We start from the raw sequence: 129,884 nt of genomic DNA on the forward strand, positions 1-129,884 counted from the left end.
ATTCTGTTACTTCTAGCATCTTGAATGTTCTGGATGCCATTGCCCCTATGAAGGTTAAATTGAGAAAACATAGACAGAAAGCTCCCTGGAGGAACGATGATCTAGTCAGGGCACAGAAACAACAGTGCCGCAGAGCTGAGCGAAAGTGGCGCAAGTCAAAACTCCAGGTTCATTATGAAATGTATAAGGGGGAGTTGTACGCTTACAACCAGATCTTATGCAGAACAAGGGAAAGGTACTTCTCTGAAATCATTGGAAGTTGCAGCAACAACTCTCGTGTCCTGTTCACAACAGTAAACAGATTAACTAACCCTCCAACCCAGCTACCAATAGAACTGGTTTGCACACCTAAATGTAATGAGTTTGCTGTATTTTTTAATGACAAGGTTCAGGGCATTAAAAAAGCCATCAACTCCACAACACATATAACTATCGAACGGCCACCTACTCACTCTAAGCTGACTCACTTTGTACCTGTCACTGACCAAACTGTCCAAGAGACCATCACCCGTCTGAGCTCGTCTACATGCTGCCTTGATGTGTTACCCACTAGATTTCTAAAGTCTGTCCTGAACAGTGTGTTGCCATCAATTACTCAAATAGTTAACATGTCTCTTCAATCTGGAATATTTCCAGAGGCATTAAAAACTGCAGTCATTAAACCTCTCCTGAAGAAAAACGGTCTTGATCCCACTGTACTGAATAATTACAGACCTATCTCTAATCTGCCATTTTTAGGAAAAGTCCTTGAAAAAGTTGTCTACCAACAGCTCACTGATTTTCTCTTATTAAACAATTCATTTGATGTTTTCCAGTCAGGTTTTAGACCCCATCATAGCACAGAAACTGCTCTTATCAAGGTAACCAACGACATCCGCCTGAACACTGATGATGGCAAAGTCTCTGTCTTAATCCTGCTAGACCTGAGTGCTGCCTTTGATACTGTTGATCATGGGATCCTTTTGCACAGACTCCAAGACTGGGTTGGCATCTCTGGATCTGCCCTAAGTTGGCTCAAGTCTTATCTAGAAGACAGGAAATATTTTGTTGAAATTGGGAGTTGTGTCTCAGACTACATGGCCTTGACTTGTGGTGTGCCCCAGGAATCGATCCTGGGACACCTTCTGTTCAACCTCTACATGCTGCCACTAGGGCAGTTAATACGCAGTAATAACATATCTTATCACAACTATGCAGATGATACTCAGATCTATGTGTCACTGACAACAGGTGAATATGGGCCGGTGGATTCACTCAGCCACTGCCTCCAACAGATCAGTGCGTGGATGCAGAACAACTTTCTCCAGCTAAACTCAAACAAGACCGAAGTTATTATTTTTGGCCCACAGAAACAAAGAGAAAGTCTCAGCAGCTACCTTCATTCTCTGTCTCTTAAACCCTCAAATCAAGTCAGAAATCTAGGGGTAATCATGGACTCTGACCTGAACTTTAACAGCCATATCAAGTCAGTAACATCAGCGGCATTTTATCATCTGAAAAACATTGCCAAAATCAAAAACATAGTGTCAAAGCCAGACCTGGAGATACTTATTCATGCATTTGTCTCCACTAGGTTAGACTACTGTAACGGCCTGCTCACCGGCCTCTCCAAACGAGCTGTAAAACAGCTTCAGTACATCCAGAATGCTGCTGCTCGAGTCCTGACCAGAACCAGGAAGTATGATCACATTAGTCCTGTGCTCAGGTCTCTGCACTGGCTCCCTGTACCTGAAAGAATAGACTTCAAAGCAGCTCTGCTTGTGTACAAGTCTCTCCATGGCCGAGCACCAAAGTACATCTCTGACATGTTAGTGCCATATGAACCATCTCGTACTCTGAGGACCTCAGGGGCCGGCCTCCTGTTGATTCCCAGAGTCAGAACTAAACAAGGGGAATCAGCGTTTCAATATTCTGCAGCTAAAATCTGGAACAGCCTCCCTGAAGTCGTAAAACAGGCCTCTTCTGTGCTCATGTTCAAATCTAGACTTAAAACATTTCTGTTTAGCCGTGTATATGACTGAAAGGTCCTATCTGCACTTTTCTTTCCTTTCCTTCCTTTATTTTTAAATCAGTTTTCAAATTTTTTCTTTCTTTTCTTTTAAAGTAAATTTTATGTTGATTATTTCTATGATGTATTGTGATTTTAATGCATTTTTCTGTTTTGTGAAGCACCTTGAATTACTTTGTGTATGAATTGTGCTATACAAATAAACTTGCCTTGCCTTGCCTTGCCTAGTTCATTAGAAATATGACTCTGAAATGTGTGCTCCTGCCCCAGGTAGAGGAGTTCAAATATTTTGGGGTCTTGTTCATGAGCGAGGGAAGATTGGAGCGCGAAATGGACAGGCTGATTGCAGCGGCGTCCCTGGTTATGCAGTTGCTGTACTGGTCTGTTGTGGTGAAGAGAAAGCTGAGCCAGAAAGCAAAGCTCTGAATTTACCGGTCGATCTTCATTCCAATACTCACCTGTGGTCACGACCTCTGGGTCGTGACAGAAAGAACGAGGTCCGCTGCTGCTCCTCCACATAGAGAGGGTTGCCTTGGATGCCTCCTGGATGTCGGCATGTCCCACAGGCCCCGGGGAAGACCCAGGACACGCTGGAGAGACTCCTGGCCTGAAAACGTCTCTGGGTCTCCCCAGAGGAGTGGGAGGAAGTGGCCGGGGGGAGGGAAGTCTGGACATCTAGGCTTAAATGAGCCTTCTTCCCGGATGAGCAGAAGAAGATGGATGGATGGAGGAAATGTGGGCGGGACCAATCGCCCTCTTTAAACTCTGTATTATTCAGTTTCACAATCTTTTGTATTAAAGTCTTTCCTATCACAACAAAAGTCTGTGTTTGGAGGAACAGATCCCAATCTAGAACTAGAGTCACATTGGGTGCAGCTTTTAGGAACTGGAGGTGTAGGAGCCAAAATGCAGGAAACTGGGCTTGGTGGCAAAAGCGTAAACATTCAATAAATAAACTTAAACAGGACAAAAGCACAGGAGAAACAAAAGCAGATTAAGCAGAGGACCTGACAATGTAGAACTGAAAACCAGACACTTCTTCTACTGTCTGAGGACGATTAACAGAAATGAAGACAGCTGTGGATGATTGACATGAACCAGGAGTGACTGACAGAGGACAGAACATGACCAAAAACCTGAAGTAAACTGCAGAATCCTTACAGCAACACTATGATAACATTTAATATTATTAGCAGTCTGGGGATAAAAGTTGTAGATGTCTGTGTTTAAAATATTCTCATCTGTATAAAACTCTATTCATGTTAATTATGCCTGCAGCACATTGTGCCAACAGAAAGAACCTCCAGTGTTTTATTGCTTTGATGTCTTCCAAGTCTATGATAAAGTGAACCAATTCATGTAGACAATCATTTGTTTTTCATTAAAGATGACAATTGTATCACTTTAACATACAGTAGCTGAGTATTTAAGCGTTTAAAGGACTAAAAAAATGAATTGTTTTGCTGCCCTTTTCCTGACTCTGAGCCCCTGCTACACTAAAATCCTCTGCACGCCCCTGCAAGATATACTGAACTGGGTCAACAGCTTCATGCGGCAGGAAGTTCCTAAAGACTGCAGGACAGAGATGTGTTGATATTATACAGATGTTTTTATACAAGGAGAATGATAAATGAGTTGCATAAAAAGCAAAAAACGAAGCCAGACAGATTTTAAGTAAAGCAATGAAAGAAAAATATATCAGTGCAAAGGAAGCTGCAGAAGAGGTCAGTCTTTAGCAGCTCTTTGTGTGAAGCTGGACAACCCGTTCCATCATTTTAGATGGCAGAGCTGAAGATCTGTGTGATGCAGAAACTGCCAGTGTCCTCAGGTGGGTGGGGGTAAGCCTGCAGGTGGGCTTTGAATTTGCTGCAGCAGACCTTATCTCTGGTGATGTGTATCTTTCTTAAGCAGTAAATACCAAAGTACTTAGTTTGGTCCTCGTTTTTTTTTTTTTTTTTTTATTCTTTGGAGGTGATATTTATGTTTTTGAGGGTAAATTTAAACATTTTCCACATAGCTGGTGTAAAAGTGAGCTGTTTATTTATTGATTTTATTATTTTTCCACAGTATTTAAAAATATTTCAAGCAATGCATTGTGACTGGAGGATTTGGGCATGTTTTCTGTAATCCTAAAATAAAGTATCAGGATTTTTGTGTGTAGATTCTATAGAGTTAAAGAGCGGCAGAGTTTATTTTGCAAGTTTTAATGGAATTCCAGGCTTATTTCAGAGGATGCCACAAAGGATTAGCTTTTAGAAAAACAGCTAAATTGGATGCGTCAGGTGCTTTCATAGCACGGTGTGTTTAATGCTCCTGCAAAACAAAGCAATCCTTAAAGAAAAAAAAGTTTTTTTTGTCTGAATGTAGAACAGCAAAAAGTCATCAGAACTGCAAGAACGTCATTTCTTGTCGTCAAAGCTCTGTGAGCTGCTGACAAGCCTGAGAAGTAATTCAAACATAGTTTTGCTGGAGAGCTTTTTTAGATGTCCGCATCCTGCTTGTCTGCCTTCTTTGATATTAAACATGATTGAAGGGTTTGTTCTGTGGCAACACTTAATTTCCTGCGAGACAAAAGCTTCTAAAAGCAGAAGCTGTGAGTGAAGGCTACAAGTCAGGAATAATTATCTTTTATTTCTGTAACTTTTCAGTAAACACAGCAGTGGATTGCGCTGACTTATCAAAAGAAATCAGTATATATTTGTAAATGTAGTTTTCAACAGCAACACGATAACACTTTCTAATGTGCTATTCATGCAAGAAGAAAGGGAAATTCGGTTTTTCTAAGTATTTTTCCTCAAATGCATTAAAACAAAATTTAATACAAAAAAGGTTTTCTGCTTCTTCTTACAAATCTATTCCAAATTTTTCCCCTAAATGAATGTTTTCTTGAACATATTTTTTCCAATAACCCATTAAAATAATGATTGTTACAAATCTTTAAAAGTATAGAAAATATTTTTCATTGTTTTTCCACATATGTTTCCACATCGTGTTTGCTTTAGGACGCAGTATTTGCAAGGACCAGGCTCCCTACAGGAGGAAGATGGTCACTCTGGTGAAATGGTGTGAGGACGACAACCTCACCCTCAACACAGACAAGAACAAGGAGTTGATGGTGGACATTAGGGAGGAGAGGAGCCCTCATCAGCCGCTGCTCATCTGGCAGAAGCAGAGAGGGTGAGCAGCTCTAACAATCCAACTCAGCCAGGACCTCACCTGGACACTAAACTCCAAGCAGCTGGTGAAGAAAGCTCATCCGCGGCTGTACATCCTGAGGAGGCGGAGTTCAATATGTCACCAAAGATCCTCAGCATCTTCTAGAGCTGCGTTGTTGAGTCCATCTTAACCAGCTGTGTCACGCTGTGGTATGGCAGCTCTACCGCCATGGACCGCAAACGCCAGCAGAGAATGGTTAAGACTGAGTCCAAGATCAGGACTCCTCTGCCCTTGCAGAGTCCACAGGAGACCTGCTTCCACCGTCAAGGACCCCACCCACTCACCACAAGGTCTGTTCCCTCTCCTCCCCTTGGGCCGGTGAAGTGCAGGATTACCAGACTCAGGAGTTCTTCCCCTCTGCCATCAGACTGTGAGTTACAGCTGACAGGATTCTATAACAATAGTCTGCACCGTTGCACATATAACTAATTATTTTTGTTCTTGCACCTTAATATTGAATAACTACCCATGTACCATACTGTTTAGCTTATGGCTCGTTGCACAACAGCTGATTGGTATTTGATTTTTTTTATGTAGTTTATATTTTTGTTATAGTTTACCTACTGAGAAATCCTGTAAATATTCTTACTTTTTTTCTTTTTGACTCAATCGATTTTAGTGGCATACAGAGTGAACAGCAAAAAACATAAATGTAATTTTTATAAATAAAGCTTAGCCTCAACAGCAATAGATCCATAACCTCCTAACTGTAAAATATGTCCAACACAAGAGGCCCACAGCTCTGATCTTCAAGGACAAGTTAAAAAAGAAAACAAAAAGCTTGCCCTATTTGTCTCAGGCGGTTGTTTAGTTGATAATTGTGTTAAAGAGTTCCACAGTAATTCTGTAGTCCTTGTAAAACTTGACATTTTCCTGGAGTTTGGGGGTGACTGATTGGATTTATTGGTTTATTTTAAGCATTAATAGTGGGAAGTACAAGAACAAATCCTACAGATCTATCAAACTCATTTCAGAAAGAAACACTTCCATCCATCCATCTTCTTCCGCTCATCTGGGACCAGGTCGCGGGGGGCAGCAGTCCAAGCAAAGTCTAGACTTCCCTGTGCCCCCGGCCTGCTTATCGATCATCAGAGAGAAACACTTTCCCATCATTTCAATAAACATCATTCCATATCACCTAGATTAAGAAAAATGTAAAATTCATGCATCTTCTGAACCGTTTGTTCCCTTTTGGGGTCACGGGGGTGCCGGAGCCTATCCCAGCCTCTTGTAGCAGAACTGCAGGAGAGCAGAGAGGAGATACAGGAAGACGAAATTAATAATTCACAAAGACATTTTTAAAGAACAACTCAAAATCTACAATAACTCAGTTAAACGGGCCAGAACCTCCTATTTTTCAAAAATCATTTCAGAAAATAAAAACAACCCCAAATTTCTTTTTAAAACCATTGATATTTTAATAAACAAAGACTTCAACAAGTCCTCCATGCCATCATCTAATGCTGCATGTGAGGACTTCGCAGACCACTTCATGGGTAAAATCAATGCCATAAGATCAAACATTTCATCCATGCAGTACACTGATCTTAACAGACCTCCAGCATTGTCTTTACCAGAAGAAACACTGGGGAGTTTTGTCCTGGTTGATGCAGAGATGCTTGGTCGAGTTGTATCCCAAGTAAACACTACAACCTGCCTTTTAGATCCCATTCCCACTTCACTTTTTAAAACATTTTATGGATTCTTTGAGTCAGAGCTTTTAAATATAGTAAACTGCTCTCTTCAGACGGGGGTCTTCCCCTCTGCCTGTAAGACGGCGGTGGTGAGGCCCCTTCTGAAGAAGAGTCAATTAGATCCAAAAAATCTGGATAACTATAGACCCGTATCCAACTTACCATTTTTAAGTAAAATAATAGAAAAAAGTGTCGCTACTCAACTGCATGAGTTTTTAAATGCCCAAAAAATTTTAGAAAAATATCAGTCTGGTTTTAGGAAAAGCCACAGCACAGAGACGGCTCTTTTAAAGATCGTTAATGATCTAAGATTAAACTACGACTCACAGAAACTTTCTGTTCTGGTGCTGCTGGATCTTAGTGCCGCTTTTGATACAGTAGATCACCAGATTTTATTAGACAGACTTAGTAGTCTAGTGGGCCTTTCTGGAAATGTTCTTAAGTGGTTTTACTCTTACCTGACAGATCGACACTTTTATGTAAGTATGGATATGTGCTCTTCAGGAATCCACGAAATAAGCTGTGGGGTTCCCCAAGGGTCAATTTTAGGGCCAATACTTTTTAATTTGTATATGTTGCCTCTTGGGGAGGTCATCAGGAGACATGGCGTTGACTTTCACAGCTATGCTGATGATACACAGCTTTACATCGCCGTGTCTCCTGATGACCTGGAACCTGTCAACACTCTTTTAAACTGCATTTTAGATATAAAGTTGTGGATGGCAGAAAATTTCTTAAAGCTCAACCAGGACAAAACTGAAGTTTTAATCATCGGTTCTGAAGACAAGAGAGAGATGATTTTACCACATCTTCATAATTTTAAACCTTCTCAATGTGTGAGAAACCTGGGCGTACTTTTTGACTCTGAGCTAAATTTTATCCCACACATTAAAAATGTCGTTAAGACAGGATTTTATCATCTCAAAAACATTGCCAGAGTCCGCCCGTTCCTCTCTCTTGCCAGCACAGAAGTGCTAATGCATGCTTTTATTTTCAGTCGTTTAGATTACTGTAATGCCCTGCTCTCTGGTTTACCCAAAAAGTCTCTTTCAAACTTACAACTTCTACAGAACTCAGCGGCACGAGTTCTGACGAGAACCAGAGGGCGGGAACACATTACACCGGTTTTAAAATCGCTGCATTGGCTCCCTGTGCGTTTCAGGATTGATTTTAAAATTCTTTTAATGGTTTATAAATGTTTTTATGGTCTTGGGCCTTCTTATTTAAATGATATTCTTTTAAAATATGAGCCCTCGCGGACCTTGAGGTCCTCCGGTGCTGGCCTCTTAGTTGTTCCCAAGGTGAGGACCAAAACTTATGGTGAGGCTTCGTTCTGCCATTATGGTCCTCGCCTGTGGAACGGCCTTCCGGAGAGCCTCAGGGCCGCAGAGACAGTAGAGGTTTTTAAGAAGAGGCTCAAGACCCACCTTTTTAATTTAGCTTTTAGTTGATTTTAACTGCTAATTTATTCTATTAGTTTTAGTATAGGCTATTTTATTTATGTATTTATTTTAATTTTATGCATCTTATTTTCAATTTTATGGTTTTTTTTTTCTTTCTTTTTTATGTTTTTAATTTTAGCATCTTATGATTTTAGCCCCAGTGTTTCTTGAGGGGATCTTTTCCTCCAGGGCTTGCCGGCTTGGTCAGCGGTTGTTGCTGCAGTTGTTGCCCTTGCTGGGGCGGCTGGGGTCTAATTTTACAGCTTTTGGCTGTGAGGGGGACCCCGGTGTTGTCCCGGTCTGGGTGGGCACTGTGGCGATGTTCCGGTGGCCGGGCTGGCTCCTGGTATGAAGGGATTCCCAGATACTGTTTCCTCACAGCAGAGCTAAGCCATACTTGTTTATTTATTTATTTATTTATTTATTTATTTATTCTTTTACAGTTACATAGTCATATTTCATTGTACGTGGGAGCCATGGGTCATGTGGTTTAATGGAGGGGAGTGGGAAGGGTGAAGGGTGGGTTGGGGTTTTTATTGTAATGTTGTGTGTTTACTGTTTTTAGTGTTAAAGCGCTTCGAGCTGCACAAAGTGCATGAGAAGCGCTATTTTATAAATAAAGTTTGATTTGATTTGTGGGCGAAGGCAGGGGACATCCTGGTCTATCACAGGGCCACAAACACACACCCATACACCCCCACCTTCACAGCTTTGGAACATTTTGTTTAACCATTTAACCTATGAAGCATGTTTTTGGACGATTGGAGGAAGCCGGAGTCCCCAGAGAGAAAAGAGAAAACATGGGGAGAAAAAAAAGTAAATCGATCATTTCACAACATTTACGTTCACGGATCCACGTATTTGCTTGTCTAGGGACCTGACTGAAAGACAAACCCATAAAAACACGAGTTGAGGCGTTGCTCCAACCTTGAAAAGGGCTCTGTGACTCCAGGCCTCGAAAGAGTCATTGCTTTGAATTTCAACAACCTTCACCTGAAGGACACAAACTGTCTAAGGACAAGTATCCAGACAGGATGGAGAAAGATGTCTTTAATAATAAGATAAACCAAGTTCTGTTTTCTTTTTATGTTTAATGCATGTGCCATAAATACATGAAGTTGGTCATGAATATCCATGCTGTTATTTCACCTTTTTAAATAAATGAAAAAATGTAATCAACTACTATAGCACAACATAATACTAATCAGTGCTTGTTGGAATTCTAAGATATTTATTTTATGCATCTTATCCTAGAGTATTTATGTTATAAAAATGTGTTTATCATGTTGAGAATTTCACAAACGTAGTGTTTTTTCCATGCTTGAACTTCATTTTTCATATTTTTCTTGTTCTTTTTAAATAATCAGATTATATTTCAGCCACATCAGACCTTTTTTTCTTAGAAATTGTCAGGGGGATGTTATCATTTTAATCTACTTAACACTGACCTATGAGTCGTTTAGGCATAAAAAAACCCTGAGGGATAAAGAGCTGTTGTCTCTCAAATACCAAACAACCCTTGCTGTATTTTATCAGCAAATACAGAAAGAAAGCCAATAAAAAGCTTCAAAAGATTAATCTGAAAATGTTGCACACAAGAGTACAATTTGAAAAACAAAACAAAAAACTGTGTTGAATAACTACAAAAGACCATTTGCGGACCATAAAAGGATGAATTCACAAAAACAATTGTCTCTGAAAGCAAGAAAAAAAGCCTGGAGAAACCACACAAAATATCTGGCAGCTTGAAAACACAACATTGACAAACTTAGAGGGAGGCTTTTCGTCCTCGTTTTATCCGTGTGTGCATAAACATTATCTTTTGCAGTGAAACCCTTTTACCATTTCCCTGCCGTTTGCATGGATAAGCGATGCTTGGAGAGGAGATTTAAGGACAAAGGAAGTCTGTTTACATCTGCATGACACTGACTCATCTTTGTGGAGAGTTAAACGTCATAATTGTGTCATTCGCATGTCCAGAATGAGCACAAAAAATTAGAAGGAGAAAAGGCAGACACCCTTCAGCTGGAAAGGCTTTGGAGAGGAGAGACGATTTCAAGTCCTTTGATGTAAGCCGGAGTGGAAGGTGAAGAGTATGAGACTAAACACACAACTCACCAAAAGTGAAGGATGCCGCTCCTGCATGAAAAGGCATAACGGGGGTCGTATTCCACAGAGAGGTGGTACCTTCTCAGCATCAGCCACTCAAAAGTATCGGACAAATAAAAGGACCAGAATTAATAATAATTTGAAGTCCAGGTAAAAATAAATAAACAGTTGTTTCCAGTGGAGTTTTTGCCAGCATGCTCAACAGGACAGCTGGAGGGCATCGCCACAAAGTGCTCTTTCGACAGAACCATTGTGTTCACAGCTGTTTTTCAGACTGTCGTTTCCAAAATGCTTTCAGAGTACATCTAGGGTGTGGAATCTGCATGAGGGGAACATACAAAAGTCGGGCTACAAGTTCAACGATGACTGGAATGTTAGCATACGACGGTGAGTATATGAGCCAGAACGAGCTCACAAAAACCTACAGGAGAATGGTTTGCAATCCAGGAAAATCTGAACATCACTTACATTTCGAGTAAAAAGTTTTCTTCCAAGAAGTGGGAAATGTTCAAGACATAGGAGATGTTTAGCCAATTCCAACACTAGGATCGTGAAATTTAGCATTAATTTCGAAATTATAGTCAGGTCTGATTGTTTTTTAATCTTCTCCTGATAAATCGATTTGCAAACACCAAACTTAGCTTTTTCTAGCAAAAACCTTTGAAATCTTTCATTTTTTCTCACTGTGAGAATTATTTATCTGAGGAGTTTGTGAATCAGTAAAGTGACAAACTGAAAAACAACAAGGAAGAAAAAAAAACTTGACATCCAAGATGTGCATCCAACCATCATCCATCCATGAATTTGAATATGAAAGAGAAGATGAGGTTGAATCAGCCACTAACCTGAGGAAAACAACATCGCTCATCACCCATTAGGCCGGGGGAAGGAGAAACCCGGGAGACCAAGTAGAACGGTCACAAACAGGCTTCCTAGAAACAAGTCGAAAATTCATAAAATGTAAAAGATTTTTTTTATCAGCAATCAAATCTGCCAATTAGGTCAGAAAAATTGTATTTTCTTTTCAAAATAATCTGGTCACTAAGACACGTTTTCTTAAACTCAGATTTATTTACTAATGAAAAACTTTTACAAGATCATCTTTTTGGCATAACAGGAAAAAAGAGACAACTTTCTGTAAACAAAAGTCTTTATTTTCTTAAGATTTCAGTTTTTCTGTGTATGGATCTGGAAAGGATCAACCAGGAATAAAGACGATAGTGGGAGAACTGTTGATCAGAATTGAGTCTTCACAGGTAGCATGGCATAGGTTTTATCAAATCATATGATTCACATTTTATTAACTACCAATTACCAAGAGCGGCTGGACGGTATACTTTAGGTTGACTCTACCAAGTGTTTGCACAAAAGCTGGAAAGGCGGCATTTCCTTTCTCTGCGTACACAACCTAGAATCATCTACAAAAGGACCGGAAATTCTAAAAATCTGGTTTGAATTAGCAACATAAACTTTGGATGTCTTACAGGCAATACATGCACTTTGCATGGGGACTCTGAGAGTGGGAGTCTAAGACTATTTGTGTGTATTGGGGGTTGATATTAAACACATTCTAAAAAAACACGCACACACACACACTTAAGTCTTTCTTTGTGTGTTTTTACTGCAAAAATGCTTGACTTGCACTCTATTTTTTTCTTTTATGAAGTTATTTATAGGGTTTAAAAGTCTTACATTGAGCATCCTAACAGTTTCTATTTTAAAGCTGGTCCTGAAAGCAGAATTGTTCTGGTTCTGGTAAAAGGGCAAATACAAATAGAAACGTTTTCACCTTGTGACTGGTTGCTTTTTAATCATAGTCCAATCAAACTGTTTTCAAATAAAAAGAGCAGCTGAGAATTCTCTTGTTTCTGCAACATACAATTTTGATGTACCGATCCAATCTGCCCCTCCTCCATTGATAAAAAGCTAACTGTTAGCTGCTATTTTGCAGGCATTTTTCTCCAGGTCAGGGCTATCCACCAGAAAGCAATTTGACATCTGCATTCTTTCAGCAGTCACAACACACATTTATGAGCTTGTTGTTTAGTCACTGCACAAGACTGAATTCACTGAAGATGAAGAGAAAGCAGCTAGAGAATTTTATGCTGATAAAAACAAACAGTTTATGAAAGTTAATTCTCATTTTTTTCCTTTCATGAATAAAAATCCTGATTATATATTTGTATGAGAAGTTAAAATTCTGTTGAGCTTCCTTTTTCATCCTGCAGCCCTATCAGCACCATGGACAGCTCCCCTCTGGACTGAAAACACTGCAAAGTCAGGGGTGGAGGGGAAGGACAATGGAAACTGCAACGTGTCACAGGACATGATCACCCATGCTGTTGCAATACAGAGGTGAGTGACATACAGCCACATCTATAAAAAAAAAAAAAAAGATTCTGTCAGATTTTCAATGTTAAAATGAAAGAATATTTGTGTGGCCTAGTTGAATTTGATTCCGGACAAACCTAGAGTTCTGGGATGTTTCCAAATCCAGCAGAGGTAAAGGATGGATGAAAACATTCAAGCTTTATCAAAATAAATCCCTTTTTTTTTCTACAGCCCTTTTCATAAATGAAAAACTGAGTACTGTTGGCCTACATTAAAAGAAATATTTAAAATACATTAATGTTAAAAAATTGTATCTCTGATGGGGAGAATGGGAACCTTTCTAACTTTTTCACTGAAAGGCAGTTTCACCAGCTGCTGCTGTAAAGTTATGCATGAATGTGTGCAATTTAGGCTGCTATGTTCAAAACTCATACGTTTACTAAGCCCGTTTTAAAAGGGCCTATGTCATGCAAAATCAGCTTTTGAGCTTGTGGAAAAAGAAAAAAGAAAAAGCCCCTCCCTGCTTGTCCAGTGTGAACATTATGAGCTAAACGTGTGTTCTTGAACCAGGATCAAACCACGGATGTGTGCTTATGATAGAAAATAATGCATCTTCATTGTGTAATTCGGTTTTCTGCTTTCAAAACATTCTGTAACATTTGTGCTTTGAAATTTTCAAAATGTTATTATAATTTTACGTTTCTCTTTTGTGCCACCATCCCTTACCTCATCTCTTAAAAAGAAATCAACTGAATCCTCCTGACAAAAGCAATCCAGCAGACATGAAAGGACAGCAATTATGTCTGAGATAGATGTGTTAAGTAGAGGATAACGAAAAAAAGAAGGTAACGGCTCTCAGGGTGAATACAATCTTTTTCTCAGCAGTGACCAAATCCTTCAAGCATGTTGTAAAGAATTCTCCCTGTGTCCCTATACGCCTCATGTAAGGAGATCTTCTTGAAGATGAACCAAGCAGGTTCTTCGACCCCCAATGATGAAGCCGTGCACCCCCTCCGCTCTGAATTCCTCAGCGTCCATGGAGTTCTGGAGGACAGGACCAGTAGAGGATGGATTGCATGCTCAGATTCTGTCAGGTTGATTGGACGGAGCTTCACAGGATCACGGACCACATCCCCATGAGATTAAACAGAAGCAGCAAGAGAGCATTTACAGTGAACAAGGAAACGCTTGGAATGACCGAGCCAATGACTGAATCCAACACCAATCAAGTTGCATTTAACCAGGGACAAAACTAAAGGTAGAAGCCTCTGAAAAACAAACAAGCAACACATATTGAAGGATAAGACAAAAAAACTTGGGGTGTATTCAGACTTTACACATTTGGTCCACTTTCTTCAGGACTTTACAACCTTATTGTCTGAGATTATTTTAAAGTATGACCGGATTTTAATTGTTGGAGATTCTTTCTGGATTTTATCAGATCTTTTAACCTGCAGCCGTTAGTGAGGAGCTCCACACACGAGAAGGGACTAATAATCATTAGTCATTACTCAACATTCTCTTTTCCTGGTGTACTAGATCAGTGTTTTCCAACCTTTTTTGAACCACGGCACACTTTAACTTTGACAAATACCTGCGGCACACCACCATCCAAAAAACAAACGGTCTGATACCAGATCCCGCGGAAAGCTATACCGCTATAGACGAGCTTTAGCTGGTATTTTTGTTGGAACTAAGCGACTTGATGGACAGAATCGGAACAAGGAAGTGAAGACTTTAACCACTTCTGATTGGTCAGACTGATGACGTGTGATTAAACCTCCAGGAATGATTGGTGGAGACAGTTAAAGGGGCGGGACTTTTCCTAAAACAGCTGAAGCTACGGCTAAATCGCGGTACCGTCATTCTTATCAAAATGTCTTTAATGGAATCAAATAAACACACAGAAAAAAGTATTTTATGATATTTCATATTCCTAACTACTCTGTGTTTTATCAGGGCCTGTTTGGATGAACACAGAGCTGTTATCCTGGAGATGGTAGATGTTTTAGATCAGTCAATGAGGGCAATTTCCCACGGGCCACCTCACAATCTCCCACACTGGTTGAAAAACACTGTACTAGATGAGCGGTTGTATTACAACTGTCAGACCAACCTGCGTTTGGTCGTGTTTCAAGCACCGGTTCGTGAAACTTTAAAGCGCTGCCATGACGATCTGTGGCCTGCTGAGGAGACTAGCAGAAATTTGGATTCAACGCTTCAGTATTTGTTTTAGCGCTAATGCTTTGGTTTTTTAGTATGAAGACATGTTATTTTAATGTAATTAAATAATTTACATTTGGTTTAACAAACAGTTATGTCAGACACTATTAGTTATGAGGGAAAAGAACTTTAGGTTACCAAAGGAAACGTGAAATGAAAATGTAGAGCCCGAGCAGATGATTGTGCTACATAGTTTGTCCAAGTATTACCGTATGACGTCATCATTAGCGTCAGGCCTCCGAACATTTAGATAGAAACCATTACTTCACCAGTCAAAACATTTAGACCAATTTCTTACTTACACTGTTGACCTGAAAAAGTTTATTGTAGGCCGAACAGTTTTGGTTCCTACACTGGCCCGGAGCCTTGGATTAATAAACACACTCGCGCTCAGACACTGCTGACAATTGCGCGGAGCATAAATGGAAAAAAAAGACTGGCTTCAGGTTTCATTGGAGATTTTTTCGAAATTCTTAACCGAGTATCAGGCTGCTTTGAAAACTTCCAAGACCCAGTTCATGTCTAAGGTTGTGTCTGAGAACATTAGCAAGCCTAAGATCCTTTTTAACTCTTTGAAGTCTCTTAAATCTTTTAAGATTAAGATCTTAAGATTTATCCTGCCGGACTCCTTCCGTTTTACCCTGCGAACAGTTTTTAACATTTTTGATTGACAAAGTCAGTACAGTCTTGTTATGTGGCACGCACCCGAGAGGCACTGCTGTGATGTTATCCTAAAAGCTACTTTACAGTTTCTTGACAAAGTTCTCTTAAAAAAGGCCATGACACTGCAACAATGAGACAAAGAAACCCGTTTAATTGAGGTTGGATAAATGCAGGCTCATCAAAACTGTTTTTAACGTGACACACATTGCTTCTCATTGTTTTCCTGACAACGTCATAAACACTTATTAGCGTACTTTCTTAGACCTCTTCTTGTCAGTAATCGCCCTGCAGCTTGATGCCTCCACCGGACCAAAAGAGCGAGTAAAAAGAGTTGATACTGAAGTTCAAAATTTTTGAGCAAAATATAAAGTTTGAAGGAACATTATGCGCTGGCCTTCCATAGTTTCTTCTTCTAGTTGCTTTGCCCCGCCCTCATATTTCCTGACCAATGAGTGAAGAAATTTTTAGTCACATGGTTTTGTTTGCAAGCTTTAGTTCGGAACAGGAAAGTCCCCTTGACAGCAGTCTGAATACAAACAATCTGCAAATCAGCATTTTAACCCTTGTGCTATCTTAGATGACCCCACCCTTACATTGACGTGTTCTCCCTACCATGACAAAGGTGGATAAAGGTGGAAAGATTTCATGTAATCCATGGACACCAGTGAAGATCACAAATCATTGAAGAAAAAAGGTTCAGAGCACTGTCTAGTGGGTCTAGATGACCCAACTACCAATGATAAAGTGCCTAGGATAGCACAAGGGTTAAAGTCATGGCTAAAATAAACTCCACATGTACAGACTTTATAAGGTCAAATGATAACAAGAGGCCTAAAATATCTTTTTCCTTGTTTTCTGGAGTAACTGTAGGGTCACAATGCAACCCAGTCCCACTTAAACTGGTGGAGAGTCTTTCTTATCGGACAGTGAAGATCAAAAACCGATAAATACCACCACTGTCACATTTTATTAAAATTTAACTTTATGACATTTACATCTTAGCTTTTTTTAAAATGTAATAATGTTGAATTGAAACTTAATCTTACAGGGTCGTTTAATAGATTAGAGACCTGCAGCAGATCCAGAGCAGTCTGGAGTGGAAACTGTTTAACAAAACCTGTTTTGCTCAAACTGCACCCTCTGTGAACAACACATTCTGTGTATTCCACAACATTGCACCTTGAAATAGTGTGCATAATATAGGCCAAACACTGTTTTTGCGTGCATAATATGCATTCTGCTTCAATGGTTGCAGGAATACATACACATTTGACAGACTGAGTTGCTGTGAAACGAGTGAGACTCTAGAATTGACTTCCCACTGATTTGAAGTCTGGGACCAGTTAAAAAACAAACCAAAAACCAAATCTTGGTTGTACCAGCAGCATCAGCAAAGTTTACAGTAACAGGTTGATATGGTGTGTGGTTTTTATCATTTTGATGTATCTCTGTTTTTAATTTGTTTAATGCAAATTTTTCCCCACTCATTCTTTGTCACTCATTTTTATTAAAAAAAACAAAAAAACAAACAAAACAAAAGTCCATCCAGGGACAAATTCTGCAAATTAAATTCTGTTAAAAGCATTAAATGGGGATGGGACTGAAGTTTCATGTCGGTCCCTGTTCCATTTCAGTAATACTGAAGATCCAGCACTGGAACTGATTACGTTTTTGTAAAGCATGACAAACATTTCAGACCACCTTTGGGGCTTTGGACAGAAGACAATTAGATGTGGCAGAGGACAAAAGAAAGCCACGACTGCCGTTCAGATGCTTTCCACACCAGAGCCTCCTGCCTCCCCACTTTTCCATCAGCTGATCCTTCTTTTTTTAAATCATGAGACTCTTAATGGAAGTAACTCATCCTTTCAGCCACCTGATTTCCCACGTGGAAATCAAGACGTCCGTCGTGGTGGGTTTAATCTGGCACAGTGGTCTATTAGTGAGAGAAACAAAAGTGGAGAAAGACAAGGCAGAGAGTGGAGAAACCTGCTGTGGGGGCATCAAGGAGACTGCTGCCATCGCCTGGTGGTATGCAGGTGAAATCCTTGGAACAGCGCGCAACTGTGGACGGAAACATTTTCAAATAGTGGATAAGACCATAATAAGGGGGTCAATGTGTGCGTGAAGAGGGCATTTACGCCTCCAGTGGAGGTTGCGCACAGACTGATTGGGCTATTGAAACACAGGCATGTGATGGCACTTGAACGTCACACCTCCCTCGTCGTCTAAAGAGCGGCTCGGCAGCTGTTTGGATCCACTGCTGGTCACGGCAAAGCAGGAGCAGCTGCGGCAGCGCGACAGAGACTCATCCTCCTCCTCTTCCTCTTCTTCCTCCTCCTCCGCAGCAGCGATGGCAAGAAGAACAGAAGCGCGCGTCCACGGAGGCGTCCTAAAGTGGGGATTTGGGATTTGATGAACCGGATTTGGATCGGGGGGTGTTGGAACAAGCTGGGAAGCAAACTTTGTGACAAGTGATGCTCCGCTTTAACAGATGATCCAACTGATGGAACAAACTATCTGACATGAAAACGTGCTCAGCGGTGAGAATGAGAGAGAGCCGCGGAAGTGCGAACTTTCTGACGTGGATCTTAAACTTTTTTCTCTACTGGCAGTGGATTGACGCACAGGTGAGAGATGCTCTTGTTGTGGTGCTGACACGTTAGTGGTTTTTCCCTCCACGCTTCTCGCCTTCAGCGCTCGTTTTATGCGTAAATTACAGATGCTTGGACTGTGTTACAGGCAGACTGGCATCTTCAGAGTAATAGAAACGGTGACACACATAGAACGGATGTCCATCATGTTCCAAAAGCTTTTGCAGAGTCAGCACCCTGGGACTAAATGAGTCATTTACTCCCAATTGTCATGGCCCAGCCTGAAAGACTCCAGTCTGAGTGTATAACATCACTGTCTCCTCTGAGAAATGGATTTTCATGAACATGATGAGAGCACCTCCTTTCTCAGCTTTTTTTTTCTTCTGGATTTAGGGCATTTCCCGCCCTAAAAGCCCTCCTTCCAAGTAGATTTGTGACTTGCACGTTTTTATTATTTTCCCTAGTCAAATGATTAAAACAGTTAAGCTTAGGCTTGTTTGAGGGAGAAATGGATTAAGGAAAGGGTGGAAGCACCTGACGGGCATATTGGATTTGTTGCCTAATCGGTCATTGAGCGGTGAGGGTTCAAGTTGCTTAAAGTTGAGTGTGAGGAGCTCCATGATAAGTTTGTAAGCTAAATAATTTGCCTCCATTGAAAAAACCACAGACTTCAGCAGCATCACCAAAAACGCAGACTGCCAACCATTTTTCCTGTGATAAATTCAAATTTTACATCATTTTAAAATGCATTACCAATATTTTGAGCATATCATTTAAACCAAACAATAGAAATGACCCAAGATACGTTTTCATCGTCTTTATCAAGGTATAATAAACACACAAACTATACCTTTTCTGATTGGATCCACGTGTGGCCGTTTAGAGTGAACAACACATCTCACAACAACACTGTCACTTAAGTCACTGTTAAGGATTAATAAATGTCATCCACACATTCCGGGCATGGACGAATTACAGATTCAAGTTAGGGGTTCCTGTTTTTTTCTCTCCACTTTGCTTTGGAATGGAACCTGCAAATCTAAACTTCTTTAACACCAGAAGAAGCAGTGAAGAGTTCCTCACTCTACCTCTCCAAACCAGCTACGAAAAAGAAATGCAAAGTCGGGGGTTTTAACGTGCTCTTGTAGAATTTTTCTTATGTAGGACATATAAAAAGGAAAACTAAGCTAAAAATTACATTTCTGAGTATTTCTTTATGCAAATCATTGTGACACCAGACCAGACCAAACAATGATCTTAAAAAATGACTTTAGATGTGATGTGGATTCTATAACGGTGAGCCAGGAGCTCCCTTATACGCATCATCCTGATGCATCAAGTTGCAGACGAATAGACCCATTTTTGTTGCACCGGTGAAGTTAGGTTGGGGTTGTGAGGGGCTGTAAGCTAGTGGGGGATTGTGTAAACAAAGTTGTGATGGGAAATGGGGCAGGCTTACTCTGTGCCAACAGTCCTGCCCATAACTCAGGTGAATTTCTGATGAACAACAGCCGCTCTGCATAAACTGTCCCAGAAAACAACAGATTATTGGATTTTGGCTAAAAAAAAAGGCATAATCATTAAACCACCACAGGGAACGCTTTCAGAATTGATCAAAAGATGATCGGAGAGGGACTTTAAATCTTTTGAAACTAAAATGCTGCAGTGATCTGTCCACTTTAAATACTTATTGGTTGTTATAATTTTTTTCAAAGGGTGCCCAACATGTTTATTTTGGAAAAGAAAAATTTTGAAATTAATCTTGAAACCTTGATGCATTATTACATTTCAAGCCTCTTGGTGGTAGAGCACCTATATATTAGAAGCCAATGTGTTGCAATGGCTTGGTCCAGCTTTTTTATTCAAGTCTATACAGGAGTGCCTCAAGGCTCATTTAGGTCCCATTTTATTTTTTATTTAAAATAATAGTTTATGCACCAATTAGTCAAACGTAACGTTTCCCTTGTATGCCGATGATACAATCTTTTTTGCTGTTGCTCCTCTTCAGTCACCCATTCAATCCTTGCAGTCTACCTTCTCAGTAAATTTGATTTGCAAGATAAAGGTGAAGCTTCATTCTATTGCAAAAATAAGTAATGCTTTTCCCCCTTGGAGCTCATAAATTCCTGGTATCTGCAACTTATTTACCCATGCTGGACTGTGGGGATGTTTTACATGTGAATGCCTCTGAGACACACATCCGGCTTTAGTCGTCTCAGGGTAAACTGTACACCAGAGCAGAGAGACTTTAATTTAGCTTTGGAAGGTGTTTTTTACTGAATGAATCTTGTCTACAAAACTCTTCTTGGGGTTTTTTCAACCTAATTAAGCTCTCTTCTATAAAAAGGTCAAGAAGTTATTATGCTGTTCATTCAAGTGACTCATTTGCTTGTTCCCCATGTCAGGATCAATTTTGGAAAACAAGTCTCCTTCTGGGGCTGCTTGTTGGTGTAGTTGCTGGCTCTTTTGGCTTACAGCAAGAAGGTCCTGTTTCCAATTCCATCTGGGTCCTTTCCGTGTGGAGATAGTGTCATGTGTGAGTTTTCTACGGACTCTCCAGTTTCCTCCCAAAGTCCAAAAACATGCCTCGTAGGTTAATTGGGGATTCTAAATTGTCCTTAGTTGTGCATGTGGCCGTGCAACAGACTAGCAACCTGTTCAGGGTGTACCCCACCTTTGCCCAACTGTAGCAGGGATAGGCTCCAGCAACGCCGTGGAACCTTCGGCTGCATCTTCTTTCTGGAACTCAAACTGAGATGGAGATGTCTAATTTCTTTTAGTATTTTTTACTAACTAACAAGAATTCTACTCCTTTATGTATGTTTTATTTTTCTTCTATAATTTTACTTTTAATTGTCTTTTCGTCTATTGTTTCATTGTTTTATGACAGCTTTGTACAGTTTTGTTTTCTTCAGACAGCAAAATTCTTGTTAGCTTTTGTGGTCACAGAAGGATCTGATCTCAATTTTCTTTTGAGATTAAAATCTCTTCTCAGAAATCTTTGGTAGAAGTTGTTGTACTAGAGCCTAAACCTCACTTAGGACTGAATGCTGAGCTCTGGATAATTCTTCCTAATTATCAATGAGGGAGCCGGTACGTACACATTGAAGTTGTAAATCCTCAAGTACTGGAAATCTGTCAAGACATTAGGGCCTCATCTAAATCTAAATTTGCTTTAAAACTAAAGACATACAAATCTTTGGTTATTTAAAAAAAATCCCAAGTATGTATGAACAAAAATAAGTTTTGTTTATAAATTATTCAAGATTTGTGAAATAACTCATTTGTTTTTTTGTTGTTGTTGTTGAATCTTTTCTTGCTTCCTGTTTTCCATCTGTCCAGAGCAGATGGACGACTCCAAGTTGGCCCAAATGTGTTTTGACGTTTGAAGTGATGGGTGATTTATTTCCAAACTGTTAGCGGGGTCACAGATCTGCTTTCTGTTGTCCATCACAGATGGGGTTCGATGGTCCCCTCTCTGCGCAGGAGCAGATGCTCATCCTGTATGAAGTCAAAATCCAGTGTTACCAGAACCTTTCCAGCATGGAACCAACAACCACAGGTACATGGTTCTTCTTTTAAAGTACATTAAATAAAGACAATGACTGAAACATTTAAACACATTTTTTCCTTCTAAATTGAAGAACAAATGAAAGACTCAGATTTCAAGATTTTTTTTTGTTTGGCCAAAAGATTCTTGCTCAGTGGCTGGGATAGGCTCCAGCGTCCCCATTATCACAAGGGGGGATTAGGTGGGTTTGGAAAGTAAACTGATTGATTTAATAACCTCATTATAAAAGACTGGCTATAACAAAAATAAAGTTTGATTTAAATATTCTCTGTGTTACTTGTGGCTTTAACACTTCTCAAAAGCTCTAAATTATAACTAACTTTTATGAAATAAAAATTACAGCTGTGTCACAGAAATGACCTCTGACCACTAAACTGTTCCAGGCGCACATAATGTGGTAAAATTATGTGTGGGCACTTCTGAAAGCAACAAGTGTCTCATCTATTGGCTCCAGAAAATAAAGAAGTCACGCTCATTTTGTATGTGTTTCCAAGGTAATGAGTCCTGTCCCAGAAGCTGAGATATTACGGCTTCTGTGAAAAGGCTGGAGACCCATTTATTAAGAAAAATCAAATTCTGCTTTGATTTCCAGGTAAACAGGCTGTGCAAACCATGTCGGGGGCATCTATTCAGTGTTTTGCCAGACCACTACACCTGAAAAACAGAAAAACAGAATGATCGCTACTAAAAATACAATTTTAAAAAGAGTACATGACTGGAAAATGTAAAAAATACCTTGTGCAAATAATTAAAGCAATGTCTAATTTTTTAAATGTCCCCTTAATATTTGTCCCATAGCAGTCCTGAACTGCAAGGAGAAGATCGTTTTCACAATTCTTCTTTCTTGCTGGACCTTTGAGTGAAAATTTCACCCCTACCACTAACCTAGAAACTTAGTGAGCGAGTGAATGAGTACGCAGTCCACTCTAGCAACTTCTGTGAAGACGACACCAGTGTGGTGGGGCTGATCATTTAGTTGATCGCGATCAAAGGACATCTGGGTAGAACGCGGGTCATCAAAGAAAAAGAACCAAAAAAAAAAAAAGAAAATCCGTCAACGAATCATCTTCTTCACCAAGAAGAACATGACTTGGTGGACATGCAGAACGGTCAATCAAACATCCTCTGAGATATATGTCGCTGCACAATGCATGTTTAAATAGACTGAGCACACATTTCTGCAATCGGAAACCCGCTACTGGCCCCGCGGCGCGCCAAGTCCCCAGAGTCAGAGGAGCACTCTGAGTTGCAGGATGTGTTTGAGGCCCGAGTCGCCCCGCATGCCTCTTTGATCCCCGTCTGACCCAGCAGTCCTGCCACGGCGCCTGCTGCCGGTTCCCGCCTCGGGATCCAAACCCACTCAGGCAGAAGTGTTGTTCTGAAGCACAAGCTTCTCGAGCGTTGTCCACGGAGAAGGGGGCTCCGTTTGCTCAGTTGGGGTTTAGTCAGCTGCACTTTTAAAATTCAGCGGATCTGTCCTGACTCCCAAACATCCAGGCCATCTACAACAACACACATCAGCACTTGTAATTTTTGAGGGGACTTAAAGTAGAACTAAGTAAGTCAGGAGCTTCTGGTGACCGTCTACTGCTGCATTGAGAGGAATCTTTCGTAGTGAATCAGTGTGGTTCTCCCAGTGCACTGAGGCAGAACCGCAGAGGCTGTGTCCCCTGCCCTCCCTGAAGGACTTCTACCTGTCACGCTCCCTGAACACAGGAAAGGCATCGTAAAAGATTGCACCCATTCTGCCTTCTCACTCTTCAACATGCTGCCCTCTGGTCAGAGCTACAGGTCTATCATGACCAGGACCAACAGACTCAGGAACAGTTTCCATCTTCAGGGTGTGGCAATTTAAAAACATACACACACACTCATTCACTCCCCACTACACATTCAGCCATACTTGCCTCTATTCTGCTTTTTTTGTTGCCACTTTGTTGTTTTTGAACTTTGAGTGCCAATCCGATGCGGCTATAATTTCAATGTACTTAAGACGTGCATCTGTGATGTGTCACCCACTCGTGAAAGTCACGCTTGCGTGGTTTTACCTCAAAGTCACCAACATTTCACTCACACATTGTATGTCAAGAACCACAAATACTGAGTCACACGCATGGGAAATGTGTCCTGACTGCACACTTAGACAAAACAGATTTTGAATTTGCATTTTTTAAAAAAGGCCTTCGTTTGAGGGAATAACATCCCCAAATGCAGTGTATTTAGCAACACACACACACATACCTCTAACTAAAGATTATAGAGTTACATGTGTAGAAAAGCACTGGACTCAATATCATGCAACTCTAAAAAAGAGCAGCTGTCACCATCAAATGAAACTGCACAGGTGCCCTGTTATAATGCAGCTTTGGTAAGTCTTGTTTCTGTTGAAGAAAAAGCATCTGGAATATTCTTTTACAACTAGGGAAACACCACGATGAACAATTTTATGAAAATGAAATGAATTTTAACCATAAAATCCACCTTGAAAAAGAAACTCACATAAACCCACTCAAAGGCCACATTTACACTGCGTGGTTCAAGTGACCCAATTCCGATTTTTTTCCTCTCATGTGGCACAGATCGGATACGACCGGTGAACGTGTAAGCAGGAAAAAAGCGCATGCATTCCGATTTTCTCAGATCAGAATCAGGCCTCATTCATATGTGGAAATAAATCAGATACGTGCATTTGCGTGTGCCATGTAAGCAGAAAATCTGATATTCCGCAGTAAATGTGAGTCGTGACATCAACTCAGGACACCACCAACTGAGATCACATGACTTATTATAGGTGTTTTTGTGCGCTGATTTTGCTGTTCGAGGACAGATGGAGCCCCATCAGCGTGTTACCTTTCAGCCTCAGGCTTCAGACCCTAGTCGGAAACCGCTGTTATTTCTGGTCCGGTCCCAGGCGGGACGCAAACGGTAACTAATTAAGCGGGACACCGTTGCTCTGGAACAGGCTAGAAGCCGTTAATTTCTTTGCTTGGATCAGACTGTTAGTACAGCACAACGTCTGCAAACGCTTCCTCACTGACAACGAGAGCACATAAGCCGGCCGAGCAGCCCTCCTTTTTCCTCTCCCGCGCATCCCCTCTCGTTCGCCTGCCTCATCCAGGAGCGCCCAAGGCAACGCCTCCTTCCGTCGCAGCGTTGCCTCCATGACAACCGCAGTCACACAAAAGTCAGAAGGAGGTCCGTGGAAGGCGAAAATGCTGCTACCCAGTCCTCAGAACGTCTATGTTTGATAGTTTCAGCATTGTATAGTGTAAATGCAAAAAATCGGAAGCGGGTCACTTTTAAAAGATGATGTAAGCGGGTCGTCAAAAAAAATCGGATATAGTCAGAAAATCCGATTTGGGCATCAAGACCTGCAGTGTAAATGAAGCCAAAGTTTCCTTCCGGCTTAGCCTCAACAAGAAATGTCAAATGTGTTTTTTAATCCTGAAATGTACTTTTATGTTGTCGTGAGCATGAATAAGTTAAATTTCAGTACATTAACAATTGATAAAATGACCCACAAAAAGACACTGTTGCACTGTAACCCACATTTTAGAAAGAATTTAGTTTTTTACTGGTATTGGGATTACATTTTAAAGTCCCACTCTGATCATCTTGTGATCTATTTTAAAAGTGTTACCAGTGGTCTTTTAGTCACCCTTATGCTGTTTTTTTGGGATTGTCAGCGGTTATTTTAGACTAAACCAAGCAAGCAGTAGAAATCTTTGAGTTGTGTGGGAGGTCAACCTCGTTGCATCAAAGCAAAAAGCTAATCAGGTCTAAGACATTTACACTTAACCCTTGTTTTCTATTACTTTGCATTGGATAAACTGAAAAACCTCCAGGCATGTGGCTTCTGTTTAAATAATCAAAATAAACTAGAAGTCAAACAATTTTTAGGGTGGCACCGATGATTCTAGTTCTTGCCTTCATTTCTATACTGCCTCAGTTCCTGACCCATCCGCACTAAAAAGACCAGTGAGTTCAGACGCCTCCGTTTGTTTCATCTGTAGAGGTTTCATCAGTGAAAATGTGCAGATAGATCTAGGTCTCTATATTTATAACAGCAACTCTTTAAATAACACTGGCAGATCGGTTGGAGATTTATTGAGCTGAAGTTCCTTTATTCTCCAAGATCTAGCATCGTATAGTATCCCCTTTTCTTTGTCTAATAGAGTCACAATGTATTGCACCATGGTTTTTATAACATTGATTAGGGAAATTAGTCTAATTTCTTAAAATATAATTTAAGACTTTCCTTTGATTGGACTTCAGTGCTTTTTTTCATTCAGCTTTTAAAGATTTGAATGGATAACGTTAAATACACAATTGATAGCCATGTTTTATGTCAAGTAAATCATCTTTCAGTTGACATTTTTACTTAAAACAACAGTTGAAGGAATCTGAAAGAGCTTTTTTTAAAAAAAAAAAACTTGCAGAATATTCATTAGAAATTTAAAGAGTTTATGACAAACACAATGATGAAAGACCCAAAAATCCAGAAGAGAGGGCTTATTAATAAATTTAATAGGAACTGAACACTAAAAAATAGACATGAACAAACAATGAGGCAAAACAAGAGGATGACAAAGCAGATGAGCTGACAAAATCCAGATACTTATATCATATATATATATATACATATAACCTTATACCGTTATCGCAATATTTGGTTGAATGCTGTAAAGCATTCAACCCTTTGTTTTCCTGTTTCTCTTTATTTATTATTCTTTACGCCTATCTTCCGCCGTTTTTCGCCGCTTAACTCCTTCTACAATTTTTAACCGATTGTAACCATTCAACTTTTAAAATGTTCAGCTCTTTCTGCTTATTTCTGCTATGACTTTTGGTTTTTCAAATCCTTTTACTTTTTAAGATATTCCAGGTTTTCCGGGAATTTTTGCTCCATTGAAATACATGGAGAATTTTTCGTGCAGAAGTTCACAGTTAAACTCCTTCTACAATTTTTCACCTATTTTAACCGTTCGACTATGAAAATGTTCAGCTCTTTCATCTTATTCTAGCTATGACATTTTGGTCCTTCAAATCTTTGAACTTTTCCAGATATTCCCGGATATTCCCAGATTTTCCAATGTTTTTGCTCCATTGGCCACACCTTTGCTTCTTTAAACAATTGTAACTTTAACATTATTTTGGCTATAGACACCGTTCAAATATTGAAATGTTCACAAGGTTTTGGACTTCAACATAAGGCTCAAAATTATTATGGGATGGCAACACCACCTACAGTTTGGCGGCCATTTTGTGCCAAAATGTGAGGCAATTTTAAACTTCTTCAAACTTTCACCTATTTTTACCATTCTACTATTACAATGTTCAACCCTTTCATCTTATTCCTTTCAGCTATGACTTTTGGTCCTTGAAATCTTTGAACTTTTCCAGATATTCCCGGATATTCCCAGATTTTCCAATGTTTTTGCTCCATTGGCCACACCTTTGCTTCTTTAAACAATTGTAACTTTAACATTCTTTTGGCTAGAGACACCGTTCAAATATTGAAATGTTCACAAGGTTTTGGATTTCAACATAAGGTTCAAAATTATTATGGGATGGCAACACCACCTACAGTTTGGCGGCCATTTTGTGCCAAAATGTGAGGCAATTTTAAACTTCTTCAAACTTTCACGTATTTTAATCCTTCTACTATTACAATGTTCAACCCTTTCAGCTTATTCCTTTCAGCTACGACTTTTAGTCTTTATAATCTTTGAACTTTTCAAGATATTCCAAGATTTTCCAGGATTTTCCAAGATTTTTGCTTCATTTAAATACATGGAGAATCCTTGAAAACCTTTGTTGCTTTCAAGCATTATAACTTTAATAAGCTTTCAGCTAGAGGCACCGTTCAAACATTGAAATGCTCACAAGGCTTTGGACTTCAACATACGTTTTGAAATTATTATGGGATGGCAACACAACCTACTGTTTGGTGGGCATTTTTTGACAAAATCTGAAGCAAATGTTGCAATAAACTTCATCCATGGCTGTACCTGAACATATTGAAATTCACTGGATCTGGACATATAAGGAATGTGGGCGTGGTTAGCAAACAAAGCTCGTTGCTAAGGACGTCCAAAAGTTTACTTTTTCCGATTCATCTGAAACCGACGTTGATTTGTTCCTCATCTCCAGGCGACCCAAACATAAAATGGTTGCTATGGAGATAAAATCAATAGAAAAGCCGCCATTTTGAAAAGAGTGGATTTTCTATCAACTTAGAACATGTAGCTTTTACCAATATAATACTCTCAAACAACGTGTTTTTGGGAGTCAGTTGATGATGCTGATTACAATGCTAGTACTTTTAGCCATTTTAGCAACATCTTCAAATTTTCAACAATTCAGCCATTTTTTCAACAATTTCAGCTTTCATGCTTAAGTCCTACAAATTTTGACCTATTTCAGCCATTCTACTATTACAATGTTCAACTTTTTCAGCTTATTCCTGCTAGGACTTTTGCACATTTAACTTTTCAAGGTTTTCCCAGTACAGTTAAGCCATTTCTTCAGCTAATTCAGCTTTCATTCAGCAGTACAGCATTCAACCCTGCATTTTCTTCTGGAAATGCAGCTCCTTCTAGTAATCTTAAATATCGCATATCGCGAGTTTTCCTCATATCGTGCAGCCCTAATATATATATATATATTAGTGCTTCAAGGTATGAGGAAAACATGCGATATGCGATATTAGACATTAATATTGTGATTACGATATATGTGCGGTATATAAACAAATAGAAAAATAACAAAAAACATCATTCCCATTTCATTGCAACAGTTTAAAAAAATTATACTCCAGATGACCGTCATCAACATAGGTGACAAACATCTAACAAAATAGGCCTCCATCTGATTGGTGAACAATGGGAAGGCGTCCATCTGATTGGTCAAAGCATAAAGGGATTTATTTGCTTAGTTAAATGCTTCAAGCTGCCATAAGATTGTTTTAACACATTTTGGGTTAACAATTTATTGCGATATGCATATTGCAGAGCTGGACATTGTGATCACTATAAATTTGCGGTATGTTGTGCAGGCCTAATATATATATCTATATATATCTATACAGAAATCTATATAGATATATACACTGTATATAAAAATAAACAGTATATATATATATATATATATATATATATATATATATATATATATATATATATATATATATATATATATGACAGATAATATTTAGTTCCTCTCAATAGACCTTTTTCGCAAAAACCGGAACTACGTCATCAACGTGTAAACCTAGTTCCGGTTTATGCTTCGCTGGCGGAGGAATGGCAGAGCCTAGAGTGTTTTCGAAGAGCCTGAGTTGTGTTCCGAAGTTCACCAGCACCGATGTGATGAAGAGTGTGAAGATGCATTCGTCCACTAAAGGAAACAAATTGGATAAGCGATATAAATTCGTCCACAAAGAGTTTATCCACCATTACCAAGGTAAGCTTCAGCTAGCTTTAGCCATAGCCGCATGACCGGTAACTCTGTGTGTTTACGTCAACTGTAAATCCTGGTGTTATTAATTTGTAATATAAGGCATAACACATCGAAGTGAAGGTGTTGTTTGCATGTTTAAGTGAAAAGGCATGAGATTAACATAACACCCAAAAATTTGGTGAATCCATCCTGAACCGGTTAGTGAGCTGGTGGTGCAATGGCCCAAAACAGTTGGCAGGGACGGTCGGAGGTCCACACTGTACAAGGCATATACAGGTGATTAACTTTTTGTTGCTTTGTGAGCAAGTTACGTTTTTTTTTTTTCTAATCTTATGACTAACCTAATTATGGTTACAGCAGATATAATGAATTAAATTTAAATGTAGTTATACACTTATGTCTAACTTTTGTGTGTTGTATTTCTCTTGTGTAGGACCACAGCCAGATTCACATATGATGGCATCTGGAAGCAGATTATGCCAGGTGCAGCCCCAACCTCTCAAGGCTGTGTTAGATGGGGTTTCTGAGATGGAATGAAAGAGAACTTGGAGATATATTATGGCAAATGTATGAATGCATACCTTAAATTACACTTATCTTGTCTTTAACAATCAGTTCAGCCTTCTGTCTTACTGTTGATCTGTAATGTTATTTTTTATTGTAAATGTTTGATGTTATTTGAGTTGTGATTAATCAGTTGTTACGCATACCAAAAAATTAAATGAGGCACAATTTTGACCAAAATTGTTTTATTTGTTCATCTAATTTTTTTGTGTAGTCAAAGACACATTTCAACAGAAAAATATTACGAATATAACAATTATATTTAATTAGATTTTAAGATTATGTGGAAACACTAAATTTTTCCATACTATTTGCACATTATACATTATTTACATACCAAACATTAATTCACTCTTCAAAACAAAAAAGTCCATGACAATTTGCCAAAACACGGCAGTTAAGCCAGATCTGATTCACACCGCCCATCAGTGTGAGTGGCACGGGAGAGTCCCAGATGTGAAAGGACTTTATCCTACTGATCACTCTTTCCTCTATAATTCTGAGGCGGGTGATGGCTGCGGTTTGTTCTGTTTCCTCCTTGCTGAATTGAGCTGAAAGCTTAAAAGGTGGAATGATGATCTTCGATTCAATGTCAGTAAGGAAATCTTGAACGAGGAACTCTTTGTCCGCCATGACATTGTCTCCTGGCTGCAGCAAAGGAACTTGGCTTCTAAGTCATGGATGTAATCCAAAGCCTCATCCAGAGCACCTGTGAAGATAAAGAAATAAAAAATCAGTCTTAATATATTTATGCTACCTTTCAACACAACACAGTTATCATGTTTTGAAAAGTATGTCAAGTATTTAATTACAAATACATTTCATTTGAGAGGGTTGTGTCAGGAAGGGCATCCGGCGTAAAACATTGCCAAGTTTACCATGCGACTCGTTCGCTGTGGCGACCCCTTACGGGAAAAGCCGAAAGAGTAACAACAACATTTCATTTATTTTTGTTAAGGAAAATACAAAATGACAAAATACTCAAAAGTGATTAAATTAAATACATGTAATTAAAATAGGTGAGAGCATGAACAGCTTTTATTATAAATATTAATTTGTTCAGGTAGAAATGCATTTATCCAATAACGGTACACATAGTTGACTAACGTTAACCAAACAGATTATGAACAACCTTACCTGCAGGTGGGTGTGTCACGTAGTCGTGATCCATCTTTACTGCCTTAGCTTAGCCACCGTGTCGCTATCTTCACAGCACAGCTGCATAGCCTGACGTTTGAGGTTCTGTCATATACTGACTCCCTTCTCAAAGGATCAGTAAAGTTGTTCCAAGGGAAAATACTCGGGGCAACACCACTCTTCAGGCGATGAACGACGCAGCCGCACCACAATCCGGAGCGAAGTGCCGGCAGCAGACGGTGCTACCTGTGTTTACATTAAAACTATGCCCTTCATCTCTTCGGATCGCCTATATCCATTTGGGTTTCAGGTTTGGATCCACAGGAAAATAATGAAATGAAAGGTAGGGCTGTTTTTGGTTGGAAGACGAACAGCCTGGAACACAACAGAGACTGCAACTCTTCGACTCTGCCATTCTTCACATCTGCTGCTATGCTAACAGGAAGTTGTTTTACACGTCATTGACGTATTTCCGGTCGAAAAATGCGGAAGTGTGAAAAAGGTCTATATTCCTCTTCCTCTTAGTTAAAGGGCCAATATCATGCAAAACCAACTTTTTGTGCTTTTAACTGTACTATCTTAATTTCTTACAAAAACAATCCCAAAGCGGTATTTTGATTTATCTACTTATTTCTGAGCATTCATTTTAAAAACCTGCTCTCTGAGCACCAGCCCCTCCCAATCCATGAAAACTAGTGGGTTCTCACATTGTGATGTCACAAAGTGAGGAACAGTCTCTTCCAGTAAGAGTCTTCGCTGCCATCAATGCCCCCAGGTTTACAGGTACCCACTTTCTCCACGGAGCTAGTGGTGATCGGCAAACCTTTTGCATTTTATGTGTACACTATGTACATCCATCTTTGGAAAAGTTTGGATGTTGGCAAAAGCCGGTGCCTCACAGATCAAGTCGTCTTACTTCCAGGTAGGACAATGTTTTGCAACAATAACAAACATTTCATTTAAAAAATTGTTCTTTAGTGTACCAAAGTTATCATATATATGGATATAGCTTACTCTGAAAGGTTTAAGAAAAGCATGATAAAGCCAAGTTAGCTCATTCCTGGTCCTTGAGATCTACCACCCTGACTGTTTTTCAGATCTTCAAGCCCTGCAAGCTGCTGATAAGCTCAATCAGATAACTCCAAATTCTGATTGAATGAGCACACCTGGTCCTGGTAATCAGAAGCAAGAAGTGCAGGGAGAGCTGGAACACATGCAGTGTGGTTCATCTCAAGGACCAGGAATGAGCAGCCCCGATATAGACCCTTTAATTACTACACAATAATGTGTACTGCTTTAGTTTCACATCTTTGTAGAATTGGTTTTTATTCACAAATTGACCATGTATGAGCAGTTTTTATCTAACCCAGCAAATAAAAAATAAACATACAAACACAAATGTTTATGAAAATGACATTTAGCATGTTTTCTTATTTTAATGCCACATGAACCTGGTCACTTTTGCTAATGAAAGCATTTCATTACGTAACCTCCGTGTATACCAATATATCCGTCTTGCTTTTTAATGCTACGTACACACCGAGCATGTGATGGACATTCAAGAACGTACTATCTAGTGCACTAATCTGGTGAATCTTTCCCCAGGCTTTTCTTTCACTGCTCTATTCTGATAAATGAAAACCTTGGCTTTATCATTCTGATCAGGCACAACTGAAAACAATTTCTATTTCATGATCAACTTTCAAATGGTTGGTTCTTCCGTGTTTTGAAAAGGACGCTGCCCATACGTCCCTACCAAGTCAGAGACTTTGATTGGTCAAAGTTCAACTGGTTTAACTTTTGACACATGTTCAATAGTCAAAACTTGACTTAAAAACTGGCGTAGTGACCCGAGAATGCGAGAGTTTTGAATGTGGAAGCCCCAAAACGAGCATAAACGTTAGTTTACAAAAACTTTTCATTGGTCACTTGAACACGCATTTCCAAACTTTAAACTGAGTTTTAACTCTGCGTAAAGATCCGGTTTAGCTTTCATGTAAGTTAAAATACTCAAGATTTTAAAAAGTTGACACTGAACTGACACTTCACTTTAAATCTATGCTGTTATGTAAAGCTGAACCAGACGTCATTGGTAAGCAGTGATTGCTCTGAGTCGGTCAGTGTCTCTATGGGAAGCGCTCTCGCAAATCAGGAGTAAGCTTGTTGGAGTTCCACACCTCTTGTTGAAAGTGGGCTACAAGACATCTGTCAGCCAAACGTTTTGAACGTTGGACGTGGGGGCCAGCAGGCTCCATCTATTTTAATCGCATCTGATTGCATCTGATTGGTCAGATTATAACTTGTGTGTTTGCGACCGTAGCATATTGCATAAATGGTCAGTTATGGTAGTTCAAAGAGCTTGTGTTATGTAGGTATTGGCAATGACATATTGACATATTAAAGCGTTAAAGCAAGGTAGAAAAGAGCCACATAAGTATACAACATTTACCATTTCATAAAAATTTTTGTTTGGATAAAAAAATTAGTAAAGAACCCTTCATCTGATAGCTTTATCAGAACAGTATACATAGAGTTTCAGTGTGTGTGTGTTTGTGTGTCTGTGTGCGAATAGGATCCTGACTGGCAATGACTCAATCACACATCCGATGCTCACTGTTATCTTGGTTCAGTATATCAGAACAGAGGAAAGCCGTTGTGGTGGATGTGGCATTGCCAAGCGATGGGAACATCAGGAAGAAGGACTATAGGAACTGGAGAAATACCAGGGACTCAGAGAAGAACTGGATAAATCATGGAAAGTGAAGGTGACAGTGGTGCCTGTGGTAATTGGAGCACTCGGGGCAGTAACCCCCAAGCTGGAGGAGTGGCTACAACAGATACCCGGAAAGACCTCAGACCTCTCAGTCCAGAAAAGCGCAGTGCTAGGAACAGCTAAGATACTTCGCAGTACCCTCAAGCTCCCAGGCCTCTGGTAGAGGACCCGAGCTTGGAGGAGAAACCACCCGCGGAGGGTAAGAGGGGCGCGTTTTTTTTTAGATCTCATTTTATGCTTAGTTCTCCCTCCTGGAAGTTGCCAAACATTCAAAGTTTTTCCTTCACACCTTTTGGATCCTAGCATGATATTTTTGATCACAGTTATAGATGGTGAGCCTGTAGAGTGAAAAGGTTCATGCTCATTTTCTATGGGCATGCTGCAGGTGACAGGTCATACCAAGCACTTATACAGCATGCAATAAATAAGAATTAAATAGGTGAGATGTGAGATGCAGCCACATTGACACGTATGATTTTTTTCTTTTTTCTGCGCCCATAGCCCAGTAGTGCTGTTCATGTAGACCTTCAGTGCACCCTGATCCATTATCCAGTTATTCACGATACACTTTCCACACGCAACACAATGGTACGTTCCATTTTCATGACATCATTAAGGTGGCTGTAGGAGCCTGAAGGGAACTGGAAGACACATCTGCGCACTCCTAAAATTTGGCCACACCTCTTAATGACCCTCCACGAACCGGACCACTGCAACACCCGAACGGGTCATCCCTTCGCATGGGTTCATTTGACTAAGGATTTAGTCATTCCAGCTGTGTTATTTAACCTTGTTAAGGTTAACTTTTCAGGTTTATGTTCTTTTGACCTGCTTTTGCACAAATAGGTACATTTACACTGCCCTCAGCAACAGCCACTTCCAGTGAGAAGCCTATGTAAATGTGTGTGTATGCGTTTTTTTAGCTTTTTTGTTCAAAACTCTTGTGTTCACGGAAGGTTCTTCTACAGTTTTCGTGCTCTATGTATAAAACCTGCTGCCATTGAAAGTTAAACCAGGTTAAACTTTGACCAATGAGGTATTCACATTTGGATGACTTCTCCTTTAATTCAAGAAAAAGGTCATAAAGGAGAAATTAGTAAGTGTGGTTTATTCCTGGCCAGAATTTTATGACACAACATATTTCATATATTGGAATATAGCTGTGAAAGAAAAAGCATGCAGCAAGATTTGCACCGCTTTGACACTTCACACCAAGCCTCTTACAACTGTAGATGGTGAACTGTAGTGCCAGCAAACAGTAGAAAACGACAAAGAAGAAGCCCCTCCCTACTTGTCCAGTGTGAACACTATGGGCTAAATGTGCATTTAAGAAAGATTCTTGAATGCATGTCACATGCCCGTGTCAACTTTAAGCCTCTCCTGCGTGTTGTCTCTTTGACAACATGAATCCGACTGGTCAAGCCGCTCAAACAAACCAGCAAAAGTTAATTTGATTAGTTTCTTTTCTTTAACAGTTTTAACAGTCTTAGACCTTGTCACATCAATTACAGTGTTTATCCTCCCTTTAACAACACAATTGGAAAAAATACGTCACTGCTGTCTGTATTCTTTGAGTTTATCTTTGATTTTCTTTTACTCTTACTTTTTTTGTCTGATGCTTTTGTATGAAATCCTTTTAATATTTAATCCATAACACTGCTGCAGCTGCTATATTTTCTTTGAAAGCAGATATGTTTCACGAATCCTCCACATTTAAAAAGATAAATAACTCAAAGTGAACAAAAAAATCCCATAATCCCACTTACACATTAATACACAAACAATAAAACACAATAAAATAATTAAAAGATTAGGTTTAAGAAAAATGAACTGAATGTCAGAAGGGCTTTGTCCATCGTTAAGGTTTGTTTGCTCATGAGTCATTGCTGTCTTTAAACTCTGCATTGTGGCTTTGCTTTAGTTTTCAGCAGTTCATCCTCCTGCTTTCAAGGTAAAGTCTAAACATTATGATTGAAAGGAAAGGCTACATGATTGTCCATAATGCACCTGTAAATCCAAGGAAGCCAGTTGATGGTTTTAAATCAAAGTGTATCCGAATAAAGTATAAAGTATAAAGTCTGAATCTTTCTTATTTGTCTCGGTTCAGGTACTTAAAAACCTTTTATCAGGAAGAGAATGCGTGTCTAGAATTTTTCTGCCACTAGTTTTTAGACTACTATCAAAACTTTAATTCTTTGTTACATGATGATGGAAATACAGAATTCCACATTATTATCTTACTCTGAATATAATCATTGCAGATATTTGTTTTTTTCTTTTTATGTATCTTTCTTTTAATATATGTAATAATAATAATAATCCAGATTGTTCATCATCAAGGGTTTTTCTTCTGGATACATAAATAAGATCAATCATTTTTCATGAATGTAACTCTATGTTCCTTCTCCTGCAGATGAAGTGTGCCCTCCAGACTGGGATGGTCTTATTTGTTGGCCTCACGGCTCCCCTGGACAGGTGACAGAGGTTCCCTGTCCATCTTACATCTACGACTTCAATCACAAAGGTTAACTACTGCCTTTTTCTTCTGTCAATCCTCCAATGTTAAAATTTCAAGCAAGATTTAAGCTTGCTTGAACTTTAACATTCAAGCTAAATTGATCTGAAGAGTAGGGATAGGGAGTAGGGTTGGGCGATGTCCCCTAAATTGGCCGTTGACGATGTTTGCTGTCAACCATCGGGATGGACGATGACATTGTCGGGGGGGGGGCTATTTTTACATTTTTCGTTCTTATATAATTGCTATTCGTTCTTTTACTTTTTTTATTTTATTTCCCAACTAATGACTAATCCGCGATGATCCAGTATAAACTGAGGGAAGTGACTTTGACAAAAAAAAGTAACAAACAAAATAGAAAAGAAGTAGTCCGCTCCTGCACTTAACTAGTGAAGTGGACCGGCGGAGCGCGGACTTCCAGCTTTGTGTTTGATTGGACGGGAGGGGGGGTGCTTTGTTACATGAGCGGTATGTGTGGGAGATTTAAGACTGCGATCCGTCCCGCAGCTCTAGGGGTACGAGCTACCGAACTCAGAACCGGGTCTAAAAGTGTGTGTCTGAGCACAGCTCGGATCGTCAGCACACACAGCGGTTTGTGCTTCAAAGCAGAAATGTCGCTCAGTCCTTAGAAACAGTTCAAACAATCAGGTGGATTTGTGTTTCCAGTTGTGTCCCGACTAAATAAAGGCTGATGTTATTCCCACATGTTTACGTGCAGCCAGCAAGCAGCGCCACCCAAAGCTAATTTTGTTTGCCCGTGTTAGCATACTGCTAATCCTGGCTTCTGTCCGGCTCCGTTCAGAAAAAGCACTGACCACACGGATTAAAATTCAAATGATGAGCGAACAGGTGTTTCATAATAACCGTAACATTATTAAAAGCACGTTTAGAAGATTGTCTCGTATATTACCGAGCTGACATGTCAATGTATGTAGCCGCTCGGCGCTGTTTAACATCGTTTTGTATTGAATTGTTACATTCAATAAATTTTGAAAAAAAAAAGCAGCTCGGCGGAATTTACATCCCCTTCCGGTTTTCAAACCCTACTGCGCATGTGCGAATGATTTATTCCGACCGAAAGTGTGACCTTAGTGAACGTTTTTATATTCTGAAAACATTTTTCTGGGCCCAGGTACACGGTTGGATTCTAATCCGACCATTGATCCCATCAAGATATTTTGTACATGTAACCGCGGCTTATGGTGTCGACTCGCAGCGTGGCGGGGGCGTGGCATCACGATGGTGTCTTTCCATCGGGATGTCAGTCACCCATCACGATGGACGATGATATCGTCCATCGGCACAACCCTAATAGGGAGAAGACAGGGGAAGAACTTGGACTCACTCGTTCGCTCACTATAACACAACTCAAGATGCTCAAAGATACTAAGAATTTGGGTGGTAATAAATGCGCATTTAACTGACTGAGGTCAAGCAAATCAATCAGGTGTTCCTTTGTAATACCTTCACAGACACATCTAATCATGACTGACAGATTCTACACATTGCATACGTCTCACAGCAAGAGTCCCGGCTGGGGACCTGAAACAGAGCATCATTGGGGGACCTTTCTGTGTGGAGTTTGCATGTTTTCCCTGTTCTTGCGTTTTCTCTCCTGGGACTCCAGCATCCTCTCACCGTCCAAAAACATGCTTTGTAGGTTAACTGGTTACTCTAAATTGCCCATAGGTGTGAATGTGTGTGATTGTGGCCCTGTGACAGACTGGCAACCTGGTCAGGATGCTCCCAGCCTTCGCCCACAAGTGGCCGGGATAGGCTCCAGCAGCCCCGTGACCCGGAAAGGCAGAGTTAGAAGATGAATGAAAATGATAGTTTGCATTGCTGATAATTAGGAGGTTATGGAATTGCGCATTCATGAATATGACTGCAGCGGCAAAAAAAAAGCGATATATATGCTGATCGTCACAAAAGGTTAAATAAAGCATCAGTTCAGAGAGAAAGTTCACCTCTTACTGCTTGTTTTTGTCCAGATGATGAAGCAAAAGTTTGTTTCAAAGAAGCCACTGCAGTGATACAGATCATTTAAGCTATGTGACCAGAACTTCTTTTAATGGTGTGCATTATCACTGCGGATTATCACTTTTTAATTCACACTCAGCAGCCAATCAGAATCGAGTATTCACCCGGCCCATGGTATAGAATGTTATCAGTGAGTTGAACCCTGGAGTGTTCCTTTTTGTTTCTCTGAAACCTTGTTTGTTTATAAAGTTTTGTTCAAAACTCTAAATGAAAGTGTTTGTTTACAGGACACGCTTACAGGAAGTGCGATGTCAACGGGTCCTGGGTTTTTGTGGAACAGTGGAACAAAACATGGACAAACTACTCAGAGTGTCTCAGCTTTCTCCAGCCTTTCAAAGATGAGGAGGCAAGAGTAAGTTTTACTGTTGAAAAGTACTTACAGAAGCAGATACTGTTATAGCTTTACTCAGACTCAGACGCACACACAAGTCTACAAGTGCACTCCTGTTGCTTCATGCAGCTGAGGGTCTTTGACTGGCAAACCAAATGACATGTTTTTGTTATGCAATTTTATATAGAAAGTCTTTTCAAGTCTAACTTTGGAGCATCAAGACATATTTAAGGAAATAAAAAGGAAAAATACAATATACAACACAGCCTGAGATGGAAAAGTTTTTACTTTTGAAAGAAAAAAATCAAGTCAAGAGCTAGAATGTGTAAAACTACCTCTGTTTCCCCTATGATGCCATAAGCCTTTCAAATTAGATCACCAATTTGTCGCAGCTCTGTTAACTTTTTTTTATTAACTTTTAGAAAACACAAAGATATTTTTTTGGTAAATACATCTCAAACTTGCCAACTGTCACCTTCTGTTAACAAACAATTGTCTTGTTTTGTTGAATGATCCAGCTTTCTCCACTTCTTGTGGTTAAAATGCAAGCCCAAACCACTCCCCCTCCACCACCGTGCTTTAAGCTTTGCTAACATGCTGTGTCAGGATTTTGGTTAGAATAGGGTTGTGGAAAATATATCATAAAGAGAAGCAGTGAAACGTTTAAAAGAGATAAAATAAGTCCAGTTGACCTACTATGATCAATCTGGATAAATGAGGATCTGATTGATTAATTAGTTTATCTCAATTATAAAAATATATATATATATCAAATTTACATGATATATTGATGCATAAAATAATTAGAAAATGAAAAAAGGAAAACAATACTATCTTTTTGTCTTGACATGGTAATTGCTCCAAATTATAGACATATCTGCACTTATACATACAGCACAAAGATGACATATTAAGTCTATATAATAAAATAATTGTAATATAGAGTTTGATTTACTCATCAAAGTTTGGCTCATTGCTTGAATTGACCAAACTTGTATGTAATCCTACCCCTAGAATCTACACAGACAGCACTTAAATTATGATGTGAATTAAAAGTTCCATTTAGAATATTATGAAAATGTGGTACTATTGTTAAATGGCAGTATACAATTTTAAAAAGCTTAATCTGGGAGTCTGAGATGTGGAAAAAATGTTTGCAAATCGAAAAACACGGTCCAGCTTACTTTTTTCAGTCACGAAACCATCCTGAATAAATGCACGTCTACACAGATAAATTACTGTTACGACAATTTACTCAAAAAATACTTTTTTACACTGATTTAAGTTAGATTAAAAATAAGCTTCACAGGAACCATCTGTTCAGATATTCTTTTCTGCTCTCAGAAGCTCCCCATCAGCCGCAGAATGAAAGGAGAAAATTGAATGTTATGACCCAATCAAGAATCAACAGATTTAGGATGGAAAAGAAATAAGTATATTCACACTAAGAAACTGTTGTTCCAGGCAGAAAAACAGCCCTCACAGCTTGACCGAGAAACCACTGCGTTAAACGTGCTGAATATCTGAAAATCAAACCATGATATTTTGATCACCTAAGATGAGCCAACACATCCTGTTTTACACCAAGATGTTGGACAGTTTAAAAATTGTATTTTTTTCGCTTTTCCTCCATTTCTTTCTTCTCTGATCCAGTTCATTTCTGTTTAGCTCTTTTTATCTTCTTAATTTGTACATTAAAAAAAGAACCCTTCTCACGTCAGAGGAAGTTTATTCTAGCTAGTGTTAAAATAGTAAAAGTTATTCATAAATTGAGACCCTTAATCAAATAATCATTCAAGACTATTCATTAACTTTTCAAAAACCCAAAGTGCTTCACATACCACAAAAAGGACTATAGGACCAAAATCACATCAATTACACAATAATAAACACAAACACAAAATTCAACACAGACACAAAATATTAAGAAGATTAAAATGAAGACAAGTGGACAGAATATCAATAAAAAAAAATACTAATATAAGGGGAAGACATAAAAAAAAATCACAGGTGAGTGAATTTGTATTAGAATTGACACTTTTGGATTTCCTTGGCAAACGAGGTTTATTTGTTAACCACGCCCACATTCCTAATATGGTCATATTGTGTCGCATCGTTTTGTTCATCTTTAGCCATGCATTAAATTTACACAAGATTCTGGGAAATAAATGCGTGAACAATAGAAAACTCCACTTTTGTGATATTGCCCTTCAAAATCTATAAACTGTAAAGCCAAAATAATTTAATAGTTTCCCAATGAGGCTCCAGTAGTTAGGCTTTGAGGCCAGAACAGTCTCATAATTCAGAATTGCCCACTGTCATTAGGGGACAGTAGGTGGAAATCCCCAGGAGGAGTTAAAATTAGTAGTTGGTGCTACGGGTAACTTTTTTGTTTGTTTATTTATTTATTTATTTTAGATTTTATGCCTCTTTCCAAAGTCAAAGGTCAAAAAAACTTTGGTTGCAATTGTAGATTTTACCAGTTTGTGAAACTTTGTGAACATCGCACGGACAAAAGTTTTCTTTTTTGAAAAATGATTCATACTTTGCCACAAAATGACTGTCAAGCCAGTTGCTGTGGCCATCCCATAATGATTTTAAAACTTCCTTTGGATATCCCTGACATGTGTGTTTTGTTAGCGGATTTAAACCATTATTTTTTTGAGTATCGTAAAAGATTTTGGCCCCATTCATTTTTTTGGGGGGGTTTTGGTCTCTGATGTCGTCATTTTTTGGGAGGGGTTTATTCAATATGCCCAAAATTTATTTTCACCGGGTACTTGATGGGAATCTTTTTGTCAAAGGCACATTATGAAAGAAGAATTGGAGTCTGCTGCGGGTCAAAATAATAATTTAAATTGTGAAGAGGTTTTTTGAGCTTGAGTTGGACCATTTCTTTGGAGGCAGAGGCCTCCAGTTCCTCCGGTGAGAACCAGAAATAGATGGGAAAGACGCAGGGTGCGTTCTAATTTTTTAACACCTGAGAACCTGACAGGTGAGGATCTGTAAGGTAGGAGGAAACGTGATAATGAAGAAAGGCCAAGCTCATTAAGACACTTAGTATTTAACTGTGAGGTTTCTGCGGTCTAGTTTAGTCTTTAAGTGGTGTTTTGGTGGTGCATGGAGTTGTTTCCTGTCAGTCACTCCAGGTCTGTGTTTATCATCCACAGCTGTTTTCATTTCTGGTAATTGTCCTCAGAGTTTATAAGTGTCTGGTTTTCAGTTTTTCATTGCCATTTCATCTCCTTTTTCACTCTTGAGTTGCATTGAATATTTTAGTTTCTGGTCTTCTTCATTTTGGGTCCTTCCTCACCTGTTTCTGACATTAAACTTTAGTTGAAAATAGAAACCCCAAATTAGGTCCATAGCACTTCAATTTTTAAACTATTGCACTGTTTTGATGTTTTTTGTCAAAAGCAGGAATACTACCCATAGAGTTAACAACAGTGAATTACAAAGTGAATGACTGGCAGGTTCTGCATCTAATTTCTGTGTGAAAACACCGGTATTGCTTCAGCTGGTCTCACTTTTTTGTCCTTATGTTGCACATAGGCTACAAAGCATTTGATGAGGGAGTCATTTCACTGTCAAGGACAGCAGATGTCTTTCTTTAGATGCTCTTCATCATTTGAATATTTCTTTTTTTAAACTCTTTTTCACTGTTTGGATGTTCAAAGTGCAGCTTTTGATGTAGTTTTTTTTCAGTTTCACAGTTACTGTTGCCTCACCAGCAGGAGTTTCTGTTCAAAACTTTCCTCCTGTGGGCACCTTTGTGCTTCAATGTGCTTTGAAATCCCTGTGTTAGACTGATTTTAAATGGGCATAGAAGTATAAGTTTGATATGACTTTGGGTTTTTGTGTTGTCCTGTTGTGAATGAGTAGAGTAAAGGCTGTTGCCTGATGTTTGCTTGATGTTTCCAGGCTCAGCAGGCCCAGATTTATCCAGCCCCAGTATGGGGTGCAGGTAGAATATCGATTGACCACTATGGTTTATTTATTTCAGTGTGGGTTTGGGGTTCACGCAGATGTTTAAAGTAAAAAATAATGGAGACTTATCCTAAAATGTAGACATTTTTAAAGTTTTAATAATAATAATATTACAAAGTATTAGAACACTCTACCACACTGTATGGTCACCTCTTTTCAAAATTCACAGTGTTTCCTTACATTGGACTGTAATGTTTTCCGGTTCCGGGGTACTGAGCGGACGAACGTTGCCGTCGGCTGCTCTCACAACAATCTTCGAGCGACTTAAAAGTGACTTAAAAGTTGATTATCTCCAAAAAAAGAGAGCTGACCGAACAAAAAAAAATCAAGTGACAACGATGACATAAAAAAATCCGCCGTGCACATATTTACAATACTTGATCAGTATATGCTCTGAAGATTGCTGAAACAGAGTTATGTCTATTTTTTTCTGATATAGTGTTATTTTTAATCATAGTCATGATTTTTCTTATGAAAAATAATCTGCACATATTATAGATAATGTTAATTTCGGAAAAGTTGCATCTATTTTTACATAATTATTAAGTAATTGTCATGTGATTCTTAATTCTTTCTAATAAAAAGTTATGAAGCGGATAATGATAAATATTGTAATGAAAAAGGTTATGGTAGAAAAGGGATGGGAATATATAAGTTTGCTTCCTCGAACTCCCTTTCAAGCAATCTTTTATTTAATGTCTAATTTTTTCAAATTTGATGACTTCTTTGTATGACTTTATAACCGCTGATGGTTTGGCTTTGTGCATTATTCTTCCTTTGATTGCTTGAAATAAACCATTTCAAATCAAATCAAATCAAATGATAGCTTAATCGGTTTTTACTGCATCACGTGTGTTGTCCGCTGTGATGCACTTGGTCGTTTACACATTATAGTAAAATAAAACTACCATGTTTCAACCCAAATAATATTTTCCTATACAGATTATCCATTTATCACATTTTTATATAATTTAATAGTTTTGGTGGAATCGATAAATATCTTGCCTCCCAAAAATCGATCTGTTGGATCATAGGAATAAAAATCAATTCATCGTCACACCCCTATTCTTTGAAATCTTGAACTGACGTCACACAGGTGATCACACTCATTAATGCTGAATGTCTTGCATGTCCATGATGGAATTTAAACAATCCTTGATTCCTGAAACAGTTCAGAATGCTGCTTTTTCCCTCGTCTGTTTGTATTGTGGATAATCTTGCACTGGATTATGTCTGGTGTTGTTCTTTTGATTTTTTTTTCCTGTTAAACAGCTACGGAGACCTTTTTGATGTTGGACTTCCTTTAGTCCTGAAAGAGGCTGTTTTTCCACTAACTGTAGTTTCTCACATGGCGCCTTTGATCTGTGAATTTCCATTGATTTAGACCTGAAGTGTTCAGTTCCACAAGCTTTTGGGCTTGTCTCTTTTGCTGATTTCCAGTTTTATTTTTAGAGGTGTGCTTCTTTCAAGTTATGTCACATCCAGGCAGGTAAACATGTCAAGAAATGTTTGAGCATTTTAGAGTAGATGAATGAATCAAATACAAACTTGCTGGGATTTTTTAGAAGTGGGTTGCCTGTCATTTTTACATAACTCAACCTTTCGTTTCTTTTTAACACTGCTTGTGTGGTCACCTCCCAAAACATCACAACTCTTTTAGTAAACTTGATCATAGGGTGATCAAGGGCTCTTTTACTTGGCTGCGATGGACTGGGTCCAGGTTGTAGCCCACCTTTTTTTCCTGTTGAAAGTATGAACCAAATTATTGCATATGAAGATCTAATGGATGTTTTTCTGTTTTGCTTGATCGATAACTATTTGGTAATCCATACTGATGTAGATCCTAGAACCATGAAAAAGATATTTGTGCACTGTGTGAAATTGTCTCCACATAGGCTGTAATGTGGCCCATATTAGAAAAATAGTACACTGAATACAATAAAAAATAGCTGTGTTTCCTTTGTTATAAATGACAAAAATCTGCCAAAGAACTAGTTCAATTTGTCTTGGTGAGTTTTAAAAAAAAAAAAGTTGTGATGTTCTGCTCTTTTGGGACTAAATTTGATCTTAAAATAATAGACAATAGACACTCATAGATATGATGCTCTGGTAATTGGAAATATTGTGTCTTGAAACAAATGTGTATAGGTCATTAAAAAAAAAAAAAGGTTCTTATCCCCCCCAAAATTTTCTTTTTTCAAACACAATAGCCAACTATGCTTATTTCTAGACCAATTAAACGAAGGCTAGAAATTACAATTTTAAGATAAAGTCGTCAAGATTAAGTAAAAAAGTTTTATTAATTGTTTTATTTTTTTCATTTTAAAATGTCATGTTTTTAAGATCAAACCACTCAAGATATTCAGGATTTATCGACTTAACCCTTAGTGGTTTGGAGTGTTTTTGAGCATTTTTTATCCTAACTATTTTACAATTTCCACTTATAATTGACTTTAAAACTGTTTTTTTGTGGCAATGCTAAAAGTATAACCCCAGCTTCTGTCTTTACAGACGACTTTTCACTATATTACACAATAATCCCACAATAACTATTGAAAATGTGCAAAAACCTCAATTCAGAGTAACAAGTTATTTTCTTACTGCAAAAATTACAAAAAATAGGATAATACTCTTTTTTTTTTCAAAGCAGAAATGCCGCTCAGTATTTAGAAACCGTTCAAACAATCACGTGGATTTGTGTTTCCAGTCGTGTCCTGACTAAATAAAGGCTGATGTTATTCCCACAGTACGTGCAGCCAAGATGCATATTGCATCTTGGCTGCACGTACTGAAAAGTACGTGCAGTAGTAGTAGTAGTAGTAAAAGTGCAGTAGTAGTAGTAAAAGTACGTGTACTGAAAAGTTTCAAGTAACCTAGTGTAAAAAGATAATATATAATCAAACTAGACAAAAATACTTAGTTTATATTTGTGTTTTTCCTATGTATGGCAGTGGTTTTGAACTCCTTTTTCGCTGATTTGAGTTCCAGTGTAGGTACCAAAACTCTTCAATAAGTGTGTCAAGTGTGTCATCATTAGTGTAAGTGCCTAACACTAATGATGACGTCACACTATTTGATTGGCTGTACTTTGGTCCGATGACATTTAAGCTAGTGATTGGTCCGGACAAATTACTGTACGATCGTAGAAGAAGAAATTATGAGATGCGTTGTAAACAAACAAAGCTCCAACATAGAGATGGTCTTCTAAACAGGCTTTAATTTTTGTTAAGATTATTACTAAGTCCATATACGCTTTTAATTTTTTTATCAGTGCCTTATTATTGCCGGAATGGACCCGGAAGAAGGGTCCATAATAAGCTAACAACATTTAGCCTTGGATGAATTTACACTGGAATAACATCAGCCTTCGTTTTGTCTGGACCTGACTGGAAACACAAATTCACATGATTGTTTGCACAGTTTCTCAGGACTGTTCATTCAAAAGCTACCTCCGCTAGCACACACACACCCTCTCAAAACTCCCGGGAGACACAGTTCTCCTGAGTCCGACAGCTCGCTCACTCAGAGCAGCAGGACGGACTGCGGTCCAAAGCCTCATCCGGACTGCACACTTTAACAAAGCATCCTCCCCTGCCTGCAAACACGAAGCTACGAGTCCGGCTGCACTGATTAGAGACATGTTGGAGAAGCAGGTTTATTCTAACAGCCACAGATCTTTTTATAACGTGGGTTGTGGCAAAATCTCTCTATAAACATTACAAAGAATAATGTCAGACACAACTTATGAACAAAAAGAACTTTAGGTTACAAAAGGAAACGTGAAATGAAAATATGTAGAGCCAGAGAAAAACTTGATGCTATGTAGTTTGTCCAAGTGGGGCTACCGTAATGTGACGTCATCATTAGTTTCAGGCCCCCGAACACGTATTGCGGGCCGAACAATTTTGGTACATACACCGGTCTGCATGTGACAAATACTTTTTCTCCATCAATATTTAAAATGCAGGCTTACAGTTCATGAACAATTTCTGCAAGATTTCTGAGATAGATACTCTGCTTCGAAATAATGTGGTTGGACTCGTGCATGAACACACAGCTGCAAAACATGCCCCCATTATCAGTTGGTAGTTTTATTGTTTTAGTTTGTTTGTGTACTTATTAAAATGAACAGAAAGCAAATTGGGCATATGGCTTTTATGTTACACTAGATGTGCTGATAGTGTAATAAAACGTCACAATGAAATCAACACAAATTGTAATTTTCCTCTTCATTATGTTTAGCAGAACCATAGCACCTATAGGACACAGTTTGATCCATTAGGTGTGTGTGTTTGTGTAGGAAATGAGCTTCACACAAACTCTTTTCTTGAAGCAAACATGCTTTCTCATTCTATCACTAAATCTCCTGAAAGAACTGTCATTTCTTTGGACATTTTTCTTTTGAGTTCAAAAATATGACAGAAACATCTTGTCCTCTGCAGCATCCAGTGCAGACAGGCCATTCTGACTAATGCACGTGTACATTCTGCGTCTGTGTCAGGCAGAGAAAACTCTAAAGCCAATCTATATTTGTGTGTGTTCACAGCAAGACTTCTTTGAGAGGCTGTATGTCATGTACACTACCGGCTACGCTGTGTCCTTCAGCTCTCTGCTAGTGGCCATCATGATCATTGGATACTTCAGGTAAGACTTGCTTTGCTCTGAGTCACAACCCCAGGAGAACATCCTGGAAATCAGCAGAACAAAGACAGACAGGAACTCTTTCCAGCAGAATATCTGCAGAGGCTGCTGACTTACACAAGCTAAACTAAAAACGACTCCTCTGTGGCATCTGCTGTTGTTTCTCTGAGCGACTTTATGCCACCTGCCTTCATTCCCAGAATCCAATCTGAGCAATAAGATTACATTGGTTTTTGTTATTTTTAAGTCTCTTTATGTGGGAAACTTGAGGTTCTTCTTGATAATAAATAAATGTGTATATTAAAAAACAAAACAAACAAAAAAAGAAAATGGAAATCTGAGATTAAGCTGTATTTTTTGGGGGTTTAAATTGTACCAAAGCAAGCTTTAAAGTCATCTGAATTTTTTCAATACTAGTGTGAAATGTGAGTTTTTTTTTATCCATCATCCTCCAACAATCCTCCTGGCCTTTACATCATCTTTTTCTCCGACACAATCAGAAGGACGGCTATTATACTCATTTATTTTTTATTAACTTCAGTAAAATGGAGATTAATCCCTTTTATTACACCAAATTCCCAGGTTAACTAGATTTTTAAACATATTTATATTTATATTTTAAACATATTTATTTCCTAAAAAATACTGAGAAATACTTTAAATGAAGCCAATCTAACTTAAAGTCCCTCTCCAATCATGTTTTGATCTATTGTGAAAGCGTTTCCATTGGTTTAAGTATGATTATGCCAGTTTAAGTCGAAAAATAACTAATTTAGTTTCTCCAGCAGAGCAGCAGGAGTTTATCAGAAATTCACCTCTGAGTTGTGGGGCATTTTTAACAATATAGTTTACTGCACAATTCAAATATTCCAACCAAATTGTCTTAAATTGTCATGTAAATTGTAAATAAGTCATAACACAGGGAGCTTGTGGCCCGCCCAGCTTATTTTCGACGTCACAAATCGTCTCTTTTTCTAACGGCTTTCTTCCCTCTGCTTTTGATTGACAATGGTTTGAATAAAGATTTACTCAGAAATGCAATTTTAAGCTCAATTTGCTTCATGTCCTCTATCAGAAAAATGCAAAAAAATAAAATAAAATAAAAACAAAATTGTCTTTGCAGTAGATCTTATGGCCAACATAAAAATTAATTGACATTCAACATTGGACCAATTCTCCAGTGAAGGAGCATAATTGCCAATTGCCCACAAAAAAAAGAATGGTTCAACATTTTCCTCATTTTCTTCTGTGCAAGCTTCAATTCCCTTTAAAACCTCAAGGCTTTTAATTACCGAAAGCATTATTAAGTAAACATGGGCTGTAATAGTAAGGATTATTTGCTTTGTGTTGGCCAGCATCACAGACTCTTTTTACCAGAACAGAACCACATTCAACTCGTTTGTCCCTCCACTGTGGGTCTCAAGGTTTAAAGAAAAATGCTAACAATTTCAAAGAAAATACTGGTTTTGTGCTTTTGGTAACTTGTTTCAGTTGATAAAGTTTTATCATTATGGTTAGATTTTTAACATGTCAGATTACTGAGCAAAAAACTGGTAAAAAGTTAAATCTGCTCAGAATGGTTTACTTATTAGAGCAAAGTTCTAATGTGTTAGTTGCTGTTCAGACACAAAATAGATATAATTTCCTTTACATGTATAGATTTTTTTTTTTTTGGAACACTGAAGTCAAAATGATGGAAAATGCCGTGTTTGGCTTTCTTGAAGTTAATCTGCTGCAGCAGGAGGATCTTATTTAACACTGGGTGTATTTTGTTTTGAAAGGAACTTGTATTTGCTGCTGTCAAAATGAAAGAAGTTAAAATTAGAAATGGATAACATTATTTTGAAAGCTACATTTAATAATCTAATGGCCATCCCCATACACATAAAATGTATTTTTCTTAAAGACCTCCTTGAATGAATTTGTGTTTTGTAACATGTTCTTGTAGCAATTTTCTCTCTTTTGCCTAAAAACAACACAGTCCTAATTAAAAGACCACTGAGAATCCTTTGAACACAGATAAAAAGATGATTGGACTTTGCAGCTCTTGCTGGGTTTTAGATGGTAAGAAGCAGATCCAAATGGCCCGTTGTATTGGGCAGCAAATTCACATCCTTCACTTCTTTCTAGGCACGCCGTGAATTCACTGTTCAACGCTTATTCAAAAGTGTGTTAATAAACTAGATGCACTTTAGGGAGCCTCTGTCCAGCATTTTCCTCCTCATCGTTATATGGAACCACCGGCGGTACATCTCATATACAGTCGATAGAAGACACTGATGATGTGGAGAGATCATATTTAGTTCTTTTAAAGAGCTCTACAAAACATTGGTAATCACATCTCCATATCTGGGTTGAAGAGGTCATTCAGAGACTCTCCCAGTACGGTCAGGTTCACCCTCTGCTGCAGGAGCTGCGTCTAAATGACGGCCGCTTTTAAGTGGTACCTTTGTATCTCTGTGACCCAGATTGACGACTTGCTGTCCCGCATTAGTACGGGGAAGGAAAAAATAAGAATAAAATTAGAGGACCTTTTAAATATTGTCTCCTTACAAATGAGAAGAATTTTTTAAAGTTTAGGACGAGAACGATTAGATTCTCCTCCATGTTGGTTTTGGACTACACCTTCTGATCATTAACACGTCAAAACAGAGTCCCTGATTGGTTGATGTGATGAAAATTCTTTGCCAAAGTTTAGACATTTGAGTTCATTAGCAAATATTCATCGTTCATCAATATTTTCATCTCGCTGGCCAAAACACGCCGTCGCCAGACCACTGCGCACGATGCTTCATTTGCACCGCCGAACCTCTGATCGCATCTATAAGTCAGCCTAATGTTGATATGGACGCCCCGACTAGCAAATCACGTTCAGTGTGAAGGTAGCTTTAGATGAGCAACTTGTGCCTCAACTCTCATTCCAAAACAGTTTGAAAACTTCAGCTTCAATTGATGTTCAGGAGCTTCTGCTTTCTGAAGACCAACTTCCCTCTTCATTTCTTTCTCTACGTCTCGACAGAATTTTACTTGTATTGTTTTGAACACAAAACTGATAGAACTTCTGCTTTAATAAAGGTCTGCGCACTTGGCGGTGATCAATACTTAAAAGACTGATTATCAGCAGCAGATGCCTTCCCAATATTCTCTCAAAGTAAAAGGTAGGGGGGTAGGACTGCAGAAAAACAATCTCTGAATTGAAAAGGAGGTGATAGATATATTGTGTCAGGTCATTTTAAAGTGTCTGACCGAATCAAGCTGGGCGATGAAGGTGGCAAAAAACTGGATTCGTCATCAAACCAGTGGAGCGCAGAGTATTGGTAAATGTTTGGCATGTTATCTGGGATTGCTAATGCTTAAAAATTCTGCACAAAACTAAATTGGAAATGCAGATACCTGAACTAAATAACAAAAACCAGCAAACTGTATAAAACAGGAATTTTCACGAGATAATTAAAAATTCTTATTTTTCTTCTTAGAAAATCCTGGGTGAATCTCTAAACTGAAGTGGATTTTTAAAAATATTTTGAAGGAAAAAGAAGAGAAACACTTTAAACACAGTGACTCACTGAAGGAGAACTTCCTTTGCTCGGTGGTGGTTTAGATCTTGTCAACAGGGTCATGGTGATCAAATGGGCTCATTCAAAAGAAGCTACAGGGTCTTCATGCCTCCTTGAAGCTTTTACCTTTCAACTAATTGAAAGCTTTATTTAGAATCTTTTGGAACATTTAGGCCCCCCTTCCCCTCGCCTCTTTGGGGTCATCCAGGTTCACTGTATATTTCGCATGTTTATTTTACCATATATTTAGGATTTCTAAAACTGTAATAGACAGCTCCTTTGAGTTTTGCCTTACATGTACACAGTTCCCTTTATACTTTTATTGAACTCTGGGTATCCATGGAAGGTGGAGGACATGACCATCAAAGGAGTCCAGATGCAGCTGGACTAAAGGCCTTTCTCTACTCTGACTAATCTGTCTAGTGTTGTATAACTTCTTTGAAGAACATCTTTTCAACAAGTTATTTGTGGCATTTTTTTTTACAATGATGGAGGACATATGTGAAGAATTTGAGCTTAAACTTAAATTTCTGAGTATTTCTTGATTCAGATTGTTGTGAATCAGCAGCAGATGAAAAGCACTAGAGCAATTGGCAGACCACAAGCTCCCTGCTCCACTCCATTCTGATGCAACCACTTGCAGAAAAATTATCCGCGTATGTCTTCGTTTTTCTCTTTTGAGCTGGTATCTGGCTCAAAACTTTACTGCTGGGTAGCTCTGATATCGCTTGCCATTTTTGTTGCCCTGGTCAAGTTAGGTTGGGGTTGTGAGGGACTGTAAGCTAGCAGGAGAAAGTGTAAACAAAGGGATGAGAGGGAGTCAGGCTGAACTCCTGCCGCTCTGCAGATACTATGTCCTAGAAAACGTTTACTTATTTATTAATTTGTTTTGGCTAAAGGCAGCATAATCCTAATTTAAAAACCACTCTTTAAGGCAAAGCCTGAGTGGGTCTGTTTCTGTTTCATCCAATAACGTTTGAGGTTTTAATATCTCTAATTTTTTTTCAAAGACATAAAACTTAAAAGTATTTTTTTTCTTATCTCATACAGTCCTCCCTGGAATTACTCGTTCCACTTGGAAACTAATCGTCTAACATTGCTTCATATCTACAGTCCCAGTCTTGCAGAATGTGATTCAAGCACTTAAGGTCACTTTTTGACTCCTCTCTTCCTGCAGTCTTTGTCCTGAACTGTCAATTTATACATCTGTGCAGATAAGCTGCACGTCAGGCCTATTTGTGCCTTAGAAAATCTGATCAAATTTGCAATTTATAAGGAATTTTCCATAGATATATATGATTTTGAACAACTATTTAGAAGAGCATTTTATTTTTAATGACCCCGTGAACTCAACATAAATCAAAATAAGTTTGCACAATTATGAGTTGCATTCATATTTTCGCACCTGTTGTAGTCTGTAGAGGCTGTCCCGGTCAAAAATCACAGCGCTCCTAATGTGTGAGTGTTTTATATTGTTGGATGGTGAGATGGGTGGATACAGTCAAGGATACATTAAACTTTTCTTGTCATCATAGTTCATATTTACATGTTTATGGTGCAAAACTAGGATTCTGGTCCTGGATTGAGGCCAAAAGAACCAAAAAAAAGATGGAAAAAACACTCAAGATTGCAATAGCCAGAAGTCAGTATTTTAGAAACTGCACTGTGTTTGAGCTGCAGGGTTTCCCAACACCAGCACAACAGGGAGCTGACCCCCCACAGAGAGATCTGACAGTTTTACAACCTCTTCTGTGCTGCTCGTTCATCATTCAGATTCCAATAGATTCCAAGTTTTGACAATAATCACAATTTTTTTTTCAGTACAAATTTAAGAACCTCTCTTTTTTACATTAGTTCTTTCTCTGCATGATTCAAGCATAAAAATACCTCTCAAAGTATCATGTTCTTCTCATCTTTAAAATAAAATAATGCACTATCAAGGGGAAACTACTCTTTAAGGCACAAAATACAATTTTCCAACATTCTTACAACAGGTAGTAACGTATTTGATCTTTTACATAGTGCATCTGTAGATGCACAAAAACTAACTTTATTTTTACTATCTAAATTTAAAGTTTAATAGTTAAATATTTGTTTTGTATACATTTCCCGAAATAATACTACTATTAATTTTGAATATAGTATGTTAAAGAGTTTTGTACTCATTGTGCTTTCAATTTTTCTCATTTTTAAACAAAGTATAACTTTAGTTCATTTCTTTCAGATTAAAAATGAATTCCCTTTTTCTTTTGTGCTTTTTAAATTTGGGAAAAGGTTGTTTTTACAGATTATCGATCCAACTCTACATTCAGTCTCTGCAGATTTACTGATAATGACAAAGTAATCACAGGGAAACGGTGTGGAGACACAGGAGTGAGGTAGAGGTTCTTGTTGTGGTTTCTGATTGAAACAAACAAATGCATGTGTAATATTGCATTTGTAGTTGCTCCAATACCTCTGCCAATTATTTTTAAGAAATGTGGTGGTTCCATGTGATGTCAAAGGAAAGAAAAAGAGCCTAAATCTTCTCCTCTTCTCCACTTTTTCCTTTTTGTCCAAATTATTTTCTGGTCTATTTCACAGGTAATTAGACTTTTAAATCAGCTATGAGCTGCTTTCTCTGTGTACATAGTGTGTTGCCATGGTGACTCATCATAACAAAAGCAAAAAAAGGCAAAGAAAAGATAATATACTGTATTTGAATCATAGTGAGGCATCTTTTACGATAGAAGCATTTAACTGAAGAAACTCAGGAAAAAAAAATGCAAAAATGTAATAAGGAGCCGCTGCTTTAAAAATAGTTCTGATGCAGAATGTACGAACATCCAGAGGAACAATTTTAACAAAAAAACTAAATGTACTTTAATGTCTCTCCACTAATGTGCCACCATCTAAGCTATGTTTGATGCTGCAAGGCTGAATGAGGGTCCCTTCATCCAAAACTAGCTCTGACAAGGGAATGTTTGATCATAACTACAATAGTTTTAGATTCAAAATAACTTTCAATCTGTGGATCCCCTGGTGTTGTATAATTCGTGTACAGGCTCTCCCCTCACCAACAATGATGATAAACTGCACATTATCACAAGATCTGACCCTGAGATTTTAGCCTTCAAGATATCAAGTTCCATGTTTGGCAAAGAGTAATGGAAACACTTCCATCTGAAATGGAGAAACTAGAAAGATAAACCAAACTATAAAAGTTCCTACAAATGACAGCCTTCAGATCTGAAGGTCTAAAAGTGAGCATTTTCCTCTCTCAGCACTCAGCAGAGGAAGGAAAATATGTGATCTCAGGAAGCTTTGGTCTGTCAAGTTCTCTAAAACCAGTAAAGGCATGATAATGAAGTTGCTGCCATACACAGGTTGCATAGAATTTAAAGACCCACTCTGATCAACTTTTTGATCTACTGTATTCTAAAAGTGTTCCCAGTGATCTTTTAATATTGATTGTTTTGTTTATAGCCAAAATCTAAAAACCTGTGGTTTATAGGACACAGTTTCTGCAGAGCAGAAGGAATTAGAAATTACATCTCTCTCAAAAAAACAAACAACAAAAGTCGAAATGGAATGCAAAAGGAGAGGAAAGGCAAAGGATTTGGTTTTTTTTCCCCCCTCTTTATTGACGCTACTTCATAGGGTTGCTGGTGCAACCCATTGAGGAAGATGTTTCCAAAAGACAATGGCGATGGATTAGCCACAGCCTGACACAGAAAACCTGCATCCAGCACTATAAGGCAAAAGAAAAAGGGGGAGACTTTCACGTGGATCAATAGTATGGGGTAAACGTGGGGACAGCTGGAAGGACTCACCAAAGACTAGTCCACCTAGAGAGCTCTATGTCCCAACCGGGGTAACAGGTGAAAAGAAAAAAAAGACTTAATAGGGTATCGTTTTGTTCCATCCATTGACTGTATATGAAAATTGCACTGAGTGACTCCTCCTCCTGCCGTTCGTAACAGGAAATACCTGCTGGTTCCAAGAAGCCAAAATCCCATAGATGTCTATAGAGAAATAAACAGCTGTGACTCAGTCACTCTATTTATCAGAATACCCATTTTTGCTCTGATACCTTTTCTTTTTAACCCTTGTGCTATCCTATGGGGTCAAGATGACCATTGACGTGTTCTTCCTACCATGACAAAGGTGGATAAAGATGGAAAGATTTCATGTAATCCAAGGACACCAGTGAAGATCACAAATCATTGAAGAACAAAGGTTCACAGCACTTTCTAACATTGGGAGTTGGGTCATGTAGACCCCTGCACTAAAGTGCCTAGGATAGCACAAGGGTTAACATGTTTTGTTCTTCAAAATGTTTACACAATATTTTTTCTATAGTTGAGGTTATTCAAGTTATAAACTGCCCCGAGCTTGTTTCTGACATCTGGTCAGTGTTGGGTAAAAAGCTTAGTTACTGGATCAAAATGGTAATGAAACTACTTTACTCATTATCTATTTGAAAAAGTAATTCACTACTCGTTACTTTACTTGTTTTCCTCTCGTATACAAATTCTCAACGGAAGAACGGCACAAACTAGATCCTCTTGTCTTTCTTTGAACTTTATTTTTAAGGCAAAGGCCTCATGCAAAGTGTGCACCTGGTTCAAGAAATAACCTGGCTTCATTAGAATACAGACAACAGTGTGAAAAATGACACAAAAAAGAGTAATAACACATGTGGTCTGTGCCACTGCTCAAAGTAAGATGAACCTGTTACGTCTATATTCAGATCTATCAAATCTGAAATTAAGCCACTCTTTTGAAAACACAAAGAACTATTTAATTCCTCCATGTTCATTTTCACTGACTTTAGGTTTACCATTACAATTAGTTCCCCCTGTCTCTCTACGTCTGTCATTTGTGCACAGTTCTGCACTGCTGCAAATCTACCCCCACCCCTCTGCGGAGTGCCCTGAGCACCAACTCGTAGAGACCAGAGCCGAAGTCACGTGCAGAGAGAAAAAATAAAGTAGGAAAGGATGAAATGTTGTAGAAAAAAATGACTCCCAGGAAGGAGTCGGCTCTTGTCTTTTACACCAAAGAGCGGCTCTAGAGTTGTTTCACTCGCAACAGACACAACAGTCCACTGGGCGGGTCTCTGCTCTGCTGCTCACCTGCTGCTCCTCGAGGATGAGATGATTTCCTTGCAGCCTCTCTTTTCGTCTCATCTTTGAGCCAGTTTGGAAAGCAACGTGACTGCAGCAACGAAGGCATGTCTGTACCTTGACCAATCCCCAACTGCGACTATGCCACAGTAACTTAGCTTTTTAAAAGATTTTTGATTAACCTCCGTTTTGTTTCATTTTACCAAGCAAAATGTAAAAGCAGGCAAGAACTCAAGTAACAAAGTAACAAGGGTTTCTATAGTCCAGCAACTAAAGCATTGTCCGGGTCAATAAATACTCGATTGTGATTGGCTGCTGGGTCTCGGTTAAAACGATTGAATATTTATTTATTTTGCAAATGACCATGGTTTAAGCGGGTTAATGGCCTCTGAAGTGCACATTATCAGAAATTAACGCACTATGTGGAAGCAACCGCCCGACGTGACGTGGAGGGTTAAATTCTGCTGCTTAACTGTTTCTGTTACTTAATTAACGGAATTTGAACTGTAATCCGCTATGTTCCTCAGTCACTGACAAAAGTGATTAAATAACAATAATCTGTTACTTTGTAATCTATTACCCCCAACACTGCATAGTTCCAGCATGGTGACTTCCGTATGGTGAATTAATGCCGACTAAATTGACTTCATTTGGTTGGAGCTGGAAGTAAACCATTGTCTATGGGTGATGCCTCACTCAGTCCAGTTCTCTTATACAATCAATGGTTCCATAATTCAAGTGTTTATTTTTCTTTAGTAAAAACTGACAAAATAAAGAAGACTGGATACTGCCATTGGTTTCTACTAGGAAGTGAGTGGGTAACAAATTAGCACATTCAATAAATTCAGTGTGTCTTTTTCCAGGTAAAAAGAATGTATAAAAAAACACATTCCTTTAACATTTCAATGTGATTTCAGACTTCAGACGTTTATCAAAACATCTTGATTCTTGACATGGATGCTGTCTAAAGGTGGACAGGTGAAGAGGTTACCCTAGATAAAAAAAAAAAAAAACGATTAAAATGCACAGCGCCCCATTTTATTATTTACATGTGACCCCCAAACCGCTAAGTCTGCCCATTTTTGTAAGGAAAAAAAGGCCCAAAACGTGAAATGTAACAGTTAGTTGGGAGATTATTGAAAAGAACCGAATGGTTTTGTCAATAAGATGTTTTTTAATAGTATTTCCAAAGTGCAGCAAAGAACGGAATAGCAGCTTTTTTGTCTGCTTAAAAGTGAAGAGCTGGGGTTTAGTACCAAACGTCAGCGGGAGCTCCAAAACACTTCCCAGCTCTCACCAAGTGCGAGTTGTACAGTATGTACACATGCTGCCTTCCATTATAGGGTTCTGCGAGGGGAGAGACTGTGTCAGCGACTTGCACACTGCTCATAAGTGTGGCTTGGAATCTCTTGACAGGCTTTTACCGACTTGTTTACTGGGTGCTGTAAAATCTGCGGGGCCACCTCTCGGTGTGCTGGTGCTCATTAAGCCCGAGCTTTTCCGCTGCGGCTTCTGCTGCGTCAACCGTTTCTCTCAGCTGACCACAGAGGTATCATCTCTGTGATTTCCATTCACCGTCTGTGGACCTGCACTTGCACACTACAGCACAGCCTTAACGGCTGCCCAGAATTGTGGAGAAAACATAACCCCCAAAATCAAAAGTTTTACATTTCAGAGAACCACTCTGATGAAAATTGTATTTTTGGTGTTTTCAACATGTTCATGTAGCATTAATGATGATGGAGGACATATATGAAGAAAATTAAGCCTAAAATTGTATTTTTGGTGTTTTCTACATGTTCATGTAGCATTAATGATGATGGAGGACATATATGAAGAAAATTAAGCCTAAAATTGTATTTTTGGTGTTTTCTACATGTTCATGTAGCATTAATGATGATGGAGGACATATATGAAGAAAATTAAGCCTAAAATTGTATTTCTTTGAAAAAACTGTTGTGAAGTTAAAGTTCCATTATCTGTCACGCACTGAGGTCTGCGAAGTTTGCTCTCCGTTTTTGACCCATCTCCTGGGGTAGCAGCGAGCTGCAGAAACAGCAGCGAACCCCCCCAATTAAACCCCTCAATGCTGAGGACCAAGCAGGGAGGCATTGGGTCCCAATTTTAGAGTCTTTGATATGACTTGTTCTGGATTTGAACTCACGCCCTTCCAGTCTCTGGGACGGACACTCTACCACCAATGAGTCGGTGGTATTCCGCTCCCTGCTCCTTTAGTCCAATACATCCACTTATAGACAACTAGATCCATGTATGTCTAGGTTTTCCTCGTCATCTGGCTTAAAACTGTACGGCGACATAGCGCCGATGTTGCTCGCCATTTTTGTTGCACTGGTAATCTGAAGTTGGAGTTGTGATTGGGTGTAAGATAGCAGGAGAATGCGTTAACAGAGGGATGATGGGAAATAGGGACAGGCTAACTCTGCACCAACAGTCCTGCCCACAACTTGGAGGTGAATTTCTAATGAACTCCTGCCGTCCTGCAGATGTCTTAGAAAACAACAGTTTTTTTTTTTTTTTTTTACATTTTGGCAAAAAACGGCATAATCATAATTAAGAGACCACTGGGAACACTTTGGAAAATTACATTATTTTAGGCATTCATTTGGCATTTAATTGCATTTTGATTAATAATTCTATTAAGATGTATCTGTGAAAAACGGAAAGCTTAAGATGACAAAAATGTTTGACGGAGTTGAAACTGAAGGTTTTCTCTGCAGGCGCCTTCACTGCACGAGGAACTACATCCACATGCACCTGTTCGTGTCCTTCATGCTACGGGCGGTCAGCATCTTCGTGAAGGACAAAGTAGTCTATTCCAGCGCTGGATTGCAGGACTTTGACTCTGCGCTGCTGGACAACCTAAAAACAGTCAGCATAGCTTCAGTCGATAAGTCGCATTACGTAAGTATCGTCTTTCTGTTTATAACAGAAGTGAATCCTCAGGAAGGGCCTTGGCTTCTACTTTAAATTTGAGAATAATTTAAAATGTCTCAAGGTTAAGACTGCTTTTGTCAAATCTGCATTGTTTTATTTGAATCTGCTGCTGGACTTTTTTTTCTTTCTAATCCTTCTGTGCCTGACAGGAGATCCCTCTGTGAGGTTGTGGAGTTCAAGAATTGATGCTCTCATTAGCAGCAAAAATCCAAAGAAAAAAGCTAGTGAGCTGCAGCAAAGTAAATTCTTTCATAAATAAGTGTTATCGCTAATAAAGGATCAGTAACAGACCCGCTGAATCTCCTTCAGGGCCATAGGGGTTCCTGGATCTTATCCCAACTTCTGTTGGGAAAGATGGGGGACACCCAGGACAGGTCACCAGTCCGTCACACAGCCACACACTTAAGGACATTCAGCACACTTACAACATTTATGTTTTATACACTAATATTTTGTCCAACTGCATTTCTTGCAGAGCAGTTTTTGTTTTAAATAAATATATAAAATATAAAATCGAATAGGATATTTTCATCTATGCTCTGTGATGATGCGTGTAAATAGAGGATTTACATTTACATGTTAATAGAGTACAAATAGTATTTTATGGAAAAAAAAATCCTTTGTTTTGATGTGGATCAGGGTGAAAAGGTTCACAAACCTTGATAACATTAAATGAATCTTCGGGCTGCAGATACTGCAAGACTGTCCAGGCATTTGTTTGCCAGATACGATTTTAGAATGTTTTGACCTGTTTCATCACATGACAGAGATTTATTATTTGCCTTTCTACCTTCAGAATGCAGATAGAACATGCAACCATGAAAGCTATGAAGAAATCAAGATGGCACAGACTTCAATAAAACTAGTAGAAACGTCCTTACTAATAGAAAGAAATGCTTTGAACATATTTCTTTGTGTTTTTCTTGTGCTGCTTTATTACTGTTGAAATGAATGAGCTGGATTCTGGTCTTGTGGAGAATTTTCCAGAGCATAGTGCTTTTGTGTAAGCAGCTCTCGGGGTCGAAGAGCCGCACAGACTGTCGTGCTTATTATTTTGTTCCTTTTCTTTTATTTACTGGGTCTAATGCTGCTGCTCCAATAGATGACAGAAAAGACAAATGCTCTCCTCTTCATGAATGCCTTCAGGTTTCTCTCTTTCGGCATCTGTTGTGGGAAGTTCAGCATGTGCTGATTGTTGGATAAAAGTTCTTGTTTTGGTAGAACTTTTTCAAAATATCCAAATTTTCGTCAACTCTGGAACAAATGAGAGATAAAACTTTAAATATTCTGATCAAATCTGATTTAAAACCTTGAGTTTTGTCATTTGGCTTGTTGGGTTTTTAAAATTTAATTACTGTAAGCTGTCAGTGAATCACAATAATGTTACTACCTTATTATCATTTATGACGGTCTGCCCATCTGCAATTTAAATGCAATCAGATGGAAATATTACAACTTCAAATGTCCTGCAAGAACAGCTTTGATTGGCTGCACTTTAGAGGTAATCACATTTTAGAAGGCATAAATATAAAATTTCTGAATAAAAAGGAAGTAATTTTTTTTTTTTTTAACAAAGTAACACTCAAAAATGTGCTCTTTTGAGTGTTACATCCCAACTCAAATCGCTTTTATTTGGATTTGGAAAAAATACCTTTTGTGCAGACATCTTTTTCAGAAGCTGATGGGATTGAAATGAGTGGATGACAGATTAAAAAGTAACAGGAATCCACTGTGATTCTCTGATGTTGCTAAAGTGACCTTCATTCATGCATGAAGCTTAACAACTCATTTCATTTTCAAATATTTGATAACATGTGAATCTGTGGTGTCTGATGAGCCCACAGGAGATAAAAGTGCACCATTCAACAAGTTTTATTTGGGGTTTTAAACTTACTAAATAACATCCCTGCCAAAATAAATCCCTCTTTTATTATAAAAAGGAAGTGCTTTGGCCCCTGAAGAGATCTATCCTCGCATAAAAGGCAACAGGATTTTACAGCTTTAAGGTGCATCTAACTTTGACACAAATAACTTCTACCTAAAGCATTCCTTCCATTTTTTTGAATGGATTCTGTTGGTTAAAGCATCTCTTGAACCTTTTTTATTATCATGTGAGAATATCTTTGAGGATGAAACAGAAAAACAAGCTAAAAAAAAAAATCCCACCACACATTCTGGTGTTAAATGTGCTTTCGAAATAAACAATGTGTAAGAAAAATTAAACAAAAATGATAAAGGCAAATTAAAATACAGCGTTACCTCACTAAATCGAGGTTCATGTGTGGTTTTTCTGTTTCGCTTTTATTTTTACAATGCAATCTCCTCTGTGTCTCCTGTACAGACTGCGTTCAGTTTGCCAAATCTGCATACATATTTGATCTCGAGTAGATAAGTATGAAAATGTTTGTCGATCTCAGAAAAGTGTTTGAGGAGTCTTATGTCCATAATCGGCCACATATTTTTACAACGCAACTCCCACGATAACTGAGGGAACACTGTAAATAAAAAAGCAAAAGATTAAAATGGAATGTGCAAGAGAGACAGAGGGTAAAACTGGGTTTGATGGTGGTGTAGTGGTTAGCACTCTCACCTCACAGCAAAAAGGCCCTGGTTCAATACCCAGCTGGGTCCTTTCTGAGTGGAGTTTGCATGTTTGTCCCGTGCAGGCATAGGTTTTCCACCCACAGTCTAAAGGAATGCGTCTTAGGTTAATTGGTGATTCTAAATGAGGTGTTTGTGGCGCTCTGTTGCCCTGCGATGGAGTGGCAAATTATCTAGGGTGTGAGCCGCCTTCGCTTTTCAGAAGCTTGGCGGGTTCCAACAACCTGTGACCCCAAACAGGAGGATTGGAAAATTGATGGATTCGCACCAAAAGCCAATGAATAGTTATGAGTCCTCAGCTAGGATTTAAAGGATTGACTTTCTGTACAGCTCTGATCTGTTGAAGCATTTTATTTCATAGTTTTAGTAACACTTGAATGGTTTGTCACTTTTTAAATTTACAAGGTTTATGTTCAGTAAAACTTCGTCCTTCTATTTTCTTTCACTCATCTGGTACCAGGTCTTGGGAGCAAAGATGCCCAAACTTCTTCCTCTCAGGTCACTACCTCCAGCTCCTCTGGGAGAAACCTGAGGTGTTACCGGGCCAGTTGACAGGCATGGTCTCTCTGGCGTGTCCTGGGTCTTCCCCAGGGTCTACACTCAGTGGGACATGCCTGGCCACCTCCCCAGGGATGTGGGCCGTACAAACTTGTTCAACCTTTTCTTTGAAAAAACAAAATGACCTAAAATAAGACAATGAAAAAGAAATTCTAGTCGAGAAATCATAGAAACCTTTACAATTTCCACTGACATAAATAACAAAACACTAATGTTAGAAAAGAAACGGGGAGGAAAAAAAGTAGAGAGAGCTATACGAAAAAAAACCATCAAGTTCTCAGAGAGGTAATCCACTTTTTTTAGATGCCAAGGGGAAGAAGAGAGTGGATGCAAGCTACTTTGGTTCACCAATCCATCTCAGAGACCAACTATAAAGCACATAAACACTTTTTAAGACAATTTAATGTCAGAGGTCAGTTTCACATTCTCATCCGAAGCTTTGAAGTAAGGATGCATACTGAGCTGAAAACAAGACTCCAGAGGGAACCACTTAAGAAAATGTCAGTTTTTTTTTTTTAGCTTTTATGGTGAAGCGAATGCGTTTCAGTACACATTTAAGATGTTAGTCAATCCAATGTTGAAATGAGCCACTGAATACCACATGCAGCAGAAGGTGATGGTGTAACTTTTCTGTCAACAGATTGGCTGCAAGATGACGGTGGTCCTCTTCATCTATTTTCTTGCCACCAACTATTACTGGATCCTGGTAGAAGGTCTCTACCTGCACAGCCTGATTTTCATGGCCTTTCGGTCGGATTCTAAATACCTCTGGGGCTTCATATTTATTGGATGGGGTAAGTTGATTGCCCTTCATGAAAACGTAGTTAAAAGTGTAGACATCACAAAATTGCATGATTTCAAAAAGTGAAAGTGACAAAAGTGATTCATCTTAACAAAGGGTCTTAAGGTAAAGTTGGACATCCTTACTCCATTTAACTGAGTCACACTCAGTGGTTTTAGAGGTTAATGTTTCCAGGTTCTGACAATAACAAAGGGATGCTTAGTAGAGGATGACATGCAAGTACATTGGCTTTTCTAAAATTGCTCCCATACAGACACAAATCCTCTTGTACTAGAAAGGATTATTATTCTATTAAGGCTTTTCTTTAGATATCCGGGAGAGAAAGCTTTGGCTAAAAGAAGGGATGAATACCGAAACATGGTGCCTTGTTGGTACCACGTATGCAAAATCTACTTTTTGAGTTTTTGGTGTATATTGTTAATTCCTCACAAAAAATGCCCCCCAAATGGTATTTTTATCCATTTACTCAGTATTCTTCTAAAACCATGCTCTTTGAGCACCAGCCTCTTCCAATCCAAGAAAACGAGTGGTTTCTCAAATTGTGACGTCACAAAGTGGGGGGACGGCAGCCACTTCCAGGAAGAGTCTGCGTTGCCATCCTCGGCAATCGTTTTACCCTTTCAGCGATTGTGGGCGGGCTCATAAGAATGAATGAGACTGTTAGGGTGGGCTGAGCTCCAGTCAAAATCCCAAAGGCAAGTTTGACTGTACTTGGAATAGGATTCCAATTCAGGGACCTGATGGATCAGAGTGGCATGTAGGACACTCGGAAAATACCGTTGTCATGGTGACAGAGATGCAGTGTAGACTGTCAAAAAGATGGAAATACAGCATCTTAGGCACAGTTTTTTTTCTCCCTTCTTTAAAAAGAGCTTTTTCATTTTTGAAGCACCATTCTGAGTACCGTCCAGGCGCCCAGTGGTGCCCATCCCTAGGTAAAAGTGGGTTTAGAAGTTCAACTCCACAATATGTGTTCGATTTTCTCCCAGCTAGAAGTAAGAAAAAATATACATAAACGCTATACAAACCAACATGTTAGTAATATATCTTGAAATAACGCCATCACCATCTTGAAGTGCCAAGCTCCTCATGAGCATTGTCCTCCTTGATAGAGAGTGAGGATCTGATCAGTGATCAGATGCCTGGTATCCTTATCAAAGGGTTGGAGGTTGATGGTTTCAGGAGGACTGGATCAATAGTGTAGCCGTAGCCCCTTTCACTGAAGGTGAATCCATTCAATTTTGTTCCAGTTTGTAGATATACTAGAGGACTGTATTTTACCTCCTCTCCACTTCAGGGATTTGTCAAGTCCCTTTTGTAATCTAAAAATCACAGATAGAAAGTGGACAGATGGAGACAAGAAGCTTAAAAGTAAGTTTATTTTTAGGAATGTTTGAAGTGTCTCTTTAAAGATATAAAGAGGCAATCCTCACCATGTAGTTTAGGTTTGACTTCTCTGTCAAAAGTCTTTTACAGCATATCTTAAATACTACACTGAGCCCATTGAGACGGCTATTTCTGTAATATTGGGCTATATAAATACAATTTCATTTGAATTGAATTGCATCGAATTGAATACACTGGACAAAATATTGATTTCATAAAGATGTAAGCCAATCATTGGCTAACCAGTCCGTTCCATCCATTTATTTATGGACCTACAACCAACGGGGGCCCACAAATGGCACGGTTTCGTCCGGCATAATGGGTCCATTTTGTAATGGACATCCAATAGTTGCAAATGTTGCTCACTTGGAAGCAGTATTTCCTGATCAAATAGGAAAAACAAAATGAATTGAAGAACGGACTACTCTGATATCACGTAAAACAAATGACAGGAACTCAAGTGTCAGGCTCAAAAGGCAGGAGACCAGACACACAAATGTAAACATGAAGAAACTGCAGTAGGAAGGAAGAAATCAAGTGTGTGACAAAAGAGATGACCTGACAAGCATAAATTGCAAACAACACACTTAAACACACTGAGGGTAATTACTTAAATTAAGACAGTTGTGAGTAATTTGCAAATGAAACCAGCTGAGACTGACAGGAGGAATTAAAGCCTGGAAACGGAACATGACAAGAAACAAGGAAATATTACTAATAAACCAAATTGAAGTGCCACAATTCCCATAAGTACTGACATATCCTATTATTTATATAGATAGATAGGTAGGTAGGTAGGTAGGTAGGTAGGTAGGTAGGTAGGTAGGTAGGTAGGTAGGTAGGTAGGTAGGTAGGTAGGTAGGTAGATAAAGTTTATAAATATTTGTACATTTAAAATTTGATGACCTTGCCAAAACCTTACGGCAAAGGGTAAACACAAAAAAGCAACATATTGGCATTTCTACTGGGAGCACCAAATTCAACTATCTTCAAATGTAATGTGGATCTGGATTCAGAAGTTTCACCTCCATTTGCATTTTGTCAAAAAAGTCAAATATCAACTCTGTGGAGAAGCCCCTGTGAGTGTTTTGGATCTAACTCACACAAAAATCATTGAGATAAAAGTGTGTTTTTTTGTCAAGCAGTCCAGGTTCTAGCTTGTTTTTGGAGTCAAAGAACGACAAGCTTGTTCTGTATACCATCCAAACTGTTATCAGGCATACATCAAACGCCAGATTCTGTGTGAATCTGTCTGGTTTGGGAGAAGAGGAGGTTTATGATCGTGTCAACTCTCACACTGTGTGGCTTATAATGGTGCGGCGTCAGGACAAAGACTGCGAGTGGATGAGTTGACTCCAAAGTTAACATTCAAATTCATAAAACATAAAAATTTGATTACATTTTTCATTCTTTAATTCAATTTAATAAGTTTCTTTTACATTGTTGGCTTGAAATTGATCTTAAACTGATAAATAATATAAAAATGGGGGGATCCTAATTAGTCTGTCAGCTGTTTGTGCAACCGTGGCGTAACCTTGTACAGATTTTTGTGTCAATGCCACAAAGTTGATCAAAGGAAAAAAATGAAATCTTCCAACACTTTCAAATATTGACTTTCTTTGCAAGCGGTATCCAGATATAACCAACAATGTATACTCTATTCTTTTATCATCCGTATGTTTTTTGGCTTGACAGCATGAAATATACAAGAGACGTGGAGAAATATATCAGACAAAAATCCATTTGGCTGCAGAATCTACAGGTGACGAGTGCACGATTTCAATGTACATTTTAATTGAATTATTTCAACTTTCTTGGGGGAAAAAAAGGACACAAAAATTTATTTTTGAATAGATGAAACACTACAATTCCTTTTTTTTATTAACTCAATAACTTCATCTTTTCGCATCAATGAAATCATAGCTTTAAGAACTGTCAACCTTTTTTTGTGAAGCAGATTAGACAAAACATTGAATTAAATTCGTCTACTTAACAGAATATATTATATCTAGTTAAACATGGAGCAGCACTTATCAGTTTATGAAAATTTCCCTTGATAAATTTGCTAAATGTGATAAAACTGCTTCCCCTGGAGGAACAGTCAACTTCAGCTGCTGAAAGTACCCGACAAACCAGAAGTACTTTCTCTCTCATGAACATCAATGCTAGTAATTTAAGTGTTCTGCTAATTTAATTTTAAAAATCTAGTCAATTATTCTCCTGATGGAAGCCTTGATCTTTTTTTATTCTAACGTAGCGTAGTGGTTTGGACATTATTATTATAAAAAGGTTTCTTTTCTATATTGGTGAAAAGCCTGTTTTTATTTTGAATTGTGCAACATTTGTAAGAAACATACTTTTGAGAGCTGAGTCCATGAAAATCGCCAAATCTCACACCTATCATCTTCGGTTCTTATTTTTCTTGTATGACCTTGTAGTAGCTTCAAGTTGAATCTATTCATAAAGAAATTGAGAGGAAAATCAGTCTCAAAGTCGAGGGCTAAATTGTCCCCCCTGGTGACGATGGTCGTCCTCTCAACCATTCGAACACTTCGTATGGTTCCAGTGTTAAAGCCTCAGTTTTGACGCTCCGGCAGCTCTCCTCACAAATCCAACAAGCCAGAAAAAGAGAAAATCTTTCATTACTTTTCTTTAGATTGAAAAATGGACAATAATCCAAAGTGAGTTTAAATAATGACCGAATTATAAAGAAAATATGCAAATTAACAAGAAGAACTTAGCGAGGTCAAAAAACTGTTGGACTCCATTCCAAAACTGAGCCTGACACGAGTCTGCTGTGTGACTACCTGTGAACAACAGAGAAAACCCCTGGCTCCCCCTACTGCGGGAAAGAAATACTTAAAAAACTGTATGCAAAGTGGTCATCTCTGGCATTAAGGCTTCTACACACTTGTTGGATCAACTTTAACACTGTAGTTTTTGAACTCTTTAACCGTTTATGCAATTAACATAATTCTGATGATTCTGAAGTGGAGAAAACCGTCTTTGTTCCAATAAAAAAAAAACGTAAATTAGCTTTGCCAAATAATGGGTTCTGATGTGGAGAATAGCGGCAAGTTCAAAGATTGTGCGTTATTTTGCTGTTGCTAAAGGGTTAAAGTGATGCCCCTTGCAGGAGGGACCAACAAAACCATGCTGGCTGAACTGTGAAAACTACTGGAGTGAGCTACAGCAGGGTTTGCCCAGCATGGCAGGGTCCTGGCTGTTAGCTGGTCTTCCAGACATAGTAGTAGGTTTGAGGGCTGTCATCTGGACTTAGTGTTTAAAGTTAGAAGATATTTCACCTCTTATCCAAGAGGCTTTGTCAATTCTTCCAGACATGGTCTTCCAGACATTACTCCAGTTTAAACAATCATGTCTAGTTTCTTCAAATGTGCTTGATGGGGTGAGGAGGGATTACAAGAGGATGGGCTTTTCACTCTGGTAGCACTTCCTTGTTCCCCTTATTAAGACCCTCCAAATGCAGGAATGTGAGTGACCCACTTGGAGGATACGTGGGGCTTGAATCCAGTCCCACTCAAACCGATGAAACCCTTTAAAAGCAATAGCTTTAGCTCTGATAGCAGTGGATTCTGAAGAGGGGAAAAGCAGCTTTGTGCTGATATGCAACACTTTTTAGAAATGAAATTCTTACGCAACCCAAGTAAATAAGCTGATCTTATCATATGGAAAAGCGGCTTTGCTCCGTTATACAACACTTTAAATCCCTAATGTGTTGCATATTGGAGCAAAGCCGCTTTTCCAAGACAGGATCAGCTGATTCGTCTTAATCACGTGAATGGTTAAAGATTTACAAAATGTCAAAGACCATTGTCGGGCTCCCTAATTGGTCCCCACATGTACCACCGTTACATCATATCCTCTTTGATACCAACATTGCGACAGTTAAGTACATTTAATGAAATTTGCTCCCCTATTTTGTACATTTTTTGTATGTTTGTTGTTCAGAGATTGTAAAACTTGTAATTTATTAATAGAAAATTATAATTTAAAACTTCTGGTAACTTTCCCAAAAGTTCTGCCTCCTTTACGATTGCCCGAACCATTGAAACAACGGATAACTCTGTGTTCACACAATTTTTTTTTTTCATCAACAACAAAGAATTACAGCTCCGTAAAATACAAGGCCTCCTAAATGCAACACCATGATTGTATATTGTTGTTACAATGAAAATCTCAACAATATGTGATAGAATGAAAACCACACAGCTTGAAGTCTTTCTCTCTGCTTGATCCTTTTCTATTTTTCATATGTTGGCAATGGGAGAAGGGGAGAACTGAGGGCATTTTACTCTGAGGAGATGCCCTCGGGCTACTGCAGCTGCTTTTGCAGCCAAATTAACTGTTAATAACGTGTTTGTGTAAACTGAGTCAATATAGTATAGGTAAGTATCCTTGTACACTGGGGGTGCCGGTAAACTGCCATTGAATGATAGAGAACAAGAAATAATTTGCACATTTACGGCACAGATCGGGTCCAGATGCACCAACACCAAGCAAGAGTCAATGAGACAAAAAAGGGTTGGTAACGCTTTCTTTTACAGTACAGTACTTACAGTGTACTTAAGTGGTATTTACATGGTACTTATAGTGTAACTACTGGGTACTTTCAGGGTACTTACATGGTACTTTTTATGGAATTTACTGGGTACTTACAGTGTGTTTACATGGTACTTTCTATGGGACTTTACTGGGTACTTACATGGTACTTTTTGTGTCTACTCTGTACTTACATGGTACTTACTGTATATTTATATGGTCCTATTTGGTACCTATGTGGTACATACTGGGTATTTATAATATTCTTACTGGGTATTTACATGTTGTGCAAAGGTGTCTTTTATGGTACTTACCACATGTAAGAACAAGGTAAGTACAAATAAAGTACCTTGACCTTTAGGTCTGCACTCGCTGCACGTTTCATGGTATTTACCATCAATTTACCACAGAAACTACCCCTTAAGTACGCTGAAACTGTAACTGTAAAAGAAAGTCAGCCCTATTTCCACTCAACTACATGGTACTTTCATTACTAAATACCGGGTATGTTCACTTGAATAGTACTTGGTACTTACCCCTTAAGTACACTGAAACTGTAACTGTAAAAGAAAATCAGCCCTATTTCCACTCAACTACATGGTACTTTCATTACTAAATACCGGGTATGTTCACTTGAATAGTACTTGGTACTTACCCGTTAAGTACAATGAAACTGTAACTGTAAAAGAAAGTCAGCCCTATTTCCACTCTATTACATGGTACTTTCAATAGTAAATGCTGGGTATGTACACGTATTACCATCCCGTACAGTGTACATACACACTTGGTCTTCTGACCTCACCACATGAGACAATGCTAACCTGTTGGTAAGGGTAAAGTAACTACATTGTAAAAAAAATATACTGGCCTGATTACTTCTTGTAACATGAGGCAAGTTTAAAGAGAAACAAGACAGCAGTGAAAACAACAATCTTTAATATGATACATGTCTGCAGCATACAAAGTGTCATCACCATGAAATATGTTTTAAGTACAAAACAGTACAAAGGAGCATTCCAAAAAACACATTATTGGCCTGAGGGTCGTGCTTTTTGTCCATCAAAATTCCTTCAGCAGAGTTTGGTAACGGTGCAGGACTTCTTCAGGGTTTGTAACTGCAAGAAAATTCACAATATGAGCTCAAGTGAACATAAAAAGCATAACGACTTTGATGAAGTACAAAATATATTTTATTTATTTAATCGTTTCTGTAATGAGTTTGATAAATTTCTGTGAATTCTTTATCGCTTTGACTGTAATGCTTGAAATTAATCAATTATCCTCATTTATGAACATGACAATAAATTATTCACAACTTTATATTTTAGTTACATAAACAAGAACAACAAAAAAGAAATCAAAGAAAAAAAATCAAAATTGCCATAAAAAAATCTAATTTGTTTAGACAAAGAATGGCAAAAGCAATGTTTTAATTGGCAATTGCTGTGTGTATTTCTTCTTTATAAATATTATTTGCACCTACAATTTGCATTAGCATGAAAAACATTGCAGTGTAAAAGAAAAGGAAAAAAGAAATAAATAGGCAATTTCAAATTCAACACAGTTATTCACAAAAATATGTTTTAATTTTCAAACAGTTACATTCACTGTTGGGTGGTATTGTTGTCTCTATCATATTTGAAAATAAATAAATAAATAAAAATAAAATAAAAACGGCGAAAGAAAAGAAAATGGGGAAAAGGCAGTTAAACTCTTCATTAATGTAAATAATATGTCCACTTGGAGGATTTAACTTACTTTAGCTTACTCTCCTGTGACTTCACGGATTCGTCTGGAATGTCTTCTTCACCATTAGTGATCTAAAGCGGTAAAAAGACGGAAGTACTTCATCATTATTTTAAATAAACGCCTTTCTTTGATTTTCCCAGAAAGACGTGCGCTCAGTCAAACGAGCACAGAACAACAGACTTTATCATTTAGGCTACGTGCTTGTTTTACAGGTGCCACTCTCCTGGTAAGTAAAAACAATGTTTGTAGATTTTCATTACAAACTTTGAAAATGTATACATGAAATAACTGAAATTATTGCAGTAAGGTAGACATGCTCTTACGTCACGTTTCAAACACAGAGATAGTGGCTTGAAATCACGAGGTTAGCTTCTTTATAAAGTTTGATCAATTTAAATATTTGCATGTAATTTATCCAATATTTAAAAAAAACAAAAACACTGGCTTACCTGCCAGATGAAGAGAAATTCAAACTGTTGCGCGCGCCTCGAGGCTCTCCGGATTAATCTGCACGTTCACTTTGGGGGTAGTTGTGCTGCATTCAAGTGCGCTGGGAATTTGCAACTTTACTTGCCCCGACCTACTTAACAAAAACACACACTCGGGGGGTTTTTAGTATTAAAAGTAAATATTTAGCCTTGTTGTTTTACATATTTTCCTGACATTATATAATATATATTAAAACAAGTTCATTTTTAGAACAATATTTTTAAAAAGTTAAGTTTTGAATAATTTATTATCATGTTTTTAAATGAGGATAGTACTTGATTAATTTCAAGCATTACAGTCAAAGCGATAAAACAATTCATAGAGATTTATCAAACTCATTACAGAAATGATTAAATAAATAAAATATATTTTGTACTTCATCAAAGTCGTTATGCTTTTTATGTTCACTTGAGCTCATATTGTGAATTTTCTTGCAGTTACAAACCCTGAAGAAGTCCTGCACCGTTACCAAACTCTGCTGAAAGAATTTTGATGGACAAAAAGCACGACCCTCAGGCCAATAATGTGTTTTTTGGAATGCTCCTTTGTACTGTTTTGTACTTAAAACCTATTTCATGGTGATGACACTTTGTATGCTGCAGACATGTATCATATTAAAGATTGTTGTTTTCACTGCTGTCTTGTTTCTCTTTAAACTTGCCTCATGTTACAAGAAGTAATCAGGCCAGTATATTTTTTTTACAATGTAGTTACTTTACCCTTACCAACAGGTTAGCATTGTCTCATGTGGTGAGGTCAGAAGACCAAGTGTGTTCATGTACACTGTACGGGAAGGTAATACGTGTACATACCCAGCATTTACTACTGAAAGTACCATGTAATAGAGTGGAAATAGGGCTGACTTTCTTTTACAGTTACAGTTTCATTGTACTTAACGGGTAAGTACCAAGTACTATTCAAGTGAACATACCCGGTATTTAGTAATGAAAGTACCATGTAGTTGAGTGGAAATAGGGCTGATTTTCTTTTACAGTTACAGTTTCAGTGTACTTAAGGGGTAAGTACCAAGTACTATTCAAGTGAACATACCCGGTATTTAGTAATGAAAGTACCATGTAGTTGAGTGGAAATAGGGCTGACTTTCTTTTACAGTTACAGTTTCAGCGTACTTAAGGGGTAGTTTCTGTGGTAAATTGATGGTAAATACCATGAAACATGCAGCGAGTGCAGACCTAAAGGTCAAGGTACTTTATTTGTACTTACCTTGTTCTTACATGTGGTAAGTACCATAAAAGACACCTTTGCACAACATGTAAATACCCAGTAAGAATATTATAAATACCCAGTATGTACCACATAGGTATGAACCAAATAGGACCATATAAATATACAGTAAGTACCATGTAAGTACAGAGTAGACACAAAAAGTACCATGTAAGTACCCAGTAAAGTCCCGTAGAAAGTACCATGTAAACACACTGTAAGTACCCGGTAAATTCCATAAAAAGTACCATGTAAGTACCCTGAAAGTACCCAGTAGTTACACTATAAATACCATGTAAATACCACTTAAGTACACTGTAAGTACTGTACTGTAAAAGAAAGCGTTACCAAAGGGTTTTGACATTCTACCTTCTACTGCTTATTCCCTACGCAGCGCATAAATGTGGCACCAATAACGGGTAACAAAAAGGCCTTCCATCTTTAAGATACTTTACTGAGAACAAACACAAATATCTGTGCTTTTCATGCTTCTTTCAAAATCATCCATAAACACCAATTGTAGATTATTATTGGACCTTTGAGGGGAAAAAATCCATATGAAGCAATTCATTCAGAAATGATCCATAACTTGGATAACTGTCATCTCGTATTACGCTCTGCATGGATAACCACTTCTACGGAGGTTTCAGTACTTAAAAAAGCAGGATTTCACACTGATGTAATAGTTACCACAGTAGCCCTTCAGAACAAATAGCTTAACTTGTTAAGAAAGTGTCAGATTGGATATGTGTTTGCTGGCTACACATTACCACTGTGAAATATATATAAAAAAAGGTTTTTCAGGTTTTTTTTGTTTCAAAGAAGTGCAAAAAGCTCTGTGTGGATTCTTTTATCTGAGTTTCAGTGAAAAGGTGACCCTGCCTTGTAGTTTTTTTGATGATTTATGACAATGTAACGCGAACGCAGCCCTTATTAGGCGGGCAGTGCCTTCGATGGGCTGCTCAGTGAAGTAAAAGGGACTTTTTTTTTGCAAACGAAGCAAATTCTACAGCCAGTTTTTTTCTGTCTAGGCTATTTTCTTGAGATGCAATAGGATTTGTGCTTCCATATTGCAATATTTAGAAAGCAAAATGTTAAAAAGGTTAACTAAAATACCTTCAACATGACAGTTGTGTGTTGTGTGCAATTTTTAGGCGTTCCGGCAGTGTTTGTGGCCATCTGGGCGATTGTTAGGGCTACTCTAGCAGACGCAAGGTAAGAAAGCAATTCACATTTATACAATATTTAAAAAGTCATAATCTTAACTCATCATAAAAGACTGTAAAAATCAAATCAGACTCCTAACAGAAAAACGTCCCAAGGTTAACTTACAATTTTTGAAAAAAATGAAAGTTAAAGTGATAAAAACAAAGAGATGCCAAAATGTGGTTTTATTGTGCGGACATTTGTGTCATCACTGACATGCAATTACACTATTAAATATTTACTGTGCAACACAATTACACATAAAAGGAGGAAACAGTCCAACTGCTGGAAGCTTCGGATTCACGCTCTGCGCAAGGAATAAAAACTAAAAAGACACAATCAGTGAACTTTAAGTGCAAAGGAAGAGAAGCATCTGATGAAAATTGCATCCTTTCTGCTGTTCAGTAAAAAGGAGGAAACCTTCTGCTTTGCTGCTGCGGTTTGCAGCTTTTATTGATTAACAGATAAATGCACAGCAGAAGCAGCCAGTATTGGGGATTGTTTTTTCTTTGTTTATAACAGTTACCTTATTAGAAAGCAGAGCAGTCACAGAAATATTTCAGATCGGGCTCAGCAGGAGTTTTAACATGGCACAAGTGTAAGATCTCAGACTGTGCCATCTTGAGCAATCTTGCCACATAAATAAAAAGAAAATAATATAAAACTGCCTCTCTATTTGTGCAACACTTTCTAATGCTTCTGGTTATGTTTCTGTAATCCTTGTGCTATCCTAGGCACTTTAACATTGGGAGTTGGGTCATCATGACCCACTAGACAGTGCTCTGAACCTTTTATCTTCAATGATTTGTGATCTTCACTGGTGTCCATGGATTACATGAAATCTTTCCACCTTTATCCACCTTTGTCATGGTAGGCAGAACACGTCAATGTAAGGGTGGTCATCTAAGATAGCACAAGGGTTAAAGTATTGGTCAACTGGCAGTTAACCGGGCTGTAGAAAAAAAAACACAACCCACATCTTTTTTGTTTCTCCTATGATCTTATTGTGAAGGAAGTTTTAGTTTGGAAAACTGTTGGATTCTCCCCACCACATCCAACTCTTTCTTGATGCATGTCAAGTCGCTCAGTCACGTGTCAAAAATTCATCCGTTATTTTCTTTAAGCGGCCGAGCCAACCAACTAAATTCAAACCCTCAAGCTAGCAAAGTCAAGTTGGATTTACGTTTATGCTTATTTTTAGAAGACACCAGTTTTACTGACCATTTTTTTTCTGTATGGAAATATGACCATTTGTTAAGGACATGGAGAGCAACACAAAATACGGCTGCTGCAGATTAACCGCAGGGAACTTTAGATAATACAAAAAAATCCTGACACTGCAATTTAGAATGATTAAAAATTGATGCAGCATTAATGGAAATGATCAAAAGTAAATATGGAATTATAGAACAAACATCTCATCTGCCAATAGTCTACAAAGAGAGGCAAAATCTGATGAAGCCTGAAAATTTAAAGATCCACTCCAAGAAAAAGTGTTTTTGGGTAATTTAACATGGTATTGTGAAAATTTTCTGATGATAAAAATTGCATTTCTTAGTATTAAATGCTGCTTGTGACATAGCTGCTGGTGCTGGGAGGCCACAAGCTTCCTGCTCGGCTCTGTTCCGACAGATACAGTCTATTTCCAAAGGCATTCGCTCACCCAACTATATGATTAGAATCAGGTGTCCTACTCACTTGGCCTGGCCACAGGTGTATAAAATCAAGCACTCAGGCATGCAGACTGAATGCTACCTGTGCAACAATTCCAGTGGTGAAATTTCCTCGCTCCTCAATATTCCACAGTCAACTTTCAGCTCTATCAGAGCAGAATGCAAGAGTCTGGGAACAACAGCAACTCAGCCATGAAGTGGTAGACCACGTAAACTGACGGAAAGGGGTCAGCGGATGCTAAAGCGCATTGTGCAAAGAGGTCACCGTCTTTGTGCACACTCAATGGCTACAGAGCTCCAAACTTTATGTGACCTTCAGATTAGCCCAAGTCCAGCACGCAGAGAGCTTCATGGAATGGGTTTCTATGGCCGAGCAGCTGCATCCAAGCCACACATCACCAAGTGCAATGCAAAGCGTCGGATGCAGTGGAGTAAAGGACGCCGCCACTGGAATCTAGAGCAGGGGAGACGCCTTCTCTGGAGTGATGAATTACGCTTTTCCATCTTGTGATCTGATGGAAGAGTCTGGGTTTGAAGGTTGCCAGGAGACCGGTACATTTTGGACTGAATTGTGCTGAGAGTCACATTTGGTGGAGAAGAAATGATGGTGTGGGGTTGTTTTTCATCATATTTCCCCTTAGATCCAGTGACAGGAACTCTATATGCTTCAGGATACCAAAACATTCTGGACAATTCCATGCTCCAACCCTGTGGAAACAGTTTGGAGCGGCCCCTTTCCTCCTCCAACATGACTGTGCACCAGAGCACAAAGCGAGGTCCATGAAGACCTGGACACAGAGTCTGGTGTGGATGAACTGGAGTGGACTGCACAAAGTCCTGACCCTGATAAAACACCTTTGGGATGAATTAGAGCGGAGACGGAGAGCCAGGCATTCTCCACCAATAAAACAAATTCTTAAAAAACACACTCCTCAACCTTGTGGACAGCCTTCCCTGAAAATTTTAAGCTCTAATAGAAGGTGGACCGACGTCATATTGGACTCTATAGATTAGGAATGGGATGGCACTTAAGTTTATATGTGAGTCAAGACAGGTTAGCGAATACATTTGGTAATATAGTAATATAGTGTACGTCTTTGTTTTCCTCATCTGAGGTGGAATCTTGTTCAAAACTGTACGGTTGGATAGCTCTGATATTGCGATATAGAGAGTGCGATATAGAGAGTGTAAACAAAGGCATGATTGGAAGTCAGGACAGGCTTACTCCGTCCCACAACTCAGTCGAATTTCGGATTAACTCCTGCCGCTCTGCTAAAACTATGTGCTAGAAAACGACAGCTTCTTTAATTTGGCCTTAAAATGGCATCATCTAAACTAAAAGACTACTGGGATTGCTTTTACAATAGAATAAAAGATGATTGGAGTGGGACTTTAAGAATTTCTTCAAAAAAGTAACATGTATGAAAACAACATGTGTGACTTCTGCTTTCTTTTGTGAGCCACACAGCCCACAAAATTGCTCTTTTTGATCAAAGGGAATATAAAGCATCTCCATGCGAGAAATAAGTGTCTCCATAGTCTGGCATGGCAGCAGAGGGGTTTTCAGCTCAAAAGAATACAAGCACAAAGTACAAAGCATGCAGATTTACAACCACAGGAACCAAACAAAGGGTTACTATGAAGGGAGAAGTGGACCATGATATCAAACGATGAAAGAATCCGGGAGCTGAGATCCCTCCACGAAGCACCAACCCAACACCAGGAACAGCTGTTTCTAACCAGAAAATGAACAAAACTGAGAGAAAAAAACAGCACGACAAATATTTTTCACCTGAAACTAAAGCTTACACTCACTGAAGCAATTTGTGTCACATGTTGGCCTTAAAAACGATCCTCCACTGCTGCCCCACATTTCCACTTATAGCTGAGTGAATGCCTCACACCACCACTGCCAGCTTTCATCCTGACCCACATTTCCTGACTGGACAGGGGTTTTAGGCACACTTTTGCATTCTAAACCATGTGAAAAGAATTGCGTAGAGGGCTTCCATTTACAACCTACTTATGTTTTGTATTTGCATCTTCTGCAGGTGCTGGGAGTTGAGCGCCGGTAATGTTAAGTGGATCTACCAGGTTCCCATCTTGACAGCAATTGGGGTGAGTGTATAACATAATGATTTTTTTTTTGTGTGCAAAAAAACACCAAAAAAGCTATCAACTGAATTTAGGTTTTTATTGATTATTGATTGATTGTTGATGGAAAGAAAAACAAAGACAGAAGGTAAATTTCTGTTTGTCTCGTTTTATGAAGAAGTAACCCTTTGGAAGAAAACTCTGGCTTTATAGTGTGAGAACTAAAAAAAAACTATCTTATTTATCAACTACTTTATTTATAGAAATCCAAATTTAAATAAAAAACAAAGAAAAATAAAGAAAACCAGAGGGAATCCTCTCGCATTTTTCTGTCTGTGGACATAAAAGCAACACTCTTTCCGCTGTGCTCAACTCCTGCACCTTTAATCATACCTAATATTTTCTCAATAGATCCAAAGTAAACAGATTTCCAACACAGCTTACCAAAGGAGATGTCTTTAATTTCAGAGTTCTGTGTGTCACGGCAGCTTTCATTGTTGTAATAACAAATGATTCCCTCACAATAAATGGAGTTAACAAGATAACAAGATATGCTTTTCTAAAGCGGTTCCTCCTGCTGAAATCCTGAGGGAAACAATTCTGACAGAGACTGATAAACACGCAGCTCAGAATGCAAACACAGCAAAGCAGAAAACCCAATATTTGTTCAATAGAAAAACGCTTCTCTCATTCATTTATAAATGTGCCAACAATACAAATAGTGTGGTCATTGTTTAAGAAAGAAAAGCTATTAAAAACCTTTTTGTTTTTGAAGTGCTGCAGTTTAAAAAAATACTTTTCAGTTTTCATGTTATTTACGCACCAAGGTTAAAGTGATCCTGTCTTTGTTAGGTTAACAATAAGGATTTACATACTGACTTTCCTCGGGTCATTAACCCTTTAACACTGGAGCCTATGAGCTCCAGTGTTAAAGGGTTCTTTGGACTACTTTAACCTTTCAAATGTTTACTCAATTACTGTAATTCCAACGGATGCTGGAGCAAAGAAAAACAACTTTTGGGGGATTTGCAACACAAAGTGTGTGATTGTGTCACAGAGAAAAGTGACTTTGAGGCGTTATGGATAACTTCTTGAAGTGTTCCATAACACTAACAGGAATGCTGCACATGCATTCTTGAATGCGCATTAAGCCTATGGTGTTCAAACTGGACAAATAGGGAGGGTCTTCTTCATCTTATACTGTTTACTAACACATGTCCGCCACCCACAGCTGAAAGATGCTTGCAGCAAAATGTTGAAGCGGTCCAAACCTCAAGAATCCATGGATAAATGTATAAAATGTATTAAAAAAACTTGCTGGTACATATGTCCAGACGGGCACACACCACAACTAACATTTATCATCCATGATCAATTTTCAAACAGTTGACCCATTACTGAATTAAAAGAAACGGCATCCATCTGTCACTACCAAATCCAAGTCCCTTATTGGTTAAGTTAAACTTTTAACGTACATTCAATGGCCACACGTTTTGTATGTAGAGCTCAAAAATGTCTTAAAAGTGTGCGCAGATAGGCTTAAACGCGAGAGTTTTGACCGCCGACGAAGGAAAAATGCATTTGGAAGGGGTTAGCTTGAAAGCGTGTTGCTGAGGGCGATGTGAATGTAGCTTGATGGTAGCTCAAAGAATTCGCATCATTTTACTTTGGCAGAGACAGCTCCGCTGTTTGTGGTTTAAACATTGGCAGTAGTAAAAATATTGACTAGAAGAAAAAAAGACAAAAAAACTGCCTAATGAATTTAAGTTAATAAAAAAAACACGGTTAAGGGTAATAAAGCTAATAGGTGGACTAGTTAGACAGAACATTATGTCTACTAGTTCTGGTCAGTCAGAATCTGTAGTAAAAGCATCAGAGGACTGTCTGCTGTCGGCTCTGGCAGATTGATTTGACAGTAAAAAGGGAAGAATTCAGGCAGAGTTTAGTTTCCTCCCTCAGCCCTTCCCTTTCCCTTTGGGTTTGTGTTCTTCAGCAAATAGTGTGTATACAAAAACAAACCTATTTCACATTACGTTATAGATAGGCAAACCCCTTCCAGGATCTGACTTTGAGTTTTGAGCCTAGAGTCAAAACATGATGAAGAGTTGTGCTAACTCGCATCCATCCATCATCCTCCAGCAGACTTCCAGCCCACCTGGATCCCCTTGATATGATAGTAGTGGCTGCTTTAGGCTGTGCCTCAAACCTTCCCAGCTAGAGAGACCCCAGATAATCTGCAACAAAACAAAAAGTCATACTTCTGCTGTCTACAGCCTTGGGTTTTTACCCAATTATTTAAAACAGTTTTGGGCCTCAGGTGAAGTTGTGTTGTTTAAGTGTGTTTAGCTGTGGATTTCGATTCATTTTTTCTTTTCTGCAGACGCTTTGCTAAACTGTCAGTCATTACTGACACTCCTTTACTTGTTTGTAAGCAGAATGCATAGCTCCACTTTGGGAAGTGAGTCTGTCCTAACCTTAGAGCAGTATCTTTTTCCACCTTTGTGGGAAACAGTTTTAAACTGGAATTGTTTTGAAAACACACATTTTCTATTTTTTGAGGCCAATAAGCCACTCATTCATAAATACTAAAAAAAATGTGAATAATTATTAAGCAGTTATACCTATATAAATATTTTTTAATATTTTATAGATTTAACTTACTTTAAAAATAAAATACACCCTGTGTCAAATCAGATTTTCCGAAATTATTGTAATAACACATGCAAAAAAAGTGAAGTGAAACATGACGCCTTCATCACTTTATTCATTTTTTTATATATTTTAGAAAATCTATACATTTAATTGCAGTCTTATTTACTTTACCTCATAACAGCAATAGGACCAATCAGAAGGTAAGAATATGGGCTTAAAACTTATTTTAATAATAAACCATTCTGACAGTAAATTAAACCTTTAAAAATCTGTACAGCCATGGCAACACTGCTATTGTTTATTTAAATCATTAGCATTTTTCTTCAAAGCCAAAGAGCCACAATGGAGGGATAAAGGAGCCTCATGTGGCTCCGGAGCCACAGGTTGCAGACCCCTGGTCTGGGTGGTTGTATTTCATTGGTACAACAAAATAAAAAACATGGCAAATGTTTTGCTACCATTCACTAACACTGAATGGCTCCCAGAGTGCAGCTCCTTTTGAACTAAGAGGCTGCCTTATCTTTAAACCAATCCACTGTGAGCACACATAGCCAGAGCCTGCGGCGGATTCTAGTTTTAAAGAAAATGTGGAATTTAGCAGACATGGGGTGTTTTTGCAGTTATTCCGTTTACTTGTTCGGAGCGTTCGGTGATGTAACAACACAGAATGTGTTTCATTGAGGCATCAGAGCAGATCTGAAAAATGTTAAACAATTTTGAAGTACGTCTGTTAAAAAACAAGTTCTGCAAGAGGCCAAAATGAAAGTTTAGATTCAAAATGCATTAGTCAATATGAAGCTAAAACACAGTTAAATGCTACATGTAGTTGATCAATAACGTGTTTTAATTGTAAGATGAAAGAATGAACTCAATTCTTCAGTTGGATTTATTACGGTAAGATAATTAACCTGCAGTTTTGTGGATTAATGTTGGGAAAATCACATTTCAAGTCTATGACAAAAACCATCCAAAATCACAAAGACCAGTCTAAAAGAAAATTAGGAAGCTGGCATGTGGCTCAAAATGGAACAACTGGATGGCTCCAATATTGCTCGTCATTTTTGTTTTCACCAGTAATGTTTGGTTGGGGTTGTGAGGGGCTGTAAACTAGAGGGAGAGCATGTAAACAGATGACCACTGGGAATCCTCTGAAAATCGGTCACAAGATGATCAGAGTGGGATCACAGTGCCGAAGTAATCCTAAGGTCCTTTAAAATCCAAACATCCATGCAGGCTGCTCACTCATAAGTCTGTTGTATTTCAAAGAGGCAGGAAAAGATTCAGCATTAATACCAATTTTTGATAAAGTTCTGTTCTTTAAATCACAAATCCGTCTTCCAGAGTCTTGTTTACCAAGAATTTTGGGACTTGTTGAGATGGGACGCTGAGGATTTTTTGGCTAGATGAGTGGAGTCAGGCCCCCACTGAGGGATACTGTTCCTTCAGTGGTATCAGAGAAAACCTAAAACTCTTGTGATTAGGAGAGGAATTATTTCAGGAAACAGAGCAGCTGACATCCCACAGAAGGTTTTTCCTCTCCACTGTCGCCTTTTGCTTGCTCAGTATTGGTATTTATTGTTCTTATGTTTAAGCTGTTATCACCCAATTAAGAGAATATGGCTTTATTTAAAGATCTGGACTTAATTGGATAATAGCAATCATCAGAATCAAAGCTGTTTTTTGTTTTTCTTTTGCTTTTTGTGCGTTGAGACAATCTCAGTTGTTAGCTGGCACTTTAATAAATCAAGTCTTTTCTTTCAATTCAGTTTATTTATAAAGTCCCACTCCTATCATCTTTTGAGCTATACTTTAAAAGTGTTCCCAATGGTCTTTCAATTATGATTATGCCGTTTCAGCCAAACTAAAAATAAAACCTGCTGATTTTTAGAACATAGTTTTTAGGACATAAAAATGCAGGAGTTCATTTAAAATTCAGCTCTAAAATGTGGGCGGGACCCTTTCCCGTGACTGAGAGTTGTCTGTTTACACACTGTCCCACTAGCTTACAGCCCCTCACACCCCCAACCTAACATTACCAGTGCAACAAAAATGGTGAGCAGTGTGAGGCCGTACCAGATTCCAGCTCAGACGAGGAAAACAAAGACGTCCATGGGTCTATTTGTCTGCCAGTGGACACATTGGAATGGAGAGGAGCGGGGAGCTTGTGGTCCACCCAGCATGTTTTGGTGTGCTCCTGATTCACAACAAAATGAGAAAGGAAATACTTAAAATTGCTATTTTAAACGTAATTTTATTTATATGAATCACTTTATTTCAGACTCAGATGACAGACACAACGTACAAACAAAACAAAAAAATGTCCTCCATCATAAATACACCAAAAACACCATTTTCCTCTTAGTGAGGATTTAAGCCGATGGTGCTAAGTAACAGTAACTAAATTAGCCTAAACTGTTTGTAAAATCTGTGAAACCAGAATATGGTTATAAATGCTTATTTTATTTTGAAGGGAAAGCTGTTAATGATTTTAGTAGACTACTTTAATCACTGTAAATTTATTGCATCTAATCCTCTAAGAGGAGGAGGAAAACAAGACAGCCAGGAATCAATAACCCAAAGCTTAAACCATTCCATCTGAAATCCAATTAGAGCACATTCTAGTTTAAACTGTTGTAATCTTATCAAAAGATAGATAGAGTTTCAGCAACGTTTTTGGGAGTGCTTTCAGTGGGGAACTAAAAAAAAAACTTTTCGGAAAACAGAAACAAAATGGAGCTGCCAAGAGCTCAGATCCTGCAGAATAAAACAGACATGACATTAAGACCACGGTGAAAAGTCAGTGTTTGTCTAATACGGAGGGCAGACTGTTAAACCTACTCATGGTGACCTTTCCTTACATTGGACATTTGAAGACAAAAACAGTTTGGTTTATTGCAGCATGAATTCGTTTGTGGGATAAAATGAAGACACGCCATAGGTGGTTGAGTAAAATGACAAACAGGTCCTACAGAGCACTCACCGAGTCTGGCAGCACACTCTAAAAGACTTTGCATCATCCACCCAGACTGCCACACCGATCTTAAAGCAACAGGGAAAGGTGTCACCAAAGCACTGAAGGTGCAATTAAATGCAGAGCATGACACAAGCAGCCAGACAGCTGTCACTGGGGACAGCGTGGCTCTCTCCAGGGGTGACAGCCCCCTTCCTGCTGTGTGCGGACTGGTTGTGTAAGTCACAGTCAATTTGTTCATTCAGAAAATAATATTCATAAGTAGTTTTTGAATAAAACAGAGTCAGGTGTTGTTTTAAGTGTAAAGAATATATTATGGAGTGAAAGAAAGAACACAACTTTAGTGACTCTTTTACATTATGTAACCTTTATTGAATGCATATTTTAAATGGCCTATATCAAGCTATTCTTAAGCCTTTCAGAGTAAACTATATACATGTATATGATAAGATATTACCTTTGGGACACTAAGGAATTCATTTTATGCAGGTCATTTTCCTACCAGGAATTAAGATGCTTCTTTCTCTGAGGCTCCGCCTTTTGCTCCTTGTGGGTGCCGCCCATTTTATGATGTCAACCTAGAGTCGGTGTCCAAGAGAACAAGTGGGCGCTGAAAACTCTTTCCATGTTTTGATAAGATTACAACAAGTGGGTGTGTGTGTTAGCCTTGGGGCGGTGCTGGCAGCGAAGAGACCACAAGCTCCCTGCTCTGCTCCATTCTGATGCATCCACTTGTATGTACGTCTTTGATTTTCTCGTCTGAGCCGGCTCGAAACTGCACGGCTGGATAGCTCAACATTTTTGTTACACCACCGATGTTAGATTGGGGGTCTGAGGGGCTGTAAGCTAGTGGGAGAGCGTATTCACCGATGTGGGGAAGCAGGGCATAATCCTAATTGAAAGACCACTGGGAATTATTTTGAAATGGATCCAAAGATGATCGGAGTGGGACTTTAAGCTAAAATTATTTTAAAGTCGCAGTCTACAGGCACTGCTGCATGTGTTATATTAAATGGATGTGAAGCTGCGCCCAAATAAACCCATTCTTATAACATTTCTGCCACCTGAAAAGGCCTAATCTACAGTCCAGGCTTCTTGTCTTATTGATTAGCTCATTAAAGCCTAAACAAGCCTAAACAACTCTCGCATAAACAAGTCTAGTGAGGCCTCCACTTCTTAAAGTCAGGACTGTCCTTACGGGTGGATATGGGATGTCTGCGGCTGAAAAATGGGCAAACCCGTAAGGGGAATGCAGGTGATCCACAGGAAATATCAGCCCGTATAGAGCAAAAAGCCTGTAGAGCTTTCAGAATGAAAGCTTATAGATAACCTTCAATGAAAATAGTGGTTTTGATATTTTTAGCATGTTCTTTTAGCATTCTTCTTATGATGGTGGACATTTATATAGAGAGAAAATTGAGCTTTAAATTGCATTTTTAGGTATTTATTCATTAAAATAGTTGGGAATCAGGAGCAGACCATAAATGCCATTGGAAAAAGCTTGTAAATGTGACAAAGGTGCTACAATCTGCTTCATTCCAATGCAATGTGGCTCAAAATGGTACAACTGGATAGATCCGATATTGCTCGCCATTTTTGTTGCTTCTCTAATGATAGGTTAGGGTTTGTGAGGGGCTGCAAGCTAGCTGGAGAGAGTGTAAATAAATGGATCATGGGAAATGCCAACATTCCCGCCCACAACTTAGAGGGAAATTTCTGATGAACTGCTACCGCTCTGCAGAAACTATGTCCTAGCAAACCACATAATCATAACTAACATATTCGATTACCTGCTGGATGAGTTCTTGGATTCAGTTCAGATTCTGCCCTTGTGAAGTGTGACACTCACAGTGGTTACCACTTCACTCTTACTACACCATGAACTGTCTTTACTTCCTACTTGTACCTGATTTTTTTTCTGTACCCTAGTGTGTTTATTTTGAAATTTTTCATCTTTCTTCCCTCCTTTGACAGCTTGTAATAAAACGTTTCTTTTCTCTGACATATCTGGCAGTATAATTAGCTAAATGTGACAATGATCCTGAACTTCCCTTTTTTTAATCCTCCTTTCATTCAGTTAGGTTCAGGGGGTTGATTGTCTACCTCAAATGAAATAACTGGTTTTCTTTAAAGCATTTAAAGTCCCTTCTGGATGTTACCAGTTCCCGTTATTTATTTTAATCTCCTTGCCTAAATTGAGAGGTAAATCTCTGTCTCTTTCCATCGTCGTCTTCTGCTCATTGAACTCCTCAGTGGATAGAGGCAGCCAACTGCTGATGCATATCTGCAGATGCAACAGTGGTTTGTTCCTATCCGCTTTTTAAAACTCACTTATCTCAGATTGCTAAATAACATTTCAGCTCACGCTAGCATCTGAGAATCCTAACTCCCAGGTGGAAAAACAGTCTTTTTAGTGTTTTGCGATGCATCGATTTACTGTTTTCTGACACTTTCACTCTGGGACTGTACTGACAGTGTTGCATCCAAAAATCCTTGAATCCTGAGTGAAGAGCTGTAATACTGTTGATTCATCCAAAGGCTTTAGGCTGGTAATGTTCCTGAACACCTTTTGTTTAAGATCCTTCAAAGGGGTCCTGAAGCCAGCTGTTCATTTGTTCTTAAGCACGGCAGATAATGTGATTATGTGATAACGTAATGGCACTTTAAGCATAGGAAAGCTGTTTGGATTTTCTGCTTCTGCTTTTGCAGAAATCGTTTTCTATGACAAATCATGAGAATTAAGACCAACATTTTGATGCGATTATCACTAAGATTTCTCTATGGAATTGCTTTGTTAGAAAAATGTAACAAGTTGTCAGCTGGCTATTAAAAGTAAGTTAATCAAGAGCAGATTCTAAGTTGTCATTGAACTTCACATTTTCTATGCTTTTTATAATAAATAAGGACATTTTTATAGACTCTGCAGACAAATGCTAAAAAATCTCTGTACTTTTTAATTGTCAGCTGAAACTTGCATTTTTAGTACCACAGATGCTTTTAAAAGTGACCAATAGTTGAAATAGCACAATAATGCTTTTTTTTTAATCTATGTAGCTCCTATAGAAAAAAATAAATTAAAAAAAACAAAGTTTTTACATGTTTTTTTACAGTTGATCACATGTTTTGCAGTTGACCAGGTTTATACACTTTTGCAGCTGTATTTGTTTATTTATTATTTAATATTTATTTCTTTATTTTATACGAATCTCATTTTTGATGATAATTTTTAATGATAATTTTCACAATAGTTTTTAATAATTTATTATGAATGTAATTTTTGATGTCCTTTTTTGATGTTCAAATATATAGATTATTTCTGAATGTCGTTTTTGCTGTCACAGATAAATGAAATTTCCCCATTGTGGGATTAATAAAGTCGTCTGTCTGTCTCTCTGTCTGTCTTTCTGTCTGTTTTGTTTTCTGATTCTTTAGTTACGAGGTGTACATAAAAGAAAAGAAAAAACGTTAAGGTTTCAAATCAATGGTGACAAAAGGTTCTCAGTTTTTATCTGTATAGTCAGTCTAACCTAAATATCTCCAAAGCACTGCATACTACTGAGTTACCTTCTTTTTGTATCTACAGGTGACATTTGGGGCTTTTAAAGATACCTAATGTAAAGGAGTGGGGCTCTGGGAATTGTACTTATTTGTGGGTTAATTATTATCATTTATTTTTACTTGTCCGGTCCAACAGCTGAGCAAACTGATCTTGTGTTGGACAAATTTTACTTTTACAACATGGGGTTATGAATCTTCTGACACACAAGGTGTGTATTTTAATAAACCCCTTCTGTATATTAGACTAAACTTTATTACATTTTTACTATATTTGTAACCGTCTTTTGTTGGACCGGACAGAAAAAATGAGGAGTGAAGAAGAGAGAGGGATGTTAGAGGGTTAGGGGGAGGGAGGAACAATTTTTTTTGACGAGATACAGTTTCTTTTTCTTTGGATGTCAGAAGTTTAAGACAGAAAAAGTGAAAGTGATTAATAAAAAGACAAAGTCTATCTAAAATAACATCAATCTTTTCCTTCTTTTGTTTCAGTTAAACTTCATTTTGTTTGTGAACATCGTGCGAGTGCTGGCCACTAAGATTCGAGAGACAAACGCTGGGAGGTACGACACCCGGAAACAGTACAGGTTTGTATTAACCCTACTGCACTGATTAAAAAAAATTTAAAGAAAAAACATTTTCAAGTTTGCTACTAGCTTCTGTTTTTAGTATTTTTTAAAACCAAAGATATCTGATAGTCTGTCTTCTCAACTTTCTCATAATTAGTATTGTGTGAAAAGAAAAAAATCCATTGAATTAATCTGAGTAAAGCTGCTGCTGATATTTATTCCTTTCAGAAACATACTTCATGTTGTATTTTTCCCCCAACATCTAATTTCTAAATGCATACAAGCAAAAATGTTTGAGCTCAATGTTATGGAGGATCCCAAGAGACAAATTGAAATAAATACGTACACCATTAAATTATTAAATAAATGTGTCATTATTATTTAGAATTGTCATTAAATAAATTCAATTGGAAATCAATAAAGAAATGTTTAAATATTTGTGACAATAAAACATTAAAATAGCCATTAAAAAGCACATTTATATTAGTATATAATATATAGCATATTAATGTGGACTAAAGGGACATTGATATATAAAAAAACTCAAAGAAAAAAAAATTCTAACTGCTGCTCACTTACTGACTGAGTTGTTATTATTTATTTAATGACAGTTTTAGATAATTACATACGCATGTATTTAATAATTCCAAAATAAATATATTTATTTTAATTATTCCCTTCCTGCCCACACTGGACCATGAAATATTTAAATATGCCTTGAAATATACAAATGTGCTTTTTAATGACTACTTGCATATTTTAATACCACATGCATTTAAACATTAATTTATTGATGTCCAATGTTCTTTTTTGATTTCTAATTTCATTTATTTAATGACAATTTTAAATAATGAAACATTTATTTAATAATTTAATGGCATACATATTTATTTAAATTTGTCTCTTATGGTCCTCCATACAATGTTTTGAATCAGAGAGATTTGTATAAAACCTTTTGCCATTTATTGCTCTTAAATCTTCGACACATACACTCATTGGCCACTTTATTAGGAACACCTAACATTTCTAATCAATCACATGGTAATTCATTTAGGCCTGTGGACTTGGTCCAGACGGTCTGCAGCTATGCAAAGCGAGCACCAGGATGAGGAATAAAGGTGATTAAAAGGACTTTGAAGGTGGCATGGTTGTTGGTGCCAGGCAGGCTGGTCTGAGGATTTTAGAAACTGCCTATCTACTGGGATTTTCACCCACAACCATCTCTAGGGTTTACAGAGAATGGTTTCAAAAAGAAAAAATATCCAGTGAGCAGTAGTTCTGTGGGTGGAAATGTGGTTCATAGAACGATTCAATGACTTAAATCGATCCAGAACAAACTTTAACCAGTGTGACTCCGAGATAAATACCAGAGTACTGAACAGTGCAGGTGAAGTTTTACCGATTGCTCCGATTTCTTACAAGATAATTAGATGTAAATAAAATGTGTGTACAAACAAACAAGTAAACAAGAATCAGTGTTGGGGAAATCATTTTTAAAGAGTAATTGATTACTTCACTTTAGTTACTGAATGAAATAGAACTTAACTTACTTTACTCATCCCCAATTTAAAAAGTAAGTCACTACTCAGTACTTTTTAAAAAGTGGTGACAAATCTTCAGCAACTGTTTGATGCTATCATGTTAATATGGAACAAGCTCTCTAAGGAAGGTTTCCAGTACTTTGTTGAATCCATGCCAAGGCAGTTCTGAAGAGAAAGTGGGGTCCAACCCGGTACAAGCAAGGCGGACCTCATAACCCTTGTGCTATCCTAGGCACATTAACATTGGGAGTTGGGTCATCTAGACCCACTAGACAGTGCGCTGAACCTTTTTTCTTCAATGATTTGTGATCTTCACTGGTGTCCATGGATTACATGAAATCTTTCCAACTTTATCCACCTTTGTCATGGTAGGGAGAACACGTCAATGTAAGGGTGGGGTCACCTAAGATAGGACAAGGGTTAAAGAGAAGTGGCTAGTGTGTATTCTAATAGCAGCTTAGATGCTAAGAAAACAGTTATTATTGAACTTTAAACTGGAAATTATTGCGCATTTTCCTTTTCAGGTATTTATAAATCACTCTCCTATAATCAAAAATAGTTTTGAGACTTCAACAAATTTGTTGGTAAATGGCGTCTACTTACATAGCGCTTTTTTACCTACAAGGCTCAAAGTGTTTTACAGTCACATTCACCGAGTCACACACACATTCACACACTGGTGTCTTGCCCAAGGGGCAAGATGGGGTTCAGTGTCTTGGCCAAGGACACTTCGACACATGGGTGTGCAAGGCGGGAATCGAACCTGTAATCTGACGATCATGGGTCGACCGCCCTATCGCTGCACCACGGCCGCCCGAACAAATTTGTTCACAGTGTTCCACGCTTCCGCAGTTGTCTGGAAATGGAAAATAATTTCTTTCCGGTCTCGAATCCTAACTTCACCAGGACCCCAGAGATGACATTAGGGCTAATTACTCTTAGGTTCCCATGAGGACAAGGGATCCACTCAAGGTGGAGGTCAGCATTAAAAGACACAAACAGATGCAGCTCCACATCTGCAATTATCTGTGGTTTACTCCCCTGCTGCTGCTGGCTTCAGTTTGTCAGATAAAAACATTATCATTTCAATGTCTCCTGAAAGGGGAGTCCAATTTGGCAATGCAGCAGGAGAGGATGCTTTGTTTAGACGAGCCGCAGATTCGTCACAGATGATGATAGTAATTTGATGAACTGAACTGTGAGCCATAGATTTACGCCAAATGCAGCAGGTGTCCTATCCCTCCACCCCCAGCCCTGCACCCCAAACCCTGAGTGAGGTTAGGTAAGACAGGGGTGACGTACAGAGGCAGAAAACAGTTCAACTAAAATAGCCCACACTGCTTTAAAAGTCTGGAAACAGGAAAATGAACGTTTGTGTGTGTGGAGAGAAGCACAGAAGATGTTCCTCATATTCGGCCCCTTCTTGTTTACTTTTAAGTTTAGAAAATAAGCCTCAACAGACAAAAAAATCTGGATTCAGTAAGAATTAGTTGAGTGACTTGACCATGAGACTGGAAGACTGTAGGATCTTGGATGTTTCAATACAAAAACTCTAATAATGGGAGCCAGTGCCTCCCCGCTGGACTCTTTGTGTAAAGAGTTGAATTGGTGGGGATTAAATCAACATATAGTTCACTCTGTCAGAGATTGGTTTAAATGCAATTAACTGTATTTACTTAAGTATGTGAGAACGAATGAGAATAATCCTTTAACCCCAGAGCTTTGATTTACTGTAATTTATTGACCGTTTATGCATTTAGCACAAAATTCAACAGATTATAAAAAGGAGAAAAGCAGCTTTGCTCTGACTTGCAACACTTTACAGAAGTGAAGTGTTGCAAAGCTGCTTCTTCTCAAGTTCAGAATCCGCTGGAATCATGGTAATTACAATAATGTTCAAAGATTCACAGTACTCTACGGTAAGAGCATCTGTTGTTTTTGTGTCTTCTGTGACGACGCCGGTATCAAAGAGTTAAACTGAGCTTGTTTCAAAGCTCTACACATAGAAAAGATCAAGCAGCATCAAATCAAGCAATTGATGTACAGTGGCCCCTTGCCAAATCTCGTTTGTCTTCTCATGGTCTCTCTGTTTGCAGATTTTGTTCAGTGCAATTTCCATGTTTTTTTTCTTTTCAGGGCACATTGTGCTCTGCCATCTGATTGGCTGTAGACCACTGTCAATCAATCTTCTGTACAGAATTCCGTTTGTCAAATGTACATACATTTTCAATTGCAAGCAGATTTATAGTTTCATTCTAGCGCTCTGGTTCACTGGGTGAACATGCATACCTTCTCACTGTGAAGCAAGAGGACCAACCATTGCAGCGTCCCAAAACATGATTAATAATCTTCTTGATTATTGTTATCAGTTAATGGGGACACCTTAGTCAAAACCTCAGGAAGCTTAAAAGGTAAATAATCTGTTGGAAAAAACAATGTTTTGTTTTAAAACAGAATCAACACTTTGGTTTGGAGGAGATAAAAGTTTGCTCTCCGATGATTTCCTTGTTATGGATTTATTTTGTGTTTGAAAAAAAAAACAGTTTCTCACCTTCTAAGAAATATTCTCACAAGCAGTTATGCAATCAAGCTTGGGTTTTCAAAGGAAGCGTTATTGCACTCTGACTTGTTAATCATGAAAGTTGTTCTCCCTTTCGGCAATAATCTTTTTAGAAAGAAACTTTTTTGTATTAGTAATAAAAGAGTCAATAAAGGGCTTTCACAAAAAGGATGTTTTACTTAAGTGAAAGTAGATTTCAAGCAACGTTTTTATAAAAAGGAAAGAGTGATCCAATAAAATAAAGTTTTTTATTTTTTTATTTACTGATATAAAAAGAAAAAAATAATAATTTGGGATTCTAAATAAAAGCAGCAATTTTTAACATGAACTTTATAAAGTAACTAGTAGAACCTTTACCATACAAAAACTTTAAGGAGTTTTTAGTGCAAAATATCTTAAACGTCCGAATTCATCCATCACACAGCGGAAATATGTGCTTTGGAAAACAACAAAAAATTGTGTTCAAGACCACTTTTCTTGTTCACCTTTTTGGCAAATTTCCTTCAAGGGTTGCCACAGTGAATCACTGATTCACACAGGCGGTTTATCAAAGATTTTTACGCCCGATGCCCTTCCAGAGACGGGCCTTTATTTCATCCGGGCTGGTGTTGAAGACCACTGAATCATGAATATTTAAACACTGAAATTCAGGGTGAGAGGTGAAATAAATAATTAGTTGATGCTGCAAACAAAATACTGCAAGCTGCATATTGTTGCTCAAAGACATTTTAAATTTGCAATCTGCCACATTACTAAAATATGCATGGGAAAAATAAGACCAATGCCAGAATGCCCTTCTCGCAACACTGGACTCAGTCTGATTTGATAAACTAATTGCTGATTGTATGTTTTTCTTTTCTGAACTGAAATATTGCATTTCTATTCACAGAAAACTGGCAAAATCCACCCTTGTGCTGGTGTTGGTGTTTGGAATCCACTACATCATCTTTGTCGGGATGCCTCACACGTTTCAGGGTCCAAGCTGGGAGATGCGCATGTACTTTGAACTGTTCTTCAACTCATTTCAGGTACTTGATCAGTTCTATATTGAACCATGTTCGTGGAGTTTCCAAAAGATTGTTAAAAAAAAATAATTTCCTGGCTGCTTAACCATTTGTTTCAGCAGGTGAATGTTTTTCTGCAACTGTGCCTCTATAACTAGTATGGGAATTGCAAACGGTTTAAAGATTTAGCCTGATTTCCACACTGTTTAATTCCCCAAACTCCTAAAATGACCTAAATTGACTGAAAATAAAAGCATAAATGTAAATCAGATTTCTAAATGCTGCAGGGAAAAGGGAAATGGAAATGAGAAGGGTACTTGCAAACACTTAATTCAATTTGTTTTATCTAATTAATCTATGAATGAAATTATAATTCTTAACAAAAGTAAATGACCTCATTTACTTTTTATTTTGGTAATCATTTTATATTTTCTCATTACTTATTTGAAAGAATGATGCCACGCATAGACAGTTTGTTACGTGAAACCAAGGGGGTTAACCCAGATGCAGGAAGAATCAGGAGACTAATGAACTCTTAAGGCTATTTAATGCCAAAGCGCTAAACCAAACAGAGAACATCCAAACAAAACGCTGCGACAAACATATGCAGGGACAGAGACCTTAAAAAGGAACCAAATCAAAGTAAAATGAGAACCAGCTGTGGGGAGAAGCAACAGACAGAGAAGAAGAGCGACCTCCAGAGGGAGTACGGCTGAGCAGCAGGAGGGTGAACGTATCATAACCCCCTCCCCGAAGTCCGGCTACCAGACGGACCCCGACGGGGCTGATCCGGGTGGAGGCGATGGAAACGGGTGATCAGCCCGGGGTCACAGATGTGGCGCTCTGGAACCCACTGCCGATCCGCAGGGCCGTAACCCTCCCAGTCCACCAAGTATTGGACGCCCCGTCCCACTCTCCTAGAGGCGAGAAGCTCCCGAATGGTGTAAACAGGTCCTCCGTCCACCATCCGAGGAGCAGGAGGAGGAGCTGGAGCAGGCTGGAGACTAGAGACCTTAGCAGGCTTCAACTTGCACACGTGGAACACTGGGTGGATCCTCAGAGAGGAAGGCAGCTCCAGTCGTACAGCCACCGGGTTGATGATTCGGGTGATGGAGAATGGGCCGATGTACCAGGGCTGCAGCTTCCTGGAACCACCCTTCAAGGGAACATCTGTAGCAGACAACCACACCTTGTCTCCCACCTTGTACTCCGGGGCAGGGGTCCTCCGACGGTTAGCCACCACAGTGAGCCGCTCCTGGTTCCGCAGGAGTTCTTGGCGGAACCTGCTCCAGGTACGGCGACACCTCCTCACGAAAGCCGCCGGACCCGAAGAGGAGGCCAATTGTTCTTGGTGCGGGAACAAGGGGGGCTGGAATCCGTACGCGGCCTGGAATGGTGAGTATCCTGTGGAGTTAACTAGAGAATTGTGGGAGTACTCTACCCAGGGAAGTTGTGCAACCCAGGTCTTAGGATTCTTACTGCACATTGCCCGCAGGGAAGTCTCCAGATCTTGATTGTACCTCTCTACCTGGCCGTTGGTCTGAGGATGGAATCCAGAACTCAGACTGACCTTGATCCCGAGGAGGTTGCAGAACTCCTTCCAGAAAGCCGCGATGAATTGGGGGCCCCGATCCGAGACGATGTTGAGGGGAAGTCCATGAAGACGAAACAGATGCTGTGAAATCAATGTTGCTAGTTCCTTGGCCGAAGGAAGTTTCTGCAGGGGAATAGCATGGGCTAACTTGGAAAAACGGTCGATGATAGTGAGAATGACGGTTTTACCCCTTGAGTTTGGCAGTCCAGTGATGAAGTCCATAGCAACGTGGGACCAAGGTCTGGACGGCACAGGTAGAGGGTGAAGTAGGCCGGCGGGAAGGGTCCTGGGGGTCTTCACACTGGCACAAACGGGACAGGCAGACACAAAGGCCCTTATGTCGGAGGACATAGTAGGCCACCAAAAGCGCTGGGCTATAAGAAACCCCGTCCTCGTTACTCCGGGATGGCAAGCTAGCCGAGAGGAGTGCCCCCACTTTAAAACCATGGTGCGTAGGTCAGATGGTACAAACAACCGGCACTCTGGACAGCCTGAGGGAATGGAGGCCGGATCAGGAACAGAAGCCTGTACCCTCCGTTCCAGGAACCAACGGGTGGTTCCAAGCACCAGGTGGCCAGGGATGATGGGTGTGGCCTCTGTGGGGTTCTCCTCCACCTCCTCCTGTTGGAATTGGCGAGAAAGGGCGTCGGGCTTGATGTTCTTGCTCCCTGGCCGATAGGACAGGGAGAAGTTAAACCGGTCAAAAAAAAGAGTCCACCTCGCTTGGCGAGGATTGAGGCGCTTGGCTGAACGAATGTACTCGAGATTTTTGTGATCGGTCCAAACTAGAAATGCCCGCTCAGCCCCCTCCAACCAGTGGCGCCACTCCTCCAAAGCCACCTTCACCGCCAGCAGCTCTCTGTTCCCTATATCGTAGTTCCTCTCCGCAGGAGTGAGCTTGCGGGAGAAATACGCGCAGGGATGGATTTTATTATCAGACGCTCTCTGTGACAACACAGCCCCTACCCCAGACTCAGACGCGTCCACCTCCACAATGAATTGTTTGGAGGGATCAGGCTGATTCAGAATAGGAGCTGTAGAGAAACGTCTCTTCAGCTCGCAAAATGCCCTCTCCGCCTCCTTATCCCAAACAAAGCGCACCTTAGCTGAAGTGATCCTATGAAGGGGTGCAGCAACGCCACTGAAACCTCTGATGAAACGCCTGTAGAAATTGGCGAATCCCAGGAAGCGCTGTAGTTGCTTCCGACCAGAGGGAACCGGCCACTCCAACACAGCCTTAACCTTGGAGTTATCCATCTGGATCCTCCCAGGAGAAACCACATACCCCAAGAACCGAGTCTGCGTAGAGTGGAATTCGCACTTCTCGGCCTTGCAGTAAAGGTGGTTCTCCAGGAGGCGCTGGAGTACGGCTCTGACGTGCTGCACGTGGGACTCTGGGTCAGGAGAGAAAATCAAAATGTCATCCAGATAGACAAACACAAATTGGTTAAGCATATCCTTCAGTACATCATTGATCAGTCTCTGGAACACTGCTGGGGCATTAGTTAGACCAAAAGGCATTACTAGGTATTCAACGTGCCCGCTAGGCGTGTTAAACGCAGTCTTCAACTCGTCACCCTCTCTCACTCGAACCAGGTGATAAGCATTCCTGAGGTCCAACTTAGTAAAGATACGAGCCCCGCTTAGCAGGTCAAAAGCGGAGTGCAGCAGAGGCAAGGGGTAAGTGTTACGGACAGTAATAGTGTTCAAAGCCCTGTAATCAATGCAAGGGCGCAGACCCCCATCTTTTTTCCCCACAAAAAAGAAACCTGCTCCTGCCGGAGAGGAGGACGGACGAATGAGCCCCGCCTGTAAGCTCTCCTGCAGATACGAGTCCATAGCCTCTCGTTCAGGTGGCGACAGGGGGTAAATGCGACCCCTCGGTGGTTGAGTCCCTGGCAGGAGGTCGATGGCACAGTCGTAAGGGCGATGGGGAGGAAGAGAACTAGCACGTACTTTACAAAACACAGAGCCCAAATCATGATAGACAGACGGAACTTTACAGAGATCTGGAGGCTCCGGAGACTTTTGGACCTCCACAACCTTACGAACAGAGGCAGAAGCAAGACAATTAAGCAGACAAAAAGGACTCCATGACAGAAACCGCCCCGAGGCCCAGTCGATGTGAGGTTTGTGTCTGCTCAACCAGGGAAACCCTAAAATAACAGGAGGTTTAAGGGATTCAACAACATAAAACGACATGGTCTCAGAGTGGTTTCCAGAGATCAACACAGAAATTTTAACAGTACGAGTAGAAACCTTGTGTATGAGGGTCCCATTAATGGCATGAATGTCCAATGCTGGAGACAGAGGTTCAGTGGGGATTTTCAGTCTGTCCACCACCTCCTGGGAGATCAGATCCCCATCAGACCCCGAGTCAATAAGAGTGTCAAATTCCACCTGGGCTCCAGCATATGCCACCAAAACCTTGGTGGAGGGACGAGAAGGCGAGGAAAAAGAATGAATGCGGCTCACCAGTTTCCTCACTGCTGGGGAGCCCTGGCGTTTCCCGGACAGTTGCGCACAACGTGTCCCGAACGTCCACAATAAAGGCAAAGTCCCTCCCGCATGCGGCGCTGCCGTTCAGTTGGAGAGAGACGGCCCGCTCCGAGCTGCATGGGCTCCGGGGAGGAGTTTGAAAGAGGCGGGGGAACCTCCGCGGGACGCGGTGGGCGGTAACCAGGAAGGCTGCGTTGCTCGTTACCCCGTTCCCTCATCCTACGGTCGATACGAACCGCCAGATCGATAAGCTCCTCGAGGTTGTCTGGAAGTTCTCTCGCTGCCAGCTCGTCCTTGAGAGCGTCAGACAGGCCCTGCAGGAAGACGTCGAGCAGTGCTTCATCTGGCCAGCGGGTGCTGGCAGCCAAGGTCCGGAACTCCACCGCGTAGTCCGAGACACAGCGGGATCCCTGCTGAAGACGAAGAAGCTCCGACGCAGCAGCACGATGAGGCGTGGTGGGTCGGTGAGAAGCCGAGCGGAGAAGGACCGAAAGGAGCGACACAGCTCCGATCCGCGCTCCCACTCTGCCAGTCCCCATCGTTTGGCTCTTCCGGTTAGGTAGCTCAGAGCAAACGCCACCTTGCACTGCTCGGAGGGGAAATCGTCAGGATTAAAGTCAAACTGCAACCGACAGGAAGTAAGAAACGCCCGGCAGTCTGCAGCAGTCCCATCAAACGGTTCAGGATGGCCCAGTCTGGTCTGCCGAGGAGAAGACGAGGGCGCACGTTCCAGGTGGGAGAGGCGTTCGTGGAGCTGCTGCATACCTGACATGAATCCTTGCAACTCCTGAGCCAGGTCTGCCCGCTCCGTCCCGGTGACGGAACCATCACCGGCGGAGGATCCGGGTAAGTCTCGTCGAGATGAATCTCCTGCTGGGTTGGACATGGTCGCAGCGTAATGTTACGTGAAACCAAGGGGGTTAACCCAGATGCAGGAAGAATCAGGAGACTAATGAACTCTTAAGGCTATTTAATGCCAAAGCGCTAAACCAAACAGAGAACATCCAAACAAAACGCTGCGACAAACATATGCAGGGACAGAGACCTTAAAAAGGAACCAAATCAAAGTAAAATGAGAACCAGCTGTGGGGAGAAGCAACAGACAGAGAAGAAGAGCGACCTCCAGAGGGAGTACGGCTGAGCAGCAGGAGGGTGAACGTATCACAGTTTATATATGCAAGGATTTACAAACTAATAATCCCTTTGAATAAATACTTTTAGAATGTTTTACAGATTAATAAAATTAGGAATAGCACTCAAAACATGAAGGAAATTGGCAATTATATGCAAAAAAAAAAATCCCCTCTATCCATCCATCAATTTCTCTGTATAAGATGTAGTTATAAAAAATTGTCAAAAATAAAAGAATACAACCCATTTCTCTGCAGTCCCTACCATCTTCCTGTTCCGCCTTTTACGTCCCTTCATAGAAAATCCCATTTGTCTTTAATGAATCAAAAGGAATTCAATAGGAAAATACTAAATAGAACTAACAAACTGACTAAACCAAACTGGACATCCCTGCCCTTAGAAAAACTCCTAAAAAAAACAGGATTCCGGAAAAAACCTCAGGGGTGCCCACATGGAGGAGGGAACCTCCCCCAGGACGGACAGGCGATAACCAGAACTCATAGAGAAGAATTAACTTATCAAATTCTACAACTACATATTTAACGTCCGGCAGACGAGAACCATTCAGATGGAGTTGGGGGGACGACCGGGGGCGCGAGTCGAACCAGAGGCAGGATCCACAGCCAGGTGTAGAAGCAGCAGTAGAGGCGAGCCAGAGACGAGGTACACGGTCAGGTACAGGAGTTCGGATGAGCCAACTGGAATCTGGAAGCACTCCCACTCCCCAGGAGGAGAGAGGGAAAGAGGGAGAGAACATGAATCACACTACACCAAACAGAGGGAACTAAATGATGAATAATGATCAAGAATAGAGGAGAGAAGGAGGGTAGAAGTAGATGAGAAAAGAGGACAGAACCCCAGAGCACCATAGTTACCCCAGCTTCAAAATTACTAGCAGCCTACTATCAACTGATTGTTATTGTTATTAAGTTTAAGAAAAGGCTGCAACAAGGAGGAAGTACATGCAGGCTTTAGTGAACGGTGAAACGTGAAAAAAAAAAAAAAAACTCCTCCAGTGGGGTTGGAGAGTGATGATAAAGCTGAGGGTCTTTTGATAGCGTGAATCCACCATAATCTTCAAACACTGCAACTGTCCATTAGTGGAAGATAAACGACAGATCCTACATTTTTCGATAGACACTCTGGCAGAAAAGTGTCAGAAACATCCTCTTTTTTTGGGTCTCTTGTCTTAAAGAAAAGCATGAAGAATAATTCTGTTGAGACGTGACAACAACGAAGAAGCGGTGAGTCATGGCTTCACAAACAGGATGCATGACTCACTCGCTTTCAGCTTGTTCTGCAGGTAATTACAAACAAACTGGGTGGAATTACTGTAAAAGTGCAGTCCGTCTGCATCGGACATGCATCATCCATGACTAAATTACACCACAGATGAAGGTTATTCATGATCAGCAATTATTCTTGTTTTTGGCAATCATTTGTCATGATTATGTTTGTAAAAATCCTCATTTTCATTCCCCTGCTGTGGGAACGTCCACCAGTTGAAGTCAGAGTTGACAGACTCTTGAAATTGGGGATGAAATTAAGGAAATGGTTAATAATTAAGCTAAAATTTCCAAACCACATCAGTCCAAACTAGACATAAAAAGAAATGATAGTCCTATGATTGAAACCATTAGTGGGCTTTTCTATTCAGAGTAAGTCATTAAGGACAGGTTGTACCTTGGCAGCATAATACACTGAAAATAGAGCAATCTATCACAATTAAATGATCCACTTTCACAGTTGTCTGCAAACTGATCCAATAACTTAAATACGATTAGGTGGCTGTGCTCGTGGTAATACCACATTTTTGACCTTTAACTTTTGAACCAATTACCGTACAAAGTCGTGATCAGTTTTCCAAAAGCCTTATTCATCTTTAGAGTTAGGAGGAAAACTAAGTGATCCATAATGAAGAAAGGAAAAATAAAAGGTTTTCCTTAACCTTTCTGTTGGGCGAGGAACTACTCTGTTGTTTTACTTTGTTATGTCACAATGTGCGGAGCCCACACGTTTTTGTAGGGTCTGTGGGGGGAAGCTGGTGCTCTGAGGGTATTTTTGGAGAAATACTCAGAACAGATCAAAATACTGCTTTGGGAGATGACTATTATAATACACCTAAAGGCTCAAAAAGTTTTCATAATATATAGGACTGTGTTCACATTGACAACTCACTTTGGTCTACGCCAGTGTTTTTCAACCTGTGTGCCGCGGCACAATAGTGTGCCATGGGAGATGGTCAGGTGTGCCGTAGGAAATTACCCGATCTAAAAACATTTACCATCTCCAGGATATCAGCTCTTTGTTCATCCAAACATGAAACACTGAGTATTTAGGAACATGAAAGATCATAAAATACTTTTTTCTGTGTGTTTATTTGATTCTATTAAAGACATTTTGATAAGAATGACGGTACCGCGATTTAGCCGCAGCTTCAGCTGTTTTCTGAAAAGCCCCGCCCCTTTAACTGTCTCCACCAATCATTCTTGGAGGCTTAATCACATGTCATCAGTCTGACCAATCAGAAGTGGTTAAAGTCTTCACTTCCTTGTTCCGATTCTGCTCAAAAAGTCGCTCAGTTCTAACAAAAATACCAGCTAAAGCTCGTCTATAGCGGTGTAACTTTCCACAGAATCCGGTGTCAGACCGTGGAACAAGTAAACAAAAGTCACGCGTCCCTGAGCTTCATTGTTGTCTGCGTTGGGTGGCTGTTTGCACTACATCTCCTATGATGCATTGGGTTAAAGTGACAGCATCTCTGCGTTACAATGAGTCTTTCGTGTTAAACGTCTTGAAAACTCAACAAACACACATCAAACAGTTTTTAAATCTTCTTGATGACATCAGAGGTCAACAGTTTAGTTCTCCTTCAAGGTTTTTGTTTATTAACAGCCAAACATCCCAGAGTTCGGTCAAAGTCATCTTTCTAACTAAAACACTTTTCTAATAACGCCTGGATTATTTTACATGTTAAACTTAAGAAGAAGTAATATCAACATTTAAGAAACAGGATGAAGGTGAAGTTGCCAACAGGCGCAATTAAACTAAATTGAAACAGTTTTTTTAAAGTTGTCAAAGACTTCACATTTGATGAAGACAAAAGAAAAACTAAATAAACCTTCAACATGTTCACTTTTTGTGAAGCTACAGAAGATATAAATATAATGTTAGTCCTTTTGTGTAAAATTTACCAAACATATTGTGATCATATTGTTAAAAAATTACAGTGTCCTTTGCACCAACAATTAAAAAATAAATCACAATTTAGGAAGAATATATTTGTGTTTTTTTTGTGAGGTTACATAAAATTGCATGTTAAAAAACAACTATAAAATTTCAAATAATTTAGTTAAAAATTATAACTGAAAACTAACTTAACTTTTATTGCATCTTTTAGAAAAAACAGCTGCAACTTCCAGCTTTTTCTGCCATAAAAATCACAAAAATGCATGTGAGATTGTGGAGGGACTGGTCATCAATACAGACTATGAGTTTCTCCTTTATTTAAATTTTCGGATGCTGGTGTGCCGCAGGATTTTTGTCAAGGTTAAGGCGCGCCTTGGCTCGAAAAGGTTGAAAAACACTGGTCTACAAAACACTAATACTTTCCTAAAGCTGAAACAAGCACAAATCCACAAGTTCCATTTCCGATTTTGCTTTGAATTTAAGGCATTAAAGGAGCGTAGATACAACCGTATAAATGAAAAATGTTGAGTAACAACTTCTCATTTTAATACTATTTTAATGTAGTTTCATTTTATTAAAGCAGCCGGCAAGAGCACATTTCTTAAGCTCAAGATGTCAAGTGCCTGAATGGACAAACGCAGTGTCAACAGAACTTTAATTGGGATTCAGAAGTCACTTTTCAAGGGGATGTTTTTGCTAAATCCTGCAGCCAAATCAAACAGGCGTTATTTATCAGATTAAAGCAACAAATTCATCCAATTAAAAGAGCTTAGTAAACATAACTTTGAGCGCATAAAGTCACATAGAAAAAAAAAAAATGGAGATGTGAAAGTAGAAGCAGTAGGTAATTTTCTGTCAAAATATCACACATCATGAACAGTAATGCTGAAAAGGGATTTATTTTTAAAGTTTAGGACCCTAGAAAGAGCTGCCTTTACAATCCTGTGCAACCTTGTGCTGGGATGCCTGTGCAGGGATATTAGTATACAGACTTTCCCACATGTAATTTTTGTTCATGACTTCAGAGGATTTCAAACCTTTAATCTTTTGTGATATTTACCCCCCCCCAAAAAAGATCCCTGTTCAGGATGTAACCACACAAACTGCACTGAAGTGAGGTGGACAAAATTGTTGGTACCCCTCAGTTAAAGAATGAAAGTCCACAATGCTCACTGAAATGACTTGAAATGTTCAAAAGTAACAATAAATTAAAATTTATTGAAATTAAATAATCAAAATCAGCCATTACTTTTGAGTTTGTTGATTTACAGTATTGTTAAAGAAAAAAAAAAAAAACTAATGAAATAGGGCTGGACAAAAATGATGGTACCTCCATAAAAGACTGAGAACTAATTGCCCAGGGGGTCATGATGAACTCAGGTATGTCCTTTAATTGACATCACAGCTGTTTTCAAACCCATAATCAGTCAGTCTGCCTATTTAAAGGGAGATAAAATAGTCAGGTTGCTGTTTGGTGAAAAGGTGTGTACCACACTGACCATGGACAACAGAAAGCAAAGGAGAGAATTGTTCCAGGACATTAGAAACAAAACTATAGACAAACATTGTAAAGGTAAAGACTGTAAAACCATCTCTAAGCAGCTTGAAGTTCCTGTGACAACAGTGGCACATATTATTCAGAAGTTTAAGATCCACGGGACAGTAGCCAACCTCCCTGGACGAAGAGGAAGAGGAACATTGATGACAAATTGAGTAGACGGATAGTTGGAACTGTTGGAAGAGCCCAGAACAACCTCCAAAGACTTTAAAGGAGAACTCCTAGATCAAGGTACATCAGTGTCAGATCGCACCATTTGTCCTTGTTTGAGCCAGAGTGGACTTCATGGGAGACGACCAAGGAGGACACCACTGTTGAAAGGAAATCCTAAAAAAGCCAGGCTGGAATTTGCAAACATGCATGTTGACAAGCCACAAAGCTTCTGGGAAAATGTCCTTTGGACAGATGAGACAAAACTGGAGCTTTGTGGTAAGGCACATCAGCTCCATGTTGGTAGACTCAAAAATGAAGCAAAAGAACACTGTCCCTACTGTGAAACATGGAGGAGGCTCAGTTCTGTTTTGGGACCGCTTTGCTGCATCTGCCACAGGGTGTCTTAAAGTTGTGCAAGGTCAAATGAAATCTCCAGATCATCAAGGCATTCTGGGTAGAAATGTGCTGCCTAGTGTCAGAAAGCTTGCTCTCAGTTGCAGGTCATGGGTCTTCCAACAGGACAACGATCCAAAACACACAGCCAGAAACCCCCAAGAATGGCTAAGAGAAAAGCGTTGGACTATTCTGAAGTGGCTTTCTATGAGCCCAGATCTGAATCCCATTGAACATCAGTGGAAGGAGCAGAAACATGCCATTTGGAGAAGACACCGTCAAACCTGAGACAACTGGAGCAGTTTGCTCATGAGGAGTGGGCCAAAATACCTGTGGACAGGTGCAGCCAAAGGCTCATTGACAAATACAGAAACCGTTTCATTGTTGTGATTGCCTCAAAAGGTTGTGCAAGAAAATATTAAGTTATGGGTACCATCATTTTTGTCCAGGCCTATTTCATTAGATTTTTTTTAAATAATTCTGTTAATCAACAACTCAAAAGTAATGGCTGATTTGGATTATTTGATTTTCAATAAATTCTAATTTATTGTTACTTTTAAAGTCATTTCAGTGAGCATTGTGGACTTTCTTTAACTGAGGGTAAATACTTGAACTGACAGAGTCTTCGTTTTCATGTAATCGGCTTAAAAATACATTTTGCTGAAGTTTTTCTTGTAATTATGCAAAGCAGGGACAAAGCTGAGAAACTTAGAATCAAAGGAACCCTGGGATTCTGTTTTCTTTGTTCAGTAATCACCATTTGTTGTTGAATTTTTCATTTGTATTGAAAACACTTTGAGACATTTGTGATCACATTGTCTAACCGATTTCGTAGTTGGACTGAGATGATTTCATCTTTTCTTTCAGGGTTTCTTTGTGTCTATTATCTATTGCTACTGCAATGGAGAGGTGAGTTTCTATAAAATTCCCCCAAACTCCTGATTTCACCTTCTTTCTATAAAATTTCCACATACTAATGACATTTTTACCCCTTTAAAATGAATTTTTTTTCAAAAATATTAAACAGGCAGCTTACAATTTCTGCATTGCATTTTCTTTTAATGCCAAAGCTTTTCCTTCAGTGATGACGTTCTTTCAACTACCGTAACTAAAAAGGGGCCAGATATCACAACACATTCAACAGTAGTATCTGTGTATATATGGCTGTTGTTTAAAAAATAATGACAAATTAAACAAACGGTGGTAAAAAAGAAAATTAGAAATAATTTATGAGGAAATTTGATTTGAAAATGATTTATTGTGTGTCTTAATGGAGACCTAGATTAAAACTGACATGTACAGAGGAGATGCTGGTAATAAACCAAGCAATCGAGACTTAAGTTGCTTTCTACCATCTAGAATAAAATAAGGATTAATGCATGATAAAATAAAACCTGTTTACTTATGACTAAATCATAGCCCCACACCTAATCAATTTGATGTATTTTAAGTAAAAAATGAAAGTTTATTGAAATATTTTCATATCCCTATAGGTCCAGACAGAAATAAAGAAAACATGGACACGCTGGAACCTGGCCTTTGAATGGGAGGGTCCAATGGTTTGCGGCCGCTACCGTTACGGCTCTGTGGTGGTGGGTCTTAATAACAATAGCACCAGCAGCCAGTCCCACCTGGCCGGTGGGGGACCTTCAACACGCTCCACAACGGTCGCCTCGAGCCGCACTTCTCGCAGCACAGCTCCCATAGTGGCCAATATATATTCCAATCTCCCAGGTTATGTAATAACCAACTCAGACCCATCCATCCCTGAAGAAGCTGAGGACAGTGGCGCTGAGGACAGTGGCGCCAAGCAAGTGGACGACATCTCCCTAAAGGAAAATGTGCCGGCCCATAACACAAGCGCAACAGCTGAGGAAGAGGAAGAAACGCTGTAGCAGTCAACACCAGTCAAGGGTGTAAAAAGAAAAAATATACTATGAAACTGTGAAGATGGAAGCAAACAAAAACCAAAAATGTGACTACATCAACAAGAAAAGTCTATTAACTCTCTAAAAGAAAGTTTCTAAATAGACAGAGAGGATGTTGTGATGATGAAAGTAAATCTTCCCATCACTTTTGTTTGTCTGACACTGCAAACGGCCAAGAGGAGTTACGAAAACCTTTTTTTAACAAACTGAAACTACAGGAACGAAGCGTTGTGATGCAATCTGTGAACTGCGGACCTGAAAGTGAATCTAACCCAAGAGAGCACAAACTCAACGTTTTGTAAAGGCTTATTAAGTCAAAGGATGATGATAATCTTAAATCTACCTAAAGAGTGTTGAAAAGTGGGTTTTTGTTGACATAAGTGCCCTTTTCTGTCATGGAGATCATTTTCAGGATTTCCTAGTAATCCAGAGACAGTTTCCCAGCTGCTCACTACAAAAGAAATGGGAAAACAAAAAACAAAAAACATGCTGTTGCATGCAATGCAAGCTCTGTTTTTTAAAATGTGTTTTGTTACTTTTGTAACCCTCTGTTCCCTTCCAGCTTGATTATGTTTTCTGATCCTGACAATGACAAAGAGTGAAGAAGCAAACAGCAGAAAGTAGCATGACCAAATGTAAAAACAAGAAGAAAAAGTAATGCATTTTTGTCCTGAAAGTGTTTATATTTGTGATTTAAAAGTGACAGAATGTATTGATTTTGGATTTATCTGATGTTTTGCTGCTTTTATTTTTTTGCAATGAAAATAACTGTTTTCAATTCATCTCCAGGAGTTGGTTGTGTGTCTTCACAGCTTTTAGAGGATAAAAAAACAACAAGGGACAAGTAAAAAAAAACTTCAATGAGCTTTGCCTAGTGAGAGTGCATTTTTTTTCTTCTGTGAACTGCTTTAGCTGATCCTGCTTTACAATAAGAGCCTTAAATCAGCTCAGTGACTCAGTGTTGTTCATCAATTGGCAGAAAGAATTGGTTTGTCCAAACATTTCTCAAGCAAAAGATGTTTAGGTTAACTGGTAATTCCAATTAAATTATTTTCCTTTTATTGGGTAGAAAAAAAAAATATTGAATGAAATTCTTAGGTCAAAATTTAAATATAAAACACGACGTTATAGGTTTTTTTTTCATTTGAAGGGGGTTAAGGGAGCGGAGGTGTGCCCTACAGTTTCCTTGAGGCTCGTCTGGCTACCTTCAGAGAAGTCATAAATATGAAACGTATGATTGTTGTGCATGTCGTGAGTGTACTGTGAAGTATTCGTTGGACTAATATAAGTTTTATACACTCAGGATGAACGGGCAATGATGTACTATATGGTGACCTTATGCCACACTTTCAACCAATCAGAATGTTTCATATCAGCTCTGTCACGTCTCTGTCTGACGACTGTCCCTCCCCAACACAAGCTTTACACAGGAGTTCTATCTCCAGTCAGTTGACGCATCAACTTCACAGCAAATATCCAAGAGAAATAGAAAACTGTTTGCAGTTTCAAAGTAGAAACTTGTCTCTTAACAATAAAATGCATTGATATAAAAAAAATATATATTTAAGGTGTCTTGTCCACGTGACAACACACATTAATACCATGGATAACATTGGTGTCCATCTTCGCTATGGAGAATGAACAACATCATTTATGACATAACATGGATTTCATAAGGGCTCTGTGAGGTCAGAGAGGGCATGCAGTTCACATGCATGCCCGGTACAGGTTTGCCCATTTTTCTCCAGCAGACAGCCCCTATTCACCCGCAAGGGCAATTGTGACCAACATTTAGTTGTATATCACCTTCCTGTTAGGCAGTAGTACTTGGAAAAGGTCAAAAGAGGACAAAAAGGTTTTTTTTTTGTTAGGAAAGATATCACCTTTTAACCCACTTAACCCACTTTTTTATTGTGTGGCATTCATAATCAGATAAAATGTCTTCAAATCTTTCTCTATAACTGAGCCAGTATTGTGCTTACTGCTAAGACTTTCCCAGCAAATTTCATCAAAACCTGGATATCAGAGAAGCTCAGAAAAAATAACTTTATCACTGTTTCTCACAATCTATTTTCACATTTACACATTTTATGTGTCCACTAGTCACGCCGATAGTGCAGCTAAACGTTGTAATATTCTCAGACTTGTCAAAAGACAGTTAAAAAAATGCATTAAAGGAACATTACCCAAAATGCAGCACATATTTCAGGACATTTCAGAGATGCTGTTGCAGATGAGCAAATCGCTGTTCAGGGCTTGGAGAAATTCTAATGTAGCTAATGAGGCCGTTCTCATACTCGCCAATTAAATATATTCAGTTTCATTCTGCAAACTTTTTATCTGCTTAACCTTTAAAGAGGAAATTCTGAAAATGAGAGATGCTCCATCACTAATGTTTTGCCAGGATGAAATTTGGGCCCTATGAATTACAAATAAAACATAAAAACCATCTTCAACAAAAACAAGAATATTTAGTAAAAAGTGAAAAATAAGGTATACTAATTATTAAAAATTACTAATAATTACATTCTAAAGATGAGTTATGTTGTGCTAAGGTTTAATTAGAAAGGACATTTGCCAAATTCTCAAATGCATCTGCCCCAAAGTAACAAACCATAATCTAAGCAGCTTTAAAATGCTTTAGTTCTTTAATTTTATTCCTACTATCAGTTTAGTGACTGACTGTGAAGCTGCTGCCTGCCTGTTGTCAGTGCCTCTCCTCCCATCGGAAGCTGAAAAGAGCCTTAATTTGAAAGGAGTCTCCCTAATTTTGTGTGTTTGTGTAAAGCGCTTTCTGCTGTCTTTGTCAGTGATACCTGTTTATAACTCCTTTTTTTTTATTTTTATTATTCCTCCAATGATTTTTTTTTTCTCACAGTAAATTTCTCTGCTAATAAATGTTTCATATTTTTGGCAGCTTCCTGCTGAGCTGTGCTTTGATTCGATAAATGTAAAAAGCACTGGAGTTTCAAAAATTAATACATACATTTAACATGCATATTTCTTATCTTTTTGACCTCAAAGGGCTTCTTTGCACTAAGATGACAAGGTTTGAAAGAGATCAAGACAGAGGGGAGAAGTTGTATCTCTCAGACATGCAAAACTAAATATTCATCCACATCCAAATACATCAAGAACTTCTTGAAACCACTAGAGTGTCAAGTTGGTATGGAACCTCCACTGTGACATCTGACTTTTTATCTAGGCCGTGGAACAAACAGAACAAAGAATTCAAACCGCAAATATGTAAAAATACCGACCGCTACAAAAAAACCCATAAGGAAATACACACTGACCCACACTGAACAACACCCTTATAAATGCCAATTATAATTGTTGCCATTACACAAAGGAGCAGTTTGTGAAAACATAAATAAAGAGGAAGCGTTTGTCTAATTATTCATATCAGTGTCAACAGCCTGTAAACACAAACTTTATGAATATCAAGGACGACTTCATTATTTCACTGGAAGGGTTTTTGCTAGACCTGAAACATGGATGAACCCAGATAATTTGGCAGACTTTGACCTTGATGGACATGAATTTCTAAATATAGACAGGTAAGGCCGAAGTGTCTTAGAGGGTGTTGGAAAAAATAGTGTCTTAAAGACCCATTTCGATAAAAAGGGTCTTTTTAGTGTTATTAATGTGCCCGTGTAGCATTTTTTTAAAGCTCATAAATTGAGCTTAAAATTGGATTTCTGAATGTTTTTTTATTCACGTCATTGAATAAAGCTAACGAAAATATGCAATTGGAAAAAGATCGTATTTGTGACGTGGAAAATAGAGGGGGCAAGGTCACAAACTCCCTGCTCCGCCCCATTCAGATGCATCCACTTGCAGTCAAATAGATCCATGAATGTCTTTGTCTTCCTCACTGAAGCTGGCATCTGGGTCAAAACTGTACAGCTGGATAGTTCAATTTTTGCTGCACCAGTAATGTTAAGTTCGGGGCGTGAGGGGGTGTAAGCTAGCTAAACAAAGAGCTCTCAGCAACAGGGAGGCAAAGGGGGGTTGCGGGGTGGCTATGCACCAGTGTTCCCGCCCACGATTTGGAGACGAATTTGACCTAGAAAATGAAAGACAACAAACCAATCCCTTTGCCAACTCCAAGCAAATAAATGGAAAAGTCTTGAACAATAGGACAATTGACATATGAACTTCATTATTTCAGATGCACTTTCACCACATCTGTTTATTTAGGGAGATCTACTTTTAACAACAAGTTCTTTTTGGTGTTTTTTTTTTTACAGAAAACGACTTCTTTTTTAACACTTTTGCCTGGTGAGGTTTTTTATTCTTCATTTCTGAGGTTCTTCATTGTTTTCCACGTAAAGTGAAGAAGAGAAATCTTAAAAAGGCGAAGGAGGCGAGTGAACTTTCACTGGGAAATGTGGGAGAAAAGACTTGCTTGCATGAAGCAGAACCCCCTGAGTCAAAACATTTTCATTCATACCAGCAACTCATCTTTTTTTATAAAACAGTGATTTTTTTAAATCTTCACTTTCACAGAGTTTCACAAGATCTGGACTACAACTAAGAATTGTAACTAAAACAGTTTTTTGTCAAAAACAATTCGATAAATAGATTAATAACTTAGTTGTGCCGTCATGTCCTTCCACATCAATCATCACAATTTCATTGATTTTGAATTATGAATCATAACTTTTAAATGAACTTAAATCTAACAGAAGATGTACATTTTTTATGGTAATTTAAAATGCATGTACACCCTTTTGGCTTCAAGTGTGCACATATGACTTTATGACGTTATACAGAACTTTCTGAACCGGACCACGTCTGTAAGCCTGTGATGATTACGTCCTGTTTGACCTGACAGACATCGCAGACGCAGAGACGGAGAGTCTCCCTCACCGTCAGCAGGGGTAGAAATGACACTGCAGAGTTGGCAATGGAACAAACAGGAAGTGTGAAAGATGCTGATTATCTCAGCCTGTGAGCAAGATGGAGCACAGTCTGTACTAGCTGTGCTGTGGTGGGATGGATCAGTCCAACAAAGAAGATCAACTAGTCGGTGGTGACTGTGAGCACGAGCACACAGTTATCAGAATCTTTCCTTTTCTTGAACATCTTTACTCAAATACATGCTTCTTCTGGGCAAAATTCAATCACAGTTCCAGAAACACAGCAGAACACAGAAATCTTTTCCAAAGCCACAAAAGATTTTTAAAGTTTTTGTGGTGAATGTGAGATGGACAGCCCAGTGAGTCTAGGACTCAGGAGTGCTCAACTCTGAAGTTTTTATCATAAGCTTTGTTTAAGACAGATCAGGACACAGCAACAGATGGAGAACCACACAACCAAATCCCCCCTTGGCTGAGGATAAGGTGAGCTTTTCTGATGGGTGCACGGAGGGTAAACCAGAGAGAAACCTACTTAAAATTTTGTGGACAAACTTAGGCAAATATGAGTATGGATCACCGCTGCTGGCAGTTGGCATCCTTGTGAGACCAGAAGGCAGCGAGTGTAGCAACAAAGCCAGTGGGGGAAAATAGTGAGATTTCTAAATGGATGTGGGGTGTTTTTTTCCCCAAGTAAAGGCTGTCGTGTCTTTGTTGTAATTGTGATTACTCTAGGGGAGGGGGGGGGGTCCAATAATGTTTACTGAGTAAGAGGCTCGGATAGAAGCAGAAACTTTGCATATCAACCCTTGTGCTATCCCAGGCACTTTAACATTGGGAGTTGGGTCATCTAGACCCACTAGACAGTGCGCTGAACCTTTTTTCTTCAATGATTTGTGATCTTCACTGGTGTCCATGGATTACATGAAATCTTTCCACCTTTATGCACCTTTGTCATGGTAGGGAGAACACGTCAATGTAAGGGTGGGGTCATCTAAGAAAGCACAAGGGTTAAAGAGAAGCTGGCAAATGCCAGTTTAGTTTAGTCTGTTTAAAGTTTAGAATTATCTTATTAAATTCTATGCATTTATGATCCTTTTTGATTGTTTACCTTACAATTACCGGTACAAAGCCCATTGAAACGACTGCCGTTGTGAATTTGGGCATTACAAATAAAATTGAATTGAACTTGATGGACTAGATCAGGTTTGAACTACAGTTGGAGTTCATTCTGGAATGTTAGATGCGTTCTGCTGATCAAACACCGTTTTCATCACAACAGCTTTGTCCATTGTTATAAGTGAAACAAATATGTATTTCTTTTCAGACGATCCAAAACTTGAGAGGTCATTGTACTTAGCTTGGTGGTAATCGTCAAAAGCCATTTCCCCCCTGAACCAACGCTCCCTCAAAACTACAGATTGCACCTGTATTTAACATGTCCGGTACCCATGATAGCCACACCTACAGCACAAACAGTACATGAACAGATTGACTCCTAGACTGCACCATGCAGTAGAGCCACCAACCCACAGTGTGAAAGATTGAAACAATCAAAAATCCCACACCGTCACAGCTCTATTCCAAACAGAGCTGTGACTCGACAGTAACACGGCAGCAATATGGTAGTAACAGCACTAACAGGGCTGGTTAAAAAATCGTACTGGTAAAAGTTACTGAGAGCAGCAGCGCCACACCACTTAACACATAGTCTGCGTTGCGCCGCACCACTGCTGCAGTCAAGATTCGGCAATATAAAGCGATATATATATATATATGTTGATCCCTCCACGGACATCTGTGCACATCGACAAATGAATGGCCTTCAGGTGGATGGCAAGCATTGAACCAGCTGTTGGGAAGCTGCTAGGATCAAGAAGTGGTGAGGAGCCAAACTCCAAACAGCTTTCAAATTATTTTTATATTACAATTACTATTATTTTTGTACCCATTTAAACATTAGATTTTTTAATTACAACTTTGTTTTTCAGTGCTACATTATACCTCTGGTAATTTCTTGAAGTGAATTAAAGTGCATGATGAATAAGAATGATTTTGCACAGAGCTGTTTATAACAGTTTAACAAATCTATTGAAAATGAGCCGTGATGAGTCAGAAGTCACAGGAGGTTTGGATGGATTGTTTCTGACAGGGAGCAGGTTACTCAGAGCCCTTCTGTTCCTCACATTTTCACAATTATAACTCAAAATGATAGTTCCAGCCAGATTGATTAATTGGTTAAGGCAGCATGGATGTCACACTACTTACCCTGCAGACCACAGCAACAAAAAAAGAAAGTGGTGTCTGCAATCTTCAATGTTTTCTTTCTTGTGTGATTCACCTTCCCGATATGTTCTTTTTTGTACAATTATGATAAAAAAACGACAATTTATTTTTTATTTTTTTCTTTGTTTGATGAAATACCTGTGTAATATTGCATGGCCCTGGTAACTCCGATTAGATCAAAAGGATTTCTGTGGTTAAGTGCAAATTGAGTGAAACAGGAAACAGGCCTGCTTGATGCATTGACTTCAACCAAGGAGGGGGTGCAGAAACAGGAAGCTGCTCCTCACCTGCAACTCCCTAATACAGCCCACGCCAAATATTTAACCAGACAGGAAGAATTTTAGGATTAATGCCTACTTGGACATTTCCTGTGTCAGATCATCTGACGATAGAGTATGAAATAAGCCGAAGGGGTACACATAGACTTTAGTATGTATTGGGTTTAATCGATTCCTACGATCCAACCAGATCAATCTGTCTGTGGCGAGTTGTTAATTGATTTAAGCCAAGTCGTTTCAAACTGAGATAAATCGCTAATCGAAAAAAGGGGAAATATTATTTGGTTTGAAATGTGGTAGATTTGTTTTACTATATCGTAAAAGGATAATAGAATTAGTGGCAGCAAGTCAAGTGCAGCCGCCCAGTTATTCTTTAATGTTGTTTTGCAGGATTTTCTAAATGGAGGATTACTTGTCTTAACTCGGGAATTTTTAGAGACACGTCTTTAGCAATGATTTCCATTGAGACAGAGAGACTTTTAAAACTCAAGAAAGAAAAGGAACACTTCTACAAACAGGTTATCCATGCATTTCTTCAGAAGGAGCAGCACATGGATTTCATTTATAAGTATAAGTAAGTCAAAAAAACAAATATGTTCATTTTATTTCAATGCTACAGTGTGTAAACTGAAGAAAAATGTTGAAATGAAAATTTAAACATCACACTTTCAAATTGTGAATAAGCTACTCTTGTCACGATATGTATGACGTAGCAGACCCAGATGCTGGAACCCAGAAGTAAACTCAAACGATGAATAGATAATAACGTTTTTATTTTATATAAACTTGGCATCAGCAACTCACGGGGTAGATTGTTCCAGGTGGACACTCGTGGAAACAGACCTAAGAGCGAGACGATAAGGCAAAGTAAGTTGCATGGAGACATGAGAACGAGACTAGACTTGGTGACCAGACTAAGCACCGTGAAGGGCAACGAACTGGCGATGAATGCTGGGCTGGATCTCCTTAAGGCGGAGAGCAGATGAGGTGAGTGTCCACAGCTGGTTCCAATCATCAGAGCAGAGGGGAGGGGGAGGAAATCCTGCCAGAGGCACCATGACAACTCTGTAGCGTTCAGAATGATTGATGACATACGTGCCTCACCAGCCGTGAACCTCACCGCATGACACTGCGTATCAGCGACCACAAATTAAGAAATTAATTGAATTGTTAAAATGAATTGTTACACCCCTATCCAATTCTGTAAGTTAGCTGGGGAAAAAACCTGCTTAACCAATAGAGGTAGTTGTAAAACAAAAAAAGCCTGTTCCTGTTCGCTTTGTTCCAAGACGGCAAACTTTTCAATAGAAAGCAACAGTCAAACACTTTCTCCCTTATTGTTTGTAGTTAGGATTTTTATTTTATATTTGTTTGAGGTTGATTATTTTTCTTCCAAGCATTTTGAAAGTATTTTATGATTAGGATCAGTTTGAGATGAGGCTGCTTCAGTTTGTATATTCCAACAAGTGAATATGTATATGAATAGGTGTGTTGGCAGGCAAATTTGCTTATTTTTGTGGTTACAAAGCTGGCTTTAAATGACCCCAATATGAACGCAACGTCCCTCCATGTCCAGATTTTATACTATCTATGACCACTTCTCCATTTCATACAGAGACCAACACATAGCAAATTTTGCAGACAAACCCAGATTGGGTTTTAAAAAGTCTCAAAACGTTTTCATCTTTTCTGAATTTTAGCTCATGTTGCTGTACCTTCATAGAGTGTATTAAATGTAAAAAACAAAAAAGTAAAACAATAAAATAAAACTGAATTTCTCACTGAAAAAGTTCAACTTATTTGAAGGCATGTAGCTGTGCTCTGAAGCATCTTAAAGCACCTTGTAGCGTATCTCCCTGAGGTACATTATTTATAAAACCCTGGGAAAAGTTGGGAATCTTTAAATAAAAGTATGAGAGACTGGAGACCAAACGAGAAAGTCACATCCAGCTGCTCAATCTAAAGTAGGTATACAGATACTAGGTATCATCTAAACCTTGCTGTTTGTTATTGAACAGATGCATCTACTGATGTTACGACAAAGATGTCAATCACTGTGAGCATCAAGCTGACGTTTGTCATTCACTGTTCAAAGTGGGAAAGCTGAAGAGAACTCAAAGGAGCTTTTTAGGAAAAGGAGGTGCTGTCTGAAGGCTGAATACAGAGATGGAGATGGTGAGAATATACCTCACAGGAGTGCTCCATACTTTACCAAATGACAAAATGAACACAAAGACCTCTTTATAAGAAATATAAACACGTTTGGCTCTACTTTGGAAACAATGAAAAGCTTGATTAAAAAGACACATACCAACAGACAAATATTCTGTGTTGTTATAGAAAAATAAAGAGTATTGTGACAAAACAATACCCTTGGAGACCACCTCTACTTTTAACAAGTCTGGCAGATTTTTGAGGAGAAAAAAAAGAATAACACAATGAGAGTGGCAATTTTATCTCCTGTATGAGGACAAGTAAAGAAAAATATTAGCTTATTTTTAATATTCAAATAAAACATAAATTCTGAAAATGATCCTATTTTTAACTGACAGTATATGGAAATAATATAAGCACCAAGCATATGAAGAGGAAACTAAGAAAAAGAAGAAGTAAAGGCTGTGTCACAAAGCCACAACGCACATATTGCACTTTGTCCACATATGAAATTTTGGCCATGTTTGCATGCGTGACATTCAAGTGTGAGATGTGCGCAGATGTCCGTCAAAGGTTTTGACTGATGGGTCTTCACGTGAATTCAGTTTTGAGCTGTTCACATTTTGAGGGAATTAGGCAGTTTATTTGTATTTAATGCACAATTATTACATAAAAAAGACGCATATACAGAACGACAACTGTGTTGTCAGTCCTACACAGTTGTGCAGGATTTTTGCAAGATGCATACTCAAATTTGTGGTTTTCCACGACCATTCCACGGATCCACGTATCCATGTGCGTCTAACGGACCTTTCATGCACGTACCACCGATGTATAACTTTTATATCACATCCACGGCACACATATCACATTCAAATTGCATATTTGACACAATTTTGGGCCAGATTTGATTTTAGGTTGATTTACATGTTCTGTGTTCGTCTTCCATAATTTCAATAAGGTTCATTCGTGATACATTGGGGCAAAGTTCTCACTTTTTCCATATACATTCACATATGACCAAATTTCATCCATGCAAAATGCACAAAATGTACGTAGTGGCTGTGTGACTCAGCTTTTAACCCTTGTGCTATCCTATGGGGTCCAGATGACCCCACCCTTAAATTGACGTGTTCTCCCTATCATGACAAAGGTGGATAAAGGTGAAGAGGATTTCATGTAATCCATTGACACCAGTGAAGATCACAAATCATTGAAGAAAAAAGGTTCATCGCACCGTCTTGTGGGGTCTAGATGACCCAACTCCCAATGTTAAAGTGCCTAGGATACCACAAGGGTTATGAATGGATTACAAGCCTCTCTCTTAACAGAGAAGGAAAACAAACTTTGGGTCAAACAACAATTTGTGTAGTTAAAAACAAAAAGATGGATCTTATCCAGTCATAGAAGCACAAGAGCCCCAGCTAGAAGATGCTGTGACATTGAGAAGAGGACAGGATGGATTGCGGATATTAAACAGAAGGGGTTCTCTTTGGGAGTGACAAGGATGGATAGAATCTGGACTGACTACATCAGAGCGTATTTCAGATGTTTTGGTGATTGAGAGTAAATATTCACACAAAAGAGAAACAATTACAGCTACTGGACAGAGATTTATGCCAGAAGCTATAACGTCCTACTGATTGGGTATGTAAGCTAAAATCAAATCAAAGTCAAAACATTCTGAGTCAGAAGCAAAAGAAAATTTGCCACTAGCTGTGTATGTGTGGTGCATGCTGGCCCCCATGTAGAAGATTCGAAATGATTGACAGATTTCATGTAAACCGTTTTAAGCTGTTAGGGGTGTTGCCTTACAACAAGCTATCTCCTATTTGGCGAGAGTGGTTGCCATAGTAACTCAGACCAACTACTGCTTACTGACAACATCTGGCTCCAACATGGCAGCATCTGTATCGTAAAAAAATGGCAACTGGGTTGGAAATAAGCCATTATCTATGGATGACATCACACTCACCTGGTCCAATTCAAGTCAACGTTGCTGACACATCGGAAGGGCAACTACAGCTAGCCGGAGCAGAAATCACAAGACTGGGAAAAAGCACTTCAGTTTCTTGCATCTTGAATTTGAAACAGTTTTCTGATGATGCTTTCACTCTGAAGGAATGACTGCATAGAATAAAAGCTATTCCATTAAGTTCTGTAGAGTAAATGATATAATTTAAGGGTCTCATCTGCACTGTTGAAACTGTTTTTTTGACTGGTTAAAACAAAATATGATTTTGCAGTTTAAACCCTGTAAAGCCCACCACAAAGAATTGATAGAAGTTCTATTTTTTCTGGAATTAAGATGCTTTTCTTTTAAAAAAAAATTGATAAAATTCACACAAAAAAATTGTGATATAATTTTTTTTCTGTAGTATCAATTATGACACACCGAGTAATTTGTTAGGTTTGTGCTTACAACAATCTTAGTTTAAAATGCAAAATAAATTGAAGAAAAATATGCAACATATTTTCCCACTGTCTCAAATTTGATTTATACATTTTTAACATTGTGTAACTGTGTCTTAAAAAATTAATTACCAAAACTAAATTGCATTCTTTCACTACAGAAAGTAGTCATTAAAAAGTAAGCAATAGATGAGTTCTTCTCACCATTTAGTTTGGAAAATTAGTAAAACATTTCCTGGTAATTGTTAACGAGACTTCATGGAAGCAGGCATTCTGATAAAGCCCTTCTACTGCCTCTAGTGGAATGTTAATGAACTACAGAAAGGGCAGAAAACATGGACCAAGTTATACACAAAGGGGTTTTTCAGGAAGGTTTGGATCACACTGATGACAGGAGTCACAGAAATTAGTGTATTAAATAGAATACAAACAATTACATAAGGTTAAAAGCATTTTTTGGCTCAATGTTTTGTCATTGTTAATTACTTTGGATTGCTTTTGATTGAATTTTGCTTTACAAATAAAGCATTATTCACTATAAGATGTAGCGTCGCTTTTTAGGTAGATTAATATTAGGATGTGCAGCAGCTTTTTCATTTTTTTAAGAGTTTTGACTCTGCAGGCTGATAGTTTGGATGTGAAGAGATGACTGATCCACTTTGTTGCATTCATGGTGTTAAAAAGATAATTACAGCTTTAAAGTAATCTGAAGTTTGGCACTTTGTTCAGTCCAAAATGGACGTTTATTATGTAACATTTGCAAGTGCTTTAGTCTGAGGGGACTTTTAATGGACGATTGACTGAACAATGAAAAGTTACAGGTTAGCATTTTCCACTCTCACGATGCGACATTTACTATTGCGACTTTTTAAGATAAATTTTGTAGAAAGGTAAGGGAATGTTTGATAGGTGTCACGCACGGTCAGGTAACCCACCTCCTTTTAAAGTGCAGAACAGAATATTTTTTTCTTTTTTCTTGTTGTGCATTTAAAGAACAGACCTTTTTAGAACATGCAGAACAAAAAACATTGCATCTTCTTGGTAATGACAGTTTGTTCAAGACAATTAAAAGTGGGACAGAACAAAACAATCGTTAGTTTTTGTTCTTTTATTATGGCCTTGCAGAAAATATACTTTTGCAGCTTCTGTCTGTTATGGATTTTTTAAGCTCTTTTTAAAATAAAATTTCAAACTATAAAAGAGTCATTACACATAAATACAAGAACGTGTTGCTTGTCCTCCAATTAATTGTGTTTTTCTCTTCTCCCCATCTTTAGTTAGGGCTTTGGACACTGTTGTGTGTGAAATTCTGCTCATCTGTAATTTACTTTTGTTTGACATCCACTAAACCACCCTTCATTTTTCTGTCCATTTAATTTTCATGGTCCTTATCTGCATTTTGTCATACAGTTTCACTCTACCACAAGTCAGTGGCCTTGTGTTAGAGTGTCCACCCTGACACTGGAAGGTCGTGAGTTTAAATCCAGGCCGACTCATACCAAAGACTACAAAAAAACAAGATTTTTGTCTCAATGAAGCAGAAGATTCAGGGCTGTGGAGTGCATATGGTTAGAATTGGGGCCCACCTTGTCAGTGTTAGGCCAGGGATGGGAAACCCCAAGGCTGCATTCTTCCATGTTTTCCAGCATACCCTGCTCTGGCATGTTCTAATGAGCTGGACACACCTGAACCAGGTAATCAGTCACGAGTAGGGCTTGGATATCTGGAAGTCATGCAGACTTACCAACCCTCAATGCCTGAAGTAGATCCAGATTTTGCAGCATTTGTGTCTACAAGATCAATTAAGTTTGGGTTTGCTTGTTCCATTGACTCCATGAGAATTGACAGTGACCCCTTCTCCTGGAGTTCCAAACAGAAAGTAATTCTAAAGACTCTTTAGACTTCTTTTGAGAAATAAATAGCTATTAACAGTCATTTTATTTGTCAGAAGGATCATTTGTGATCTGCTACTTTTTTGAACATGTCTTGCTAATCCTCATTTATTTTCAAAATGTTTTTAATTTATTGCAAGTTATGCAAATTCAAATTAAAAGAACACCGACAAATTCAATATTTTTGCAAACCATTTTATAATTTTAATGCTTACTTTAACAAATTTGTAATGGAGCCAAAAGCCCATTCTTCATTTTTTGTAACTCTGGTTATTTTGAGCAGAAATCCAAAGAAAAAAACCTTTATTCTAACTTTGCATTCACAACCACTTTTGGGATTTGGCCTGGGTTTATTTTCAAGGACCCTGTCTATTGGAATTAATTTGCATCGAAGGCTTTGCTGAATTTCTCAAACTCAAGAGTCAATCTATTTTAAACCATGAACAATATTTAATGAAAAGGCTTTTTGAGAGTTCGCAAACATAGAACTGAAGGTTGCACTTCAATCTTCACAGCACAAAGCAGAATAGCTAAAGGGTTATAGAGCCACCGACAAGCAAAAGTCTCCATCTAGTGCAAGCTGGTAATTAAGTCTTTAGGATTTTTCAGATTAATAGACAACCTTGAATCATTTAAATTCTTGAGAGTCGGATGCACAGCAGAGGAGATCAAATGCACTTTAAAAAAGCAACTGTTGAGCCTAACCAGTGTTTCTCCACATAGACACTTGTGTCGGCAAGGCTAAACATATGCCGCAGATGCAACGAAGCGGAAGAAAACATCTGTGGACTGCAGACAACACAAGCTTTCAGCAAACATTGTGGTCCAGTGAGGCAGCGGCGAAGTCACGCTTTGTTCTAAAGCAGCAGCCAGCCATCTGGCCTGGCGTCTGCTTTTCCAAGGGAACGTCTCAACACTGCATGTGAAATACATCTTCACTTTGGAATATTTGTTAGTTTTTTATTAAGGGTGTAAAGATACATTTTAACAACAATTTGATTCATAACTTAATTTGTGCATGATGATACCTTTCACAGTTGATATTGGTTCATTTTGAAAGATCTGATTCACTCCTTTAGCCAAAACCTGAACCAGTGTGACTCAAAAATAAACACCTGGGACTGAATGGTGCAGGTGAGTTTTTCCAGATTCCATGTATTTCTTGCAAGATAACCGAGTGTAAATGAAATATGTGTACAAACAAGTAAACAAGAATTACTGGCAAATCCATTCTGATTTGAGTTTCCTAAAGTTCGGCTCACTGTTGTTTTTCCACATCAAAATAATACTAATTCTTAAAAAATTCCATCATGCTTTCATGTTTCCACAGATTGGACTGTAATGATGGACTAAGCATTCTTGCAGTCCTCACGTGTGTGTTGTCTGCTGTAATGCACTTTGTCATTTTTGTGTCATAATAAAATAAGCCTACTGTACCTCTATCCAAATGGTATTTTCCAATATTTATTATAATCAATTTACTTCATTTGAAATTATTTTATAATACCATGGGTTGATTTGATTAACAGCTTGCCTCAGACAGATCGATTTGGTTGGATCCATTAAGTCAATTAATTTTTATCTCCCTACTTTTAATGCATTTGTGTACAACTTTATTTAAAGACCCACTCTGAGGTTATTGGGGTTTTGTTGTTTTTAACATCTTCTTTTAGAATTTTTCTCATGATGGAGGACAGATATTGCGTTTTGTTTTGTTCAAATCATTGTGAATCAGGAGCATACAAAAAAATGCCATTTAAAAACGATCTTGTGACATAGAAGCTGCAAACAGCAGGCTTATTGTACTCCAGCTGCACTCCATTCTGATGCATCCACTTGTAGACGAATAGGTGCATGTGCGTCTTGGGTTTCCTTGTCTGAGCTGGCGTCTAGCTCAAAACTGTGAGGCTGGATAGCTCCAATATTGTTTGCACCACTAATGTCGGCTCTGGAGAAACTATAACTAAAACGAACCAGTTTTTTAAATTTTGTCACGAAACAACAAATACCCCTGGGCATGCTTTTAAAATAAATCAAATAGATGATCAGAGCAGAACTTTAATGTAGAATATTCGTTGAAAGGAACGACCTACATCATATCTGAAAATAACTACATGGACAATGCAAATATAAACATGTAATCTATGTGTATTTCTGGATAAAACACATGAAGGTAAATTGCCGTCTGTCATACCATGTGGTCTGTTCACTGCTCCTCTTCATCAGCTGGTTCTGGTTGACATAATTACTGTCATCAGACACACCTGGGAGATGCCCTTTATGTTCAGTCTATGGTAGATCCTCTCTGTTCCTTCCTGGTTTAAGTCAAGCCTGTTACCCTCTGTTCCCAGTCACCCGTCTGGTTTCAAAACTATCTATTTAAACCCTTGTTGTGATTGCAAAAATTAAACATTTGAGAGATTGAGTCATTTGAAACAATTGTTCCAAAACAGAATTGATCTTGTGGTGTGTTTGTAACACCAGACCACAGATATATCTATTGGCTAAAAATGTTTTTTAAAATGCTTAACTTTATAAGTTAGAGCATTTCAAGTGTTTGGCATCTTTTATTACCTAGTAGGTTGGTTTATATGGGACATTTTGTTGTAATTCGGGATGTGCAAGAGAACATTCATGACATTTTTTTTATAGATGTAGTTAAGGACAGCAGTAGAAAAGAACATAGAACCATTGTTTGCATAAAGAACATATGAAAAGACATCACCATGGAATGTTATAAAAGCCAGTGAAGGATGTTGATGGAATGCCACAAATAAGCAAATGATTTTTGTGTTTGGATGTAGTATAATTTGATGCTATCCAGGTTATTTCCTTAACTGTGAAGGGTTTTTCTTTTCCATCCGATAAGAAGGTTAAACAATTTACTTCGTTTTACATCAATTAGCACAAATTCATAAAACAAATTATGTTCCTTTAGCACAGCAGAAAAAAAAATAAGGTTAGTTAAATACAAAGTTATCAGGTAAATATAAAGATTTAACAATTAATTGACTTAATCAATGAATCGATGTATATTCCTATAATTTAACCAATTTAAAGGGCCTATATTGGGCTTTTCTTAACCCTTTCAAAGTAGACTATATCCACGTACATTAAAATATTACCTTTGGCGCACTAAAAATGACATTTTTAATGAAATATTAGTTAATTTTCAAATTCCTACCTAGAAGCACGACGACCTCGACCAATAGCTGGCCTCTGCCTGCACGAAAACCAACATCCGAACTTTTGCAAAGGTGGATGTGCATATAGTGCATATAAAATGAAAGTGTTCTGCAAATCCTACCAGCTCCACTGAGAGAGTGTGTATTAGCCTGGGGGCGGTGCTGGCAGCACAGACCCTTCCTGGAAGGGGCTGTTGCCCACTTTGTCACCTGACGATGAGAGAACTCACTCGTTTTTGTGGACTGGGAGGGGCTGGGGCAAAGACAGCAGGTTTTTAGAAAAATGCTCAGAAATGCATAAGTGCATCAATAGTTTTCATGAGGAATTAATGTTGTATTACACCTAAAAGCTAAAAAAAAGTGGATTTTTGCATGACATAAATCCTTTATTTTCACTTGATTATCTTGCAAAAAATGCTAGGAATCTAGAAAACTTCCTCTTCACTGTTTAGTACCCAGGTACCTGCATTTATGGGAGTCACACCAATGGAAGTTTTGGCTGAAGATGTCCTGGATTGATCTTTCTAGGTCCGTGAATCCGATCCAATCAGATTGTTCAAAATAAAGCAGTATCGACAACCAAGTTATGAAACGAATCGCTAAAATGAACCCTTATGGTAAAAGTGATGTGCAGATGTTGTTCCATTCAGAAACAGTATTGTTGACTTCAAAAACACTTTATAAGATCCACTTTAGCTTTAACACATCTAGATTCATTGAATGTCTCTAAGGGAGTATGGAAAGTAGACGCCTTCATCAAACGGAACACAAAACCCTCCACGACATCATAACTTTTCAAATGCAGCGATTAATTATTTAATGTTCAAAGAAAACCTTGACCTCAAAGTAATGCCTTTTATGTCCTCTGCCTTTCTATTCTAAAGGTGCACACTGTCAGATGAATGAGATGATCACAGCTTCCAACTACAATAAATGGAAATTGTCTATGCTAACATGTAGAAGCAGCGCTCCATCAACATCAAAGACTTTGGTCTATAATTACTCTTTATTGAACGATTGGAATTTCAAATCTTTGCTGTAAAATTTCACTTCAACTCCTTTGTGTTTCCCACGGAGCTTCAGCATACATCTCCAATCCCTGGTGAGACACTGTAACTATGGTTACATGAGGCTAAGAGGCGAAGAATAGGCTTGGAAAAATCTTTATAGTTTCCTCTAATTCTGTGACATTTTTTGGCATCACACCTTGCAAGCAGCAACAATGACATCCTTTGAACAGAGTTATGCAGTACTCAAAAATAAAATGGAAAAAAGTATTTTATTACTGAATAAAATCTTTTTTTACTTGAATTGCATGTGGAATAATGACACCAAAAGAAACTGTTATCATAAAAATGTTGTTCTGTGTGTAATTTTTATCTCTTTACAGATAACGTCAATAAATATTTTAAAAAAATCTCTGTAAATTTATACAAAAAGAGATTCATCAGCAGCTGTTTTTATAAAATTTGATATCCCTTGGAAGCATTTGATATAGAAATTATAGCATTTAGCTTAACAAAAGAAAAAATGTAATTTGGCAGAAAACGGATTAGTCATTTTGTTGTGTCCTGTTGTTGCATCACTCTCTTGGTCTTTTGAGGCTTCTGAAGATGTTTAGCTGCCTCAGGTTAATGAAATATGATTGCAACCCACTGTCAGCCTTTGGCAGGAGTCTCCTAGGGAAAAAAAAACCCACATGCGGAGCAGAAATCTACGCAGCAAATTGACACACAGCTTTAAATCAGAAAAAAGGAAGAACATAGCAGGTGGAAAATAAACACGTGAGGTAAGCAGAACAGAGAGAAGATCCTCAGGACGAAAAAAGAGAGAGGGATAGTAAATTAGTACCTATTCTTGTTTGATGTCACTCACCTATGCTTAAACAACAAATGGCGATGGTGACAATTTAATGAATTGTCAAACACGCTTAGAATCCAAGGTGAGTGTCAGTTATCTGATGCCCTGAAGTACAAAACCATTAGTTCAGATTCTCCTCAGGTGTCATGCAGTTGCATATGTGCCTCCATAAAAATAATTGCTGGAAAATAAAAAGCAACGTGTGACTTTTTTTGATTTGTGTCTCTCACATATGCAGCAGTCTGCTATATCTGCCCTGCTTTTTATCTCTGACAAATGAGACGTACTCCAGCAGAGCCATGTGACCCCCAAACAGAGATTATGCCGGAGGAGAAAATGACATGTTTATTATCATTATGACTATTACTGCCTGCCTTATCATAATGCAGGGAAATATTTCCGTTTTCTATGGTATAGTGCAAAGCGGACGATGAGATCTGAGGATTTCTGTTTCTGTCTTTTTTTCCTCCTTCCTGTCGCTTTTTTGAACTTTTAAATACTTGATGAAAATGATGTCACACTATTGAAAGCTGCACTGCAGCTGAAGGCAACAGATGCAAATGGTGGCGTTTGAAATCGGCTTTAGGTTTTACATCAATATGCTTTTCTGACCACTCTGGTATTACTCTGCGACTAAAGCTTTTTAGATACAGAAAAAAACTGTGAAGCTAAAACTGTATTTTTTTTCAAACTAACACACGTATTCTGGGAAATTTGTCAGCATTTCAAACTAGCTGTCTCAGACTATCCTTTCCCATTTGTGTGTTGTGATGGGGTGCAGATGACATTGTCCATAAAATTCATGCAAGGTCTGCTCCATTGTGTGGGGACATGGCACATCCCTCTGTGCATAGTCTTAGTGCTGCAGGTTTTTGGGTTGTTAGGGCTTGTTCAGGGTCCAGGCACATCTGATGCTGCGTTCACGCATTCAATTGACCACTTACAATGAAAAGTGGATGAAAAGCCCACATTTCAGGCTTCCGCGTACAAAGTTCTCACATTCAAGTGTCACTACGCCTGTTTTTATTTCTGTTTACAGGCTCTACGTACAAAATGCTTGGTCAGTGAATGCGAGAATTAAATCAGTTTAGCTTTGACCGATCTGGGACCCTGATTTAGTAGTGATGTATGGATGGCATCCTTTTTAATTCATGTGGGTGCCAATCGCTTAAATTGATCATGTAGGACAAATTGATAATTGCAGTGTATGCCCTGGCAGAATTGTAGGACACCAAATCTTTCAAATATCAGAGTAGAGCTGTGAAAGAAGTCTCCTCCAAGTCGAGGTGGGGGATATGCGCTAGTATCGAGTAGAGCTAGTCCAGTGTGAACACAGTATGCTAAAACTGTGTTCAAGAACCTGTGTTCAGCATGTAACGTAGCATTAGAAGGAGCACAAGTGGAATGTACTGCTGTCCTGATTGTGATGAGTGTACAGTGAAGTATTAATAAGGCTATTGTAAGTGGGTCTTACACAACACTGTAGAACTTGGTAAAGCTCTAGTCAAAACTTCCCTTATGGCTAGATAAGAGCAAACCTGTACGGGGCATGCACTAAGCCATAAGCTGAGGTCAACACACCTACTGTGGTTTTCCTTATTGGAGTTTCTAGGTGTTGAGAATGTCTGTGGGAATCCTAATCAATATTGCAACACAACCCCCCAGCTACATATTTATGAAGATCAATCACAAACTCCCTTCACTGCTCCATCTTTAGATCAAGGATTCCAACCAGGTCTCCTTGTTCTCCTTAGGGAACTTGGGCTCATAGCAGGATGTGTGTGGAATACTCGCCTACATTACAGTATGGGAAAATGTAGCTGTCTAGCTGGGGAGGCCATGGTGCAGAGGTAAAGCAGTCAACCTCTGACTAAAAGATTGCAGGTTTCCAGCCCAGCCTGTCCTTGGGCAAGACACTGAACCCCACATTGCTCCTGGTGGTTTTAGAACGGTGCAAGTGTTCAGCAGAGGAGTGTCAGTGTGTGGATGTATGTGTTAATTGATGAACAGGGCTGTGACTGTAAAACACTTTGGGCATTCTAAGAAGTTGGTAAAATGCTATATACAGTGTACGTCATTTACAATTTGTATTTTACCTAATAACCTTGGCTTGTGCGAGTTTTCAAAGGACTGTGTAACACAGACGTCAGCTCCTGAGCTTTTTCTTCCCTTAGAAGATTGGTTCATGTGACCATTCCACATAACCCAATTACATGGTCCACAAGACTGGAACCTATTATAAATAGTTTTGCCCGGCTTCCAGCACAAATATGCAGATAGAGGGATCCAGTGTCACAAACTGCAGGTTTTTTATATATCAATATTCTTGTTGTAAATCATTGGATTACAGACAAGCATTCAATCAAGGATGGTTGTTTTCTTTAAAGTCCATACGCACCAGGAATTGGTGGTTACAGGAGCAATGCTAACTAACACTAGTGGGCTAGCGTATACTTCATCATGGCAATATTGTATTTGAACACAAGAATGCTTTTATGTAAGTGTTTTGCTATTTATGGTCATATTGCGATGCAGGCCAGGTGTACCAAAACCAATGGTGAGCTTCGGAATTTGAGTTGAAACAGAGAAAGTCAACTTTCTCCTTTCAACAATGGGAACAAAACAATTCTGCTCTCTCCTCTTTAATAAGCCTGTGGAGCACACCTCCCATACCCTCACACAAAAACGTTTAGGAACTGAACCCAACTTTGCTTGAACAAGTTTGCTCCAATTTTTCCCTTTTTGCACAGAAAAAAGTACAAACAAATATTTGGTACCACAAAAATGCCGTCAGCTCCAGCAGATCATTCCTTGATTCTTCTGCAAATCTCTATAGTCCTGTATTTTTTTTCTTCTTAAATTTTGATGTTGGTTTAATCTAATTTAATAATAAGTAATTGTCATTAATTGCTACAATTGGGTGACATACTAAAACTAATTAGCAAGACCGCAGCAGCAATTCCAAAATGGCTAAAACCCACAGATACCAAAGACAGAAAAATGCTGGAACTAGGGGTGTCAAATTATCGCGCTGATTGCAATTACTTTATTAGAGACAAAGTAGCGCATTATGATTTTGTTTTATCAGGTTAATCTTATTTTCCTTCCATAGATATTGTTGTGTTCTGAGATGTAAAAAACAAGAGTCAAACAGTATACTTGCTTGAATGTTTTACTTGAACTCTCCAGAACATGCGTCTTACATCGCTCTCGGCATCTTGATCGTTGTACGAGGAACGTGCCGCATCGCTGCTGTCACGTCAATATGGGACCTTGTGGTTCCTAACAGAACTAACTCAAAACAAAGCCACGTCGCCACAAGTATTATCTATCATGTAAGACATAAAGTGTTAGTTAGAGAGGTCAGTGGAGGGCTGATCTCATCGTGTGATAAACTGTGGCATAAGGCAGCTTGAGATCAATATTTTTTTAACTGCTCGGAAAATTGTTCCTACTTTATGTGTTCAATTAGAAACTCTTGACCTAATTCTTTTTTTTTCTTCCCTAATTGTTCGATATTGAAAAATGACCCTTGGTGTAAAAGTAAATGTCGGAAGTCTGATAAACATCATAAAGCCACTTTTTTTTTTGTTGTAATTCGATCTTCAACTGCGCCACAATGAAAATATCTCAAAAAGAGGCTTTTTACAGAATTATAAGATTAGATTAAAATAGATTGTTTTAATTGATTACAGGTCATGATTAATTTATTTCCCCAAAAAATGATCGCACAACAGCACTAGCTTAAACATCAGACTGTTGTCATTCTACAACCTGCGGATGAAACCGCTCAAAAAACAAGAATTTCAGATGCAAAATAGCCTAACATACTGGATTGTTAAAGCTGGCGTTTAACCCTTGTGCCATCTTAGGTGACCCCACCCTTACAATGACGTGTTCTCCCTACCATGACAAAGGTGGATAAAGGTGGAAAGATTTCATGTAATCCATGGAAACCAGTGAAGATCACAAATCATTGAAGAAAAAAGGTTCAGCGCACTGTCTAGTGGGTCATGATGACCCAAGTCCCGATGTTAAAGTGCCCAGGATAGCACAAGGGTTAATAAACGATTAAACTCAGACAAAAACACAAATGTCTTGTTACAATTGTTCATTCCCTAAAATTAAGCAAAATTGACAAAGCTGGATGTCCTTGTGCCTCCAGCAGCCTCCTGCGATCAAGCTGCTTGGTCAAGGCATGACCTATAGAACTCGTGGGACTACAAAAGCCTTTGATTTCCAATAGAATCTGTCCCATTTTGCAGCTCTGTCATTCAGCATACAGGTCTTAACAGACAATAGTGTCCTTTATGATGGTTGGAGCACATCCCAGACATAGCAGTTTGATTTGACATTTTTCAAAAAATGCCATCTCTGCTGGATGCAGTTAAAGGAGGGTTATTATAACGCTTAGACCGCCAAGACTTGACAGCGGATCTGTGAACGAAAACGTGTCAAACAAAGAAATTGGATAAAAGCACACAATCGCGGGAACCGATGCGACATACACAGAAAAGATTGAGTTAGTTTGGGTATAAAGCTTAATTATAACCTTTAGTAGTTCCCCAAAATTGTTTGAACAATTTTAAATCATAAAAGGCTAAAACACCTAGAGGAATATGATCTTTACTCCGCCACTGGAGCTGCACTTACACCTCAGGAAAAGATCACCTTTGAGTTTCATTTTTAGGTCACATTGGAATTCTTGCACTAACAAAACATATGTTCTTTCTGTGTCCATCTTCTCTCTAAATGGCTTTTTGTCACTCCTTATTTAATCAAGCTCCTTCTGTTTTATTCAGTAAGAATATGTGGAGGAGCATTGCTGCGCTTTACAAAATAATCTAAAACTCCTTACTGTTGTGCGACTAAATTCCATTTTGTCTTTTGATCTTTGTTGTTTCAGTTTTACTTAAATAATAATACCAACAACTGTGCAGTCCATGTCAAAACTTGTGTTTTAATGGTAAAGCATTCTAGATCCATGCAGAGTCCTGTCTGAATTTGATGCAGATCCATGCATATCAAGAACTGAAGATACCTTTGTGAGGGTCAAAATATAAATTGCAAGTTGTTTTTTTTCCAACAACCTGCAGGTCTTTTATCTCTTCGTTGAGGCTCTTTGGATTTAAAAACAATGCACACAATTTAGGATAAACAATATGGATTTTTAGTTTATAGGTTAATTTCTTTCAGTTAATTGAGTTTTGTTCATTATGTTAAGGTTTTTAACATGTTGGATAGCAGCAAAATGATGGTAAAAGGTTTAATCTACAGTCCATTCGTACATGCCATAATTATAGAAAATGCCATGTTTGACTTTTAATCAATTTAATGCATTTTTAATTCAAATAAATCTGCTGCAGCTGTAGGATTTTTTGATACAGGGTGTATTTTATTTTGAAAGGAACTGGGTTGTGATGCTGGCAAAAGTAAAAGTCAAAGATGTTGTTTGTAGAAAAATATAGTCATGTTATAATTCAATAATTCTAACTATTAAAAAGCTACAATAAATGGCTTTTACAGTAATGGTCACAGCAAGAAGTGTAAAGTGCACTTTTCTGGAACTTTGCGGCTCTCGGTTGGTTTTGGTTATATGTTGCACTCGATAGCACTGTTAGCGTTAAAGGTTGATCTAGACCCATACATTTTGCTTCATGTAAATGCTAAATTTATTGTATATTTAAACTCCTTCAAATTTTTCTTTTGGATAAAGTGGGTCAAGCAAATATAGAGCATGCAGACTTTTTGCAGATGGAGAGAAAAGCTGCAGAATTGATGCTGTGATTGAAAAGTAGACTGAGCCGTCCATGAACTTATGCATCAAGGACTCAATCAAGAATTTTGTCCAACCCCTTCCCCATGACCCAACTGCCGCTGATCTCCTTTATCCAGAATTTATGTTTTATTTTTTTGGTTCCGTTGTTTTTTTTACATTTACAGCAGCTTTTTTAAAATAATCCTTTTGTGTGCGGTGCCATAGTAATAGTCAAAATTATTTAATTAAGTCCGCTACTCATTATATTCCCTTAACAACAGCAAAATAGCAGAGTCTCAAAGTGAACCTGGAAAGTGACAAGTTGTCAGCTTTCAAACTGATGCTTCTCTTGAGCTCTGTAGACAAGCTAGATACACAAGTACTTTAAATGAACATGTAAGTTATCTTTTTTTCATCCTGTCCAGGGTTTACTTTTCCTAACAATTAAATTCCGGGCAGCAACATCCTAACCAGGACAGGAGTGAACATAGACTATAAATGTTTACATGGATGAATTCAATGATCTTTTGCAACCCTTGTGCTATCCTAGGCACTTTAACATAGGGAGTTGGGTCATCTAGACCAGTGTTTTTCAACCTTTTTTGAGCCACGGCACACTTTAACCTTGACAAAAATCC

General features: G+C 38.7%; 1 protein-coding gene across 1 annotated transcript; it reads left to right on the forward strand.

The window, feature by feature from the left end:
- The first annotated feature begins 17,869 nt into the window (after positions 1–17,869).
- Positions 17,870–105,505, forward strand: pth2r (parathyroid hormone 2 receptor). The gene is made up of 13 exons (XM_004082021.4): positions 17,870–18,316; positions 21,737–21,842; positions 36,200–36,310; positions 38,569–38,693; positions 47,206–47,303; positions 58,704–58,887; positions 62,720–62,873; positions 73,444–73,504; positions 77,220–77,286; positions 86,933–87,027; positions 92,000–92,138; positions 103,499–103,540; positions 104,125–105,505. Exons 1-13 carry the CDS (start codon positions 18,212–18,214, stop codon positions 104,524–104,526), a joined length of 1,689 nt encoding a protein of 562 aa, XP_004082069.2. The 5' UTR covers positions 17,870–18,211; the 3' UTR covers positions 104,527–105,505.
- The last annotated feature ends 24,379 nt before the right edge of the window (positions 105,506–129,884 follow it).

The sequence above is a fragment of the Oryzias latipes genome, chromosome 21 (genome assembly GCF_002234675.1).
Source record: "Oryzias latipes chromosome 21, ASM223467v1".
Lineage (NCBI taxonomy): Eukaryota > Metazoa > Chordata > Actinopteri > Beloniformes > Adrianichthyidae > Oryzias > Oryzias latipes.

Coding starts and splice junctions, on each gene's coding strand:
- pth2r (XM_004082021.4), top strand. CDS start 18,212: ATGAAAACGTGCTCAGCGGTGAGAATGAGAGAGAGCCGCGGAAGTGCG. Junction 87,028..91,999: donor GACACCCGGAAACAGTACAG/GTTTGTATTAAC, acceptor TTCTATTCACAG/AAAACTGGCAAAATCCACCC. Junction 103,541..104,124: donor ATTGCTACTGCAATGGAGAG/GTGAGTTTCTAT, acceptor ATATCCCTATAG/GTCCAGACAGAAATAAAGAA.